Consider the following 144,179-nt stretch of genomic DNA (forward strand, 5'->3'; position numbering starts at 1 on the left):
AGAAAGAAGAACCATTCACCTTGCAGGATGGTTATCTTCTCCATGGAAATAGACTGTGTTACTCTCTTCATGAGAAAGTGATGTATGAATCCCATGCTCCCCCCCCTGCATTGCGGATAGAGGGATTCAACCTACTCTTCGAGGAGTAGAGACATATTTCTATTGGCCTATCATCAAAATGGACATACAAGACTGTGTCAAAATGTATGGTATGCCAAAAGACAAAATATAATTAAGGGAAGCAATCTGGATTGCTCCAGTCTTTGCTAATTCCTAATTCACCATCTGAGAGCATATCCATGGATTTTATCTGTGGATTGTCCAAATCCATCCATGCTCGAGTTCACTTAATAATTATGTGACTATCACATGAGTGCAACAGAAGGGGTTATTAAATTTCATTTTTTCTCATATTTCACATACAAAAGGGTATCGTAAATGGAATTGGGAAAACAATTTACAGATTGAATAAGAAAAGGGTGCATCTTAATTGTCAAAAATTCACAGATAATGAGTTTTAGAGATAGTCACCGAACACACGTGATATACACAATTTATACATAGTGCACCCGTCAAGCATCCATAGGAATATGAGAATGCGGACAATAATAAACAGGTTTAGCAAAGAAGCACATTTTATACCTGTCAAAAATATTATCAAGGCACACCAAATGTAAAACTCTTCATATCCCAAATTTCTAAACACCATGGCTTACCAACATCAATAGTTTTGGATAGAGATCCTCAAATGACCAGAATTTTTTTTGGAAGGGTCTCTTTGAGAATCTAGGGACTAGGTTCGATTTCTCTTTGGCCTATCATCCACAAATGGATGGCCAAAGTGAAATAGCCAACCTTACGATTCTAGGTCGACTTAACACCTATGTTACCAAAGTAGATTAACGTTCACAATGCAAAAAATACCTGCCTCTTATAGAGTATGCGTACAATAACATTGTCCATACTACTACGGGGAAGGCACCTTTCAAAATCATTAAAGGAAGACCTAAAAGTCCCTTGTTACTTAAGGTACATGCAAAGATCCGAGACCTACAAGAATCTTTTTAAAAGATTAAAGGGCTATATCCATCTCGCAACAAAGGCAAAAGGCTGTTGCCAACAAACCTAGAAAGGCCTTAACTTTCGAGAAAAATGATTGGTTCCTACTCAAATTTTCCATGGCTTGATTGAGACAAACTACGGATTAAAAAATTCTACGAGCCACCAAAATTTTTCTGTTAAATTAGCAAAAAGATATGGTCTTTTCAAATCCTAAAACCAATCAATGAGATGGCCTATCAGCTCAAGTTTCCCAACCATTGGCTCATTCACAATGCTTTTCATGTGAGCTTACTTAAGCCTTATAAAGGAGAGCCACCACAAGAACCAATCGTTGAGGACCCGTCCAAGATCGAAGATCAAGAAGAGGCAAGCTTATTTGATGATATCTTATTAAGTTCAAAAAATTTCCTTTTGAAGATGCTAGATGGATACAAAGAACACAACTTAAGGATAGTATGAACCTTGTCAATGCTTACAATACTACATTAGAGTAAGCGAATGTAAATATTTTTTAATTAAAAAATATTTTTGTCTTATAAGACTAGTTCCTATTTTTGTGCACAAATTCAAGTAGTATGCATGCTTAGAATCATGTTTGTGATGATGACGTCTCTCAAACACCAAGTAGAATTTGTCACTCTACTTTGAGAGCATGATATGGACAAAAGAGCAGACATGCTTGAGGCACCTAAGTCTCCCAAGCACCAAATGGAATTAGTCATCCATTCGGGAATGATGTCGTAGGGTAAAAAGGGATCCTCTACCCACTAAGAAACATAGACTAATGACTAAGGCTTTATCTTCTCTAACTCATAGTCGAGGACAACTATGATATCAAGAGAGAGGTAATGTCATAAAATCTAATATCTAACTAAGCCAAATGATTTTTACATATTGAATTGATCATTTAATATGGGAGAATGAATGGGAACAAAAGTTAGAATATAGGCATATGCTTATGGATCTATCTCAACATGAAACCAAAGGCAATGGGTCCAAGTGGGAGATGGTCTGTCAAAGAGAAATGCCAACTATATTAGAGCTTGAAATACGTTATATTTAATTTCATTAAAGACCTACAAAGGTTAGTTTTAAAAGTCCTTAGACCTAGGGCCTTAGGTTAAGCTCGGCCCATGCTTTAGGTGTTTAATAGTTAAGGTGCTAGGCATGCTTGATGGCTAAGGTCCTCGGTCAAGTTGGCTTTGTGCTTAAGGTGTCCAAGTCCAAGTCAAAGTTGAGCCCTACAAAGAGGGGGCGATGCTACAAGCTAGGAGCATGAGAGAGAGAGAGAGAGAGAGAGAGAGAGAGAGAGAGAGAGAGAGAGAGAGAGAACATATGCTCATACTAAGCATGTACTTGAGGTGCTTGAGATGCTTCCCATGCTTGGAGGGTAAGGTGCTTGAGGGGCTTGAGCCAAAGAGGTGCCCTACAATGGAGGGAGCGGGACCCAAAGCTAGGGGAATGTTTGACTTAACCTCTCACTCACCCAAAGAACACCCCTTCCTCAAGGGGCACATGCATACATCAGGTTCTCCCCATGCTTATCCACATGGGGTGCTTGAGTCCTATTGGCTAGGTTAAAGAGGGGTCCAATGAGAATTTAGATTAATTAATCAAGTATGTAGGTACTACAAAGTGTTCTCTCTCAAAGGGTAAGGAGGACACTTGTCCTAATGCTACCCTTGTTTCTTGGTATGCTTTATGCATGTGATTGTTTAGGCTCAGAGGGGCCCAATCATATTCAAGCTTGAGCTACAAGGGGGGGTCGACCAAGCTAAGCAAGGGGCTTGCTTGAGGGGCATACAACCTCTAACACACTCATTTCACTCATTATTCCTTTGTAAAAGTGCAAGAGCTCCTTCTCCAAGCTTGAGAAGTTGAGAGCCTACACCAACACTCTTGGCTATGGAATACGGATCCAACCAAGAGCCATGCTTCAATGCTATTCTTTCCATCTTCTTCATCTCCATTACTAAGTCAATTTCTCTAACCCTTTCTCTCTCTCTTTTACAAGTATTGTTCATGCCAAGCTAACTAAGATTAATGTTCATTTGCTACCTTAAATCAATCACTCTTCTTATGCTCTTTAAGAGTTCTGTTAAAGAAAGTTCTCACTATTAATATTTCAATTTTGCTAGAGTCAATGTTATACCCACATTCCATTACAGTGTTCCTTAAGTTCTATATGTTTCTTGTATAATTTGGTGAGTTTCATTCCGTTTGTGTGTATATGGGTTTGGGTGGTGTAGTTGAGAGCAGTGAGATTCTTGATTGTGGGCCAACGGGTTAGTTGTCCTTCTAGAGTGTCATATATGTGGGATGGTCTTAGCACAACAAGCTTAAGAGATTGCCTCCATGCACCTATTGTGTCATCTGTGTCCTTGATTGACATTATGTTGATCTAGGTAGTGTTGCATGCACTTTATATGTGGTGTGATTCGCTCTCGCAACAACACATGAATGGTCTCCTAATAACATCAAAGTTGTTGCTCTTGCCAAAATCCACTATGACAAACGTATGTTCATACTCAATCCTGCATGAGGATACTATAATCATTCCAACATACCCATTGGTCTCCCCCATTTATCCCATATCTCCTTTGCAGCAATGGCAACTCCAAACCCCACTATCAAGTATAGCAATCATCTTGACCCCCTTGTGTTTCAATGGCAAGATGGTATTCACTTCTTTTCCTTCACATAATCACCCACCTTGTTTATAGGTGCCGGTTTAGCCTTACCCATCTGGTCATCTATGAGCATGTCTTGTTGAGGAATCTTTAGATCCATCTTTTCCAAGTTTTTACCCACTTTCCCCCATAGATGTGCCCTAATATGTAAGCTCTAAGAGAGTGATCGCGCATTGTATAGGAGTTGACATTGGTTCATAAAGGCTCTTAGTGTCCATCATCTTTTGAATTGGCTTTCATTGAGAATACACTACCTTGATCTCCGATTTCATTTCATGCCCTCCTATAGAAGGCAAAAAAGTCTTTAATATCTTAGTTTTACTCTCTAAAAATACTTCTGCTATCAATCTATATTGATCTCTATGATAGGTGCAGACTTAAAAGTTGCACTTCATCTTTTCTATTCCGTGTTGTCTCTCATAAGGCTTGTAGCCATGGTTCTTCCACATCTGGAATTGGCATCATCACTTGAGACTTAGAGTCATCCGTGGTATTACAGCCACTAGCCTAGTATCCAATGGTTTTTTGTCTTTGGCTGCATTTGATCACTCATTTTGTTTCCTTGTGCTCAATTTTCTTGACCTTTTTACGGGTAAATTTTTTGTGTCTAGGAATGTTTGGTTTTTCTGGCTCCATTAGAGCTTGATCAAACTCTATGAGTCTTTTGCACATATCTACTCTCTCTTTTTTTACCTCAAGATGCGGATATGTTAGTTGTCTTTGTTCCAATGTCTAGTTGGTTTCTAGTCTAGCCTTCTAAGCTTGCAATAAGCCTCTAAGGGTTCTAAATTGTTATCTACCAAGATTGAACCTCCCCATAATACATTGGATGACGCTACTCCTTCCATTTGTTTTTTTTTTTTCTCTAGCTCAATGCAGCTATGTTTCTAAGGGTGTTTTCTCTTTTAGCCTCTTTGCTCAATGTCTCATTTTTCCTTCCATGGTTTTCTATGAGTCTCTATTGACAAACTCTCAAATTCTGTTTGAACTGAAAGTTTTTGTTTATCCTTGGCCCGAAATGCTTTTTACAGCTTCTTGTGCTTGAGCTCTAGTCACCACATTTGTAGGAATTGTTGGCTCAATTTGTGATCCACTTGAGCATGGAAAAATTGCAATGATGTTCATCATATCTTTCCCCTTGTTATCAGAATTCTTGGGATAGTTTTGGAGAAAATGGTCTATTCCACATCCATCACAGAATCCAAAAATCTTTCTATGTTGTGGAAAAACTCTTTCCTAATGATCACCTCCACATTCATAGCAAGGTTCTTCCAGTTGAGATGCCTATGGCACCCCCATTGTTGTTATGTCCTAAGAGGATAACCTCTAGGTTTATAATTATGATTCGCTATGAACATGAGAGTGTTCTTGTCCATTGTATAATGATTTTTTGTCAGTAGCACAATGTATGATGGATCTCTAGCACCATCTGTACTTACCTAAGAAGGATAACGTTCATCAACATATGCAATACTCTCAGGTTCTTTCTCATAGGTCTTATGTACTTTTTCATAATATGAAGTTGGTGGCTATATTTTTTGATTTGCTAGTGTTTCTACAAGCTGTGTGTATCTAAAAATTTCTTGATTTTCTTGAGGTAAAGGAGGTTGCTAGCCCAACATTGGTTGAGACTAGATATACTTTTTGTATGAGTTGGACTTGATTAGGTTAGTTGAAAGTAAAACCCTAGGTTCGACTTTGCAATTTTTCACCCCGAAGTGTTTTTGGCCCTTTTGATGAAGTTTTTGGATTTTTTTGCAATCTTGCTTTGGGGAGCATTTGTTTTTGAAGGTCTTTGCAATAGTCTAGAAAGATGCAATAGGATGTTTGTAGACTACCCCCAAAACCTTTTTGAATTTGAATCAGTTTTGGTGAACTTTTGGATATATTTTAGCGATTTTTTGACTATCCTTAGGATCTTTTGATCACTTTTTTCAACCAAAATCTATGATGAGATACATGGATCGCGATTCATGATTAAACTCCTTTTGACATTGAAGTTGGTCAGCTTTTAGACCCTGTTATTTTGAAGATATTCCTCAAATCGTTTTGGATTAAGATCATAAAAAGTTGAAAAACCCCAAATTTTGATCAATTGGAGTAGCTTTTGAGTTTTGAGTTTTGAGTTTTGATCAGCTTTTAGGTCTCAATGATCAAATTTCCTAATTTTTAGAGCTATTGTCTTTTTTAATCCAAAATATGATTTTCATCCCTTTTTTATATGATCTTTTCAGCCCAATTAGTTTCTACTTACACTATTCCTATGAGCTGAATAAAAACTAGAAAAACAAAAAACAAAGCAATGCAATTTAAAGTTGCAAAACAGAACAATACTTTTAAAGCATAGAGAAAATTTAGGGAATGAAATACCTTTGGTATCTCACTCACAACTCTGTTCACCTCTCAAGGATAGATATAGAGGATCCTTTGACTCTAGACTCTATCCAGTACTAAACCCATGTCTAGTTGCTTTATTGCGTAAATGGAATGGATGACAAATATTTGAAAAAAAAAGGCTCTAAATACATACTAGGTCACTCACCACCTCAAGATCGTTCCCCAAAAACGACACCAATGTTAGCAAATTGCCACAACAAATGTCTCTATCATAGCTATTTGGTACTAACATAATAGTATCAATACTCAGGAAAGTGACTCGGATAGGGCACGGAGACTCTTTGAGGATGTCAGTCCTCAAGAATCTAGCAAGCAAACACATCAACTCAAGGAGCTAACCACCACTCTTAGATCGGAAAATTTTTCTATGTCCTATCTCACTGCTCTAGCTTATCACGCCATTTTGATGACCAAATGAACTTGGATACTCACAAAACTATAAGGAATGTTATACTAGATCTAAGGGTACAAGTCTAAAAACTTTGGTGGCTATCTGAGAAGGTACCAAAATCATGATCCATCATGTAACAAGTCATAAAAATTGCAACAAAACAACATAAATAGGTTGCCTTAAGGTCTACCAACACTCTCCTATGGTCAAAATGTCAAAAAACAATGATTTAAGCACTCAAATATGCAAATAAGACTCACAAATGGATAGTCACAAACCACATCAAAACTTGAAGTGCTTATACTAAATTGAAAGAGTAAGAGAGAAGGAACACAATACGATTCTCAAAATTGAATTTGGATTATCGAATCAAGAGAAAATTGGACTACAAGATTGAACTGAGTAGCCGCTTTGAAAATCGTACAAGAGAAGCTCTCTATTCCCAAAGATAATGTTAAGATTGTGTTCAAACTAAAGCTTTTCACCTTTTATACGTAGGTCTTTCAAATGGCCAACGGCGAGCTACTTAGGCTTTGAGTACATGACCAAATAATACAGGTGAGAGCTTTGTAGCTTTGGTTCAAAAGTACAAAGGCTCATTCACAAGGCTTCCCAAAAAAATAAGATATACTACATCAAAAGTATGGCTTGAGCAAGGTGTGGTTGACTATGAGGTTTCGCGTTAGCTGCATTGGTCAAACAACACTCAAGGAAGTTAGAGTCATAATATCAACATTTCTTGACCCTTGTCAAGTACGCTACAACTAGGATAACTCAAGATGTGAAAGTAACACGTTTTGTATTAGGTTTACACAGTCCTTTGAAGATTTGACTCTAAAGTCTACAACTTACAAATTTTGCAGCAGACTTGGTGTTGGAAATCCAATTGAGCTCAAAATATCAAATGGTAGTGAGAGCAAGTCTGAGACTGAGGAATTAAAAAGACCTTGATTAGAGGATGAGTCTAGGTTCTCATACTCTCAAACTCAAGAGGCCATATCACGTAAGAAGGCAATTAGAGATAAACTTTGGTTCCATTTTTTTGAACCTGATCATGTATCATGCAATCATCTATTTAAAGATCAAGAAAATTATAAACTTGCAAGACAAAATGATGTTAGAATTACATACTAATTTCACTAGGAACTCCAAAAATTCACAACCTAGACCTAATGCAACAAAACAAAACCTGTATTATGACCAAAGATTTGTATTATAAACTTGCAAGACAAAACGGTGCTAGAATTATTGACAGTAATTCCATTAGGAACTCCAAAAATTCACAACCTAGATCTAATGTGACACAGCATAACTTTTATTACGACCAAAGACCACCATAGAACCAGAGAATTTTGGACTTGGGAATCCAATCTTTACAAGAGATGGACCACCTAGCAAAAAATAGACCGCCTCGTTTAGGAGAAAATCACCAACCTAAAGGTGGAGTTGAGGCCAACAAAACTGCAAATGCTCAAGGTGGAGGACATTAGTTAATGTTTGTGTTAATGCAACAACTGGAGATTAAGAAAAAAAAAAAAACTTTCAGTACCTTTTGGACTCGCTAATGCTCCAACATTATTTCATACTATCACAATCAAAATCTCTCCAAGACAGGAGCATAAATGAATATCTTATGAAATAGTCAATTTAGCTTATATTTATAGAGGGTTTCAAACTAACGTATTTGATATTTATGTTGAGTTGAGGACACCCCTAATTTTTCAGGTGCAGTGTGACATGAAACGTTTTGGGGTTTCGTGCATTTTGGTGTTTCAAGTTTTCTAAAATGTTTTGTTTCAGAGCTCAAAGAAAGAGAAAAATGGGTTTCATTTTACACATGTACCTATAATTATACATTGAATATACATACAAATTCCCTATCAAGACCTGTGAAATACCAAAATCTAGATGTGAAACTTGAGTTACAAGTGAACTTGAGTCACGAGGCGACCTTTGTACATGGCTTAGAAAATCCCCAAAGGGGTGGTTTGAGATCAACTAGTCAAAAGGGGGGGTAAAAGAAAAAAATCAACTCGTTTTGCCCGTTGTCGAAACGTTTTGGTTGTTTCATCGTTTCGAGGTTTTGAAGGGCCAAAATGCGTTTTTATGTTGTTATGTTCAAATATGGAATGATGTTAGATCCTCAATTTTTGAATCTCTTTTAAACATAAAAAAAATGGATTTCCAATGTATGTTACTTTTAGACTGTCTGTTGAAGGAGAAGATAATACATTGTAGGTTTGCTAGAGCTTTGTGAGACAATCATCTCACACTCCTTATTCTCATTATAACCAAATATTAATAGAAATGAACGGACGCTCGGTCAAACCGACCATTGGCCACTCACATGTACCTAACAATCTCCCACATAAAGGCCAAATGTGGCCCAAGTGGCTAAAGAATGTAGGGGCTATTATGTACAACCGTAAAAACGTGAAGCATGATCCTAGTAGCTTCACCTTACCTCCATCATCTCTATGCAATGTGTGAATTGCCTTAAGGCTAAGCTCTTCGTTAGAGCATCCGCAAAGTTTTCTTCCGTGTGAACTTTGACTAACTCAATGCATTTGCTAGACAAAATATCCCGTACCACATGATACCTAACCTCTATGTGTGTTGACTTTGAGTGAAACACAAGGTTCCTTGCTAACACAATTACACTATGATTGTCGCAATGTAGCACTGGAGTTTGGTATATTCCAAGGTCTCCCACTAGACGAGATAACCACATAGCTCCTTACTAGAATTGGAAACTACAATATACTCTATCTCAGTGGTGGAAGACAAAGTGCAATTCTGGAGACATGATCTCCAAAAAACTTCCTCTCCATCAAACAAGAGAATGTGGCCAGATGTGAATCACCTAGTGTCCACACAACCCGCATAATCTGAATTAGTGTATCCAACTATAGATGCATCGCTATTCCCAAAGCGTAAGCACTTGCTAACTGAGCCCTTGATGTATCTCAAGATCTGCTTCACTACCTCCCAATGCTTTCTGTCTGGATTTTCCATATACCTACTGACCAGTCCCATTGCATATACAATGTCTGGTTTTGTGCTAACCATGGCAAACCTAAGATTGCCAAAAAATACAGTACCTTTGCCATCTCTGCCTTTTCAACATCCAATTTGGGACAATCTCTTGCTAAGTTTTTTGTATGCAGCCATTGGGGTACTCAATGCTTTCTCCCCTTGCATATTAAAACATTACAAGACCTTGTGAATATACATATCTTGTGAGAGTTCAACTATACCACATTTGCGATCTCTCTTGATACGTATCCCAAGAAAGTGATGTGCATCGTCCAAATCTTTTATAGCAGAGCTCTTGCTTAAGGCATCCTTGAGAAGTGTAATCTCATATTTTGACTTCTCGGCTATGAGCATATCATCCATGTACAAAATCAAAATGATGAGGGAAACATCGTTCAACCTCCTTGTGTACAAGCAGTGATCCTCTTGGCTCCATACGTAACCCTGGGATTGAATGTACTTATCAAACTTGATGTGCCATTACCTTGAGCCTTGCTTTAATCCATACAAAGCCTCTTTGAGTCTACACACCAGTTTTTCTCGTGCTGGCTTCTCAAGCTTTATCGCAAAACCTTCTGGCTATTTCATGTAGACATCCTCTTCAAGATCCCCATGAAGAAACGTTGTCTTCACATCCATTTGGACCAATTCCATGTCCTCGATGGCTACTAGACCAACACAAGATGCAGTGTAGTCATCTTAACCATGAGAGAAAATATTTCATCAAAATCCGTGCCTTTTGTTTGCTTGAACTCTTTAGCACCAAACTAGCTTTATCCTTAGGCTCTTCTTCTTGTACACCCATTTGCATGGCAATGCCTGTCTATCTGCATGTAACTCTGTCAATTCCCAAGTTTCATTTTCTAAGATTAAGCTATACTGAGATTGCATAGCCTATTCCCACTTCATGTTATCGTCTATTTGAATGGTGTCTTTGTAGCAAGTGGACTCACCGTAGTCAGTGACTAGTAAATAGTCCAATCCTAGCTCAAAATACTGAGGTGCACAAGATGTACGAGTAGATCTTTGAAGTGCTTGACTGCTGAATTCCACTCTCTTTGGACCAACATGTGTGTGTGCGTGTGAGTGTGTGTGTGCGCGTGCTAGTGGAAGGTGTATCACTAGCATGTCCAACATTTTGTGTAACAAGTGGTGAGGCAACATCCTCAAACCATACTCCATGATACTAAATGTCTTTCACTGGTTATCTATGCATCTTAGACTCATTGAATATCACTTGTGAGGTTTGTATAACCTTCTTAGATTTTGGGTACCAGAGACAATATCCATCTCTTTGTCCCCAATGAAGATGCACTTGTGTGATTTGGGGTTGAGCTTTTGTTTCACACCCAAATACACGTAATCTGTCATAATTGGGTTATTTGCATGTCCACATCTCTTGCAAAACCTTGTACTTCAATGGTGTACTAGGTGACCAATTGATCAAATAAGCAGTCGTCATAACAACTTCTCCTCAAAATTCTTGAGATAAGTTGGCCGTAGACAACATGGAAGTGACCCATTCTTGAATGGTTCGATTCATCCTCTTAGCCACACCATTTTGTGCAGGTGTGTAAGGCATGGTAAACTATCTTCTAATGCCTCATTTACTGTAGAAATCCTTGAATTTGGAGGAGATGTACTAGCCTCCATTGTCATTTTGCAAAGCTTTCAACTTTCTACCTCATTGGTTCTCTACCAAGGCTAAGAACTTCTGAAAGACACTAAAGACATCGCTCTTTTGCTTCAAGAGTTAAACCACACCTTTCTAGTATTCATATATGAATGTCAGTAAGTATAATGCCCCCCTGCCCCCCCTCCACAAGAGACTTGACTAACATAGGTTCGTACAATTCGCTATGAACGAGATCTAGAGGACTTTCTAACTCTTTGTCTAAAGGCATTGATGTCAACCTAGTTTGTTTTCCATAGATGCAATGCTCACATAAAGAGAAGTTAGAGTAATCTAACACAAAATTCTGCAAGAAGTTAGAGTGACCTAACACAGAATGTTGCAGGACTTTCATTACCTTTTGATTCATATGTCCTAACCATATATGCCACAACTCTGTAGATGGCTACACAAATAGAATTCTCTTTCACAAAAGAGACATAAAGTGAATACAATGAGCCAACCAGACTTCTGGCCTTTAAAAATGACTAAATTTTCCTTTTTGATAATCCATGATTCATGAGAAAATATGGTAGTGTAGCCCAGATCATCCAGCTGGCAACATACAATTAAACTCTTTGTCAATTTGGGTACATGCCTGAATTTGTGCAACATAACTCGATTCCATTACGCATAGAAAAATGGATGTTCCCGACACCACATATATCAAGCTCATAAGAGTTGCCTAGCTTCACTGTCCCACGCGTGTGAGTGTATGTAGAGAACCACTCCTTGTGAGGAGTCACAAGAAAGCTATCACCTGAATCCACAATCCAATTCTGTGCATAACACTTGTCAATAGCTAACAATGCATCAGGACTCAAGTGCAATGTGAAAATCAACACATCATTTGGCACGTCAAAAACTTTCTCAATGGTTAGAGACTCAACTACATTAATCTCTTCATTTTTTGTGTTGCTTTTAAGTTTGTCAGACGTGGCTTTCTCCTTGACCTTGCCATGCTGCAATGTGTGGTAATTTTTTTTCAAGGGTCCCTTTTTATGGCCAAAGTAACACTCAACATTTCTCACACCTTTGTCGCGACTCTTGGTACAACCTTGCCTACGATCTTGAGAATAATCGCAGCTACAACCATGCTACCTTTGTTTGTCATGATTGCTACTAGCCACATATGCATCACCGTGCCCACTCACATCAAGAGATTGATGTCAAATCTTCTCAGTGAGCAACACACTAGCATTATTGTTGAAAACTAGCTTGCCATTAGGTGCATAATTGCTTATGGCTATGTTGAAGGTATCCCATGACGATGGTAACAAACATAGCAAGAAACTAGCCTTCATTTCATCTCCAAAATTGAGACCTTTTGAAATAATCTGTGAAAATATGTTGTTGAACTCGTTCGAGTGAGAACTAACATTAGTGCCCTCTTTCATATTCATGCGCATAAGCTCCATGAGAATGTCTCTTTTGTTTGTGGCAAGAAGAAGAAAAGAACCATCTCTCTCTACTTGCTTACTATATTCTCTTCTCCTTTCATAGTGTATGCACTCTACATCAACTTCGTGACAAAATCCTCTATGTATTCTCATCAATGCTCTCTTGCATCAAAGCAAGAAGCCTTTCAATCACTGGTAATTTCTTCTTGGTCATGATAAGAAGCTCTAGACTCCATAGCTATCATCTCTTTCTCTCTCTACTTTCATTTTCGAGAAACTATGCTCTCAGTGGTTGCTTTTTTGTGTAAATAGGTATGTCAATATTGGCTTGCCAAATATGTACAAAGGTGCTCCATGCTTGTTTCATCATGTTTAGTATGATGATATACATATACATTGTGTGTATGATCATGTAGGTTCATAAAAAGCGCTCTTTGCTTTCATGTTATGTAGGTAGTATGGACACTATTTTGTCAATATCTCTTGAACCTCTATGAATCAGGTCAAACCCTTTGAATCAAAGATTAAACACATCATTTATAGTATATTATATTGCATGTTTTATGTAAATATTCTGCTTGATTAATAGAGTTATGGTCAAAATACAACTTGCTACTGCTGCACTTAGTCAATATTTTGGATCCCAGGCTCCTTGGAGAACCAATGTTTAGAGTTTTCAGATGACAAAACCTACTTAGCCAAACCAAAAAAATCATTATACATGTTGATAAATGTAATTAGGGTGACTATTATCACTTTGTGAGTGTGACTAATTAACCATTCCTTTTACGAGATTACTTATACGTATAGGGGTAATACCTAGAAAGAATACCATATAGGGTTGTGAGTTTGATAAGTGGTTTGTATATGTTTTATGGATTGTTTTGATGAGTTTACTTTTTGTTTTTGATGTCCAAAAAATTATGGGTGAATATATAATTATTCAACCCAAACCGTATTGTATCACCGTTGTTAGCATGAGTTTTATAAGGGTGAAGTGATGTGATAAGGTGTTATTCAATGTTATAGATATGAAACTGATGCATTAGTATAAGTTCAAAACTTTTTTTGACATATCATGCATGCATTGAAAAATAGAAAAATACTTATGGTGGCATATGATTGAACAAAGTGGTGGGGCTATTTTGCATCATGATTGGATTGATTTAGTGATATCATATGATGCATGAAAGCTCAAAGATGGGCGTGGAAATCTCATGTGCATGTGTGTACTGCTTTCCACCCTTGTAGATCCGAACTAGCTCTATGTACAAGGAAGTGAGTTACGATCATAGTACATCACTTATGCATTGTTAAACACTACCAAAATTAGATTTTGAAATAGTATTTATTTGACTTTTGGACTTATTTTTTTTAAGGGCCATATATGTTGGCTCGGTTTGACTGCAGCGTGTATAGTTAAAACTCCAAGTGTGAAAGCCGGTTCAATGAGGAATTTGGTTCATGGCCAAGGATTGAGGATCGCTCATGGTTTTGGTTGTGGAAACTAGTGTGGCTCTTGGATTAGTATTTTCTTTATTATGGTTTTGTTACCGAAATTTTTGCATTCATGTTATGTGCTAAAGTCGTTTCATGATCGATGTGCGTCACCACGATTAGGGTGGAAGGCTCACTCATGTGATGAGAGTTGGATTATGGTTTATGGTTTGGAATGGGTTATGAAGTGATTTTGATGGCTTATAAAAAAGGTGTAAGGGTAGTGATCCTATACAGCCTGATTGCCTTGGAAAGAATTGTTTATGCATATGTAGGATGCTATTTTGATTCGACTCATACGTTATCTTTCTCATGATAGCATCGACAAAAGATAAGGCCACCCACATTTCTTTGATTTATACATAAGGATCAATGAATTGGCTAGATCGTAGGTGTGGAGCCTATACATAAGCCACTATTTTTTGTTACGCTCATCTGAGCTCGGGTTCATGGAAGGAGGCAAAGCAGCTTCGGGTGAATAAGTTGGAGGTGTTTAGGCTCGCTCTTGACAAAGTGAAATTCTCTTTGTCTATAAAAGAAGTGGCTGTGAATGGGTGGGCCATTTGATCCCACACGAGGCCCAATGCTTCTACTTTGTCATTTATATTTGAAGCTATGGTATACCCAGATTTTGTTACTGTATTAATTCACAATTTGTCTTTTTCATCTAGATGGGCCATTTCAAAATTCTCTTTTTTCATTCTCTTATGTCTCTATGCAATCTCTCTCTCTCTCTCTCTCTCTCTGTGAACATTACCTTTGAAAAGATTATCTCGTCTATGTCCACCGCTAGCATTTGCAACATTGATACTTCCACAAGAGGTTCATTTAGGCCACTACATATACCTGGATCCATAGATATTGCCTCGAGTGTGACTTGTACCCACCACAACTCACCATCACACCCTTTAAATAGGATTTTGAAGCGAGGTTTTAACATTCCAAAAGCACACTTGACTGGGATTTGTGAGCTAGATTGGATGTAGTTCCAATAGTGCCACTTTGAAGATAGCCCTTTTTTGCTAGATATGCACAATCCCCAAGCAGACAATAGTTCCCAATTCACATTCTTGGCTTAGATAAATGCATTGAAATACATTCCAATCCTACATCAAGCCTAACCACCCTATGTCATAATCCTAAACAACACAAATTGCGCTAATTTTCATTTGTAGAATGATGGGAGTCGAAGCCTTTTATGCTTAAATAATCCTTGTGATAGACGCATGAGCAATAATATGCACATGATAACCATCCTCAATATCAATAACATAGGGGATACCTTGGATTGCCACAAAACCATTTGCCAAGTCTTTCATTCTTTCTTTAGTTGGCCACTTAATAAACGATCATGGAATCTGAAAGTAAACACTACATCTTTGAACTCAACAACAATTTTTTGATCTATGGATGTTGATATTTGATACAAGTCCGCAATTATTCACAAGTTTGATCCCAAAACAATATTGTGTAGAGCTATACATATCCATTTCTAAGTTGGTATCACTTTGTGATAGCTGGTATCGTATCATTTCAAATGTGGAGCGAGGCATTCAATCAAGAACTCAAGGTGCCTCTTCTTAGCCAAAGCCTTCTCAGAGTAGTTGTGTAACAAACACTGCTCTATGAATATACATGGTCTTGAATATGCAAAGTGTGCTCTATTTTCATACTCCCTTCTCCCAATATGAGTCGCTTTTGCTGGAATAAATCGATCCATGCGTAGAGTCATGATGTGCATATTCATCAGCACCATCGTGGTTGTCATTTGCGAGCTCCAAGGATATTATGTCTACAATCACTATGGCAATAACGCTAATAATAATCAAAACTTCGACATTGCATCAACAAGTAAAAATTGCATCAACAAAAAATAGTAGAAAACATCATAACAATAAATAAGCATTACATCAACCAAGAAACTGTGACTCAGTAAACCTAGATGAGTCTTCAACTCAGTAAGTAAAACTAAAGGAATCTTTAGTAAACTTAAAGGAATTTGTGCAAACATCAACCATGATCAGCCAACACATAAGTCATCAACAATCATCACCTAGCATATAAGTCATCAGTTATCATCAGCTCAACTTGACAAGAACCAACAAAAATTGCATCAGCGATAGTAAACATTGCATCAACTAAACATCGTCAAAAATCTATCAAGTTAAAATGGCATTGCATTGCATTAGCAAGTCAACATCGCATCAACCAACCACACATCATTAAAAATGCCATCACATTGCATTAGCACTAATAAACAACGCATTGCATCAGCACCAATAAACATAGCATTGGCCAATAAACATCCCATGAATAAAAATGACATCAACATGATAAACATCGTATCAACAAGTCAACATCAAATCAGAAAAAATGACATCCTGTCACATCAATAAGTAAAAATGACATGACATCGCATCAACTGCCAATGACAAAAGCAAGTAAATAACAGCAAACAAAGTACTAAAATTGAACTCAATAAATCATGCAAATGATAATCCCCAATAATTCGATGTTGAGAGGTATAATCCGGGTGTGTCCAAGTATGTCAATGTCAATGCCCATGCCAAACTTGATGTCGTGGTTCTATTAATTAAATAGAGCTATCAAAATAGCTCGCCAAATAGGCACTAAAGACGCCATTGTTTTAGGGCTCAAGGAATTCGATCGAATTCTTTGTGAGAATTCTAATCCAGGTGTGTCCACGTATGTCTATGCCGATGTCGAGCTCGATGTCATGCCTCCATCACTCAAACGGAGTTGTCAAAACCGCTCGCCAAATAGGGACTGAAGAAATTATTCTTTTAGGGCTGAAAATGTGGTTCTTTTGGGTGCTGAAATCACTGTTATTTTAGTACTAAAAATGCTTCTATTTTGCAACCAAAATCACCATTGGTTTGCGGTTGAAGTCATTGCTACTTTATGGCTGAAAACACTTCTATTTTGGCTGAAATGAAGGGTTGAAAGATGTTGTGTGGATTCATTTGAGAGATGCCTGTGAGTTTTGTCAATGGTGCCTTTACACATCCTTCCTTGCCACTTGTGGTGAGCTCTCTGAGCTACCTAGGTCATTTTGAAGAAAGAATTTATCTTAATCAAAGTTTCGAGCTGCCATCGACTGTGTGTGAGAGAGAAAGAGAGAGAGTATGAGCTTCATCCTAACACCACTCCCTGCTCGCTCATCTCATTGGAGATCCAACTGCACCACTGTGATAGGCTCGGAGAGAGATACACACCAAATGCTTCACATGCACTAACGTATCTACGAGCTATTTGTGGTCGTAAGTGTATCAAATTATTTTTAGTTTTTGTGTCCAAGTAGTCGTTAGAACATAGCAACATAAGCTACAAATAGGTACTCATAGATTTCAGTTTTGAGCTCTTTCAAAATCTTCTTTGTCTTCATACATGTTTTTTGCAAATGGGTTTGGAGTAAGGATTTCCATTGTAGAGGCTTTGGGACAGGTGTATCCTAGTGAGAGGATGGTGTTTCTTAAGCTTTGTACGATTTTGGTATGATTTGGTGAGTTTCCTTCCGTTTGTGTGTATGTGGGTTGGGTGGTGTGGTTCAGAGCAGTGAGATTCTTGATTTTGGTTTAGTTGGCCTTCCAGAGTGTTGTATGTCTGGGATGGTCTCATCTTGACAAGCTACAAAGATTACCTCTGTGCACCTATCATGTCATCTATGTCCTTGATTGACATTATGTTGATCTAGATAGTGTTGCATGCACTTTATAGGTGGTGTGATTTGCTCTCATAACATTGGCACCATTGCCGAGGAAATAAGAACTTGAGTAGATAATCCTATTAGCATTCGTGTGATGGTTGCTTGATTTAGTTTTGACTAAAGAAAGAATTTTTTTAAAGTGGATCTGGAAGAGGATATTTCGAGATCAAGTGGACATCCAGAAAGGGTGTGTCTTGTCGAGGATCTATGACTATATAAATTTAGCTAGGATTTGTAGTACTAGTTGTAGATTAAAGTAGTTGTTGGTGGTCAAGTGATTTGTGAGGTTTTAAAAGCGTTTCCTATTTTGTGTGTGGCAGTGACGCATTTTCTAGTCATAAATACAAAACCTCATATGATGTGTAGAAGTAGCTCTAGGTATAACATGTTGATTCTGATCTAGAGTTGTTCATCACTGATTTATTTGTTGAAGTTCTTGTTTGCATTTAAAATCATTGAAAAGTTGATTTTGAGGTTAAAAATACAATAAACAGATTTTTGTTGACATGTTTTTCATGATTGATTGATGTTGTCCATATAAGAGGGTATTTGCAAGAGTTCTGTGCAGAAAAAGTGAAATTCTGCAAACTTGGACATCATACGCGTATGATGTCCCAAGAGGCATTTGGAGACCAAATTTGAAAATTTTGATTGCACCAGGGTGTTCTCAAGGGGTATTTTACCCGAAGTACACCTTGAGACGAGGTTTTTGACCAACCCTTGGCACCCAAAAGATAAAACATGAAGTATTAAAAATGGAAGAAAGTAAAACATGTGATTTTGAGTATATTTTTGCATGAAAATTGGTAGAAGTGCTTGAAAACTAGTGCTAGAGACTTGGGGATGCTTGTGATTAAATTTTGACCAAAATTCCATCAGCAAACATCATACGTGTATGATGTCTAGAGGCTAATTCTAGCAGCAAAATTGGCTTTTTGACTTTACATCCCTATTTTGCATGTTGTGTGAAGCACATACACCAAATTCAGATTGAGAATTGAGAGGATTTTACTCATTTGAGGGATTTCCTTGTCAAAAAGTGGTGAATTTGTGCAATTTTGATCTCCAAAATTTTATGTGAACACATGTGCATGTTGTACATACCAAGGAGCATGTGGGATAGAAAGAGAAGTCCATTCTTACTAGATAGACATCATATGTGTATGATGTCCTAGAGGCCAAATTTGAGGTTTAAAGATACATCTGAGTGCACCCTTGTGATCTAGAGTAGTTAAGAAGAAAATAGCTAAAATTCCATTGAATTTGAAGCAGTTTTTAGCTTGTAAAGGCCACAAGACGGATCTAGGCAAAGAGAGTGCTTGAATGGATCATATAAGCTTGTTGTATTCATCAAGGAGCACATTGGGTAGAATCAGAAGTGAAATCTGAGCCAAAAGACAGCATACGCGTATAAAGACTTTTAGGCTAAATTTGGGTCAAATCAAACATCCGAGTATACCCTAGTGTCCTAAAGCATAAAAGAAGTACCTAACCAAAATTTTATTGCATTTAGAGCACATTTGGGCTAGCTAAAAGACAAAAATTGGGCAAGAGTCATGCTTGTATTGATCTCATAACTTGCACAAAAAGTGTTGAAATTGAATTCTGAAAAATGCTACAAGTTGCTTGAGTGATAAAGATTCTTTAGAATAAAACTCGCTTCATTTTGCCATAAATTCATCATACACATATGATGTCTCAAGTCCCAAATGAGAGGTTTTGCAAAACTTACATTTGAGCATACAGAATATGTTTGCCATCACAAAATAGGGCTAGAGACTAAGTTTCATTTGGATCACTTTTTTTTGGCTTATCTAACCTCCCAGGGAAGTGACAAGCAACCAAAAAAAAAGGAGTAATAGACGTAAATAAAAGTGTCAGAATCATAAACTGAGACTTGGAGTGGTTAGAGTACACCAAGGCGAGTCTAGAGTTAATGTTTGGAGTGATACTGAGTCATGAGACATCATACGCATATGAAGACTCCATGCACAGGTTGAGGCCATATAAAAACTTTGACAAGTCAAAGGACTTCCTTCTGACTCTAGAATCCCAAATATCATTCCAAAACAAAATTTGGACACTAGCAAGTGGACCAAAGTATCTAGTGTTAACACACTGAAATTGCCAGAATTGACCTATAGGAAGATTGATGCAATAGAAGACTGTTTTGGCCATAACTTGAGCCCCCGATATTGGATTTAGAAACCTTTTTTCAAAACGAAGCTCCATAATAGCTCTACAAGATTCAATGTAGCCCCTTGAACAACAATCAAAGACCCTTTGGGTCATTTATTGTTGGTAGTGTTCAAAAAAACGTTGTTTGAGGCCTCAAAATGCATTCGAAAGCTAGGGGTGCTAAAAGTAACAATTTGAGAGAATTGTGAGAAAACAGTCATGGTTTTGGATATAGTTTCAACTTCTTTTTAAGCAAAGCACTTGAACACATTGGAATAAGTCTTCTTACATCAAGCAAGAGCTATTAAGCGCATAAATCATGTATACTTTAGATTCAAACTCACCTTATACAAGCTCCAGATTACAGCAATCGAGGAACATTCGTCCATGATGGATCTTTCAAACTTGCTGTTGATAAAGACTAATTTTTTTGAGAGAGTTTGGATGACAAATCATGAGAGTGAAGGACTATATAGATACATTGACGACAATGAGGTCAAATTTTATACGTGCTCAGAGCCATACCCAAAAGAGCTGACGAATTACAAGCTATTTTATGTCTATACATACAAAGTCGACTATTAATGGAAATCTATACTTGTTGATAAGTATGAACAAGAATACAAAGTTGTAGAAAGCACAAATCCACGGATTGTATTTAAAATAGGTGGGTATTTGTTCAATGAAGGACCACAAATACCTCCACCAAACACGAGAATTCTAGAAAGGGAGCCACCTGGATTCCCTCCTAACAAATTTAAGCAGAAACAGGGTGAATCAGTATGGAAGGCAGCATTATGGCTGAAGAGATCTATCCAAGAGCGTAACTACCTATGCGAGCATGATTGATACTAATCTTTATCTACTAGGGAGTGAGACATGTAGGTCTTCAGAAGGATTTGCATATGATAAGGAGCCTGACGTTAAATGAATCGATCAAAGAAGCTCTTTATCTGGTGGATAACTGCGAGGAATTAAAAAAAAAATTGTAAGAGTCAAGAGGATGAAAAATCCTCTCAACACAGTGATTCATAGATGAATGAGTCCATTGCAAAACCAACAGCACCTTTTAATCAAGAAAAGTTTATCGATAACACGGTCAAGAGGTTAACTCCTCTTGTAAGGTCTGATTCGGAGGAGCTTAAGTGGTGTAAAATTGAGGGAAAATGGACAAACCATATGAGAGAAAAGTGCTACTATACCATGGACTATGCTAAGAAGAGGTATGTACAACATGTTCCAATAGCACTTACTCCACCTAGATACATTATGGGGAATATGTCACGTTAAGTAGGAGTTTCAAGACCACATCCTGTCTTAGGAAAACAACCTCAGTTGATAGGTGCTAGAATGCTTGTAGACATGAGATACATGTCGATGATGGAAGCCTCTAATAAACAAGGTCTAGTACCAACTACAATGTACTATAACAATCAAAGCAGGTACTACCCTTTGAAGCGACAGAAGATGAGAGAAAGACATGGAGTGGTGAGGCCGATACAACCTCCACCTCTTGCGTTTTGATATTGTGGTTCATTGTGAACAGAAGCTTAGCTATGTTAGAGCATGTTCACAGCCAAGAGGAAATGCAAGAAGAAGCTCCTCAACAAGAGATAGATTGTCACAAAAGTTGTAACAACCAGTTGGTCAAATAATGTCCTCAAATGGAGATCACTCAAGTAAATACCTATTGTCTTGATTGTGGCATCAGTCACTTGATTCTCGACTGTCCAAAAAATCCAAACCAAGTCATAAAGATTACAACAAATATCTTAGGAATTATTCGGCTACCCAGTAGCTTGAAAAACAAAAAAGCCATACCAATTCAAGTAGTTACGTGAGTGCAAGCTTGAAAGGAAGCTGTTGAGAATCCAAAGATTGATGCACCTAGTCAGAAAACCAAGAGAAAATGGAATAGATGGAAAGCTAGAAAGACTAGGATGAAAGCACGTAGGGAACCAAGTAAAATCCCTAGCTGAGGAGCTTACCCAAGCAAAAGAGAAGATAAGACAACATTAGAAAAGGGTTGTACCTTCTCTTACGCAGACGTCTCAACCTCCAAAAGAAACATCCATGAAAGAGAAACCGAGAAGTGCTAGTTCAGAAGGATCAATATTGGTCGAGAAGGTTAATGAGCCATTAGATGCCCTCTTAAAAGCCTATGATGTCCGGCTCAAAAACAACCAAACCTAGGAATACAGGTGGATGCCATATCCATATGAGGAACTAAAAAGCAAAGGCTTGATATGTGTCAAAAAATGATTCAAACAATCCAAGATTTAGTAGAACCACCAGTTGGAAAACTTGAAGATGTGATCTTTGTCCCACATACACTAGTAATCCCACCAAACCAGGAACGAATAGAGCCAGATTTCAATCACAAGCACGGACCAATGCTCAAGGACCCAAGACTAGAACCAAGGATAGTGTTGAATACCATGGATAACTCTTCCTAGGGATTTCACCTAGCTATACCTGAGAGTTGAAATAGATGGTCTTGACCAATTGTGGAAACAAGTCAAAGAGGCCAATGAAACTAGTGAGCCAAGCAGATGAGTAAACCAGACTAGTGATGGAAGAGGAGTGTTTCTTCCACTAATAGAGGAAATTGAGACTGGATTTCAAACGAATCTAGAATTGTAATCGTATTGTGGAGACAAAGGTTCTGTACAGTCTATGGACATTCAACCCCATTCACTAAGAACACTACCATCCTATACAAGAGAGCACAAGGCTAAAAATAAAGAGATCTAAAACAATGGGAAAACCAGTAGTGAGAGCTATCATGATAAAATTGCAGCTTGTAGATGGACACATAGAAAATCCCATAGGACTGCTAGAAAAAGTAGTTGTTACTTCTTATCGCATTGAACATGAGCATACCTTTGCTATTCTTGACTTTGGCAAAAAGAACAACTATGACATCATTCTGGAAAGACCATTCATGCGACAACTGAAAATGGTCCAAGATTGGGGTTATGACCATATCTACCTAAGACATATAGGATAAACTTGAAAGACCATAGCAACATGGATGTGACGAGAACACTAGTTGAGGAGTTTCATTTTGCTCGATAGCAAGATTAGAACTTCCAGCATGGTTGGGTAAGCCTAAAGAATTGTGGATGTGTGGAGCTTCACAATGTGGAAGCTTCAAGTGAGAGAAGTGTATTCTAGAAAGGGCAATTGAAGATAAAGATTATATTCCACAACCATTTCCTAAAGAAGCATTAGAGCCACTAAAATTGGAACATATCTTGACTGAGTCATGGTTGAAGGTCTCACAATGAAGTTTTGTGATTAAGATGGCTTTGATGTCATTCCTTATTTTGTAGTGAGTGTAATCCAAGAAAACAAAGAGCACCAGGCATCAACAAGCTCTCGAGATGAAGAGCAAATAAAGGCATATCATGAATCAAAAGACGAAGAAGAAGACAAGTTCTATGAATTTGTAGAACACTTGGAGCTTCAAGAACATGTCAACAATGGAAATCCAGACAACCCAACAGGTGACATAAATGACACTTCAACTAATGCACGGTTTTATGGTTTTCTAGATCAAAGACCCAGAAACTAATATCACCGCTACAAGAATAAAGTGCATTAGAAGTGGATTCAAAAATTTCCGATGGTGACGAACTTGCAACAAGCATCCTCACACGTGGTTCCTATACAGGAAAAAAAGACTTACCCAAGAAGAAGATGGTCATGTCATCAATTGGCTCAAAAATTCATTCCAGAAACAACAATCCAAGAGCAAATAGATATTAACTTTCCATAACCAGCTAGACCACCAAGGGAAAGCGCCAGATATCAACCTTGATGATGATAGTAGCTCGACAAAAAGCAAGAGATAAACAAAAGCACCCATCAAGTGTATAGTTGCCTATCACACTCCATGTGACTACAAGGCCGTATATACGAAGTAGATCTTTATACTGAAAATATTATATCTTGTCTGTGACTTAATGAAGCCTAACAAACAAAAACAAACAGAAGGGACTAATAGTACTAACATAAAAAAAGAGAGCAAAAATGATAATTCAGTCATCTATTGTGATGGATGTCTGGAGGAGCAACCAAGGGTCAAGCCCAATTTTGATCATCAGTATTGGTTCTACATGTTTAGAGGATGCTCATGGTATAATTCATTGCAAGTTTGACAGCCAGAAAATGTCAGAGATGCCCATCAGTCATTTACAAGATTGAAATCCAAAAAAAAAGCTTAGAAAGCCAAATACAAGTCCAAATCAAGCCCAAACTTTGTCAGTAGGCTATGAATAGAGAATACAAGCTAAGGACCAACAAAAATTGATTAAAGATAGAAGTCTAAGCCCTAGCCAAAGATGCAATTTTTCAAATATAAAGCCATGATAGCCATCTACATACCATGTACATCATGTACATGAGTTTTGGGGACAAATGTACGATCGTAGCTCATAGATGGTCATCTATCACGAATGATGTTGGATAAGCCCTTTTTGAAGCAAGTTACTAACTTGGGAATTAAATGATGTTTGTCGGACTTTAATTAGGTCATGTATTAAGTAGAAGTAGTATAATGATTTACACAACAGACAAAAGCTAACAGTGGAAAATGCGACTTTGGTCACCTTGATGCAGGAACAAAGAAGTCCCTAATGAACAAGAGTAGACACAAAAGGTAGACAATTGAAGACTCAAAGCCGTAAGTCATTCCTGAAGTTACAATAAGGCCAACAAGCATTGGATATTAAAAGGGATTCTACTAAGGAATTTACAGAGGCATCCAAAAGACAATGTACAGGCTGTGGAGCAAACAAAAGCAAAAAACGACAACAAAGACCACTCTGACATTGACAATCAGATCATGTCAAGGACGGCATGCATTCAGAGGGGGTAAGTGTTGACCCACGGATCAACAGTACGACATAACTCAATTTTTGTACCAAAGTCTTATTTTTTGAGAGTTATGAAGACACAAAATTTATAAACAAGGGAATGTTCTCTAAAAGGTGCTATATGCCCAATCATAATGTCTTGTACATTGATCGTAGCCTTTTGAGCTCCCTGGTTCCAATCTTTAAATGTCTTAATATGTGCACCAATCGCACCTTTCTCTAACAGCAGTGGTACTACTTCGTGCTCTCCATCAATGTAGTCCCAATAACCTTTATCCATAAAGAAAATGGTCATTTTGAACTTCCAAGCATGGAAGTTTTTCTTGTCCAGCTTCTCACTGACAACTTGGTTAAGCCCATCATTGTTGGAAGACATGTTTCCAACCCTTTACATAGTCTTCGAGCAGCCTTCTAAAAATAATCAATTACCACCTGTAACCACAATCTGCATACATACACATGTTTCACTGTACTAAATAGCGTTTATGCATACTGCAACTAAATCAAAGCTTTTTTCATTACCTACATGTAGAACTGTAGAATCTCAAACCTTAGCGTTTTTGCATGTGAATGCACTCAAACTCCGAAAAAGGGATTGAAACACGCCCATAATGGAAATTTGGCTGCACAATTGTAGTCCAAAGGACTACATAGAAACCTAAGATGCACACTCTCCAAGTGGAATCACCTGAATTGAAGATCGTTGAGGATGGCTCTTGAAAATACCAAAGCCGCTTCCTAGACTGCTCCTGCTTGCTGCTCCAAGCTCCTCAGAGACACCAAGGTCTAATACCATGTCAGGAGATAGAGAAGGAGAGAGCTTGAGCTCTTGCAAGCACACACACATCCAAAGATGGAGGCAAAAGACTATACTTCTTCTTCTTTACAAACTCAAGATAAGAGGTTTACAAAAACATAAGGGAATATACAACATAAAAGGGAAACTAGTACAATGGTCTAGTATGAACCGCTAGTGAGTGAGGTGAGTAGCCAAGTGTGCTATCACTCTGGTAGGTAGATCAACTCTGTGTAGTCTAGTTGTAGTATCACTGGCGAAGATGTGTATCCACCAAGGCATGCCAGTGATGATGACTCGGTTATAGTCAGTGAGGAGTTGTACATGTTGAGCTTGACATCTCAACATTGAGAAATTAGCATGATGACAAGTAAATCTAGCAGAAGCTTGGAATTATAGAAACTCTGCTTAGCGATACCAAGATCTACTACACAGTAAATTCCAACAATGATTAAAGATGCCTCTCCAATGCTTGGAGGCTTTTTGTCCCCTGCTTTTGGTGGAGGCAAAGCAAACTCATCACAGCCTTTCCTTGCTTGTCTTGCTATGTCTACGTCAGACATGGAACCATTTGATATTTGAAAAGGGGGTGGCATGGGTGGTAGCATTGTTGTCATCTTTCATTTGATGTTTGTTTTATTCCTGCAGGGAACCCAAGGTTCTAAGAAAAAATTGAAAATGAGGCCCAAATTGGGGCTCCTACTACATCTAAAACTCTCCACCATGGGCTTCATCCACTTGCAAAACTTCAGCTGCACTTTTCTCTGAAATAGGATGCTCTACTGCTTAGGGAACGTATGAGCTAGACAAACTTTAAGGCTGGAATATTTGTATTGCATGGAGTTAATAAAACAATTTTCCACTTAAAACAAGAACAAAAACTTGCTTATCACTTGAGTAGAACCATCAAATGAACAACTAAAAGGATACATAGGAGAAATTCTTGCAAGAGGAAACACTTTATCATCTCCACCTCTGAGAACAACATTACAATTCTTTTTCACATTTTTCCCATTCAGAATCAACACACCATTATTCCTCGTATTCTCAAGCTGAGCTAGCCACCTTGTTCATGTTGGAAATTACCCATTCATTTTTATTCCTCATGCAATATCCTTTATAGAAAAGAAATTTAGTCAATGAATTCTCAACACCTACATGTATAAAGCATCCCACTAATTCCTTGATCCTTCAACTAAAGATTGCATGTCCTAATGCATCCAAAGGTAAAAGTGTGCCTAACTAGATTTTCATGTTGATGTTGAAAGTTGAACCATAAACTCAACGAACCCATCATAGAATCTTTGGTAACCAAAAAGTGAAATGAGAAAGTTCAAAGATAGTGGCCTGATTGCTTTGAGGCAACAACGTCTCAATTGTCAATTTTTGATACTCTGAGTGGAATTGTGCAGTTTTGTTTCATTTTCTTATTGTTATCTTTCTTATGCATCTTGAGATGTTTTTTTTCTTGAATTGAAAGTTCTTAATCTACAACAAGTTCCTCTTTGAGGTGGGGTACAGAAGAGAATATCTAGCTGCATGCACTCCAAGTATGACCACATCACAAATGCGTGGTGAATTTCTTGCAACTTATACATGTGATAAAGGTTAGTAACAATTAGCTTCAAAAAAACATAGTAAGTACGTTATTAGTCTAATGAATATTCTCTTTCTATTGACAATCAGCAGGGATGGCCATGGGAACATCCTTCTATGATGGGTCTTTTATTTCATAATCTTATGTTTCTTTTTTGAACAACTATTACTACTACAAGGTAGTTGTTGGGACCATGCTCCCTTTGTGAATGAAGGCATGGTCATGTGACCAACCATGCTAGCATAGTCCTAGAACTAAGCATCCTAGTATGGTTTGAGAACTTGAGAGAAAGAATCCAAGCATGGTCCTAAGGCCTAGCATCCTAGTTTTTTCTAAGGACAAAGCATTGAATCGTGCTCTTGCTCAAGAGCATGTTAAGAATATCCTAGAAAGATCAAGATAAAATTCTTTTTGGATCACGAATACTTTGTATATTCAAACATGGCCTTATAATGAAGCATCATGATTTTCACACCAAGTAATGTAGTAGCAAGGTCTTGGACTCGTCAATTCTCACTATGGGAATTCATGCATGGTTCTAGGACTAGAATCACAAAAATGCATTTGGTCATGGTCAATTTAGGAATTCATAATTGTACAATCAAGAATCCTACTATGTTATTTGAACCAAGGCATCGTAGCATTGCTTGATGGGCAAAGTGCAACATACAAACTCAAGCATGGTCTTGAACTCAAGAATCCAAGAAGGGTATTGACATCCACCAACCATTCTAGCATGATATTTGGACCATACTCACTATTGAAAAGGCCTTGGAATCATCCTTTCTTTGTGCATTGAAGTATGGTTGTGAAAACAAGCATCCATGCTTAGGGTTGTGGGACCAAGCATCCTATCATGGTTTGAGGAGGATTCACATTTTTGCTTTCAAGAATGGATGTGTGGAGAAGAATCTGATCACTATTTTGAGATGATGCTCATAAAGGTCTTGAGATCTCGCCTACCAGCCCAGTCTTGGGAGTAAGAATGCTAGGATGTTGTTGACACCATGTCAAAGTTGTACATTCAAGCTTCTTAACATAATTTGTGCATTATAGCATGGCCTTGGGACCAAGAAACCTAGCAAGTATTGCAACCAAAATTTCAATAATTAATTGAAATGTCAAGGCTTATACATTGAAATTTTTTAATGCTTAAAAATTGGAGCTTTTTAGTAGCACTCAATGGTCCAAGGATTGTGCTTAGTCTGTGAAAGTTATTTAAAGTTAGGAGTATGGAGAAAATTTGTAGCTTTGGTTCTAGTTAGAAGAAATCAAACTACTTGAAAGGTGAAATATGAATTACTGTTGGATACTCGAGCATTTTGGATAGCAAGCTCAATAATTTTGTGCACCTTCAAACTTATCCTACATCACGGCCTCTCACATTCTTAGAAAAAACCTTCTATTTTTCATTGAAAATAGAGTAGGGCACCTTCAAACATATCCTACATCATAGCCACTCATATTCTAGCAGTAGAGTAGGGCCATTCTTGAAACAAAGCTTGTATTTCTTACTGAAAATTATTAGGATGTCTTTTTGAAACTAAGATAATTATGAGAAACATATTTCTATCTCCACGCTTACACATATATTTGCATCTAGGTTAAGCTATATTTCTTGTAAGCTAACCTATTGATGCTAAAAATTTGTTTCTATCATAATCTCCCTTGCATACGTCAACTATGTATGCTGAAACTAAGTACTTGATTTTGCATCCTGAATGCATAAGATTTGTTATTACAAGCTCTTGTTGAAAATTTTAATGTTGGGATGTGGTCAAATGGAATGTATTACAATCTAAAACAAATGGGGACATGCTTGCTCAAGAAATTAGGAGCAGTTCTTCCCATTTTTTTTAATGTGAGGATGAGAAGTTTGTTATAATTATAACAAGAAGGGATTGTTTTGGTGGGACAATCTATGTGTGGAGGCAATGTGTTTCAGACCTTGGAAAATTCATTTAAATTCCTTGGGTGTGATTCAAGAAGAATGATGTTAATTGATGCAAAAATCTTGAGGGTTGAAGGCCCACATGTACCAAGCATGAAGCATGTATAATTGATTTCTCTTGCTAAGTGATTCAGCAATCTCAAGAGCATTCATAAACAAGCTTCTTAATGAGCATGGACTTCTCCATCTCAAACAGTAAAACAAAGGTAGTATTTCTCTTTATATTTTATACACATTTATTTATATGTAATCATGAATTCTAAACTTTATTATTTTTTCTGCAAGTTGCATGTAGATCTTAATAAGGAACTTACAGGAGATACTTTTTCTTGTGGACATGTGAAGCGTAATCAATGTGATTTTACATGGGACCATGCTATCTCAAGAATTTAGTTTCAGGTTATTACTATGGATCTGTGAGTTATGCAAGAAGAAAGTTTCTTCTATGAAATTTTATTGTACTTGAAGAGTCATCACAAATTATAACCTTTATACGTTGTGCCCTACAAAAGTGAACACCTCTTGTAAATTTGTTCATACTTAATGAATTACAATTTTGTGTTACCTTTTGCACCAATGTTGAAGTGTCTTGATTTTAATTGCATCTATGTGGTGTGAGGAATTTGGAATGTGCTCGTTCCAAGTACATCCTACTCTTAGGAGACTTGCAGAAGTTGTCTCATACTTTAAGGAGACTTAAAGAATTTGCGATCTTTTGGGTTTTTGGTAAGGACTTAATTTCAAGTCCATCCTACTCTTAAGAGACTTGATGATTTGTGTTTTATAGATTTTAAGTAAGAGATACTTTTTTGACATTTTATTGTACTTGAAGAATCATTTATAAACTATAACCTTTGAATCCTGTGCTCCGCAAAAGAGGACACCTCTTATAAATTTCTTCGTGAATGAATACAATTTTTATTACCTTTTGTGCCAATCTTGAAGTGTCTTGATTCTAACTGCATCTACAAGATGTGAAGAATTTGGAATGTGTTGTTTCCAAGTACATCCTACTTCCAAGGGACTTGAACAAGTTGTGATCTTTTGGTATTTTAGAATATTTTGATTTCAAGTGTATCCTACTTTAAGGAGACTTGTAGAAGTTGTGTGGTTTTGGTTTCTTTATAAAATCTTGATTTTGGTTTTTAATAAAATATTGATTCTACATGGATCCTACTCTAAGGCACCTTGACATAGACTTGACGATTTGTGTTTTATACATTTAAGTTAGGGATTTTTAATTGTACTTGAAGAATCGTCTCAAAGACTATAGCCTTTGTATCATGTGCTCTACAAAAGAGGACACCTCTTTTAACTATCTTCGTACTTACTGAATTACAAATTTGTGTTGTCTTTTGTACCAATGTTGAAGTGTCTTCATTCCAAATGAATCTGCAAGATGTGAGAAATTTGGATGTTTTGTTTCGAATTAAAGAATTTGTGATGTGTTGGTCTGTAATAAGGGCTTGATTTCAAGTGTATCCTACTCTAAGAAGACTTAAAGTAGATTTGATTGAGTGTGTTTTATAGATTTTTAGTTAGAGAGATTTTTTTGACATTTTTTGTACTTGAAGAATCATCACAAACCATAAACTTTGTATCCTATGCTCTACAAAATAGAACACCACTTGCAATTTTCTTTGTACTTAATGAATTAGAAATATTGCGTAACCTTTTGTGCCAAAAGATATTTTGGAAGTGGAAACAACAAGTAAGCTCAAGCCTTTCTTGGTAGTACCTATTTTACTAGATAATGAAGGGGTATGGTCTTTAATTTGTTTTTGTTTTACCACCTTGAACATTTCCTTTGAGGTTCAATTCATTTTCCCATCCCATTAATCTTTAAAATAAGCACTTTGTAAATGGTCATTGGAATGGTTCTTTCATTGTTTGAGCATTGAGTATCCTATAGTCAACGCATGCCTTGAGTTTTATATTCTTCTTGGCGACTACCACAATGGAAAATACATAGTCATTGTTTACCACTTCAGTGATAAAACCTCGATAAACCCAACCTTTAGTAGATTATCAATTTCTTTCTTAACCTTCTTTAAATAATTGGTACATCTTGTACCTTTGGACTCGTACTAGTCGTGTATCTAGTAGTTTAGTGGTATCAATGGCAGCGCATCTCTAGGTTACCTTTCAAATAGGAATGTCCCAACAAGCAAGGACATCTTAATATTTCTGAAATAGCTGCCTGCATTTTTCTTTGATCTCTAGTTCTAAATGCTTATTGATCTTTATTACCTTAGGATCTAACTCCAGCTCCAAATTCCACTCCTCTATTTCTTAATCATCTCCTAGTAACTGATTTGGCATTCCACCCCTTTTCTGTCTAATTAGTGATTAGCTTCTTTTTTGTATGTATATCTACTACATGTTGATTATAAGGGTTATTTGTAATGGTCAGCTGAATCCTCCTCTTGATCATCTAGGATGCATGTGCATTCTACAACTTGTTTCTCATGTCCTCTCCATTTTGTTTGGTTTTCCCAGCCATCTAGCTTGCACCTTCTCCATAAGGCCTTTCATCTAGATTGACTGGTATTTTCCCTAGATTTGACTCGGTAAAGCTATGAGGCTATTGTTGTCTTTGTTGTTCTACCCTTGTTAATTTTGAAGAACTGCATCTGGATCTATCTCAACTATGGGAAAGATATTCATTGATTCTAACATCTGTTCTATCTTTTTGGTCCCATACTTCCTCCATAACTCCTCTAGTGTTATTGGTTCTAATGTGAATTCTTCTATCGGGCCAAAACTAGAAATCTAGTTTAATTTCTTTTTAACCCGACTATGATCTAAAGGTTCTCTATCAAACCACTGGCCTTTACATTCCTTTGGTCTATCACTTTGATTCTAAAAGGGGCACGTTTCATCTCCTGAAACCCTAGTCTTTGTCTAACATGCTCCCCCAGACTATTGACTTTAGAAATGCCATCCAGAATGCCCCATAATAGTGGTTCCCACTCTTTTTAGACTTTATAATCAATCTAAATGATTGTCCTTTAATTTTAGATAGGTTAAGTTCCATAGCATATCTCTCTCTTTCCTTGCCCTTGGAGGAAATTGATAGCTTTAGGTAATTGCCTTTTGATATCGTTGAGTTCAGTTGTCAACTTTTGAATTCTCTCATATATATACTTTGACATATATTTGATCTTGTTCATTCCTAGAACTGCTATTTAAGCTAGATGGCCTCCCCTTTGGAAAACTATCTTCATAGTGCCATGACTTTGCTAGCCTCTTACATCTCTTAGCCGATGGATTCTTTTGTGGAGATTTAGATTTGTTGTTGTTGCATAATTTTTGTCTCCAGATCCTGTATACCAACTTCAATCAAGTCCACATTGACTTGCCATACCTCTTTCTTAGGATACGCTTTTGACTCTTATGCTGGTTTAGTTTTTGATTTAGCATTGTTCTTACCAAATTCACAAGCTTGGATTTTCTTCCCCAAAGCTTTTGAAGCTTTTGCGATGAGCACCTTTGAATGGTTCTAGTGTCTGAGCATTCTAGCTTTTCGGGCATCCTCTTTTCTAGATCCTCAATGATTTGAGCTCCCATTGGTCTCTAGTCCTATCACTCATCCATTCTTTGGCCTTTTCCTTAGCCTTCAAGATAGCTCTATGTTTCTCCCACTTCTGAGTCTCTCCACTTTGCCTCATTAGACTAGATGGCTCATCTAGTAATTCTTTGTTGATGACAGCACCAATGCTCCTAGTGATCACATGCACTGGAACTTGCTTTGCCATCTTTTCCTTGGCCACTTCAGCTTTCAAAATTATTTGGACATTACATTGCAAACTGTTCATATTTTCTACAAGTGTAGCAGCTAAAATTACATTTGGTAAAGTCAGCTCTACCTCTACCTCTACCTCAATTATGGAAGTATCCTTTTCTAGCCATATTGTTGGTACTAGCTCCATTGTCCATGTTCTTAGGTATCCTTTCTTGCTTAACTGGTTCCAAATTTTTTAGAGCTATCATGAAAATATATTTTCCTTCCTTGAGATGATGCATTCTCATTTTGCAATTATTCCAAAGGTGCCCAAAAGCTTTGCAATAAGTGCATTGGCGACATGCATAAGACCTATATGCTCCTTTGAATTGCCTTTCGTACACCACGTCTCTACTTTTCCTACTGAAGGTGTTAAATATCTCACATATCTTCTTGTATAGCACCTCAATATTTTTAGTCCAAGCTCCCTTCTTCCTACTCTTAGATGTGTCTTTGGAATCACTATCCCAAGAGTCAGAGCTGGATGTGGATCCTTTTGTACACATGATTCATTGGAACTGGAACTGTCTTTTCCTTTTTTGCCCTTCTCTTTCTTATCTTGTTGCTCTAAATTTATAGCTCTTTGCACTAAATCGTTAAACTTTTGGGTTGGTGTTGGTACCTCTTGTTCTCTAATTTCTTGCTTTTGAACCGGCTCAAAAATCATGCACAAACTGTTTTTTTAATGGTGGCTCGTTCAACCGCCCGGTGAGTTCCTTGATTTTCTCCACATAACCCCTAACAAATAGCCTACTCTATTTGATTTTGTCCAATTCTCAAAGGATATCCTCATCCTCGCCATTTTAACTATACTCTAGCAAGAAGCCTTCTTAAGCTTACTATATGTTTTGAGCCTGTATGTTGGGTAATGGTAGTACAATTTCCTTGTTGTGTCCTTCAAAGTTTGTAGGAAATACTCCACCCATTTGTCTTTGTCGATGTTCTTCATATTAACATACTGCTCAAAGGCTTGTTTAAGGACATTTGGATCATCCTTTCTACTGCCGTTGAAAGTGGGAAACATAATTTTTAGATAACTAGATTGCTTACTGTATTTGGATTTATGGTGATCTAATTTCTTTTCTTGATGTTGAGATTTATCCTTGTAATTTTGTTTCTTTCTCAATGTCTTGCTTGCGATGATGGTCCATGTCTGCTTTCCATCTCTCATTGTAGTTATCATTAGCCAATGTAACTATGTCAGACTCATTCCCTCAATCGATTTTTGTTTGTGATCCTGCTCATTTACTATCCCTATTGGATTCACTAACATCAATATGATCTTTTAAATTACCTTTCCCATATGAATACCTAGGTTCATGTGAACGAGAGTGTCTCTCAGTTCATTTGAATGTGCTGAGTGTTGAGAGACTCAATGCTCCTCACCCCCTCTTCTCCCTAAGTTGTCACAATCTTTTCATTCTAAGAGTGTGATTGTTCATCGGAACCCTGCTCTAATTCCTCAACTACAGTGTTGATATGGTATCGATCTTTAGCAAAGAGTGTAGTAGCTCTCCTTTCGTGCATTGGACGACGTCCTAGCATTGTAAATAGTAGATTTACTTTGAATGCTAAGTAGGAGACTGGTTCATGTCGAGAGCTTTAGCTCACAACCATGATTGCCAAAATGGAATGATTTAGTCACTTGATAGCTATGGTAACTTTCAAATCTAGATACCAAATGTCAGATTAGATAAGATGAGTAGAATCAGACTTCAAAAGATTAGACAAAAAAGTCAGACAGATAACTGAACTAAAATGAAAGAGTTCAGATGACATGAATTGATACAATTGGAACTACATGTTTAGATTTATAAACTAGTTTATAAGTACGAATTGTGGATGTACAAATGGTACAACAGTTAATGCTTAAATGATTTATGAAGCGTATAGCGACTAGTTACAAATGATGCAGGAGTTATAATCTACTACTAGACTGAGACCGATAGACCAGTCTCACCAAAATGAAAATAACGGGTCCTCATTATAGGTGTCCGTGTTGGGTTTTGATTGTATAGTCATATAAAATTTGGTAAGTACTGGTAAGTCTACCATGTCACTTGTAGAAGCGACTTCCATGTAGACTATCTCCAAGGGCAAGTTCCCACCGACTACAATGATAGTGCAACTTACTTGATGAAGATTTTCTTTTTTGTGAATAAGTGAATTGTGTAACATCATGCCCCATGTGTATCTAGGTATTGTAATTTGTAATTTTTTATGTTGCATATTGAAGCTCATCTCATCCTTTTGTATCATAGTTACTCAAGACTCTTTTGTGCCAAGCGTATGTGTCTTTTATATATCGGTGAAATTTGTAAGAGCCTTTAGTAACTTAAAAAGATAAAGAAAAATGATCTCATTATTGTTCTAGCACACACATTATATCTAAGAGATTGCAACAAGCTAGAAAATAGTTAATATTGAAGGTAATAGTAGTCTTACTTATCCTACTTATGTGTAGAATCCAACACATACACTTTATTTTCTTAAACAACATGTAGAGCCTCTTACTAGGAAAATTCTTGATAGTATAATTCTTGATATTACATTACTATAGTCAAGTGAATGTGGCAAGCTAGGAATTATCTTTATTTGAGTACAGAAAATGTATCCTCTTTAAGGATTAAAGAAATCACAATTTATTGATTCATGTTGCCCAAAGTATAAACATTGATTCAATGAAACGTCATATATAGCCTCCCAATAAAAGAAAACGATGGAGAAAATGGTTCATGACTACCAGAGTAAGTACTTCACTTTATTTAAGTCGTTGCAAAAATTAAAAGATAGATTTTTTTAGTGCCTCAATGTTTAAAGTAATTGCAATCCTGGTAATTTTTGTATACTAATGTAAAAATTTCAGTGTAGTAAAACAAATGGATTGATAAATGAATGTAGCAACCAATTCCAACCATTGCATAGCCTTCAAATGTATGTCAATATCCAAAGAGGTGATCCTCAAGCATGTTTATGCATGATAAGGAAAAACATCGTGGTGAGACTAATGCAACATACCAAGCTTGGTCTTGTAAAGGCAAGTATTCAAATGCAAAAGTTGAGAGACATACACACTCTCAAGGACAAAAAGCAAGTCAAGTTATGCAAGTTTAGGTAGGACAAGATGTACACATTAGAATCGTACAAGGTTTGTGTGCTTTTTATATGTGTGTGTGCGCGCATGCATGCACATACACACATGTGCGAAGTACATAGCTTAAGGGGGATGGATTAAGATTGCATTCATGATGATGGTGAAGGCATCATATGTAGCCACACTAAGCACAATTAGGAGACTCGATGCACAAAGATAGCAAGCACAAATTGAATTGATTATTAAACTAAAGTGCAAGTGTAAGTGCATAGTGAGCCACTATATAGGCTTCTAGAGAGGGCTTTGGGATCCTTGACCAATTCCAATACACGGTAACATTATGGTGGTACCATAGACCATCAAAACCTTTTAGGTCAGCTAGAGGAAAAACATCAGCAAACCAATTTTGAAAAGATATTTTGTAGCTATATAATGAAAACTAACTAGAGCAGTACATTCATAGAATATATAAAAATTTGTGAAAGAATTCCAAAGCCAGATGGGGCAAGAAAAGAAACCTAGCCATAGGCCAAACCAACCAATAGAGTTAGAAAGATTTCATATTTCAAAGAAATAAGTAACAATAAATTCCATATCACCATCAAGGAAGTGAAGTTTCTCAAAAATATAGCTCTGTAAGAGTTAATGCTATCAAAGAATCACAGAACCATAAGATTTTAAGAACAATACTCAGTTGGTACAAGAAAATGCAAGCCCAATCAAAGAGAAACACTATGCCAGGAAAACATTAGCATGTGATTGCATCATGACATTTGTGAGCACTAGATATCATACCAATCAGTTTCTTTTTTTCTGTAAATTCACAAAATTTTGGAACAAATAGAAGGTAGTAAAGGTATCATATTACAACAAGATTTTAAGAGCATCAAATTGTAGAGAACAAAAAAGGCTCATAGTCTACTAGTGCATATCCAGCCCCAATAGCTAGCAACAAGCAGAGCCATTTTCCATAGCCAATATTATTGGTTTCCTTTGTGTGCCCTAACATTTGTGTCATTAGATATAAATTCATGTTATGTCAGTAAAAGATATAGTGGGATCCAGGACCAAGAAGTGATATCAGCCATCGTAAGCCTAAGTAATAAGTAAGCAAAGAAATTTCTTATGGCCATAATCCACTAGATTCACATCAAAAGAAGCACCCCATGTCCAAAGTCACAAGGAGGCATCATAGTATCCACATAAATTTAGCAAGGCTTGTAACATTTAGTGCACTAGTAACTTGTGTGAAGCGGAAATTGATAACATAGTGAGAATTTCATTAAGAACAAGTTCCTAATGAGCATATAGAGAGTACTTCATTTGAGAAAGCAACATAGCAATTTACACCTAGCTAGTTTAGAATAGACAATACTTGAAAAGAGAGAGAAATAGAACAATTGACGACAGTTGAGGACCGGATTTACATGGAGCCTGTCCTCCCTCCAAAAAGGCTTTGTATTATAGCTTCTCCCATCAAAGGAGATTTTTGTACAATACAATCTTTGTGTTCCTTGACAAAAATTGTTGGTGCAATGAAGATGGAAGCTTCATGTACAAAATTATGCTTGAAAAACACACCTAGTGTCACTAGCCTCAGTCCCAAGACCTCACACACCTTCAAAAATGGTGAGAGCTAGCAGGGAATGAGGAAAGATTGTGAGGAAGAAGATGTATCTTACAAGAAAGAAGTATTCTCCTCACATAATCACTCTAATAGCATAGCTTAGCTTAGTAATTAGCATGGTAGAGGAGTGAGCATGCCATTGAAGCTTGGCTCTTGTTTGGATTTGCTTTCCTTAGCCAAGAGTTGTTGGTGTAGGCCTCTACTTCTCAATGCTTGGAGAAGGAGATGGAGTTCTTGCTCAACACATAAGTTGTGTGTGTGTGTAGCAAAGTGAGTTAGACTAAAAATGCCAACTCTCTCTCTACTTGGTTGACCCGTCTTGCCTTTTACTCTTGTTGGCTTCCCATTGATTCCTGCAAGGCTTATTAGCCAATAACAAATAAGAAGCATAATTGATAGCCTTGTGACATGTGTCCCCCTTTCCCATTTTGTGAGAGATTTGAGTAATTAAATAATTTATTTAAACTCTCATTGGACCTTTTAGTCTTTTGGCCAATAGGAATCAAGCAAGCCATTAGGATGCTAGATGCTCATTGGACCCCTTGGTAGACTGCCCAATAGTCTTTCTAGGGAGCTTAATTTTTATTGGTTCTTTTATCAGACATTTTTTATAGGACTAATTTTACTCTAGCCTAATTCTCATTGGTCCATCTCTATGGCCATCCAATAGGATTTGAGGGGAGATTGGGGGCAACTAGGCTAGGAGCTTGCCATGTCCATTCTTCCCTTTGGGGAGAGCTTGGGAGTGTGTGTGTGTGTGTCTGTTTCTCTCTCATCCCTACCATTAGGGCTCGCCCCCTCCTTCCTAGGGATGTGGGAAGACTTTTTAGTCTTCCCATAACCATCCAATTTTTCCCACCTTTGGCCATTGGACTTTTAATTAGTTTTTGGAACTTTAGCCTATGGAAGTCTTAATGGAGCTGAACCTTAGGTCTTTTAAGCCCCATTAAAGCACAATGCTCTTTTGCAGACTATCCCCCTTTGGATCCATATTTTCCCTCCTTTGGATCCGTGCTGAGATCGGTCTGGCAGCCTTACCAATATTCTAGCTTTTACTCCCTGGTATTTTCCCATATTAAATGATCAATTCAACATGAGAAAATCATTTAGGAGAATTAGATATTAGTTTTTATGACAAGGCCTAAGCTCTAGACCCTCTGTAATACTACATGCTTGCTAACTCAATTTTTTTAAGAGAGCAAGGAGACATAAGGTATATAAGCCCTCAAGGTATGAGTATCAAAAGATTAACAGGAAGTTAGAGCTATATCATCATCGCCAAATAAATTTCAAACATTCAGAGCCTAAACCTAAATTACCAGTTTGGGAGAAAGCTCTTAACATAAAAACCTCTAAGGAAAGTTTAGATAAATAAAGCCAAGGTCAAATATTTCAGTTAAGGAGTAGATCCCATTGAATAGAGGTAGGCAATTCAAAGATAACTTCAAAGTGAAAACCAAATCATGAGCAAAGATGACAAACAAGTAAGCATCAGAAACTAGTACAACACATGTGAAGAGTATGCATCCTCAACCATCATCATGTGTAATAAGGGGATTAACAAACGCATTTCTCAATAACTGCAAGAAAATATCACTATAGACTTGTACGCTCTATCTACCTTGAAGATACAATACAACAAACAATCCAAGGCTATGTGAGGTATAGGAATCTCTCATCTTTATATAGGGAGTATCAGAGCGAGAAAGTGCTCAAAGCCAATTCCATCCATTTCATAGCCTTCAAGTGTATGTCAGTAGCCAGATAGGTGATCCTTGAGCCTGTTCATGCATGATAATAGTGAGACTAATGCAACAGACCAAGCTTGGTCTTGTAAAGGCAAGTATTATTCAATTGCAGAAGGTGAGAGATGCCCATACTCTCAAGGACAAAGAGAAAGTCAAGTTATGCAAGTTTAGGTAGGACAAAATGTACATAATAGAAATGTCCAAGGTTTGTGTGTGTGTTAAGTACATCACGTCAGGGAGATAGATTAAGCTTGCATTCATAAAAATGGTGAAAGCATCATGTGTAGCCTCAATACGCACAATTAGGAGACTTAATGCACAAAGATAAAAAGCACAAATTGGATTGATGATTAAACTAAACTGTAAGTACATAGTGAGCCATTATATAGGCTTTTAGAGGGAGCTTTGGATGACCTCATAGATGATGGAAGGATTCAAGATCATCCTAAGTCCCTTCTTGGTCATGACACACTTCTCCATGGGTGTGTGTACTATGTGAAGTCAATGCAAGCATGAACTAAAAGTGATAGGCAAGCCTAGTAGGCAGATATAGTGAATCTAAACAAAGTGAAGTAAGGGGAGATCTCCATGGTGTGGTCTTAGGCACAAAACCTGACTCTGTGTGTGTGTGTGTGTGTGTGTGTGTGTTTGGGAAATTTTCCTCTCAAAGTTCCTCTACTCTATCTTGTCTTGTATATACTACAACATATGAAGCCCCATGGTTCCTCCTAGATGGACTTGCAGTCTATTTTGAGATTTTTGCTAGAGAGTACATTATCCATGACATAGCTACTTTTCATTGCATCACTCTTAGTTATGGCAAGCGAATAATCATTTTTTGTCAGATGTTGTTGCAACCACATATATTATACTACAGGCTATGTCTCTCTCATTGGTGTAAAGCAATGATGGCTAAGATGTCTTCTAATGAGGACAATGATACTTGGGAGCTTGTTCCATATCCACCATATAAGGTGTTTAAAAATATAAGGTGTGTTCTTGGTTCTTTGGTGGATAATCACAAAGCTTGTCTTCTCATTAAAGGATATGCTTTAGAGGAAGGTATTGACTCCACAATTTGGTATTATATGTCTTTGTGATTGCAACTTATAGATGGCATGTCTATTAGATGGATATCACTCTTTACGGTCATTTGAAGGAGAAAGTAAATTAGTCTCCGAGCAAAAGCCCTTATGAATAAAGTATGTATGTATCTTGTACTAAAGTCTCATACAATATCACAAAGGATAGACAACAATGAAATATCTATCAATTGGTCAGTTATTGGTATTATGTGTTAGAGGAACCTCCACATGTCACAAATGTCACCCAAGCATGTATCTTTTAGTCTTTTATCAATAGAATAGTTGAACTTCAAACCACCTTAGCTTTTTTTTTATAAAAAATATCATTTAAAGATATAACTTTGTTTCTTATCCATCCTCTTTGTTTTCAAAGAGAAAAACTAGTAAAACAAAGTGCAAAACAAAGCTTTTAAACTTTATTTTGATATGCTATTCCTTCAAAGTAACCTCCAGAAGGGATCTCATGATGTCCTCTTTAGTCCTGAGTGAATAATAAAATAGCACTTTTCCTATCTAATTTTGTTTGTTTATTTATGTCATTTCAATTTCTTATCAATTAGTGATGTTCCAAATATCTAGAACCATGTACATGCTTATAATTTCCTTCAAATGATCTAGATGATCTCAAAATAAAAAATTTGAACCAATCTTTGTAAAGCATTCTGTTCCTAGATATTTGAATATTCAAACTTTTAATTTATGTGTTGTTAAACAAGTTTCACAATTTCATAACCTTATGAGTCATTCATAGAAACTAGAAAGATTGACTCTTTGATGACCATTCTTAATACCTTAATCAACTGACTAGGACTATGGAGGACATTTTGCGAGTAGTAATGAGCTCAAAGGGGCATCGATGTATCACACTTGGTATTTGATAAGCTAATTGAATTAAGAAAATACTTCTATGAGACTTCACATTCATGACTTTTGTTTGTAAAGGGTTCATGCACACACCAAGACTGTGCACACGATAGATGGAGGCTTAAGTCTTCTCTTCTTCACTTCACAAAGGATAAGATAAGTCTACAAACATCAAAAGAAATACAACATAAAGTAGTGGCTATGTACAATGATCAATGCAAAACCACTCATGAGTGAGCTAACAAGATAAGTTTTTTGACACTCTTGGTAAATATACCATGTTGATATGGTCCAACTATTAATAGCGATGCTTCTTTGTGTTTGCCATGTGGTGCCAATGAATGTAGGTGAAAAGTTATCCCCAAGTGAACCATGTGTTGGGCTTCATACTGCAGTAATCCTCTTCAAGATCAACGTAATCTCTTGTACTCCACAAAACCATTATAGCATCTACTTGAATAAACTTCATCATGATATCTCAATCTGCTCATCCATCGCCACTTATGTAAGATAGATGTCAAAGAGCCAATCTCAATGAAGTAAAAAAGCACCTCAATGTGCTTCGTCCTTGCATTGAGCACTATGTTCCACCATAATTGTATCTTGCTAAGATTATTGTAAATGTGAATGAAATCCAGTCTTAAAAAATGTATCCCCAACTCTCCAAGTATCATTTGCAACCATGCTACCACCATAGCACCCCGGTACACCTTTATACCTGATAAGCAACCCTAGGTTTCCTCTTACTAATCTATGTGACAACAGGATTCCCAAATGAGAATATAAAACCATTGTCATCTCACCAATGATATACACTACTCGTCCAATTTGCATCTATATAACCATCTAGTTGCAACTCTATGTCAACCTCATGTAAGAGTGCATAATCCAAGGTAGCATTTACATAGCGCAATGAGCACCTCATGACATCCAAGTGTGGCTTCCTTTGAAGCTGCATAATTGATCTCCAATATTATGTCCAATTGTGAGATTTTCAAGTAGATCAAGCTATCAACAATCTTCCTAGACACGATATATAGATTTCTCAAGCACGCCACCTACATTAGCACTCATCTTAAAAAATTTGACCTAACGGTATAGCAATACACTGACAATCAATCATACCATACTTTGACAATATATCTAATGCATATTGTTTTTGTGATAGCCATATATACTTTCTTTCATGGATATAATCTCAAATCCAAAAAAAAAACCACATCTTACCCTAATATTTCATATGGAATTCTTTCTTTGAGAGAACTTTAACCTCAATCTTACCTTCAAAAATCAAATCATCCACGTAGATGCAAACTATCATAATACTTGTCCCATTCTCTCACACCTGCAATGACTCATCTGCATGAGCCAAATAGGAAATATGCTTCAATCCTTTTATACTAAGTATCATGTGCTTACTTTAGCACATTAAAAGATTTTTCTTTTACATGTTGGGAGTAAAGCCGACGTGCCTTTGCCTGAGGCCAAACATGATGTGTCCGGCCACCCACACTACCCATACTTATCCTTATTAGTTGTATATATACAAACTAATAGGGAGCTCCTTTTTGAGGTCTACTCCACCCACACACTTTCTTGCCTCTTCCCTCGCCCGCACCACGCACTTTCAATTGGTATCAAAGCCATGGATGGCCTCGCGGTGAGCTCGTCGGCTATGGGAGCTTGAGAAGCAAGCTCAAACCGGATCCCAAACCGGATCCGGCAAGGAGAAGGCGGATCGGAGGAGACTGACAAAGCTCAGAGCTCCTGATGTGTGCAGATCTTCCAACTTGGAGCTTGGCTTGGAGGATTTGGGAGCTCTGCAAGGAATCAACCAATGAGCAAAAGAGAAGAATCAAGTCAAAGGAGTGAGCATTGGAAGCTTGAAGTAGCGAGGCACTAAGAAGCCAGGTGCAGCTTAGCTAAGGCTTGCACCATCTTATCTTGAGAGCAAATCAGGCAGAGAATCGAAAGCATTTGCAAGATAGTGTTATACAGACAAGAGCGTAGGGACAATAAGGAGCTTACAGACAATAGGTAGGGTGAATCTCCTTGAAGCAAGCAAGAGCATGAAATCAAGCAGCAAAAGTGAGCAATATTGGAAAGCAAGGAAGCATTGGATTTGCTAGAAAGTGAGCAAATGAAGGCAACAAAATCGAAGGCATGACGGTAGCGCTGCTTAAAACAAAACCCATAACGCTGAAAGTTGTATGAAGCCCTTTGGTGGTGAACAGTAACGCCAACACAGAGAAGACAAAGGGAGAGAAAAGATTCGACAAAAGAATCAAAGAGAGGAAGAAAGTATATGTGTACATAAACACAAACACACACACACACACATAGAGAGAGAGAGAGAGAGAGAGAGAGAGAGAGAGAGAGAGAGAGAGAGAGAGAGAGAGAGAGAGAGAGAGAGAGAGAGAGAAGTTGAAGGGCTAATTCGATGGCCCACAGAGAAAGAAGCTTTTGCAAGGATTGGAGCTCACAATTTGGGCTTCCGATTGCGACAGAGAAATTTACAGCCTTGTCATTGGCTACTCCTCCCTCGTCGAGCCTCCAATTGTGGCTTCAACGACATCAACATATAGGTAGAGAAAGATACATTGGCTCTCGACTCGGTTCTGGCTTTGGCGAGCACACTCTCTACAGCTTTTTGGCTTTGAGCATTCTTCTCACCAACACACATCCGACACATACAGTTTTGATGGATCATTCCAGAGCAGATTTTCCCCGAGCGAGTTTGGCTTTTGGACGGCTTTTACAGCCAGCTGGTTGGTTGTGCTATATGTCTGATTTTTGATCGACAAGTTTTTCGATCAAGGAAGTAGTGTGTGCCAGATTCCATTGCAGATAATGCAACACAAATGTTGTGCTCATGTATGACTATGTGGGTCACTACGAAGAGTAGTTTCAACGCGATTTTACCGTTTTATGCTATGTATGCATATACAGATAAAGCGTGAGCTAGTGACATCTCGCAAGTGGCAGATTCACAGGTTTACAGGGATTTTAGATAGGTGTTATTATCCATAAAGGCGCTCATTCAGGAGTGACATAAATTGACATGATTTTGGCAGTTTATATATACCATATGTAGATTTGTTTACTAAGATAGTGAGCATCTGTTTATGATGATTTTGCTCCAATTTCAAGGAAAACTCTGTCCATTTTCCTCAAATTCTCGCCATGCTTTTGTGCATATCTATAACTTACTTTCTTATGGTTTAGTGCTTGAGTGTGACTGCCACTTTGACAGTGATCGAGTTTTTACTCTCACTTTGACAGGTTTTGCCAGTTTCGACACAGATTGGTGTTTCTTTGTACCCACTCTCGTAGGAGTGAGAGTTGCATATGCTCATGTAGCTAGAGACAGTCACATGCTTTATCGGTACTACAGGTTTTTGCGTCGTTCAAAGACTTGCAGATAGTTTTCTTGTGGAATGGATTTTGAGTAGTGTTTGCTCATTACTTATGCATATGGTTTTGCATTGTATGCTTTGGTGAGAGTTGTTTGTCCGAGATTTGGCTTACTTGGTTTAGTGACGTTGTTTATATCTGTAGATTATGGAGACGTTTTATGCATATATGAGCATCAGTTTTGATGCGGTTGATCATGGTTATGATCGTGTAATGGTCGCGTGATCTCTCACTTTGTCGCCATTTTGGCATGATTTATGATTGAGATTTAGCATAAGTTTTTGCTCACTTTACAAAGAAGACTCTATCAGATTTTAGAGTTTGCAGACAAGACTCATGAGAAACAGAGGTCTCGTTCATGCCGATACTTGCCATGTTGGCTTGTGGTCACACCAAGACACATTAGGCATCGTTTCTTTCGACATATAAGGCAACGACAACGATGTTTGCGATATACAAAGATGGTTTTGACACATGCTAGAGTGGTGGCTTCATATGCCAGTGATGGTAGTATCACGTTTACCTTTAGCATTCCTCTTGCTTCCATGTCTTCGAGAGGTGGCACTTCTCGCCATTGGTTGCTAGGTGAGGATGCAGTTTTCCACATCACACCACATCGTGACTGGTTTAGCACTTTCTCTAGTGGGAGCTTTGGTTGTGTACACTTGGCCGATGGTTTGGTGTTTGATATTACAGATTACCTAGTGGTGCATCTTATATGCTACGACATATACACTATATTCCTCAGCTGAGACAGGTTTAATCTCAGTGAAACAGTTAGTAGATTATGGGTGTTAGATGCTGCTTAGAAAGCAGACTTTCCAAATGCATTGTGAATCGCTAGTGCTTGCCAGGGGAGTGCGGAGTGGCTTGGTATATCCTATGTATGTATCTGAGGTACGAACGGAATAGTCTCAGTTTTGTTATTGGCATGTGATGAGCGAGAGACAAGATGGGTCTCCTTCATAGTGAGCTCCACCATGCTCATGAGACAGAGCATGTAGCTGTGCAGGACACGCCAACAAACTCTGTAGAGACAGAGGTAGAGTGACACTACTCTAGTGAGACACAACAGGTGTCATCCAAGTCTATGCAGACAAAGGTAAAGCGGGTTTGCTCTCTAGAGACACACATAGAAATGATGGACGTTGAGTTCTTTGATATACTCATGCTAGAGGGTGATGAGTTGATACAAGGATACATAGTTTCGCTTATGGATGAGAGGGACATGATCATCCCAATGTCGACGATGACATCCGTATGTGATGAGTAGTCATGATGATGCAGCGTATATAGATAACGCTAAAGAGAGTAGTACAACCAAGTTTGCACAAATTTTATCAGCATTCGAATGTCTCACGTACGACTAGTGTCGAGACCCAACCTAACAGCTGTAGTGGGAGCATTTGCAGCAAGGATTGTCAATCGTACAATGACTGACACTCACATGATGCATTGTGGAGCTATGCGGACGATACAAAGATGTATGTGGGATTTGCATGCAGGCTCTAACATGTATACACACGTTCGCCTACCATTAGAGCCGATACGGTTGCATGTAGATCCAGTGGCTATAGGTTGAAAGAGTCTCACCTATATTTTTTGTATATACTAGTAGTTTAGTTGGTGGCACCCACTTATTGGCACATTCTCCTTTAAGTGGGAGTTGTTGCGATAAAGATGACGTGACGTGTCTTTACCTGGAGCCGGATGTCCGGTCGCCCACTACCCATACTTATCCTTATTAGTTGTACATATACAAATTAATAACGAGCTCCATATTTTAGGTATGCTCCACCTACACACTCTCTTGCCTTTTCTCCTCCTTCTTCTCCCGCACCACACACTTTCACTACAAACCTACTTGGATGTTCACATCCTCATATACATGTGGCTACTCCATACACCCTTCTTCCTGCAAGCCATCGTGTAAGAACGCCATAGTCACATCTCTTTGATACAAACTCAAACCTTGCTATAGAGCCATTGCAACAATGGCACAACTGGTAGTCATCCGAGCTACGAAGTTTAAAGTCTCTTCATAATCAATCCCATAAGTTTGTGCATAAACATTTGCTACAATTTTAGGTGTATACATGCTCAATGACCCATCTACATTGTTCTTCACTTTGTAAACCCGATTATTGCCAATCAAACTTTTGCCTTGTGGAAATGGCACCACCTTCTTAGTGTCATTTGCATCATCTCCTCATCCATAGCATGCTTGCACTTGAAACTTCCAATAGCATCCTAAAAAAACAAGTTGGTTCTAAGTCCTACACAAACTCCTCTATATATACATGATGGTGAGCCACATAACTATTGTATGTAAACAATTGCATAAGATTTCTCTCATTCCCAAATATACATGATCCATAGATCATGGCCATGTAACACATTTTTTGCTTGCAACCTTCTTGCACTTGAATTCTTCACAGAGTGTATCCCAAACTCCTCATTAAGACTTTGCTCCAAACCACTCACATCTCCATCATCATTATGACTTGCACTCAGATTTGGCATCCTTTCAACATCATCAACCTTTTCCTTTTCCTTCCTCTATAGTAGAGTAGACGAGAGAGCAAGACTTGCTCTTTCACGGAACCTCCCATTCCGTGGATTTCCAACACGACTTGCACTAGGTGACCCTTGTGGTCCACTCAAAACATATGATTGCGCATCTATCACGTAACCACTTAACTCGCCTGTCCATAGATTTGCAACATGACTTTCATTAGATCCACTTAAAACGACTCAAAACCTATGATTGTGCACCTCCATTTTTTACAACCACTTTTTTTTTTCCAAGTATCCCTAAGATTATCTTTTACGAATGCATATCGGCTTGCCATCTCATCAAAAACATCTTTATTCACACTTAACTTGATATAAGTTGTAACATTTGTACCCTTTCTACTCAAGATAATAACTAATAATCACTTTTTAAAAAGCCTTGAATTGAGCTTAGCACGTAGGTCATAAGAGACACATATATTCAATACATTCAAATTACTTTAAAGTATGATGGATCAATTTTTTTGCCACTAAACTAAACTTCTCTTTAGGTGTATGTTATCCATTGCAACATGTTTCCACGATGTAAAAAGCCAAAGACTACCGTAGTCCTATAACAATAAAGCATGTTCTTCTCATTCATCAATGCTCTTGTAACTTTTGCAATGTGCCTCAAACAACCAGCATAGACATGAGATTTGTAAAACGAAAATAACGCTTCCAACTCTAAAGAAAGGTGATGAATTGCTTGTACGCTTGTCCTAAGACCATGCTAGCAAACTTCCACCTTGTCATCAGCATAACTTTAACGTCAATTGATGCAAAAAGATTCACACATATTCTGTCTTTAATGTAGAATCATTCACAGACAAATTTTTCTTAATAGTATTCAACTTTGCCTTTGACTTCAACTTCCCTGCCTGTGCATTGGTTACACCTAGCAAGACCAAATCGTTTCGGGCTCTTTTGGAGTATTGGCATCTTGTGCCCAATCATTGTGTCTACACACTCACAAATAACAAGTTCGTACATTCATGCTCCTTGATTGCAAACTTCAAAGCTAGGCAACTATCAACGTGTGACCACAACACACATACATACATACATCCAACATGTTGTCTCACACTACTGCACAAAAGCTGTGAAACAAAGTTGTAGCAACCATCAAGCTTCCTACACCACTATAACAGTAGATATACAGAAACCGGAACTCTAGTGTTTTCGCATGTGAACCCCTCTTTTTCTAAAACCGCCTCAGAAAAGCATTCGAAGTGGAAATCAAGTTGCAACATTGGTGGTAGTGTCCACACAATTACATAGGATCTTGCACCACCCAATCTACCACAAAATCACCCAAAAAAAAATCGTTGGTGGTGGCGTCCACGGAATTACATAGGATCTTGCACCACCCAATCTCCCACAAAATCACCAAAACAAAAATCGTTACCGATGTATCCCAAATATCTCTGAGGGGCTGTACGAGGGAATAGAATGAAGAAACCCTTCGATTTCAAAAGCTTCTCTCTTTGCTCCTGAGTGGCTCCTCAACCACAACAAAGCTCTGATATTGTACAAAGAGAAAAAGAAGAAGAGAGCTTGAGCTCTTGCAAGCACATAAGCACACGCCAAGAAAGCCACCCCGAGATAAAGGCTAAGATTTTCTGAAGAGAGAGACTTTAGCTGACCCTGAATAGCAACTTAGGCCTCTGGTTCATATGGAGCTCTGTGTCTTTGCATCTTCAAGCGTCGGCATGGAGCCACCTGCAATGGCCATAGGTTTGGCTCAGAATTCTTCGTGTGACAGCCTCCATCCTCCGAGTTAAGGCCCTCACCTGGGGGCAGTGCATAGTTAGCTAGTTCAGGGCCACCACTTGCCTGTGAGACGGAACAGGCAGGGGGAACCCAGCAATGCCCAACGCTTGGCTTCTCGATCGCAACATGGCAACACGAGAGAGACTTCAGCTAGAGCTGCTCAGCGGCCCTGGCCTCTGGTTCATACAGAGGTCTCTATGTTTTTGCATCTTCGAGGGATGGCACGAGCCATCTGCAGTGGCAATTCGAGCTTTCTGGCTTGAGCTGTTCCACACGCTCAGAGGCAGTATGACACCATCCAGGGCAGCTCAGACAAGGCTGAGGGACCACGCCAGGCATTGATTAGACTGTGGCGGTCAATATCTTTTTCACGGTCTTCAATGGTACTGCAAGCCACCTAATTGGCTTTCCCCCCTCTCATTCTATGATGTAGCCGTTGTGTATTCTTTTGTCCCTCAGTTTGGGAGAGTCTAGACTCTAACCTCTTTACAGTTTAACCTTTCACCCTCATGGTAGGGCTGATGTAGCCCATTGGACAGGATTTAAACTGATAGAAGGATCTTCTTTGCAGACAAAAAAACTCTTCGTAGCTCTTTGTCTTGTAAAGGTAATCAAAACAATACACCGCACTCTAATTTACAAAAGCAGTTATGTACATACATTATTGATTCAAGCAATTACTAGCTCTTGTTGCTCAAACCTCATAAAGGGCAAACCCAAAAAATGGAAAAGGCACATCAATGAGAAGACAATTAGCTATCCCAAACTCCCATCATCACTTTGATTGTGCACATGACTCTGTATTCCTCCAACCATTACTGGACTGTATATGGGATCATCGTCATTTCGGTCGGTCCTGTCAATGCCATCCTGAGAGATTTTACTGGAGAATATCCAAAAACATCCTTAACCAAATGATTTTTTTGCCTACCTTTGTCCTCTATATCCACAAATTGACTGGTTCCCTTTACAGGACACTCTCTCTTTATTGAGACGCCTCGCTCAATTTTTACGCCTTCTGAATGCTTGCTGCTGCATCCACCCCATTCGAGCAGCAAAGAAGCAATCCCTGGATGCTTGAATGTAGTGGCCAGATCAAGGGCAGTGCTGCCATCACTGGTGCGTGCATTGACATAAGCTCCATGTTTTAACAAGAGCTTCACAATGTCCTTATTGCCAGCCTCCACAGCACAAAGCAGAGGAGTATATGAGGCATCATCTAGACACTCTAAATCTGCCCCAGCTTCAAGAAGCACATGCACAACTCCCTTACGACCATTAAAAGAAGCAATATGCAGTGCCGTCCACTTATGATCATCTTGTCCATTCATTACACTCCCATATCTCAAACTGTCTCTCACAACCACCAGATTTCCCTTGCGCGACGCACTCCGCAACTCATCTCCCAGAACAAGCTCATCGAGAAAGATGAGTGCTTGCCGCCCTTTCTCTCTTGCCAAGTCACCCGGGGTTTTCCCACTTCTATTCTTCAGTTCTTTGCAAGCCCCATGCCTAAGCAGGATCTCCATTGCTTTTTCATCTGCTCTTAGGATGGCCAAATGCAAAGGTGTGTTGCCATCATCCTTGATCCTCCCATTTGCATTTGCACCCATTTGCAAGAGAAGCTCCATACAGGGATATCTTGCTTTATCCACAGCTATGTGTAGAATTGTCTTACCATCCCCTGCTAGTTCACTCGCATCTGCACCATTCTCCAACAGAAGCTTCACCACTTGCAAATGGCCTTCTGCAACAGCCATCTGCAAAGCTGTATGCCCCAGTGGAGTCTTTGCATTGATATTAGCACCCCTGGCTAACAGTAGCTCCACAATCAGTGTATCTCCTCGGATGGCCGCCTCTTGCAACGCAGTTTCACCCATGTTGGTTGTTATTTCAATATTAGCTCGGAATTCAAGCAGCAACTGAACCAACTCAGGTCTTCTCCTTCTGATGGCAATGTGCATCGCTGTGGATCCATATTCATCTATGGAATCCACAAGCATCTCATCAAATTCCAACACCTGCCTCACATCTTCCATGCATCCAACTCCTATAAGATGTCTGAGAATGCCACCACCTATAAAGAAGATACGAATCCCATGATCATCAAGGTATACATGCTTCTTGTTTCCAGTGAACCAGTCAAGGGGAACAGGATCATACTCCGACCCCCCTGGCACCACAACGCTTTTCACCACGAACTTGTCATCGCTATATGGGACTGATGCAGGAATCTCCAATTGTGGATTGAGAGTGATCATCAAAGAAACAGCTTCAAGTGGCGCAATGATGCCATGCACAGGTTTGATGGAGTAACGGCTTTTGGGTGCCCTCGGCTGAACATAGAAAGCCACAGGCATGGTGTGCATAACATTCTTGAGTTGCATAGTGGCTATGTACTTTTTGCCCAGTTCAAGCTTCAAGATGAGATTACGTGGCTCAATAATGAGAAGCCTGTCCATACCTGTGAATCAAAAGTACACAGGAAGCTAACGTCAGAATGGATTTAAATGAATACAACAAAAGACGCGTAGATGAAGCAAAGATAGAAAATGAAGGCTACATGTAATCCAGTTTGAAAAGGCAAGACTAATGGTGCTCAGCACCAACCAACGAAGTTGAACTCTGCACGTACCTTCCTTCTTATAGTGTTGTTGTTCTGTACATTAAAATTCTACCTGGTACGTGAGTAATCAATCTGCCATTCACCCTTGCACAACTTCTAAGCCTGGAAAACTCTCTCATGCGGATCTGGACAGCAGTGTCAGCACCTAACGTGCCCCTGCCCCGCATTGACAAATCATGGACGTGCTTGACGACATGGTGTCAACAGCCCTGCCCTGGCACAAAACAATGCTCAGGATGTAGCTACTTAAAAGACCCGCGATCTTATAGCGAGGCTTCCCCACATCACAATACCCAAAAACACTGTGCAAACTCTCACTACGGCTCCAGGATCGAATAACCACACAGATGCCGCTTCCCAAATTGCAAACTTAAAAAATATCGATGACCGCGTCTCCTCAGGAGTTAGTTTCCTAGAATTAAACATGCTCTTACGATTTGAACTTAGTGCATCTAGACATCTGTTAGCGATCAGCGAGATTTGGATGCGATGGCTAAGTGATTGAGAATCGACTCTAGTGCATCAAGATTTCTGTCTAGATGAGATGGTTGGATACTGTTGAAACCGGCCCGTAGGGTGGTAGGCTTTGGCTTTCACCCGAAATTCTTTACTTTAGACACACACAGAGAGCACTTTAGACAGGTAACCTGCGACGGGAATTAACACTTAAGCACACACACGACTGGGAAGCTAGAATGCTCCGAGCATACGCCGACAACCTGTAGTCCCCAAAATTGGCACCCCTTTCGGTATTTCATTATTCTTTAGGAGGGTAAATTACAAAGAAGAGTCGTGGGAATCCTCTAATTGTATCCCGCTAGATACCACCTGTTCTCGCAAAATTTCAGCAACATAACAGCCCCAAAACTTGCCCGAAACCAATTCCCCTGCTGGGACTCGCTTCTACTTGCATAAACCCTTTGATTCCTGCCCAAAAACAGTAAATTCAGCACGCTCTATTTACTGGTATTTCATCTGTTTTCAGTCCTAAACAGTCCCCCGAATTGTCGTCTAACAGTGGGACATGGTTCCCAATTCTTCTGGCATCATTGCGGCTGCAAAACAGTCCAAAAACAGCGCGTACACAGCGCTGAAAATGCACCCTCATCGGTGCCTGCTTTGGAGTAGCAATTAGCTACTCCTGTTCCTACTCAAGGAGGCTCTTGCCTTGACACAAAAGCATGAAACCACACAGCTGTACATCAGTCAAACGAAGAGCCCTCTTGTGAGGCATTACATAACTGCACATAGGGAAGAGAGAGAGGTGTGTAGTGTGCAGGTCATCACTCCTAGCACCACACTGTACATAGAGAGGAAAGCATGCACTCCATAGCTCTTAACTTGTGAGACAGAAGACTGCAAATGAGCTTCCCAGCTATAAAAATCAGCGCCCATTTTTCTGCAAGAGGAAAGTGCACCATTTTGTGCCACTTGGCGCGATTACAAGCATTTTCCCGTTTCGGGGTTGCCGCCTAAAAATCTCCCGATTGGTTGCCCAGTTGACTTCGCGACAGAGTTCTAAAATGTTCCCCTTGTCATTCCGGAGATAATGACGCGAACAGATTTCATGGCCCAAAATAGCAGTTCCCTAAATTTTAGGGGATGCTTCCGTTGGACTCCCACTGGTCATCTGACCATCTGTCCTCATTGGGACCGCATCCAAAAGTGCAATGTGGCCCAACTGTCGGATACTTTCCTTTGGTGATCCCACCTTGGCTTTGTGCCTTTATTGAGTTCACTTTCTAGTATCCACCAACTTGCTAAGTACGACGAGGGGACCTACATGATCTTGAATTGAGCCTAGACATCCTCTTACTATACGAATTCCCGTGCCGACCAACTTTCCGTCTGCGGGTGAAACTACCGTTCACATTGGCCATACAATGTCCGACCATTTGCAACTTCAAAAAGAGAGTCTCAAAAATAAAACAAAAATTATTGGAAAGAAACCAACGACTAAAGTTAGCAGTTGCCACGTCCTTGTGACGTAGTTAACAGTTGCCACGTCCTCGTGACAACTGTTGTGAGTGCATCAAGAGTTCCAGAAGGATGAGATGGCTGCACAGTGATCTAGGTGCATCAAGAGTTCTGGGAGGATGAGATGGCTAGATTGAATGATTGAAACACGTTGTTTATTGTGAACTAAGTGTGTGATTCTGTGAACTGCATGCTATGTGAATGTACTCTCTTGTGGTGATGGTCATGGGCATGGTTTGCTTGATCGAAATGTGAAAAGAAAGGATATGAATCTGATAGTAACAAGATTTAGTAGATCAAGACATCCGTGAAAAGATCGGTGCGCTCTGGATGTGATTGCTTAATAGGTTACAATGATCATGATTTGCATCTAAGCCCCTCGACAGAAATGTGATTGATCAGTAATTGATGACTTTATAGAAGTGCTGGATTTGTGGAAGTCTAGTGCATAGGTACATAGAGTCAGTTTCTACGGAAGAAAGTTTCTCTCCTTTGGTTGTTAGTAGGTGTAATCGATGGCGATTACAATTCTTTCAAGAGGGGGGAATATCACAAAGTGATGGCATGGCATGCCCAACTGGAAAGAACTGGCCAAGAGGACAAGAGAGGGGTTAGGAATTAAAATCCTTACCCCTACCAATTTATGAGCACCGGCCAAGGGCTTAAACCCAAAACATCAAAAGCTTAAACTCTGGCTGAAGTTTCTGTAAATTGCGCTCACATGATGGCGTGGCAAGCTGTACGGATTTCCACGTTTTGTGCTGGCAGATTTGCAACCTTTGCATGGGCTTTTGGGAGCAGAAGCTTCTGCTTTTGGGCGGCCCTTGTACGTTTAGAAGTGCCCAGAGGGCCACTCTTCCGGAGGAGTCTTGGAAAGAGTTGCTCCCTTGGGAGTTGTACTTTGCGAAGAGCAATAATAAAGAAATACAGAAAGGGATGCCAATCTTTGGAGCCAATGCGTCTTGGCTCGAAACTCCGCCGTGCCGTGTCCACTCTCCTCTTCTCTCTCTCTCTCTCTCTCTCTCTCTCTCTCTCTCTCTTCAAGTTCATTGATCTTGCAATTGCTCTTCGTGTGTGGCTATTGATTTCTCGCTTGGAGTGTCCAAGCCTGTAACAATGTACCTTGGGTCTATCCACTGAGGCATGTCAGTTCTATGCCGGACCACCCTTGGTCACTTGTTTGTGCAGTTTCTACGGGAAACATCAAGTGTTGGGTTCTCATGAAGTACCTTTTTGACACATTGGTGACACCGGTTCTTCTTTATGGAGTTGGAAGTGTGGGGTGGGACTTCTCAAAGTCTACTTGGAAAGAGTTTGAGAATGTCCAAAAGCGTTTTATTACAAGCTTTTTTCAAGTTAAGACACAAACACCATATATGCTCCTACTTCTTGAGTTGAGATCTCTTCCAATTGAGGTTATGGGCATGGAAAGGGTTGTGGAGTACATGATAAAGATGCGTCAAAACCCCTCACATTGACTTCCTACAATTGCATGGGAAGCAAGCAAAAAAAGTTCAAAAGACGCATAAAAGCAAGATCTCGAGCACGGGATGGATGCAAGACATAAAGAAGTGGTTTGAGAGATGGGATGCATTACACTTGCTACATGATGCCTCAATTGACTCGTAAGTGAATGAAGCTTTTCTACAACGCCAATGTATTACGGCTTGGGAGGAATCCGGTGGGTCACGCTTCATACATTACACCACCCATATTGCCCCCAACTACAAAACCATGTTCTTCGCTAAAAGGGAAAACTGTACTCACACTTGCATGCTTGAGCCTATCCCCTTGTCAACGATACGCACTATCGCAACCATTCAACTTAGCTCCCACCCCCTTCGACGTGAGACAGGGCGTTGGGGCAATGGAGAAGAGTCAAATCGACTTGCACATTATGCTCAATGCAAGTTTGAGAGTCTAAGTACCACACACTACTAGAGTGCTCAGCTTTTGGTCACATCCGAACTTGCTTCCCTCAAATTTTTAGCCATGACTTAGACCTACACACTTTCCTCTCTCAACCACAATGTGGGCTCGCCATTGCGACTCTCATCACCACAATTTTGGAGCATCGAGAGTCACTCATCAGCCACACACATACTACATCACACGTAACTTTGGTCCCGAAGTTAAAATTTGACCTTCGAGGACGATAATAAAATATCTCTCTCTCTCTCTCTCTCTCTCTCTCTCTCTCTCACATATGTCTTGTCTTCTTCTACCTTGGTAATCTCTCTTCTCCACAGTTGCCTCGTTCATTCTTGTGGCATTGCATGTGTTCTCTAGTGTCAAAGGATCTTATTGGAGTCTAGGTGTCCACCGGATCGGAGGCAAGTTCTTGTCTTCATTGCATCTTCCGTTGCATATTCCAGGAACAAACTCTACCCTTGTAGAGAACGCACGGCTAGCTTTTGTCTTCATTGCATCTTTCACTGTCACGAGGCTGTGACAACCACTAACCTTAGTTGTTGGTTTCTTTCCCTTGATTTTTATTTAATTTTTGGGACCCTCTTTTTGAAGTCACAAATGCCCGGACATTGTATGGCCAATGTGAAGTGGCCGATGACCGAGAGTTTCACCGCAGCTGTGAAGGCTAGGTCACTACAAAGTTGGTCGAGCGATTGGCAATGGAATTCGAGTAGTAAAAGGGTGGCTAGGCTCAGTTCAAAGTCATTTAGGCCCCACAGGACACTTATAAGTTGGTGGGTACTAGGAAATTAACTCAATGGGGCAAACTGGACACATGGTGGCCTATGAACAAATTTGCAAGACATATCAGCTGGGGCATCCAAAATTGAGAGAGAAGGTTGATCTTCTTCATTGTGAAGCCTACAGTGTGTGTGTGTGTGTGTGTGTGAGTGAGTAGTGGGTGCAGGTTTACACCTTTAATGGAAAGCTTGCCTTCTCCTCTGCTCTATGTAGCACGATGATTCTGCTCTCGTGCACCTCTCTCATTTTGAATACAGAATGGTGATGCCTACTCATCTGTCTATGGAGTTTTGTGGGTTCATGGGCGAGTGCCGAGGCAAGAGACTCTTGAACAAGTACTGGATTAGCTAGTTGCTAATCTCCCGCAAGTACAGGTTGATCCGCAGAGATTTCTTGCGCAAACTCTTGTCCAAATCAAAGGGCAAATAGCCTTACAAGTGTGGGCACTTGAGGGCTTGCTACAAATGCGACCGTGTCACAAACTCGTGACGTGGCAGGCCCCCCGACACACACAAACTGTATGGACCTCCGAGGAATCTGCCGAAAGGCTGACGTGGCAAATTGTATGGACCCCCGCAAATTGCGTTGACTGCTGACGTGGCAGATTTCCATAAAACGCATTGATGTGCTGACATGGCAGTCCGTACAGATTTCCAGAAATTACGCTAGCCAACTTTTGGACATGATGCTTTTGAGTTTGAAATTTTGGGGCTTTGCTTTTTGGGCATCCCTTGTTACAATAAATAAGTCTTTTGGGCCTCATTACTCGAAGCATCTGGACGCAGAGTCTGAGTGTGAGTTCCCGCAGACTCTTGTACTTTAAAGGCCTCATAGATTAATATCAAAAGAAATACCAAAAGGGGCGCCAATCTTGGGGGCCAATACCTCTTGGCACGGAACTACGCCAGGCACTGTCGTCTTTTGTGAACTGTTCTAAAGTGAATCTCTGCTCTGTCGCGGTAGAATCTAGACTTGGGGTGTCCAAGTTTGTTACAGTGGTATCAAAGCGCGGCCGATTTTCCTTCTACCGGGAAATCCGATCCTTTTCTCGTGACACTTATGGATTCCAAGAAGAATCAGTCAACTTCTTCTGCATCTGTTGATGCGGGAGGAGATCACGAAAAAGATTCAACCGATTAACAGAGGAAGAGTATGGGCCACCTCGGACTACTCAGTACGGAACTTCAAGAGATGGACAGTAGACAGCAGGTTGACAAGTGCACAAAGCAGATGATTAAATTTGCGAAGGACCCTCAGTTTGCAAAATTTTTGTCTCAACAATCCATCGCAGAAGTGCACACTCAGTGGCAAAAAGCCACAGAACCACCCATCAAACCGGCAATCAAGAAACCTCCTTCTCCAAGGATGTTTACAGAGCAAGAATTACAAGAGGTGGTTCAAACACAGATCAGTCAGCTTTTGGACGCAAACAATCAATCCAAAAGCAAGTGAAAAAGCGCAAGAAGGGGACTCGCTACCCTGGTTATTTGGGCCGTCAATCTTCTTTTGCATCTGCAAGAAAGCAGAAGAAGCGAGTACGTTTTGAAGGACTACCCAGTTCTTCTTCTTCCTCTTCTTATGACAGTTTCTCTGCTCTCTAGCTCTTCTGACTCGAGCGAGGAGGACAGAGAAGGTAAAAAGCGAAGCAAAAGCAAAGCTTCGGAAAGAGTAAGAAAAAGGCAAAGAAACCCAGATTTCGCCCAGTTGCTGACAATTCTACAGAGGAGTCATCCTCGGACAGTTCGAACTCCGATGACCATATGTTTTATACAAAGAAGAAGCATTTTTACAGAGCCAACCAATATGACTTCCTCGAAGACAAAAGCAAGAAAGCAAAAGAATTCGAAGAAGGTGGACAGACGATTAAATTTGAATCCTTTTCTGGGTTTCGAGATGCTCTGAGAGCTTTGGCCTTCATTCAACAGTTTGACATAGCCTTCTCTGGAGGGCACTACTCAGAGCACTCCAAGATTAGGAGGGCTGCATCTTTCTTCAAAGGATTACTCGAACATGGTGGTCCACTTTTTCTGAGAAAGGAAGCTCCAGTCAAGTGGTTGAAATTCAAAAGGCTCTTTATATCTTCTTGGCTGACTCAGCAGTACAAACGGGATATACGAACCGCTTGGAATCATCTTTGGATGACCAAGGGAGATTCTTTGGACGCTTATTGGAGAGATTTTGGGACTCTTTTCTACCAACCTCTTCATTTAAGAAGGTCTCTTTCAAGGAACAGATCGAGCGGTTTTGCTGCGGACTCCCTACAGAGATCCGAGACTACTACCTGGAACAAAAGTCAATTTCTCTTCAAGAATTAATGGGTCATGCGAAACGGGGTTTCTTGATACATTCAAGAAATTTGACTTACCCCACTATTTCTTGACTTACCCCACTGACGAGATCTTGACTCAGAGAACCTGACAGACCTCTAACAATGAAAGTAGAAAGAGAAAGAGTTCCCAAGAAAAGAAAGATAAGGATACACGACCCCAGCTCACTCTTGGAGAGAGGGCCAATCACATAAAAGAAGGGAAGTGTTTTGGTTGTATGAACATGGGCACATCTCCGCAAAGTGCCCCAAAAAGGCACAGCAAGAACAAACTGAAGACAGGCCAGAGAGTTTGAGAGCAATAGAGGAACGTGGCAAAAAAGGCAAGATGAAAGCAGGATTGGTACCAGATTGCATGGGTACTGACCCAAGCCTGATTGATGAAAGTACAGAACTTTGCCGAGCTTGGGGCAAAGTGAAAGACCAAGAAGCTCTGATTTTCTTCGATGGAGGAGCCAAGGCCAACTTCATTTCACCCGAATTGGCGGCGCAGCTCGAGATTACGCCCGACAGGATGGGACCGACCACCAGCAAAGGCAGTTCTAGCGGCACCGGACGGGACATAACCATTACACCTGTCATCGGCAAACTTTGGTTGCACTGTCAGAGGTATTTAGGGCACAAGGACTTTTACATAATGCCCTTGGAAGGTTGTGACGTCCTCCTAGGAGTCCCTTGGTACCATAAGAACAACGCCGTGGTCAATTATCGGGCAAAGAAAGCAACGTTGACGAATGAGAAGGGCCGAAAAATTGTACTTGATGTAAAATTGAAGGGTGAGTCCGTCCCTATTGTATCGGCTTCGGCCATTTCCAAATTAAAGAAATCCAGTCTCTTTGTTTACTCGATCTACTTGAAAGAGTTATTTGATGAACACAGAACGAACATATTTGAACTTGATAGAGAACGCCAAGATTTTCTCCACACTCATGCCGAGGGCCTGCCAAGCGAGTTTCCCCCATCTCGACCTCAGGATCACACCATTGATTTGATTCCTGGAAGCACACCACCGAACCGGCCACCTTATCGTGTTAGCCGAGCTCAGAATGAAGAGATCATGAACCAAGTGAAAGACCTTCTGGAAAAGGGTCTTATCCAGTCGATATACTTCACCCTACTGCTCTCCGGTGTTGTTGGTTTTAGACAAAAACGGATCTTGGAGAATGTGCATTGATTACAGAGCTCTCAATAAAATCACCATCAAGAACAGATTTCCAATTCTAAGGATCGATGGTATTCTTGACCAACTTCAGGGATCCTCTTGTTTCAGCAGGATTGATTTGAAAAGCGGATATAATCAAATCCGAATCGCTCCGGGAGATGTCTACAAGACATCCTTTCGGACGAGCTTCGGTTTGTATGAATTTTTGGTGATGCCTTTTGGCCTTACCAATGCTCCAGCGACTTTCAACCGAATGATGAATAGGATTTTCCGAGATAGACCATTTGTCGGCACTTTCTTTGATGACATTATAGTCTTCTCCAAGGATGAAGCAGAACATAGACACCATCTGCTAACAGGTCTTTTAGGCATTGCGAGACCACAAGTTAGTTATCAATGCCAAAAGAGTGAATTCTTCTTGCCAAAGATACACTTCTTGGGACACATCGTCTCAGAAGCAGGAGTATAGATGGACCCGGCCAAGATCGAGACTATACGTGATTGGCCAGATTTGAAGAATGTTCATGAAGTTAGAAGCTTCTTGGGTTTGTGTTCTTACTATCGGCGGTTCATTCGAAAGTTTGCAGAGGTAGCTTCCCCTTTGCACATTCTGACACAGAAAGGAGTCCCTTTCTCATGGGGACCCACACTGAAAGAGAAATTGACTACTGGACCAGTATTGACTTTGTCGGATTTGCAAAAGTCATTTGAAGTATATTGTGATGCTTGTGGTCATAGTCTGGGAGCAGTCTTAATGCAAGAAGGCCATGTGATTGCCTATGAAAGCCGATTGTTTCCAAGGCCATAATTGACAGCACAAATTTATGAGAAAGAGCTTTTGACAATGTCAGTGGCAACATTACCTACTCGGAGCCGATTTCACGGTCTTCACTGATCATCAGAGTTTACGCTACTTCTTGTCACAGAAGCAGCTTTTGGAAAAGCAGATACGGTGGGCTAACATCTTGTCACAATTTCAATTCCAGATTGTTCATGTTCAGGGACAAAAGAACTTGGTGGCAGATGCTTTGTCTCGGAAGCCACTAGTCTTGGCTATTTCCGTGATTCATCATAAAGGCTTCGAGAACGTGGTTGATCGGTTCGACAAAGATCTAGATTTTTCGGATGTATTCACTCGAATACAGAATGGGAAGGTAGTAGCATACGGGATGGCTACTACCTTCCCATTTTGTATTTGAGTCGACACCACCTTGAAAGGTGTGGAGTGTTACTTCCTTTGGCCGAGACTCAGAAAAGATGTGGACGACTTTGTACGCAGTTGCTTGGTATGCCAAAAGGTCAAGTTTGACAGGCATAAAGCATAGGGATTGTTACAGCCTTTACCCATTCCCACCCACCCCTGGGAAAGTATTGCTATGGATTTCATTTTTGATCTCCCAAAGACACAGACTTCTAACTAGTGAAGAAAACAATCAAGCCGGATCATTTAGCGACACTGTTCATTACACAGATTTTCAAACTACATGGCATGCCTGAGACAATAGTCCTTGACAGAGATCCTCGATTCACGAGTTTGTTTTGGAGGGCTATTTGGGAATACATTGGCACACGCTTGTAGTTCTCGTCATCATTCCACCCGCTGACAGATGGGCAATCTGAGATTGCAAATTCAGTTGTATTGGATTTATGAAGTCTTACATTTCTTATCGAAGACTCAATGGGAAAAAATTTTGCCAGCACGAAAGATAAATTTTTTGAAGCCGACCAGTACACGAGGGACTTGGACGTTGCATTTGCCAAGGTCCGGGAGGCTTTAGCAAAATCTCAAGAACGATACAAGAAGGCAGCAGATCGACACCGTCGCGATTTGAATTTAAAGGAAGACGATTGGATGCTCTTACGTTTTGAGAAGGCACGCCTAAGAAAGAAAAAGGGAAAGGAGCGGCTTTTTCCAAAGCTTAGCATGAGGTATTATGGCCCTTTCCAGATAAAAGAAAAGATAAATGATGTCTCCTTTCGACTGAAGCTGCCCGATACTTGGAAGATTCACAATGCATTTCATGTGAGTCTATTGAAGCCTTTTAAAGGCGATGAGCTCGATGATTGGGAGCTTGATGAGCAACCCGAAGTGGAGGAAAGTGAGGAGATACTCGTTCCAGAATAGATAATGGCACACAAGGATAGAAAGATAAAAGGTAAAGTGATTAGGCGGTTCTTGGTTAAGTTCAAGAACTATCCTACATTGGATGCGAAGTGGATGGAGGAGGAGGACCTAGCAGATACTCCTCAGATTTTGGAACTTTACCTTGTAGGAACTGAAAGACAAAATGAGTGCAGCATTTCGGTCTCATAAATCTCTATAGACATGATTGCAATAACGATTAGTTAATCGGGCATCCGTGAGGTCCAAAATGGATCTAGATGCGATTACTAAATACGTTGCCGATTGATCATGATCTGAGATTTGGATTAAATTTGTATGTGATTTGTCCTGTGATGTCAAGTGATGTCTTGTGATGTGACTGTCGATTTGTACAAGTGCTAGATGTGTCGTGTCTAGTGCATCGGTACTAACAGTCAGTGTCTACTAAGACAGTTTATGGCCTCTGTCTGTTTTGCAGATCGAGGACGACTACAATTCTTTCAAGCAGGGGTATGTCACAAACTGGTGACGTGGCAGGCCCCCGTACACACACACAAACTGTACGGACCCCCGTGGAATGCGCGAACAAGCTAACACTGACTGTTGACGCGACAGATTTCCGTAAACCGCGTTGACTTGCTCACGTGGCACTCTGTACGGATTTTCGAAAATTACGCTGGCCAGCTTTGGGCATAATGCTTCTGAGTTGGAAGATTTTGAGTTTTAGATTTTGGGGCAATAAATAAGTCTTTTTGGCCTCATTACTCAGAGCATCTCGACACAGAGTCTGAGTGTGAGTTCCCGCGGACTCTTGTACTTTGCACACAGATTAATATAAAAAGAAATACCGAAAGGGGTGCCAATCTTTGGAGCCAATACCTCTTGGTACGGAACTACGCCGGGCCGTGTCGTCTTTTGTGAATTGTTCTAAAGTGAATCTCTGCTATGTCGTAGTAGAATCTAGACTTGGGGCAAGTTTGTTACAGAACGACACACAAAACGGAGCCCAAAACAAGGAATTACAACCTGCTATGTTTTTTTGCATGTTTAGGGTTTTGACCCTTTTTGATCCCTAATAGTCCCACTAGCTTTGGGGAAGCTAGGGGACTAGGAAACAGATGATCAAATGCATTTTAGAGGCCGAAAACACAGAATTCCGTGTGCTATAATTTCTCACCAGGCTTAGGAAAGTGCTTTAATGCACCGAAAAAGTCACCTATTGCATAGGGATTTTGTATGTGAAGCCTTCTACAATTGTTATTCTGCCGAACTTGGGCTAGAGTAGGTCATTTTCAGCCCAATAAAAGTGGAACAGCATGTAGGAGTTTACAGGTTTGCTCCAGAGTTTAATTGGAATAAAAAAGTACCGAAAGGGGCACAAACCTTTGAGGCCAACGTGGTGTCACTGTCTACTTGGGGGTACTCTAGCTGCCAAGTCCTGGTTTGTTTGAAGTGTTAAATTCCAGTCACAAGTTAGTTCATGAAATTCCTTTGTGTTGTAAAGTTAATCAATGTAAGATCGGGTGAAAGCCAAAGTCTACCGCCCTTAAGTGAGGCTACTGGCTGGTTTCATGGTCCCATCGCTAGGACAGAATCACTTTTTCCTCAAGGAGCGAGCCTTGGTTGGTTTTTGGTGAAGACACAAGCACACGAACTTGGAATTACACTAGGGATGATTGGACGAATGACACTAGGGAAGAGAGTTCCTCTTCACAGGACAGTAGGACAAACAGACCGTTCCTCCAGTGTTCGAGGTTGGCAAGAGTTTACGGCCACCACAAGTTCAAAGGGTTTATGATTGGGCAACTAGACGAGTATGCGTTCAAGACACAATTGGTTGCTATTGTGAATGTGTTTTCCCGGTTGGTGCAGAATCCCACGTTTATGGAATTTCTGCAAGCTCCACCAGTGTTGTAGCAGACAAGACAACTTTCTCATGCAGTAGAGCCCGTTGAGGCTCAAGCCGAGGTCCCTTATGCGTCTCAGCAGGGCAAGGAGCACTCGCATGTTGTGAAGTCAATTGGGGCTCCAAGACAAATTCCTTTTGTCCACGAATAGGTGGTTAGGACGCCAATTCCACAGGCTTTACTAGTTCAGCCAGCCAGCCAGCCACCTTCCAAAGTCCAAATGTTGGATTAAATGGATAGGGAGTTAATTTCTAGACTATGCATCGGGTTTTTCCACCACCCACAATACATCCTGGGTATTTCGGGGGTGGATCTATGTTTCAAAGCATGGCTGGTTATGCACCTGAAAACCAGTAGTACATGCCAGGAACAGATGCAAGGCATGATTCCAAACCCCATGTACGGTAATATCGGCTTACATCTAGGGTTTCAATGTAATCAAAGCTAGTTAGGGGTGCCAGAAGCCGCTTTTGGTATGGCTGGTTTTTCGAATCAACAGGTAAATATGGCACCAGGAAATAAAGATCCTAATGGCCAAGGGGCACAGATGATCCTACCACTGTACCCATGTTGCAAACACTTCCCTATGATAATTTGGGAGTGCTGGAAAAGCCAAAACCATGCAAAGAAGATAGTGCAATTGTGAAGTTTAATACTTTCAGTGGATTTGGGGATAAGACAAAAGCTCTTACTTTCCTCCAACAGTTTGATTCGGCGTATGCAGGGGGGGGAATTTTACAAAGGCCTCCAAGGTCAAAAAAGCTGCCACTTTCTTGAAAGAAAATGTGCGTTCATGGTAGACAACATTGTTGATGCAAGGACAAGCACCTGCCACATGGGTATACTTCAAGCAAATGTTTGCATCTGCATGGCTGTCAAATGAATTTGAAGCTGATGTCATGACAGATTGGCGCCAACTCAATGTGGCTACTTGCAAAAGCTTAGAGGAGTACAATCGGAAGTTTCATAAAGCATTTCTTTTAGTAACTTCCTACAAGTTTGTGCCATTGAAAGAGCAGATTGAGAAGTATTGTTGTGGGTTGCCTAAAGGGATCAGAAACTACTTTACAAAGAGCAGAGTGGCCACCCTTACTCAGCTTATGGAAGTTGCCAACACTAGTCATGCCTTGTTGAAGGGAGAAGACAATGGATTCCAAGGAAACGTGAAAGGGGGCAAAAAAATTCAGCAAAGAATCCCCTTGCAAAAGTGACTCCTAAAGCGTCATGAGGTTTGAAAAGGCACAAAAAGCTAAGGACTCAGCCGACACGTCTAGAGGACAAGCAAAGAAAACAAAAGGAAGCCTTTTGTGCGCAAGTCGTCCGAAGAGCAGCCTAGACCATTTGCTGTAGATTGTCCACAGAGGAAGAGGCCACAGAGATTGAACACAGAGGAACTTTATATCATGCCGCTGGAAGGGTGCCATGCATTGTTGGGAATCCCATGTATGTTCTGTGTACATGGAGTGTTGGTTGTCTACAACAAAAAGGTCACCCTGCAATATAGGGGCAAAAATCATATCCTGGATGTAAAGCTTAAAGGGGAGTCTGTCCCTATTATATCAACTTTGGCTATCACTTTTGTAATTAAGATTATCTTTCTCCATACTTGATTTTTATACGTGACATTTTAGATAATTGTCAGTCAAATTTATTTATGTTAGATAAACTGTCACCAGGAGGTGTATTTTTCCTGTTGCCTTCTCTAAATATGTACTACTTTTTTTTACTTTTTTTTCTTTTTACTTGTTTTTCTCGGAATCCTTGAAAAGGTGCAAGTGGACATTGCATGGCCAGTGTGAAACGGCTGCGGCCAAATAGGTTTCTCACATCGGGAGTCTAGGTCGGTCAGTCTGGGACTGGTCGGGCCAGAAGTCTGGGTCACTCGGAAAGTCACTTACAACTTTATAAGTGAGTGGGAGCTAGGGAATTAACTCAAAGGGGCAAACTGGACACTTGGCAGAAGGAGAGCCATCTGCAGGACACCTCAGCAAGAAGGGGCGCCCATTTTGAGGCTGAGGCTGATTTTTGCTCCATTAGTGACCTACACTGTATGTGTGAGTAGTGGGTGCAGGTCTACAGCTTTAATGGAAAGCTTGCCTTCTCCTCTATCTCATGTAGCGCGATGATTTGCTCTCGTGCATCTCTCTCTCCCCTTTGGCACATATGGTAATGCCCCACTAGTTGGGCTACTCAGATGAATATGTACAGATCTGGGGGTTTGTGCATGTTTGCCAAGGCAAGAGCCTTCTGAACAGGAATCGGATTAGCTAATTCCCCACAAGTATACACAGTTCCATCGCGGAAGATTGCAAGTTTGGAGAGTTTTCTCATGTGAAAACTCGTCTAATTCACAGGGGAACTGTTTCATTGCGTGCGGGAGCCCTTGGGACATGCGTAGGCTACTCAGATGAATATGTACAGTTCTGAGGGTTTATGCGTGTTTGCCAAGGCAGGAGCCTTCTGAACACAAACCTAATTAGCTAATCCCCCACAAGTACACACAGTTCCATCGCGGAAGATTGCAAGTTTGGAGAGTTTTCTCGCATGAAAACTCGTCCAATTCACAGAGAACTATTTCATTGCGTGCGGAAGCCCTTGGGACATGCGTAGGCGTGTTCGTTCCGCTAAAAGATCCAAAACAGAGAATTACGGCCTACTGTGTTTTTCTGCAGGTTTAGAATTTCACAACTAAACTGCAAGAGAACACTAGGGGAGCTCTATGAGAACCTTGGGATCCGTGTACAGGGTTTTGGACACCCGACAGCAGAAAAACACAGAATTACAACACGCTGAAATTCTGTTACAGCTCAACAGAAAGCTTCTAAATTACAAGGGAATCCGTCCTAGACAGGTGTTTTGACCTACAGGAGTTCTGGCGCCATTATGCTGCCGAAATCAGATCGAAAACCTGCGTTTTCAGCCCTCGCCAAGTTTGGACAGCTTTGTGAGAGTTTGGCCTAAGTGTACGGATCGCCAACTTATGATTGAATAAAGAGGGGCGCCAACTTTTAGGGCCTACAGGGTGTCGGTCTCGTGTGTGCAGTGACATTCTAGTCGTTGGACGCAACTGCATTCTCTTTTCTTCTCAGTGCTCTATGTAAAGTTAACAGGTAATTGAAATAGTACCTACCGCCCTCTATTGTGTACAGGCCGGTTATATGGTTCCATCGACGGGATAGTGACTTTTTCTTAAAAAAGTGCAGCGTGGATTGTTGTGGGTGAAAGCAACATTATGGCACAAAAGAGAGACCAAGTACCTAAAGAGGAATCTTCCTCACATGGCACAGAGAAAGTTCCTTCAAGTCTTCAAGAAGAGGACAGGTTGTTTAGAGCTCAACTGCATTGCTGCATGGACATGTTTCAGCAATTGGCTAGCAACCCAAGGAAGCAGGAGTTCTTACAGGCTCCTACACAGGAATTTCAGGCTCCGACATAGAATTTTCAGCCTCCTATGTAGGGCATGGCTGAGCTGTTGCAGGAAAAGGAGATTTCCAATGCGCAAAGGACTCGTGATGCTCGAGGGAAAGCCCATGTGGTTGAGCAACCAACGGTGTCCAATGATCCAAAGCAGCTTGCTTTAGCTGGACAGGAAAAGAAGATTTCCATGCGCAGAGGACTCGTGAGGCTCGAGGGAAAGCCCATGTGTAACCAGCGGTGTCCAATGATCCAAAGCAGCTTGCTTTAGCTGGACAGGAACCGTTTGCGAATGGTCAAGGAAGTAATGAATAGGCTATGCGTCAGACCCTTCCATTACCTATTACTTATCCTGGTTATTTTGGAGGTGGTTCAGAGTTTCAAGCTATGGCTGGACCTTCCACAAGTTATATGCCAAGGAACGTGTTCGGGACAATGCAAACAGATATGGGTAACCCTATGTACGCGAACATGGGTGTCCAACCAGGTTTTCAGGGTGCCTATGGTCAATTTAGAGTGCCTGGAACATAATTTGGTATGGCTGGTTTTTCGCAGCCATACGCCCTAAATGCAGGTATGACAGGTAAAACAGGTGATGCGAGTGCTTGAATGGGCAATCGTGGAGCACCACTTTTGCAGGCACCTGTTTATGATAATGTGGCTCCTTTGAGTCAGCCAAAGGATTACAAGGAAGGTGGGCAAGGAGTGAAGTTTGAAACTTTCCAAGGAATTGAAGGCTTTGACCTTCATACAGCAGTTTGATGCAGCTTATGCTGGAGGAAACTTCACACAGTCTTCGAAGATACGCAAGGCTGTCACTGTCTTGAAAGGGGATGCGCTTCAATGGTGAACCGCATTGTTTAACCAGGGTCAAGCCCCAACAACGTGGGTCCAATTCAAACTGCTTTTTGCGCCTACATGGCTGACAAACACTTTTGAAGTGGATGTGATGACAGAATGGCACGAGTTGAATGCTAAACAGTGTGCGAATCTAGAAGAATACAATAAACAGTTTTGGGCCGCTCTGTTGCCAGTCACCTCTTACAGGTTTGTGCCATTGTCAGAACGGATTGAGAAGTACTGTTGCGGATTGCCCAAGAAAATCACGGACTACTGCATCAATATGTTCCACTTGATTGAGAATGCAAGTGGCCAGCAATCTGTCGAAGGGAGATTCCGATGGATTTAATAGCCACAAGAAAGGGTCCCAGGGCAAATAGTTTTCAGCCAAGGGCAATGTTGCAGCAAAGCTTTTGTGTCTCCCACAAAGAAGCCCTCCACTGAAGAAGCTGACACGTCCAAGAAGCAGTCTAAATCTTCGTTAGGATGAGGACAAGGACAAAAAAGGCATTTTTCTGGCAAAACTTCTTGAAGAAAGGAAACCTCTTAGAGAGGCCAAGAAATGCTATATTTGTGAGCAGGAAGGACATTTTGCAAATGAATGCCCACAGAAGAAGTCACACGATAAGGATGACTAGTCAGATCATAAAGAGAAGAAGCCAAAGCCGAGTGCAGGACTTGTCCTAGATTTGGTTGGTGACCAGCCAAACATAAATAACACGGAACTGTGCAAAGCTTGGGGCAAAGTTAGAGACCAAACAGTGCTGGTTTTCTTTGATCTAGGAGCCCATGCAAATTTTATATCACCAGAATTGGCATAAAAGTTGGGCATTCATGCAGAGGAGATGGGTATGACACGTGAAGCAAGTTTGGCATGCCCAGTGTTTCTCCCATTTTGGGGAAGCTTCGTCTACACATTCAGAGTTATGTGGATGCGGAAGAATTTCATATTATGCCACTTGAGGGTTGTGATGTGTTATTGGGTATCCCATGGTGTTACAGGTTGCATGCTATGGTGGATACTTGCAACAAAAGATTACCCTTGTACATAGAGGAAAGACTCATGTCCTTAATGTAAAGCTGAAAGGCGAGTCTGTTCCAGTTGTTTCTGCTTTTGCTATTTCATTTGTAATAAAGAATCATATTTCTACGTACTTGATCTTTGCAAAAGAAGTACCTAAAGTTGTATCTAATTTGTCTACCTTAGATAAAGACAGGTCAACTGTTTTGAGTGTTTTTAGTGATTGTTTTTCGGACTCTTTGCCAAGGGACTTACCTCCTGAGAGACCTGAGAGCCAGGTTCTAGTCCACTGAATAGACCACCGTACACGGTTAGTGCAGCCTAACGGAAAGAGATTATGAGTCAGGTCAACGAGCTTTTAGAGAAGGGGCTAATTCAGCCCAGTCCATCCCCTTTTTGTTCGCCTGTACTCCTAGTGCAGAAGAAGGATGGTTCATGGTGCATGTGCATTGACTATTGAGCCTTGAATAAAAATACCATCAAGAACAGGTTCCCCATACCGAGGATAGATGACATTCTTGATCGGCTTCAGGGAGCGTCATTGTTTACAAGGATAGACCTAAAGAGTGGATACCACCAGATACGTATTAGTTCAGAAGATGTCCATAAGATTACGTTGAAGACAACATTTGGTCTCTATGAGTTTCTTGTCATGCCATTTGGTCTCAACAAATGCTCCTACCACATTTTATAGAATGATGGACAGAATCCTCCGAAGGCCCCACTCTCGTTGGCGAGAGTGGTCTACGATTGATTGCACAAACTGGTACAATGATGATGCATGAAATTGATGCAAGTCTAGACTATGTCGACCACGACGACTAGGATGACGAGGCCGACGCTAGGGTTGAAAACTGAATGTCTTTATCTGCTGTCCAAAAACGCTCAAGGCTGAAATCTGCTGCGATTCAAAATGCTGATTTCGAGGCTGAATTTATGCTGCTGAAAAACGTTGATAGTGGCTGCTGAAAACGCTGATATTCTTGCTGCGTTTTGGGCTGAAAACGCTGCCCTTCTGCTGCGGTTTGGTGCTAGAAACGCCAAGGCACAGAGGGCGAGGATGGCTTTGGAAACGCTAGGTGCAGGCTACTATTGCGATCTCTGTGTTGCTGAAAAACGCCAAGGGACTGGGCTGCTGGCGATGTTGAGGGAAAAACGCTAGGGATGCCTGCATGGGGAAATCGCCCAAGGGGAATTGGGGAGTCTTGCTGAGAGAGAGGGAACCTGTCGCCAATGGCCTGCTATTCTCCTTGCTCATCTGCCATTTAGTGCTAAGCTTGGTTTGCTTATATATTATCTTACCCAATTTGCCCTACCTAATTTCCAGCAAAAGTCACTTAAATTAATAAGTGAAAATGTCAAAAATAGGTAAAATAGGCTAAATGTACTAGAAAATTCCCCTGAAGGATTCTGATGGATTCTGATGGGAATGCTTGATCATGCTCTGTGCAACCAGAGGATATGCATCTATACTAAGTGACTGGGCATGCACGGTCTACGAATAGACTCACAAAAGTGTCAGATCACTTCTAATCTAGACTGATTGGATTGACGGAACCCTTGTTATGCTGTAGCTTGTCCACGGACACATAGGGTTGGATGTGTCACGTGACATCCCCTCCTTTTTAAAGTGAGGTACTGGTACCGAGCTGCATGGCTTCCTTGTAGTCTGCAAACAACTCTCGATAATCCTTGAAAAACTCTTCGTCGACCACACCGCTTCGTGGGTTCCTCGATCCTTGAACTTCAAAAAGTATTGTCTCACTTGCTTCTTCGAACCATGTTGAAACCAATGCAACAACACTTGCTCCAGCTCCATGACTTCAGCTTCATCAATGATGTCCGGTTCTTCTTCATCCGAAATGTCCTTTAAAGGTGTTCCCTGAAACACTTTCAACCAAGAAACATGGAAAACGTTGTGCATTGACCATGAGTTAGGCAACTGCAATTTCATTGAAATCTCGTTTATCTTTTTAATGACTGGAAATGTACCATACATACAAAAAGACAACTTTGGACACTTCTTTCCAACTTGCTTAAGACGTTGCTTCATGATTCTTAAATACACCCAATCTCCTTCCTTGATCGAAACATCCTGACGATGCTTGTTAGCCTGCCGTGAATAAGATTCCTGAGCCTTGCTTAGCCGAAGCTTCACACTCTCAGAAATCTCATCCAATGACTGACTTTCGGCATTGGCATCAGGCATTTGACTGACCGAGCGAGTCAAAAATGACTGAAACGGACGGCCAAAAGCTGCCTCATACGGAGTTCGACCAATAGCAGAAGAAAAAGAGTCATTCAAAATAGCCTGTACCAATGGGAGATAGAGCTCCCACTGAGACTGCTGATTATGCACATACAACTTTAAAACATCAAAAGCCAATTGATTGTAAATTTTTGTTTGACCATCTAACTGTGGATGAAAAGCCGATGAAAATTCAACTTAGTGCCAAAATTTTCAAAGAGTGTACGCCAAAAATTGGACATGAACTTAACATCCCTATCTGAAACAATTGATTTTGGCAAACCATAGAGGGGGTACCAATGCTTAATAAACAACCGTGCTACATCTTGTGCAGTAACTGTGGCTTTACAAGGAATCAACATGCAAAACTTGCTGAAATGATCAACAATTGTCAAACATTGAGTGTTTCTTGAATGCAAACTTGGTGATAGGTTAGTCACAAAATCCATGGAAATATCTTGAAAAGGTTCATCGGAAATAGGCAGCGGAAGCAAGAGGCCTTGCTACTTACCCCGAGAAGCTTTTACCTTTTGACATATGGTGCAGTGTGTGACATAACGAAATACATCTTTTCGCATTTTAGGCCAAAAAAAGAATCTTCTATTTTTTCCAAAGTGGTGTTCATTCCCCTGTGCCCACCCGTGAGAGAATCATGTGCATCATGCAATATGGTTGGCCTGAGAGAGGGCAACACACATAAACATTGACGAAAATACAACAAACTATCACGAATGAGATAGTTGCTTGGCCCTTGGAAAGCAAGAGCTTGCAACCAATACTTACCAAACTCGGAATCCGCATACTGATTCTTCATGCTGTCAAAAGACTCACCCTGAATAGAAAATGTGGATCTTAACTCAACAGCCAAAATCTGTTCTTTGCGACTCAATGCATCTGCAACAGAGTTAGCTTTTCCAGGCACATTATCAATCGAACCTCCAAATTGTGACCACCGTGCTTGGCAATCACTCCAATGTGCACTAAGCATAGACTGTAGCCACTTGAGGGCTTGATGATCTGTGCGAACTGTAAACTCTCTACCATAAAGAAAATGCTTCCAATGCTTAAGAGACTGAATGACAGACAAAAGTTCTTTATCATAAACTGAATAATTCTTTTCCGCACTATCGAGCTTCCGGCTAAGGAAAGCTATAGGACGACCATGCTGCTGAAGCACAACGCCTATGGTGACATTGTTCACATCCGTCCATATCTCAAAGGGATCATCCCAAGAGGCAAGGATAAGATGCGGTGCTTATGTCACCGCAACCTTGAGAGCTGCGAAAGCCTGAATGGCTGCTTCGGACAAGTCTACGCGCTGATGACGAGTCTTTACCCCTTTCAAAACATGAGTCATAGGTGCAGCAATGCGTGCAAAATTCTCTATGTGCGAACTATATGCTTGACATAAACCAAGAAAAGAATGCACATCATATGCAGTTTTGGGCAAATCCCAATTACGAACCTGTTCCACCTTCGCGGGATCTAGCTTTACGCCTTCTGCAAAAATGATATAACCCAGATAAGTGACTTTCGTAAGAAAAAATTCAGACTTCTTAGCTGCAATGTACAACTGACACTCATCCAAACGGGTTAGTACCCTTTCGACATCTCTTTCATGTTGTTCCCACGATGCAGAAAAAATGAGAATATTATCCAAAAAGATGAATACACATACGCCTAACCATATCGCCGAAACGACCTACCATGAGACGATTAAATGTACCCACGGCACCTGTCAATCCAAAAGGCATAACAATATACTCACATTGCCCTCGCTTGGTGTAAAAAGCGGTCTTGAAATGTCGCCTTTGAATACCCGTACCTGATGGTATTCACTCTTGAGATCAACCTTGCTCAAAACCTTTGCCCAATTGAGCCTATCTAGGATATAGTCAATGCGAAGGCATCGGAAACTTGTTCTTGACAGTCATCTTGTTTAATGCCCTATAATCAACACACAAACGAGACAAACCATCCTTCTTACGAACAAACAAAATAGGGACAGCAAAAGGACTTACACTAGGGCATATGAATCCTCCAGCCACCAACTCCGTGAGTTGTCGCTCTAACTCTTCCTCCTGTGTCTTGTTCAAACAATAGGGAGCCTTACTGACAGGCTGTGCCCCCTCCATAAGCTCGATGCGATGGTCCTCCGGCCACTCGGGTGGGAGACGAGGTGGAAGATTATCCTGCAAAAAGAGATGTTTAAACTTAGTAAACAAATCTGAATACTTACCTGGAGCCTGAATGTTCTGGGAAATGGAGCAGCATAGATGAATGCCGCTTGTGCTCCTCGTCGTAATTCACGCTTTACCTGCACATGAGAGATGAGAGGCAAAGAATGCAAGCCCTCCTCAGCATGAATGATGAGGGGGGAGTCAGTTTTGGCATGTAAAGTGAGAGTGTTAGCCTCCCAATCAATGAGAGGGTTGAGATCACGAAACCATCTTATGCCCAAAATCATATCGCATCCTGAGAGAGGAGGCACAAGAAATTTCCTAATGAAAGAAGCTTGTCCAACGGTAAACATCACATCAAGGCACTCCTTCGTGATAAGAGAGTCCATACCAGGAGCGAAGCCAGAAACCTCGAGAGGAGATTTCTGACTAACCTCTAGGCGGGCTCTCTCAACAAGAGAGGGACTAATCACATCATGCATACTGTTTGGATCAAACAATATGATAGAACGCTGACCCTTTACATGACCATAACACTTCATGAGAGACTCATCAATGTGTGTGTCAAAGTCATGAGAAGATTCAGCGTGGTGCGTTATAGTGCTTGTGGTTGCTGTGGGTGCCTTTTGTTCTTTAGGTGGGGCTGTCTTAGGACAAGCCTTCTTAATGTGACCCTTGACGTGACATTAAAAACATTTACCTTCTTTAGCATAAATCACTTGTTCTTCAACCATGATGTATCCTCCTACAATTCCTTGTGCAGCTTTTTCATCTGGGGTTAGCTTAGGTTTTGCAGGTGCTTTAGCTTTACCCTTAGATTCATTGTTAGAGTTCTTTTCCGAGAAATTAGAGGAAGAAGGGCTAGAAGAATTACTATTCTTACCGTTCTTACCATTCTGCGTGGTCTGAGAATTCTGAGAGGTTCCTTGAGAAGTCTTGTTCTCCTTAGGCTTTCCCTTGTTGTGCTTCATCTCTTGGGAGAGAGCAATCGCTACAGCCTTGTTGAGATCCGCGGGGTCAAAGACTTCTACATCAAACTTGATGTATTCGTCTAACCCAAAGAGGAAAGCCTCCTTGCGCTCATCATCCGATTTGCGTAATTAAGTGCCGAGCTGCAAAACACGGTTAGAAAAAGACATGACTGGCATACCATGTTGCTTGAGATTGCGTCAATCTTCCTTCAATCATGCGAGGTACTGAGGAGGCATAAACCGCGCCTTGAGCTTGTCTTGGAAATCAGCCCAACTAAGGGTGGGTTCAGATTGGAGAGGTGGAAGAGAAGCACCTTTCCACCGCTTCCAGGCGGAACACAGCGATTCACAATTCTGCCGCCGCCCTGTCGTTCACACAAGACGGTAGTCCCTTTGCTTGCATGGCGCGGCTCCATTGGCTGGAGAAGAAAGGCATGAGAGTGGAAGTGCTCACAGGCGAGGGGGGGGGGTCGGAAGAAAAAGAGGACAGGGCGGAAGAGAAAAAGGCAAATTCTTCCTTGACGTGGCAGCCTAGTCAATACCTTCCACCGCCTTATGTGAACAAGCAGCGAGCTAAGGAGAATTTGATTGGCTCGTTCAGAATCTGTTGCTCTTCCGCCGGGCGATGTGAACCCAGCCTAAAGGAAAGGGGAGTGAATTCGTCAGCTTCCACTAGGTGTGCGGCTAGTTGTGCCTCTTGCCATGCGTGGTACCAATTGATGGCATCACCGGCAAGGTACATGGCTGCTGTCAAAACTTTGCTCTTTCCTGTCTTCTTAGTTGTCGCAAAATAAGAATTAAATTGATGCAACCAAGAATGAATAACCATAGCATCCATCTTACCATCATACTTACTGAAAGTCAACTTCTCTGTGATTGGGTTATTGGAATCCGCATCGTGGCTTGCGCCACTTGAGGGACTCCCACGATCTTTGGCTGGGTCGCACTTCGAGGCAAGTACTTGTCGAACCAATTCTTGAGTACGGAGTTCTCTTTGAGCCTCACGCTCGGCCTCCAAGGCCGCTCATCTTGCGTCGGATTCCGCTTGTCTTTGTGCTTTCCTTTCTTTTCGTTCCTCATGCTCACGTTCCCAGGCAATGCGAGTCGCGTCTTGTTGTATGGCAATTCTTTCGTTGCGTTTTTCGCGCTCGCTTTCCAAGGCAATGCAAGTCGCTTCTTGTTGTATTGCGGTTTTTTCATTTCGTTCTTCGCGCTCGCCGTCCTTGGCTTCCTTTCGTTCTTCGTGCTCGCGGTCCTTGGCTTCCTTTCGTTCTTCACACTCGCAGCCCTTGGCTTCCTGTCGTTCTGCTTTTCTTTCTAGTTGTGCCATCATCTCCATCATCGACTTGACCATCACCTCCATAGAATTTGGTACAACTCGTGGCGTAGATGGGGACGGGGGAGGGTCGGGAAAGTCTCTTGGTGGGAAAAGCTCTTCTTCGCCACTCCCATGCCCATCACATGTATGTGAAGTATCCATTCCGCTTCGGGTAAGGACCATGCACTATGATCTTTGGTTCTTAAGTTCACGAGGAACTTGGGTTCTTGAGAGTCTTGGGTTCTTGGGCTCTTGAGGGTCTTGGGGTTCTTGAGGTTCTTTAGGTGTTCTTTCGCTTGCAAACCGTGTTTGAGAAGGATCTTCTCTTCACCCGAGTTCTTCTCTTTTCCGCGGGCGCACCCCTTCGCGGCCTTGTGCTCACACCAAGGTTGCTTTTTCCCACCTCACGTCGATTGGCCGGCAGGTAAGTGCACGGTCCGCTCTCAATGAGTGAAAAGAGGCACAAGGGGAGGCTGGACAAGCCCTTCTTTCCTAGGATTCTTGTCACTCTTCAAAAACACGATTAGGAATCGACACGCCCAAGCGAACTTGGGTTCGTGCGATTGCAACAAGAAAAAAAAATTCTTGTGGTTCTTTCTTTGAGTAATACAGAACACTGCCAAAGCTCTGATACCAATGTAAGGTGCAGCGGAATGAATGTGTTCTTAGATGAGTGCTCCATAATGTGCTCAAGGTTCCTTTTTCTTCTTATGGAAGGAAGAGCCTTCCGTTCTTAATGAGACAGTGCTATGATCACGAACAAAGTGAGAGGATATTGTGCGTGCAAGTGTATGAGACTGAGAGATAGAGAGAAAAGAGAATACGACACCAGAGACCGTTGTAAAACCCTCCTCCGAAGGCCCCACTCTCATTGGCGAGAGTGGTCTACGATTGATTGCACAAACTGGTACAATGATGATGCATGAAATTGATGCAAGTCTAGACTATGTCGACGACGACGACGGGGATGACGGGGCCGACACTAGGGCTGAAAACTGAATGTCTTTATCTGCTGTCCAAAAACGCTCAAGGCTAAAATCTGCTGCAATTCAGAACGCTGATTTCGAAACTGAATTTATGCTGCTGAAAAACGCTGATAGTGGCTGCTGAAAACGCTGATATTCCTGCTGCGTTTTGGGCTGAAAACGCTGCCCTCTGCTGCGGTTTGGTGCTAGAAACGCCAAGGCACAGAGGGCGAGGATGGCTTTGGAAACGCTAGGTGCAAGCTGCTATGGCAATCTCTATGTTGCTGAAAAACACCAAGGAACTGGGCTGCTGGCGATGTTGAGGGAAAAACGCTAGGGATGCCTGCATGGGGAAATCGCCCAAGGGGAATTGGGAAGTCTTGCTGAGAGAGAGGGAACCTGTCGCCAATGGCCTGCTGTTCTCCTTGCTCATCTGCCATTTAGTGCTAAGCTTGGATTTCTTATATATTATCTTACCCAATTTGTCCTACCTACTTTCCAACAAAAGTCACTTAAATTAATAAGTGAAAAATGTCAAAAATAGGTAAAATAGGCTAAATGCACTGGAAAATTCCCCTGAAGAATTCTGATGGATTCTGATGGGAATGCTTGATCATGCTCTGTGCAACCAGAGGATATGCATCTATACTAAGTGACTGGGCATGCACGGTCTACAAATAGACTCACAAAAGTGCCAGATCACTTCTAATCTAGACTAACTGGACTGACGGAACCCTTGTTATGCTGTAGCTTGTCCACGGACACATAGGGTTGGATGTGTCACGTGACAATGACTTCCTCATAATGCATGGAAAGTTATGCATTACTAAACAATTACGGCCAAAGGTTTTGATGGAAAGTCATGCTCCACCTTATGCTGGGCATCAGGAATTGATGCGACAATGAAAGGGGTTGAGGCATTCTTCTATTGGCCAGTTTTGTGTCAAGATGTTGACACATTTGTAAGATCATGCTTAGCCAAAAAGTCAAATTTGACAGGCAAGAGCAACCGGGATTGTTGCAGCCATTGCCGATCCCTGATAGGCCATGGGAAAGCATAGCGATGGACTTTATCTTTGATCTTCCAAGGACGCAAACAGGCAATGATGGGATTCGGACTATCATTTGTAGATTCAGTAAGCAGACCCATTTCTTGTTAGGAAGAAGATAAAGCCTGAACACATGGTCAAGATATTCATGATCAATATCTTTAAGTATCACGGGATGCCTCAGTCAATTGTCAGTGACAGGGATCCACATATGACGAGTCTTTTCTGGAAGGCATTGTTTGAGAACATGGGCACTACGCTAAAGTTCTCTTCTTCGTTTCATCCACAAACTGATAGACAGTCAGAAGAGGCAAATTCTATTGTCCTGGATTTGATCAAATGTTATGTGTCAGAGCACAAGGCAACTTGGGAACACCATCTCCCATTGGTTGAATATGCTTACAATAACATTGTGTATACGTCAACAGGTAAGGCACCATTTGAGATAGTGGAAGGAGGGAAGAAAGTTTGAAACCGACCCGTAGGGCGGTAGGCTTTGGCTCTCACCCGAAACTTTACTTTACATATGTTTTGCAGAAAATGTGAATCCCTCCTAGCACATTGCCTTTCTCCATATAACTCACGTGCTGCAGCAAGCAGCCTAACCACTTTTATATAATACTCTCCCAAACAATGATCACGTTTATATGCCTTTTATCTAGTTCATCAACTTCTAAAGCGCAAACCCAGGGAGTATTCTGAGTTACTGTGAAAGAGTTTATAAGAATAGATCTTGCAAGCCCGAAGATAACAGCAAAAATCATTGAAAATTGCAATGCATAAAAGATTTGATGCCCTAAACAAATACAAGCACCCCTCAGCACTCGAAGTGACGCCCTCCTCAGCGTGCTCTGCACACCTTTCTGAGCTTCCAGTGCACGAGAAGTGACGCCTTTCTCAACACTCGAAGTGACGCTCTCCTCAGCGTGCTCTGCACCGACTCCATCACATTCAGTGCGCCGCATGGCATCTCCATATCCAAGCCTCACGCCACAACATCACGTTCAATGCGCCGCATGCCCTGCCACATGCAAGCTACAGCTCGCCTGTTGCATGCCATAGGAAGAAAAGACACAACTTAATGAAACCCTTCTTTTCAAGGCAAAACTCTACGTGTCTTGCATCCCTTTACCTTGCATCTACGGTCCATGTTTTGCACCAAAAGATCCACCCACCCCACTATGGCCTCCTGTAGGCCAAAAAAAGTGTACCCTACTTGTCCCCTTTTTAGTGGCAATTTCACATGGTTTTTAGTTTGCAGTGTTATGTCCCTCGTTAAGTAGACCACTCCTATGATCCTATGTTTGCCAACCTGAAGTGCTAATTTTCACTAATTCTTTGATTGACTTTGAGTCATTAAAGTAAAGTAGGGAACCACTTTACACAAAGAAACTTCACGAATAAGCGTGTCACTGGAATTCAACACTTCAAGACAAACCACGGCCTGGCAGCTAGAGCGCTACCAAGCAGACAACGACACCCTGTTGGCCCCAAAGACTGGCGCTGAAACCGGCCCGTAGGGCGGTAGGCGTTGGCTTTCACCCGAAATTCTTTACTTTAAACACACACACAGAGCACTTTGCAAAGAGAACCTGCGACGGGAGTTAACACTTGAATAAACACACGACTCGGAAGCTAGAATGCTCCGAGCAGACGCCGACAACCTGTAGGCCCCAAAATTGGCGCCCCTTTCAGTATTTCTTTATTCTTTAGGAGGGTAAATTACAAGGTAAGGTCCTGGGAATCCTTCACGTGTATCCACCTAGGTACCATTTGATTTGGCCAAATTTCGGTAGCATAACAGCCCCAAAACTTGCGCGAAACCAATTCCCCTGCTGGAACTCGCTTGCACTGGCGTATACCCTCTGATTCCTGTCCAAAAACAGTAAATTCAGCACGCTGCATTTACTGGTTTTTGCCCTGTTTTCAGCCCCAAACAGTCCCCTAACTGTCCTTTGCCAGTGGGGCACAATTCCCAATGATCCTGGCGTCCGTACGGCTGAAAAACAATGAATTTACAGCGCATACACAGCGCTGATTTTGCACCTGTACGGTGAGGTTATGACCCTCACCAGTGCCTGCTTTGGAGCAGCAGTTAGCTACCCCTGTTCCTGCTCAAGGAGGCTCTTGCCTCAGCACAAAAGCATGAACCCACACAACTGTACATCAGTCAAATGAGTAGCCCTCTTGTGGGGCATCACATAACTGCACGTAGGGGAGAGAGAGAGCAGTGTGTAGTGTGCAGGGCATCACTCCTAGCACCACACTGTACATGAGAGGGAAAGGAAGCACTCCATAGCTCTTAACCTGTGACAAAAGCTGAAATGAGGCCTCTCCCAGCATAAAAATCAGCGCCCATTTTTCTGCAAGAGGAAAGTTCACGAAAATGTGACACTTGGCGCATTTTCAAGCATTTTCCCGTTTCGGGTTCGCCGCTTAAAAATATCCCAACCGACGCGTCAGGTGACTTCGCGGCAGAGATATAAAATGTTCCCCTAGTCATACCGGAGGTAATGACGCGAACACATTTCACGGCCCAAAATAGCAGTTCCCTAAATTTTAGGAGATGCTTCCTTTGGGTTCCCATTGGTCTTCTGACCATCTATCCTCATTGGAGCCGCATCCAAAAGTGCAATGTGGCCCAACTGTCGGATACTTTTTGTTGGTAGTCCCACCTTGACTTTACGCCTTAATTGAGTTCACTTCCTAGTATCCACCAACTTGCTAAGTGCGACGGGGGGGGAGGGACCTATATGATCTTGCTCTGAGCCTAGACATCCTCTTACCATACGAATTCCAGTGCCGACCACTTCCCGTCTGCGGGTGAATCTACCGTTCACATTGGCCATACAATGTCCGACCATTTGCTACTTCAAAAAGAGGGTCTCAAAACAAATAAAATAAACCCCATTGGAAAGAAACCAACAACCAAGGTTAGCAGTTGCCACATCTCTGTGACATGGTTAATAACTGCCACGTCCTCGTGACAGGCCCCCCTCTTGAAATCGCAAACGTCCTCGATTGCATACCATAAATACACGCCACTGATGATCTTGTGCTATCAACACTCTTTTATCATCGCATGTATCCGCAAGAAAGGTCGTAACATACATAGATACAAATGACTTAATGAGGCCTCCATACTTTTGCCATTTCTATCTATGGCACTGAATTCATATGTACATTTGATGTACTAGCTCTATCATTACCCCTCCTTTGCACACGTTGGGTTGGGGCATAAGTAGGCTGTAACCCAAAGGCTTCAAGGTAAAGCTGCAATACATTTGGTGACTCTGACAGTTCATGCTCTTCCATCCACTTTGCATCCATAGGTGGATAGTTCTTGAACTTCACCAAATAACGTCTTGCAACTTGTCCTTTAACTTTTCTGTCCTTATGTGCCAAAACTTGCTCAGGTACCAGGATCTCATCAAGTTCCTCAACTTCTGGCTGATTCTCAACTGGCATATCTTCTGGCACATCACCCACGAAGGGTCTTAGAAGACTCACGTGAAACGCATTATGAATCTTCCACGCATCAGGCAGTTTCAGCTTGTAAGCCACATCGCTGATCTTGTCAAGCACTTGAAAAGGCCCATAGTAACGCATGTTGAGCTTAGGAAACAGCCGTTCCTTGCCCTTCATCTTCTTTAACCTTGCCTTTTTGAACCTTAGCAGAACCCAATCACCAGGTGATAGTAGCAATTCACGACGGTGACGATTAACAGCCTTTTTCTGTTTTGCCTGAGTCTTCTCCAAGGCAACTTTAATCTTCTTATACATCTCATCCATGTTCTCAACATATCGATCTGCCTCAAAAGATCTTGTCCTTTGTGTGCAAAATGGGAGGAACTTTTTTGCCGCCTTCAACAATTTCAAAAGGTGCTTTGCCAGTAGACGAATGCACCGTATTATTGTACGCATACTCAAGCATAGGCAAATATTGTTCCCACTTGCCCTTATTATCTGACACATAACATTTCAGCAGATCTAAGACAGTAGAATTGGCCTCTTCTGACTGTCAATCAGTTTGTGGATGAAACGAAGACGAGAACTTGAGCGTACTAACCCATGTTCTCAAACAATCCTCTCCAGAACAAACTGGTCATGCGAGGATCACGATCACTGATAATCGATTGTGGCATACCATGGTACTTAAACACATTGTACATGAACAAGCGTGCCATCTGATCAGATTTTATCTTCTTCCTGACAGGGATAAAATGGGCCTGCTTGCTGAACCTGCAGATAATGGTCCATATACCATCATTCCCTGTTGGCGTCCTTGGAAGATCAAAGATAAAGTCCATAGCAATGCTTTCCCATGGCTTATCCGGAATCGGCAGTGGTTGTAACAACCCTGGTGCCTTTTGCCTGTCAAACTTGACCTTTTGGCAAACTATGCATGCTCGCACAAAGGCATCCACATCTCTCCTCAAGGTAGGCCAATAGAAGAACGTCTCTACCGCTTTAACTGTTGCATCAATGCCACGATGCCCTGCATACGGTGGGACATGACTCTCTTCTATGACCTTATGTCGCAGTGGCCTAGTGACACAAAGTCTGCCATGCATCATCATAAAACCATCTCTGAGGAGGTAGTGCTCGTGATGTTGCCCCTCTTGTAACTGTTCAAAGATCCTTGCAAAATCTTCATCAGCAGTATACTGTTCCTTCATGTCATCTAACTCATGATGATAAGGAATTGACACAGCTGAAATTTGTGGCTTTCTTGATAACGCATCAGCCACAACATTCTTCTTGCCTTCCACATGCATAATCTGGAAGTGGAACATGGAAAGAATGTTTGCCCATCGCATATGCTTTTCGGATAACTTTGACTGTGTCAAGAAGTATCGCAAGGTCTGATGATCTGTTTGGACAACAAAATCAGCACCTAAGAGGTAGTGCTTCCAGCTAGAAAGCGCATGAATCACGGCCAAGAGCTCTTTCTCATAGACTTGCATAGTCCTCTCTGGCCCTTGCAAAATTCGGCTTTCATAGGCTACTACCCGTCCATCTTGCATTAGCACTGCTCCGATGCTACTGCCACACGCGTCACACTGGACCACAAATGACTTCCTAAGATCTGGCAAAACAATAACTGGATCTGAAGTCAACTTTTCCTTTAAGAGACTAAAAGCTGAAATCTCTTTTTGGGTCCATCTGAAAGTGACCTCTTTCTTTTGCAATGCGTGAAGAGGCGATGCTATCTCTGCAAAATTTCTGATAAACCTTCTATAGTAGGAACACAATCCCAAGAAGCTTCTGACATCGTGCACAGTCTTCAAGTCTGGCCATGTCTTGATAGCTTCGACCTTTGCGGGATCCATTCTAACACCATCCTTTGAGACTATGTGGCCCAGAAAGTGGATCTCTTCGAGGAAGAATTCACTTTTCTTAGGATTGACAAGTAACCTGTGATTGCGTAGCTCTTCGAACACAATGGTCAAGTGACGCCTATGCTCCTCTTCATTCTTCGAATACACAATCATGTCATCGAAGAATGTTCCAACAAACTGTTGATGCGAGCGGAAAATCCGGTCCATCATTCTGTTGAACGTGGCAGGAGCATTTGTTAGCCCAAACGGCATCACTAGAAACTCATAAAGACCAAATGTCGTTCTAAACGCAGTCTTGTGCACATCCTCTGGGCTTATACGAATCTGATGGTACCCACTCTTAAGGTCTATCCTGCTGAAAATTGCAGCACCCTCTAAACGATCGAGAATATCATCAATGCGAGAAATAGGAAACCTATTCTTGATGGTATTCTTATTCAACGCACGGTAATCAATACACATGCGCCATGAGCCATCCTTCTTCTGCACTAGGAGCACTGGGGAGCAAAAGGGTGAAGAACTAGGCTGAATCAGCCCCTTCTCTAATAACTCCTCAACCTGGTCCATAATCTCTTTCTGCTGCGCCGCACTAACTCTGTAGGGAGGTCTATTTGGTGGGCTACACCCTGGCACCAAATCTATCCGATGGTCCTCAGGTCTCTCTGGCGGCAATTGCGACGGTAATGAATCAGAAAAACAATCACTAAACTTTTGCAAAAATGCTGACCTTTCTTTATCTAACACAGATAAATTTGACTGATCCCTATCTGAGACATCACGTACAAAAATCAAGTACACAGAAAGATGATTCTTTATTACAGAAGTGATAGCAGAAGCAGATACAATAGGGACTGACTCTCCTTTAAGCTTTACATCCAAGATGTGAGTTTTGCCCCTATGCTGTACAGTGATCTTTTTGTTGTAGGCATCCAAGACTCCATGCACTCGGAACATCCACGGGATCCCCAACAAGGTGTCACAACCTTCTAGTGGCATGATGTAAAACTCTTCAGTGTCCACATACGACTGAATATGCAGACGCAGTTTTCCAATGATGGGAGTAACACACTCTGAGTGGCCAGGACATGCCAACCCTGCCTCTGCGGTGTACCCCATCTCTTCAGCTCTGATGCCCAGCTTCATAGCTAACTCTGGTGAGATAAAGTTGGCTTTGGCACCTAGATCAAAGAAGATGAGTGCGATCCCTAACTTTACCCCATGCCCTGCATAACTCACTGGCATCTGTGCTGGGCCTGTCACCCACCATGTCTGGCACTAAGCCTGCCGTGGGTTTTGGCTTCTTGCCTTTCTGGTCTTCTTTATCCTCTGAGTCAGCTGGCCTTTTCCTTTGTGGACAATTGATAGAAATATGACCAGGCTGCTCACATATAAAGCATTTGTTCTCAGCCATTAGGACCTTCTTTTCCTCGAGCGACTTGCGCACAAAAGGCTTCCTTTTCTGTTTCTTTGCCTGCGCTCCAGAAGTCCCAGCTGAATCCTTGTCTTTGGTGGCTTGTTCTGACCCCTGTGACGCATCAGGAGCCGTTTTCACAAAGGACTTCTTCGCTGAATTTTTCTTTTGCTGCCCTCCTTTATCACTGCTCGGAAATCCACTGTCCTCTCCTTTCAACAGGGCAAGACCAGTGTTCGCAACTTCCATGAGCTAAGTAAGGGTAGCCACTTTGTTCTTTGTACAGTAATCACGAAGCCCTTTAGGCAGCCCACAACAATACTTCTCTATCTGCTCTGTCAATGGCACAAATCTGTAGGAGGTCACTGAGAGTAATGCTTTACAAAACCTCCTATTGTACTCCAGCAAGCTCTTGCACGAAGCTGCCGTAAGCTGGTGCCAATCTGTCAGGACATCGGCTTCAAATTCATTTGATAGCCAAGCAGATGCAAACATTTGCTTGAAGTAAACCCAAGTGGCGGGTGCCTGTCCTTGCATTAACAATGTCGTCCACCATGTAAGCGCATTGTCCTTTAAGAAAGTGGCAGCTTTCCTAACCTTCGAGGCCTCTGTAAAATTCCCTCCCGCATAAGCTGTATCAAACTGCTGGAGGAAAGTGAGTGCCTTTGTCTTGTCCTCGAAACCACTGAAGTTACTAAACTTTACTGCTGCACCACCTTCTTTGTAAGCCTTCGGCTTCTCTAGTGCCCCCAAGTTGTCATACGGGATGGTCTGCAACATGGGCATTGTACTAGGCATGATCGGCACGTGTTGGCCATTCACATTTTGCATCAGAGGTGCGATATCTGGCTGCTGTCCAGAAAAACCAGCCATGCCAAAATGACCCTGTGGCACCCCAAACTGGCCTTGGTTGCCGTGGAAACCTTGCTGCATGCCGATAGTACCATACATGGGGTTTGGCATGATGCCTTGCATACCCCCGAACACTGTTCCTGGCATGTACGGCTGACTTCCAGACGCATAACCAGCCATACTTTGGAACACTGATCCACCCCCGAAATACCCAGGATGTACCGTGGGTGGTGGAAAAACTGAGTGCATAGCCTGGTATCCAGCTCCCTGTCCATTCAAGACAGCATGCTGGCTCTGAAAGGTGGCGGGCTGAACTGGCATAACCTGTGGAATAGGCGTTCTAGCCACCTGTTCAAGCACGGGAGGAACCTGTTTTGGAGCCCCTGACTCCGCGACATGCGAGTGTTCCCTTTCCTCTTTAGCCACATGAAGTACCAGGGCTTGAGCATCAACAAGTTCCGTACGCGGCGTAGGTTGCCTATTTTGCTGTTGCACTGGTGGCGCTTGCAAGAATTCCATAAACCTCGGATTCTGCACCAGCTGCGAAAAGACATTCACCGCGGCAACTAACTGAGTCTTAAACGCATCATCCTCAAGTTGCCCTGTCATAAAGCCCTGTACTACTGGAGGGACATTCACGTTGACAGGAGGTACAGACTGACGTGGCCGTGAGCTCTCGCCAATCTCAAAAACCATAGGAATCTCCTGCCTGTCCTTTGGAGAGGAATCCTCTTCCATAATTCCCTTCCCCTTGTCGGCCATAGTGTAATCCCCGCGTTCTTGCACTGTGTGTCTTTACCCTGAACAATCCAGGCTCACTCTTTGAGGAAAAAGTGATTGATGTCCCGGCAATGGAACCATGAAACCGGCTCGTAGGGCGGTAGGCGTTGGCTTTCACCCGAAATTCTTTACTTTAAACACACACACAGAGCACTTTGCAAAGAGAACCTGCGACGGGAGTTAACACTTGAATAAACACACGACTCGGAAGCTAGAATGCTCCGAGCAGACGCCGACAACCTGTAGGCCCCAAAATTGGCGCCCCTTTCGGTATTTCTTTATTCTTTAGGAGGGTAAATTACAAGGTAAGGTCCTGGGAATCCTTCATGTGTATCCACCTAGATACCATTTGATTTGGCCAAATTTCAGCAGCATAACAGCCCCAAAACTTGCGCGAAACCAATTCCCCTGCTGGAGAGTACTCGCTTGCACTGGCGTATACCCTTTGATTCCTGTCCAAAAACAGTAAATTCAGCACGCTGCATTTACTGGTTTTTGCCCTGTTTTCAGCCCCAAACAGTCCCCTAACTGTCCTTTGCCAGTGGGGCACGATTCCCAATGATCCTGGCGTCCGTACGGCTGAAAAATAATGAATTTACAGCGCATACACAGCGCTGATTTTGCACCTGTACGGTGAGGTTATGACCCTCACCAGTGCCTGCTTTGGAGCAGCAGTTAGCTACCCCTGTTCCTGCTCAAGGAGGCTCTTGCCTCAGCACAAAAGCATGAACCCACACAACTGTACATCAGTCAAATGAGTAGCCCTCTTGTGGGGCATCACATAACTGCACGTAGGGGAGAGAGAGAGCAGTGTGTAGTGTGCAGGGCATCACTCCTAGCACCACACTGTACATGAGAGGGAAAGGAAGCACTCCATAGCTCTTAACCTGTGACAAAAGCTGAAATGAGGCCTCTCCCAGCATAAAAATCAGCGCCCATTTTTCTGCAAGAGGAAAGTTCACGAAAATGTGACACTTGGCGCATTTTCAAGCATTTTCCCGTTTCGGGTTCGCCGCTTAAAAATATCCCAACCGACGCGTCAGGTGACTTCGCGGCAGAGATATAAAATGTTCCCCTAGTCATACCGGAGGTAATGACGCGAACACATTTCACGGCCCAAAATAGCAGTTCCCTAAATTTTAGGAGATGCTTCCTTTGGGTTCCCATTGGTCTTCTGACCATCTATCCTCATTGGAGCCGCATCCAAAAGTGCAATGTGGCCCAACTGTCGGATACTTTTTGTTGGTAGTCCCACCTTGACTTTACGCCTTAATTGAGTTCACTTCCTAGTATCCACCAACTTGCTAAGTGCGACGGGGGGGGGACCTATATGATCTTGCTCTGAGCCTAGACATCCTCTTACCATACGAATTCCAGTGCCGACCACTTCCCGTCTGCGGGTGAATCTACCGTTCACATTGGCCATACAATGTCCGACCGTTTGCTACTTCAAAAAGAGGGCCTCAAAACAAATAAAATAAACCCCATTGGAAAGAAACCAACAACCAAGGTTAGCAGTTGCCACATCTCTGTGACATGGTTAATAACTGCCACGTCCTCGTGACAGGCGCCCCTTTCGGTATTTCTTTGTTCTTATAAAACTTGAGAAAAACCTGCAAACTTCTACAAGTTGTTCCACTTTTATCGGGCTGAAATTCCTCTACTCTAACCCAATTTAGGCAACATAACCACAGTAGAAATCTCCATGGACAAAATCCCAATTACATTGTGACTTTCCACGCACTTTAGAGCACTTCACAAAACCTGGCGAGAAATTACAACTCGCTGAATTCTCTGTTTTGCACTCCAATCCGCGTGCCGATCACTTTTGTGGATCATAGTTACCCGGAACGAGAACGGGAGGGTCCGGAACAGGCCGGGAACAGGGAGGAGGAGGGGGCCCCGGAACGGAAACGGGACCGGAACAGTAGACTAAAGTAAGGCTTAAATTACCTCCATTCAGCTTAGTCCCAAATCAACTCCAAAATTGCCCCCAAACCTACCCTCAAACTGCCCCAAATATATCTCCCAAACAGTCCCAAATCTGCCCCCAAATGCCTACTTTTGCCCGTTCCGCCCCGTTCTGCCCCGTTCCCCCCGTTTCGAAATACCGTTCCGGTTATACCCCATTCTGGAACGGTGTTCCGTCCCAACTCCGTTTCGGGAACGGGACTCGTCCGGGACGCCGTTTCGAAACGTTTGGGCTGTGTTCCACCCGTTCCTTGTTACAGTGCTGTGGATAGCCCTCGAGCTCTCGCACCTGTAGGGTTACTTGCCCCTTCAACTAGACGAGATTCCTCACGGGAAATCTCTCTAAATTGTCCTATACAAGCACCCAATGCTTCCCCAAGGCTTCCTTGGCAAATAAACGATCCGAACGCTTGTACCTAACCCTCACCAAGTTGTCCAAGCCCGTCCATGGCTGTAATTGCAGGTTTTTGACCTGATTTCGCCAACACAACGGCGCAAAAATCCTTATAGGTCAAAAGTACACGTCAAGGACACTTTCCCTTGCGGTATGGAAGCTTTCCAGTGAGCTGCAAGTCAATTTCAGCATGCTGTAATTTTCTGTTTTGCCACTGTTAGGTGCCTACTGCCCTGTACACACATCCCAAGGCCTTTCTGAGGCTCTCCTAGCGATTCTCTGCAATTTAGGTGCAAAACCCTAAATTTGCAGAAAAACACAGCAGGCTGTAATTCTCTGTTTTGGACCGTTTCGAGCGGAGCGAGCACGCCTACGCGTGTCTCAAGTGCTACCGCACGCAATGGGACAGTTCCCTTTCAAATCGAACGAGTTTTCACCGAGAAAACTCTCCATTTTCGTATTCCTTCGTGATGGAACTGTGCGTACCTTAAGGGAATTAGCAATTAGCTAATCCGGTTCCTGTACAGAAGGCTCTTGCCTTGGCAAACGTGCATAAAACCCCCAAAACTGTACATGGTCATCTGAGAAGCCCAACTAGTGGGGCATTACCATGTGTGCAAAGGGGGGAGAGAGATGCACGAGAGCAAATCGTCGCTCTACATAGAGCAAGGGAGAAGGCAAGCTTTCCATTAAAGTTGTGAGCACCGGCACCCACTACTCACACACACTGTGTACAAAAATCAGCCCTCTCTCTCTCTTGGGCTGATTTTTGTAAGTTGCTCTACAACTGAGGTGTCTTGAAAGTGGTGTCTTGCAAGTTGCTCTACAACTGCCAAGTGTCCAGTTTGCCTCTTTTGAGTTAATTCCCTAGTACCCACCGGCTTATAAGTATCGCGAGGTGCCTAAATGACTTTGAACTCAGCTTAGACACCCTTTTACTGCTCGGATTCCAGTGCCGATCGGCCCAACCAACTCGTGGTGACCTGCCCATCCGGACTACGGGTGAAACTCTCGGCCGTCGTCCGTTTCACATAGACCATACAATGTCCGGCCAATTGCAACTTCAAAAGAGGGTCCCAAAAATTAAACAAAAATCATCGGAAAGAAACCAACAACAAAAGTTAGCAATTGCCACGTCTTCGTGACAAAGTCCCGCCCATTTTACAGACTAAGGACAAGATATTTGAGGCAGACAAGTAGGTACAAGATATGGGTGAAACATACAGGAAGATAAAGATTGCTCTTGAGAAGACTCAAGCTATGCAAAAGAAAGCTATTGATCGTCACCGTCGTGAACTTGTATTCTCACTTGGTGATTAGGTACCTTTGCGCTTTGAAAAGGCCAGGTTAAGGAAAAGGAAAGGCAAGGAACGCTTTTTTCCTAAGCTCAGTATCCGATATTATGGTCCTTTTCAGATTTCAGAAAAGTTCAGCGATGTAGCTTATAGGTTGAAGCTACCAGAAGACTGGAAAATACATAATTCTTTTCATGTCATCCTTCTAAGACCCTTTGTTGGTGATGTGCCAGAGAATATGCTTGATGAGGAACAGCCCAAAGTGGAAGAATTGGATGAGATCCTTGTTCCTGAACAGATATTGGCACATAAGGAGAGGAAGGTTAGAGGAAAGGTTGCAAGACGCTACTTGGTGAAGTTCAAGAACTATCCATCTTTGGATGCCAAACGGATGGAAGAGCCTGAATTGGTTGATTCACCTCGGCTATTGCAACTGTATCTTGAAGCCTTTCAGATGGAACCCACAGTGACTTGATGTAGACTTTTTGGAGCAAGGTAAGAGCATGGTTCATGATGCTCAAGAGGGTAGTTAAGCAATTGTATCTACTCTTTCCGTACAGAATTTGGCTAGAGAAGTTTATGCTTGAGAGTACACCAGAAGACTTCTATGATTGATATATGTGTAGTAGCCAGGTTTGTGGGATTGTTTAATCGTCCAATGCTACATTTCCGGAAGCATGTATATCTTGGATTCCCATCATAGAATATATGTGATATCAGGAGATATCAGCATGCATTATTGGCATGCAAGCGAGGTCGCTTACAGTATTTCAAGGGTGGGGTGTGTCACCAAGAGGTGTATTTTTCTTGTTGCCTTCTCTAGATATGTACTACATATTTTTCTTTTCTTCTTTTTACTTATTTTTCCCGGAACCCTTGAAAAGGTGCAAGTGGACATTGCATAGCTAGTGTGAAACGGCTGCGGCCGAATAGGTTTCTCACATCGGTAGTCTAGGTCGGTCAGTCTGGGACTGGTCGGGCCAGTTAGCACTGAATTCTGATGAGTATGGAAGCCTGTGCGCGCCAAATGAAGTCTGGGTCACTCGGAAAGTCACTTACAACTTTATAAGTGAGTGGGAGCTAGGGAATTAACTCAAAGGGGCAAACTGACACTTGACAGAAGGAGAGCCATCTACACGACACCTCAGCAAGAGGGGGCGCCCATTTTGAGACTGAGGCTGATTTTTGCTCCATTAGAGACCTACACTATGTGTGTGAGTAGTGGGTGCAGGTCTACAGCTTTAATGGAAAGCTTGCCTTCTCCTCTATCTCATGTAGCGCGATGATTTGCTCTCGTGCATCTCTCTCTCCCCTTTGGCACATATGGTAATGCCCCACTAGTTGGGCTACTCACATGAATATGTACAGTTCTGAGGGTTTATGTGTGTTTGCCAAGGCAAGAGCCTTCTGAACAGGAACCGAATTAGCTAATCCCCCACAGGTACATAGTTCCATCGCGTAAGATTGCGAGTTTGGAGAGTTTTGTCGCGTGAAAACTCGTCCAATTCACAGGGGGGAGCTGTTTCATTGCGTGTGGGAGCCCTTGGGACACGCGTAGGTGTGTTCGCTCTGCTAAAAACGATCCGAAACAAAGAATTACAGCCTGCTGTGTTTTTCTGCAGGTTTAGGCTTTCGCACCTAAACTGCAAGAGAACACCAGGGAAGCTCTGTGAGAGCCTTGAAATGCGTGTACAGGGTTTTGGCATCCGACAACAGAAAAACAAAGAATTACAGCACGCTGAAATTCTGTCACAGATCGCCAAAAAGCTTCTGAATTGCGAGGGAATCCGTCCTAGACAGATGTTTTGGCCTGCATGGGTTCTGGCGTCATTATGCTGCCGAAATCAGGTCAAAAACCTATGTTTTCAGCCCTTGCCAGGTTTGGACAGCTTTGTGAGAGTTTGGCCTAAGTGTACGGATCGTCAACTTATAATTGAATAAGAAATACCGAAAGGGGCGCCAACTTTTGGGGCCTACAAGGTGTCGGTCTTGTGTGTGCAATGACATTCTAGTCGCTGGACGCAACTGCATTCTCTTTTCTTCTCAATGCTCTGTGTAAAGTTAACAGGTAATTGAAATAGTACCGCCCTCTACTGTGTACAGACCGGTTATATAAAGAAAGGTGATTATTTTTGCAAGAAATTAGTGACTGTTTTTCTGACTCATTACTGTCTCAGTTGCCGCCGAGAGGCATGACGATCATGCCATAGATTTGGTGCCAAAGGTTGCAGCCCACCAAATCAACCTCCCTACACGGTTACTGTGGCCCATCAGAAAAAGATTATGAGCCAAGTAGAGGAGCTGTTAGAAAAAGGATTGATTCAACCTAGTTCTTCACCCTCTTGCTCCCCAGTGGTTCAGGTGCACAAGAAGGATGGCTCTTGGCGCATGTGTATTGATTACCATGCGTTAAATAGGAATACCATCAAGAACAGGTTTCCTATTCCAAGGATTAATGATATTCTCGATCGTTTAGAGGGTGCTGCAATTTTCAACAGGATAGATCTTAAGAGTGGATACCATCAGATTCATATCAAGCCAGAGGATGTGCACAAGATTGCGTTTAAAACGATATTTGGTCTATATGAGTTTCTTGTGATGCCATTTGGTCTTACAAATGCTCCCACTACGTTCAATAGGATGATGGATTGGATCTTCCACCCACATCAAAAGTTTGTTGGTACATTCTTTGATGACATGATAGTCTATTCGAAGAATGAAGAGGAGCATAGGCGTCACTTGACCATTGTGTTTGAGGAGCTACGCAGTCACAAGTTGCTCATCAACCCCAAGAAAAGTGAATTCTTCTTGGAAGAGATCCACTTTCTAGGCCACATAGTGTCAAAGGATGGTGTGCGAATGGATCTTATCAAGGTTGAAGCCATTAGGACATGGCCAAAATTGAAGACTGTGCATGATGTCCGTAGCTTCTTGGGATTATGTTCTTACTACAGAAGATTCATCCAAAACTTTGTCGAGATTGCTTCACCCCTACATGCTCTGCAAAAGTAAGAGGTCACTTTCAAATGGACACAAAAAGAGATTTCAGCTTTTAATCTCTTGAAGGGAAAAATGACTTCGGATCCAGTAATTGGTTTACCAAATCTGAGAAATTCATTTATAGTCCAGTGTGATGCGTGTGGCAATATTATTGGGGCAGTGCTAATGCAAGATGGTCGGGTAGTAGCTTACGAAAGCAGAATCTTGCAAGGGCCATAAAAGACTATGCAGATCTATGAGAAAGTGCTACTGGTTATGATTCATGAGCTTTCAAGTTGGAAGCACTACTTGCTAGGTATTGATTCTGCTGTCCAAACAGATCATCAGACCTTGCAATACTACTTGACACAGTCAAAGTTATTTGAAAAGCATATGCGATTGGAAAACATTATCTCTATGTTCCACTTTCAAATTGTGCATGTGTAAGCCAAGAAGACTGTTGTGGCTGATGCATTGTCCAGAAAGCCACAAATTTCAGCTATGTCAATTCCTCATCATCATGAGCTTGATGACATGAAGGAATAGGATGCTACTCATGAAGATTTTGCAAGAACCTTTGAACAGTTGCAAGATGGACAACGCCATGAGTACTATCTCCTCAGGGACGGTTTTATATGATGCATGGTAGACTGTGTCACTAGGCCATTGCGACATAAGGTTATGGTAGAAAGTCTGTCCCACCATATGCAGGACATCATGGTATAGATGCCACACTGAAAGCCGTCGAGACATTCTTTTATTGGCCTTCTTTGAGAAGAGATGTGGATGCCTTTGTAAGAACATGCGTGATTTGCCAAGAGGTCAAGTTTGACAGGCAAAAGGGACCAGGGTTATTGCAACCATTGTCTATTACAGATAAGCCATGGGAATGTATTGCTATGGATTTTATCTTTGATCTTCCAAGAACGTCGTCAGGAAATGATGGTATATGGATCATTATTTGCAGGTTCAACAAGCAGGCTTTTATTTCTGTCAGAAAGAAGATAAAATATGATCAGATGGCATAGTTATTCATTTACAATGTGTTTAAGTACCATGGTATGCCATAGTCTATTGTCAGTGATCGTGATCCTCGTATGATAAGCCTATTTTGGAGAGGCTTGTTTAAAAACATGGGCACTACGCTCAGGTTTTCTTTAAGGCAAGGTAAAAGAAGATAAAGGGCAAGGAAAGGTTGTTTCCCAAGCTCAGCATGCCTTACTATGAGCCTTTTCAAGTACTTGACAAGATCAATGATGTTGCTTATAGGCTGAAAAGCAAGACCCTTTGTGGGAGATGTGCCAGAAGATATGCCAGATGAAGATCAACCCGAAGTTGAGAAACCTGATGAGAACTTGGTACCTGAGTAGATTTTGGCCCATAAGGAAAGAAAAGTTAAGGGAAAAGTTGCAAGACGTTATTTGGAAGCCCTTTGGGTTACAACCTACGTATGCCCCAACTCAACGTGCTCAAAAAAGGGGTCATGATGGCATGCATATATGGATTCAGTGCAATAGAAGTGTACATTGTTTGACAACTGTTAAAGGTGCAATGCTCACTTCTATGATACACAGAAATGACAAAAGTATGAAGGCTTCATTATATCATTTGTATCTATGTTTATGACCTCTCTTGCGCATACATGTGATGACAAAAGGGTGCTAATCACACTAGATCATATATGGCATTTATATCTGGCATGCAATCGAGGACATTTGTGGTTTCAAGAGGGGGTATGTCATGAGGTTGTGACAACCACTAACCTTAGTTGTTGGTTTCTTTCCCTTGATTTTTATTTAATTTTTGGGACCCTCTTTTTGAAGTCACAAATGATCGAACATTGTATGGCCAGTGTGAAACGACCAATGGCCGAGAGCTAAGGTCAGGTCGCCACGAGTTGGTCGCGACGATCGGCACTAGAATCCCAGTAGTAAAAGGGTGGCTAGGCTCAACTCAAAGTCATTTGGGCCCCACATGACACTTTATAAGTTGGTGGGTACTAGGAAATTAACTCAATAGGGCAAACTAGACACAGAGCAGCCTGTGAACAAATCTGCAAGTCACATCAGCTGGGGGCGCCAAAAATTGAGAGAGAAGGCTGATCTTCTTCATTGCGAAGCCTATAGTGTGTGTGTGTGTGTGTGTGTGTGTGTGTGTGTGTGTGCAGGTTTATAGCATTAATGGAAAGCTTGCCTCCTCCTCTGTTCTATGTAGCACAATGATTCTACTCTCGTGCACCTCTCTCCCCTTTTGAATACAGAATCGTGATGCCATCTCAAGGGCTACTCATTAGTATGCACAGTTTTGTGGGTTCATGCGTGATTGCCGAGGCAAGAGCCTCTTGTACAGGGACTGGATTAGTTGGTTGCTAATCCCCTGCATAAACAAGTTGATTCGGAGAGATTTCTCACAAGAAATTTCGTCCAAATCAAAGGGCAAGTATCCCTACAGGTGCAGGCACTTGAGGGCTTGCTACGGATGTGGCCGGCATGCAAAATGGAGCCCAAAACAAGGAATTACAGCCTATTATGTTTTTCTACAAGTTTAGGGTTTTGATCCTTTTTGATCCCTAATAGTCCAAGGAGCTTCGGAGAAGCTAGGAAACTGCGAAACAAGTGATCAATGCATTTTAGAGGCAGAAAACAGAGAATTCAGCGTGCTGTAATTTCTCGCCAGGTTTAGGAAAGTGTTGTAATGCGTCGGGAAAGTCACCTATTGCATAGGGATTTTGTCAGTGAAGCCTTCTACACTTGTTATGCTACCGAAATTGGGCTAGAGTAGGTCATTTTCAGCCCAATAAAAGTGGGACAGCATGTAGGAGTTTAGAGGTTTTCTGAGTTAAATTGGAATGAAGAAATACTGAAAGGGGCGCCAACCTTTGGGGCCAACGCGGTGCCATTGTCTACTTGGGGGCACTCTAGCTACCAAGTTGTGGTTTGTTTGAAGTGTTGAATTCCAGTCACAAGTTAGTTTGTGAAGTACCTTTGTGTTGAAAGTTAATCAATGTAAAGATAGGGTAAGAGCCAAAGTCTACCACCCTTTAGTGAGGCTACTGGCCAGTTTTATCCGCTACATATTCTGACAACAAACTCTACCCTTGTAGAGAGAGCACCCATCATCCAAGTAGTAGTTAGCAAATCTCTTCTCTCAACAAAGTTTATCACCCCCTTTGAAGCGTTGCGCAAAAGGATGTGAATAGTCCATCCCTAAGCTTTCCAGCTCAATACCGTAGCTAGAAGACTCTACTAGTCGCTCCAGACTAACACGTTCCTCTTCTTGTTGAGACTCTCGCTAGTCCAAGGAGTAGTTGGCGAATCTCTTCCCCCGACAAGGTTTATAACTCCCCTTTGATACCACTATTGCGCGCTGGAACATCATGACAACAACACACCTACTACCAACGTACACGCTCCTCTAGACTGAGGATGCCATGCACAGAGAGAGAGAGAGAGAGAGAGAGAGAGAGAGAGAGAGAGAGAGAGAGAGTATTGGGTACAATCATCCCCCCATGCCTAGAGTGAGCTGGCTTCTTCTAGGCATGTATTTATATTAATTCCAAAAAGGGACAGATCATAAATGAGGCTATTTACATTCCACTTTGGGGATAAAAGACTTTACTGATCTAACTAAAAACCCTAAGTCTTATTGGATTATTCCATGTCCTGCTATCTGCTGTAGCCTATCAGTCACCTGCCCACGACTCAGCTACCTTGACCTGCTACATCACGCACATACGACCATAAATGTTAGTGTCCAACTTCTCAGAATCCATTCCATGACAGATCACAAGCATGTGACTCTAACATATCCACCACCACATTGTATTTCCCACGCTGGTAACGAAGTTGAAGGTCAAACTCCTACAAGATCTTCGCCCACCAAGCTTTCCTACCTTTCAACTCATTTTGACTTGAAAGCCATTAACACTTTCATGATCCGTCCGGATCTCAAAAGTGGCACCATATAGATGATGTCGCCACTTTTTAAGAGCATGTACAATCACTAGTAGCTCCCACTCATAGGCGGAGTAGTTATATTGAGCACGATCTAGCTTCGTACTCTAAATACAACAAGGTATCCCCTTTGCAATAAAATTGCCCCAAACTCCCAATTACTATGAGTATATCGTAGGGTTAGCAAATGGTTACGACAAGTGTGGAACACCTTTGTTTTAGGAGTGCCACTAGTCATGCAAGAGTACCGGCCTAAACTTGACTTTCAGGTCATGCACCTTGCTAGACCAGACGTGTGTTTGGGTGGGGAATGGTTGTTTAGCCTAAATCCCTCTTTATAGACGATACATTACACTTTGGGCACGAAGGTAAAGTCATTAAAAAACAAGGAGACTGTAGTTGCAATCCTATTGATCTTCTCGATTGAGTTATGCCCTTCATTCAACACAGGCAAAGGTCATCAAGTATATGCTTGTTACCTTATTTCTAATTCAATTCCCGTAGATGAAACTTTTTGGAATAGTCACGTTATGCACCTAGCTAGAGTTGACGTGTGTTTGGGTAGGGAATGGTTATTTAGCCTAAATCCCTCTTTATAGACAATACATTTGTTACGTGCACATCTAACCCTATGTGCATCTAGAGCAAGTTATCTCAGGTCTAGGGTTCGGGTCAGCTTAGGAAGTGTTCTGGCACCTTCGTGAGCCTGTGAGCAGGCCGTGCATGTCCAGACACTTAGATTAGTTGCATATCCTCTGGTTGCACACAGCATGATCATCAGCATGACATTCAGTACCCATAATGAGCATTTTACACAGCATAGAACCCTTTTTCCCAAAATACACATTTTTCACTTATTATTTAAGAAGTGACTTTTGTTGGAAAAGTGATAGGGCAAATTGCTAAGGCACTATAAAAGAAACCTAGCGCTAGGCTAAAGAGGCATAAGAAGTTCCAGCAACTTGCAGTGCACCCTCTCTAAGACCGGCAAAAGGCCCTAGCGTTTTCAGCCAACAAAAGCAGAGAGCGTTTTTGGGATTCCCTCCCTTGGCGTTTTCATTAGTAGATTCAGCCTAGCGTTTTCATCAACAGCAGATCCAGCCTGGCGTTTTTCAGTTTGCAGATCTAGCCTAGCGTTTGCAGATTCCGGTGCCAGATCAGCCCAACACATCAGCGTTTTTAGTTTTCAGCACTTAGCCACAGCAGATCTCACCTACCCGTAGCAGATCCTCGTCGTACTGTCAAGTCAGCCGGCGTTCATAGTTTCAGCCCGCTGTTTTCAGTTTTCAGCATCTGTGTTTTCAGCGCATCGTCGTCGAGTAATCGTCATCGCCATCCTCGCCGACACAATGTCAGAGACCAGCAGAAAGTCAAAAGTTTGCAGATTTCAGCATTTCAGCCCTAGCGTTTTCAGTTTTCAGCCCGTCCTCGTCCTCGTCGTCATTGTCGTCGACATCGTCGGCAAGTCCATTGCATCTAGACCATTGTACCAGATTTGTGCAATCTATAGCATAGACCTCTCTTGCGATAGAGAGGGGGGCCCTCGGAGGAGGGTTTGAGAACTGCTGCTGTCTTATTCCTCTCTCTCTCTCTCTCTCTCTCTCTCTCTCTCTCTCTCTCTCTCTCAGCACCTTCATTCGCAGTAGCATTCACTTTGTTTGTGATCATTGCATTCTCTCTCTAAAGAAACGGAAGGCTCTTCCTTCCGTAAGTAAAAGGAACCCTTGAGCACAGTTCGGAGCACTCATCTTGAGCAAGATCAACATTCACTTCCGCTGCACCTTACAGCGTTGCAGTTTGAGCACAAAGGTAAAGTCATTAAACAACAAGGAGACTGTAGTTGCAATCCCATTGATCTCCTCGATTGAATTATGCCATGCGTTTAACAAAGGCAAAGGTCATCAAGTATACGCTTGTTACCATATTTCTCATTCACTTTTTGTAGACGAAACTTATTTGAATAGTGTTTCCCTTTGTTTTAGATAAAACTTAATTGAATAGTGTTTCCATAGTTAAAACAAAGGGTAAAACCGCCTTGGACGAGATACACCTTTTGAGAACCTCGTTTGCTCCCTTGTCAATGACGCCGCCTACAATGAGTGTGTCACCAGCGTGTGACTACTATCTATCCTTTTTGTTGATTTCTTTCTTATTATCTATTTACTTTCACTTTTTGGAAACACCCCTCGGGAAATCTAACTGCCCTGCATTGCATAGCTAGTGTGGAACTGTCCATAGGGAGTCCAGGCCTGAGGGCAAGAGAGCACTAAGGTTGGACAAGGACTATGGTTAGCCAAGTGGGGTCATTGACTAGCCAAAGTGGAATCCTTTGCTACAGAGGCTACATTTCAGTTCTGGATGTGGCCGCAGTGTACAAAGAGGGTCGGATGACCTAGAAAGATACAATGGCAGCATCTCCTAAAATTTAGGGAACTGCTATTTTGGGACCTGAAAATGTGTTGGCGTCATTACCTCCGGAATGACAAGGGGAACATTTTCTTACTCTACCGTGAAGTCAACTGGGCAACCGGTTGGGAGATTTTTAGGCGGCAACCCCGAAACGGGAAAATGCTTGTAAATGTGCCAAGTGGCACATTCTGGTGCACTTGCCTCATGCAACAAGAAGTGGCGCTGAATTTTAAGCTGGGAGAGGCTCATTTGCAGCTTTTGTCACAGGTTAAGAGCTATGGAGTGCTTGCTTTCCCTCTTATGCACAGTGCGGTGCCAGGAGTGATGCCCTGCACGCTACGCACTGCCCTCTCTCTCCCCTTTGGCAGTATGTTATGCCCCTCTAGTGGGCTCTTCATTTGACCAATGTACAGTTGTGTGGGTTCATGCGCGATTGCCGAGGCAAGAGCCTCTTGCACAGGTACTGGATTAGCTAGCAGCTAATCCCCCGCAGGTACAGGTGAATTCGGAGAGGTTTCACGCCAGAAATCTCGTCCGATTCAAAGGGCAAGTAGCCCTACAAGTGCGGGAGCTCGAGGACTTGCTACGGATGCGACCGGCACGCGAAACGGAGCCCGAAACAGTAAATTACAGCCTGCTGTGTATTTTTGCAGGTTTAGGTTTTGGCCCTAAACGGACCCTAATACCCCCAGGAGGTTCGGGGACGCAAGGGGACCGCTGTACAGGCGATCTGGCGCATTTTCAGGGCTGAAAACAGAGAATTCAGCGTGCTGCAGATTCTCGCCAGGTTTTGCAAAGTGCCCGTATGCGTCGGGAAAGTCAGTCAATGCGTGGGAATACTGACAGTGAAGGGTCCTAGTACAGTTATGCTGCCGAAATCAGGCCGGAACAGTTGAAATTCAGCCAAGTTTGTGCGGGGCAGCTTGTAGGGATCCACAACATTTATTCCCTCTTTTAAACAATAAAGAAATACCGAAAGGGGCACCTAAGTTAGGGGCCAATCTGGTGTCGGTCTTCTCATACAGGTGCATTCTAGCGTCTGTATCCCATTCCCCTCTCTTGTGTCACTATAGCGCAGGTAAAATAGACGACTAATAATGGGTGAAAGCTAAATCAAGGTTTGAAGTAAAGTCTACCGCCCTTTTTGGACTGAACAGGCCGGTTTCATGGTTCCATCGACGGGATTAAATCACTTTTTCCCATAGAAGTGAGCCTTGGTCAGTTTTGGGCTTGAAGACACAGGGAATTGCAATTATGGCTGACAGACCAGATGATGTGACTGAAGAGGTTTCCTCTTCACAGGGTCAACAGACACATGAAGTGGGTGAGTCCTCAAGACCACCACAGACAGATGACGATATATTCAAGACCCAGTTGGCTACTGCTGTGGCTATGTTCACACAAGTAATGCAGAATCCAAGGTTTTTAGCTTTTCTGTAACCTCCTATTCCGTCTCAACAAGTTGGGTCACTGGATCATATTCAAAAGCCTGTTAAGGCTCGAGCACAGGTGATTCATACCGCACAGTCAATGGAAACACCTGTACACTTGACGGAGAACATGCAGTCTCCACAACCTATGCCTAAGGTGCAAGAACAGGTGGCTGAGATGCCAGTCTTTCAAGCTGTACCAGTTCAGCCCGCCACCTTTCAGCAGCCTATAGCTGGTTCTAATGGGCAGGGAAGCAACCTACAGGCTATGCAACAGGTCTTCCCACCACCTTCAGTACACCCTGGCTATTTTGGAGGTGGATCGGTATTCCAGAGCATGGCTGGTCATGCACCTGGAAATCAGTTTTACACGCCAGGAACAGTGTTTGGGGGTGCTCAAACGATGATGCCTAACCCCATGTACAGTGTCATGGGTATGCAACCAGGGTTTCAGAGCACTCAAGGCCAATTTGGGATGCCACAGGCAAATTTTGGTATGGCTGGAATTACAAATCAGCAGCCAAATATGGCATTTCCAGGTCAAGTTAATAGCGGCCAAGGAACACAGATGAACCCTAATAGTGTTCCCATGTTTCAGTCACTTCCATATGACAATTTAACGCCGTTGGAGAGGCCAACTCCGTACAAAGAAGGTGGCAAAGGTGTGACATTCACGACCTTTACAGGGTTTGATGACAGGAAGAAGGCTCTCTCATTCCTCCAGCAGTTTGACAAGGCCTATGCAGGGGGAAACTTTACAGAGGCTTCAAAGGTCCGCAAGGCAGCCACTTTCTTGACAGGGAATGCGGGACAATGGTGGACAACTTTATTGCTTCAAGGGCAAGCTCCGTCCACATGGATTTACTTCAAGCAGATTTTTGTAGCAGCATGGTTATCTAATGATTTCGAAGCAGATGTCATGACAGAATGGCACCAGCTAAATGCTGCCACTTGCAGAAATCTGGATGATTACAATCGGAAGTTTTGGAAAGCTCTACTTCCAGTAACTTCCTATAGGTTTGTGCCATTGACAGAACAGATTGAAAAATATTGTTGTGGCCTACCCAAAGGATTGAGAAAGTACTGCACGAAGACAAAAGTCACTACTTTGACGCAGCTCATCGAGGTAGCAAACACTGGCAATGGTTTGCTCAAGGGAGAAGATTGTGAATTTAACACTGGCGTCAAGGCAGGATCAGGCAAGAAAAATTCAGCCAAGAAGCACGTTCCCAATGAGGCTCCTAAAGGGACTCACGAGTCGGCCAACGCAGGGAAAGATAAAGCTACGGCTGAATCAGAAAAGGGACCAGCGAAGAAATGGAAAAGACGTTTTCCTCGCAAGTCAGAAGAGCAAAAGAAGGTCCTGAGGACAGAGAACAAATGCTTTATATGTGAGCAGCCTGGCCACATTGCTTACAATTGTCCTACAAAGAAAAGGCCAGCTGATTCTGATGACAAGGAAGACAAGAAAGGAAAGAAGCCCATGGCTGGTCTAGTGCCAGATATGGTGGGCGACAAGCCAAATTCAGATGCAAGTGAGCTTTGCAGAGCATGGGGAAAGGTCAGGGATCAAACAGTGCTTATCTTCTTTGATCCAGGTGCCAAAGCCAACTTTATTTCCCCAGAATTGGCTTCAAAGTTGGGAATCAGACCTGAAGAGATGGGGTATACAGTAGAGGCAGGTTTGGCATGTCCTGGCCATACAGAGGCTGTGACACCCATCATTGGAAAGTTGCGTCTACATATCCAGTCCTATGTAGATGCTGAAGAATTTTACATCATGCCACTGGACGGATGTGATGTGTTGTTAGGTATTCCTTGGTTGTTTCGTATACAGGGAATCATGGATGCCTACAACAAAAAGATCACTGTACAGAGTAGGGGAAAGACTCACATTCTGGATGTAAAGCTTAAAGGGGAGTCTATTCCTACTGTATCAACTTCTGCTATTACTTCTGTAATGAAAAAGCATCTTTCTACGTACTTGGTTTTTGCACGTGAAGTGTCAGATTGTGATGAATCAAATTTATTTGTGCTAGATAAAGAAAGGTCAATGTTTTTACAACAGTATAGTGACTGTTTTTCCGATTCATTACCGTCTCAATTACCGCCAGAGAGACCCGAGGACCATGCGATAGATTTGGTGCCAGGCAGTAGCCCACCAAATAAGCCTCCGTACAGGGTTAGTGCGGCTCAGCAGAAAGAGATAATGGGCCAAGTACAGGAGTTGTTAGAAAAGGGGCTGATTCAGCCCAGTTCATCTCCATTCTGTTCTCCAGTGTTGTTGGTGCAGAAAAAGGATGGCTCATGGCGTATGTGCGTCGACTACCGTGCACTGAATAAGAATACCATCAAGAATAGGTTCCCTATACCTAGAATTGATCATATTATGGACAAATTAGAAGGAGCAGCTATGTTTAGCAGGATAGATCTAAAGAGTGGGTACCATCAGATTCGCATTAGATCAGAGGATGTGCACAAGACTGCTTTTAGAACGACGTTTGGCCTTTACGAACTTTTAGTGATGCCCTTTGGTCTCACAAATGCTCCTGCTACGTTTAATAGGATGATGGACAGAATTTTCCGTCCACACCAGCAGTTTGTTGGTACATTCTTTGATGACATGATAGTCTACTCAAAGAATGAAGAGGAGCATAGGCATCACTTGGCCATTGTGTTCAAAGAGCTACGCAGTCATAGGTTGCTCATCAATGCAAAGAAAACTGAGTTTTTTCTGGAAGAGATTCACTTTCTGGGACACATTGTCTCAAAGGATGGTGTCAGAATGGATCCTGCAAAAGTTGAAGCGATCAAGTCATGGCCAAATTTGAAGACGGTGCATGATGTCCGAAGCTTTTTGGGACTATGCTCCTATTACAGAAGGTTTATCCGAAATTTCGCTGAGATTGCTTCACCTTTACATGCTCTTCAAAAGAAGGCAGTCACCTTCAGATGGACACAGAAAGAGATTTCAGCTTTTATTCTCTTAAAGGAAAAGATGACTTCAAATCCAGTCATTGTGTTGCCAGATCTTAGGAAGTCATTTGTGGTCCAGTGTGATGCCTGCGGTAGTAGCATTGGTGCTGTGCTAATGCAAGATGGCAGGGTAGTAGCCTATGAGAGCAGAATTTTGCAAGGGCCAGAGATGACCATGCAGGTCTATGAGACAGAGTTACTGGCTGTGATTCATGCGCTCTTAAGTTGGAAACACTACCTGCTAGGTGCAGATTTCGTTGTCCAAACGGACCATCAGACCTTGCGATACTTCTTGACACAGACAAAGTTATCTGAGAAGCATATGCGATGGGCAAATATCTTGTCCATGTTCCATTTTCAGATTGTGCATGTGGAAGGCAAGAAGAACGTTGTGGCTAATGCCTTGTCAAGGAAGCCACAAATTTCAGCTGTGTCGATTCCTTATCATCATGAACTTGATGATACGAGAGAACAGTATGCAAATGATGAAGATTTTGCAAGGGTCTTCGAGCAACTAATGGATGGACAACGTCATGAACACTATCTTCTTAAAGACGGGTTCATGATGATGCATGGCAGATTGTGTGTCACAAAGCCATTGCGACGCAAAGTTATGGAAGAGAGTCATGTCCCACCGTATGCAGGGCATCGTGGTATCGATGCTACAGTTAAAGAGGTTGAGACATTCTTCTACTGGCCTACATTGAGAAGGAATGTGGATGCCTTTGTGCGAGAATGCCTAATATGCCAAAAGGTCAAGTTTGACAGGCAAAAGGCACCAGGGTTATTGCAACCACTACCTATTCCAGATAAACCATGGGAAAGTATTGCTATGGATTTTATCTTTGATCTTCCGAGAACGCAGACAGGAAACGATGGTATTTGGACCATTATTTGCAGATTCAGCAAACAGGCTCATTTTATTCCTGTCACGAAGAAGATAAAGCCAGATCAGATGGCACGCTTGTTTATGAGCAATATTTTCAAGTATCATGGCATGCCACAGTCGATTGTTAGCGACCGTGATCCACACATGACAAGTTTCTTCTGGAGAGGCTTGTTTGAGAATATGGGCACCACGCTCAAATTCTCTTCGTCATTTCATCCTCAAACAGATGGGCAGTCAGAAGAGGCAAATTCTACTGTCCTAGATCTGCTGAAGTGTTATGTGTCAGAGCATAAAGGAAAGTGGGAGCAATATTTGCCATTGGTGGAGTATGCATACAATAATACAGTGCATTCATCAACTGGCAAGGCACCTTTTGAGATAGTTGAAGGTGGCAAGAAAGTTCCTCCCATACTGCATACAAAGGACAAGATATTTGAAGCAGATAAGTATGTTCAGGACATGGATGAAATTGTACAAGAAGGTCAAAGTGGCCTTAGAAAGGACTCAGGCAAAGCAAACGAAAGCAGCTGATCGTCACCGTCGTGAAGTGGTATATTCACTTGGTGATTGGGTGCTTTTACGCTTTGAAAAGGCAAGGTTAAAGAAGATGAAGGGCAAGGAAAGACTGTTTCCAAAGCTCAGCATGCGTTACTATGGGCCTTTTCAAGTGTGCGACATAATCAGTGATGATGCATATAGGCTGAAATTGCCTGACAGTTGGAAGATTCACAATGCGTTTCATGTGAGTCTTCTCAGACCCTATGTGGGTGATGTGCCAGAAGATATGCTAGCTGAAGATCAGCCGGAAGTCGAGGAACTTGACGAGATCTTGGTCCCAGAACAGATTTTGGCACACAAAGAAAGGAAAGTGAAAGGCAAGGTTGCTAGGCGTTACTTGGTAAAGTTCAGAAACTATCCACCAATGGATGCTAAGTGGATGGAAGAAGGTGAACTTGCAGAGTCACCAACTGTGTTATCACTTTACCTGGAAGCCTTCGATTTGCAACCTACCTTGACCCCTTGAGTTTCAAAGCTAAATGGATTGTCAGTGTGACAATGGCTTCTGAAACAAATGATATACATGGTATTTAAAGTGAGCTCAAATGAAATACCTGTTACATGAATGTTAGAGCTGTACAGATTGTCAGTTTGGCAATTGCTCTTATGGAATGTCCAAAAGTTGGTTAGTGCTATAGAAGTGAGTATTTCTTGTCAGTTTGTCAAGGATACAGTGATTGCTTCTATTGAAGAGTACATGTGTAACTGCATTCTTAAACTGTCGGTTTGGGTATGCTCGAAAGTGTTACGGGATCCAACGTGTACTAGAAGACAGTGGCAAAATGTGCAGCTACCATTTTTTCATTGGAAAGTTAGTGACTCAAAGCAATGGCAGAGTGCGAAGCTACCACTATGTCATTGGGACAGGGTTCACACGCAGGCAATACATGAGTCGACGAGGTGTTGAATACACCAAGGTTGACAATGAGCATGTATGTGTCGTATATGTGTCGACAGGTGTTGAATACATCAGTGTTGACAGTGAGCATGTACGACATAGATGCAAACGAGGACGTTTGAGATTTCAAGAGGGGGGTATGTCACAAGCGTGTGACTACTATCTATCCTTTTTGTTGATTTCTTTCTTATTATCTATTTACTTTCACTTTTTGGAAACACCCCTCGGGAAATCTAACTGCCCTGCATTGCATAGCTAGTGTGGAACTGTCCATAGGGAGTCCAGGCCTGAGGGCAAGAGAGCACTAAGGTTGGACAAGGACTATGGTTAGCCAAGTGGGGTCATTGACTAGCCAAAGTGGAATCCTTTGCTACAGAGGCTACATTTCAGTTCTGGATGTGGCCGCAGTGTACAAAGAGGGTCGGATGACCTAGAAAGATACAATGGCAGCATCTCCTAAAATTTAGGGAACTGCTATTTTGGGACCTGAAAATGTGTTGGCGTCATTACCTCCGGAATGACAAGGGGAACATTTTCTTACTCTGCCGTGAAGTCAACTGGGCAACCGGTTGGGAGATTTTTAGGCGGCAACCCCGAAACGGGAAAATGCTTGTAAATGTGCCAAGTGGCACATTCTGGTGCACTTGCCTCATGCAACAAGAAGTGGCGCTGAATTTTAAGCTGGGAGAGGCTCATTTGCAGCTTTTGTCACAGGTTAAGAGCTATGGAGTGCTTGCTTTCCCTCTTATGCACAGTGCGGTGCCAGGAGTGATGCCCTGCACGCTACGCACTGCCCTCTCTCTCCCCTTTGGCAGTATGTTATGCCCCTCTAGTGGGCTCTTCATTTGACCAATGTACAGTTGTGTGGGTTCATGCGCGATTGCCGAGGCAAGAGCCTCTTGCACAGGTACTGGATTAGCTAGCGGCTAATCCCCCGCAGGTACAGGTGAATTCGGAGAGGTTTCACGCTAGAAATCTCGTCCGATTCAAAGGGCAAGTAGCCCTACAAGTGCGGGAGCTCGAGGACTTGCTACGGATGCGACCGGCACGCGAAACGGAGCCCGAAACAGTAAATTACAGCCTGCTGTGTATTTTTGCAGGTTTAGGGTTTTGGCCCTAAACGGACCCTAATACCCCCAGGAGGTTCGGGGACGCAAGGGGACCGCTGTACAGGCGATCTGGCGCATTTTCAGGGCTGAAAACAGAGAATTCAGCGTGCTGCAGATTCTCGCCAGGTTTTGCAAAGTGCCCGTATGCGTCGGGAAAGTCAGTCAATGCGTGGGAATACTGACAGTGAAGGGTCCTAGTACAGTTATGCTGCCGAAATCAGGCCGGAACAGTTGAAATTCAGCCAAGTTTGTGCGGGGCAGCTTGTAGGGATCCACAACATTTATTCCCTCTTTTAAACAATAAAGAAATACCGAAAGGGGCGCCTAAGTTAGGGGCCAATCTGGTGTCGGTCTTCTCATACAGGTGCATTCTAGCGTCTGTATCCCATTCCCCTCTCTTGTGTCACTATAGCGCAGGTAAAATAGACGACTAATAATGGGTGAAAGCTAAATCAAGGTTTGAAGTAAAGTCTACCGCCCTTTTTGGACTGAACAGGCCGGTTTCAGAGTGTCTAGTGTCTGAGCGAACGTGGTGTGAACCCAACTCGTGTGCCGGTCACTTATAAAAGGAGTGAACCCAACCCATGTGCCGGTCACTTAAAAATAACGACCTCCACAAGGTAGAGTGCCCACGGTCAGCCCGTGAGGGAGGCATGTGCGAGGTAACCTCGAGGTTGTGAAGCCAGGTGGTATGGGACGCTCCTTCCTCGGACACTAGCCCCCAGCTAGGGGGTGCTGCTGGATAGTGGCTTTGATTGAGTAGTTCGTCTGATGCGTGTCCGTAGGGGGTCCAAGTAGCCATGAGATCCTCCACGTATCAATTTTCAGCTGGGAAGAATTGGCCGCTGCAAATTGCCCCCTCGTTGAAATGCAAAGCTAAGAGATGGCCAAGCGATGAGAAATAGCACCTTCTGTTGTTGGTTCTCCACCCAAAACGCCATGGACTAATAGGGCACTCTTTTGACTTCCCACTTGTGTCAAATAATAAACCAAGGATTGATTTTATACTTATTCTAAGAAATCCTTAACTTATGGGATTATGCCTTGACTTATGGGATTATGCCCCTGACTTAAAAGCTACTAATATAGAAAATTGAAACTATTGGATCTCGACGATCCTACTCGAAGTGTACCGCAAATGCACGTCTTGTAGTCCTAGAAATCCGTTGTAGCTGACTAATAACTACTACAAAAAATTGAAACTATTGGATCTCAACGATCCTACTCAAAGTGTACCGCAAATGCACGTCTAGTAGTCCTAGAAATCCGTCATCAATTCCCCGATCATGACCCGTACAACCATTTGAGCGAAAAGGATTATGCAAGGGTTCTAACTAATCTAACGGAACTGTCCGAAAATGCAAGTTTTAGGAACAGGCTCACAAGGGTGTCAGTCCATGCCCCCTAGGTAACCTTAACCTAGAGCTTGGCTCTGAATAGTCGTAGCACGTCCACATGATACATCGAGCCCGTGTGCATGTGACAACTCCCATGACAAGCACCAACTAAACCCTCCTCCAAAGATTCACTCATCTTTGCAAGAAATAAAGAAAACATGAAGCAGTTTCTATATGCTAAAGAGACTATTGAGTGGCGTTTGTCGTTGCAACTCTGTCAACTTCTTTTCATACTTTATGAATAATCCTCTTTATGCTTGCAGGAGGCACATATCTTGGTAATCCAAAAGACAAACTGTAAGGCGAGTTCGTTGCAGTTTCTAAGCTACTAAGTAAGGACTGTGGATTCATGCTACCTACAAAACTCAATCTGAATCCACAAATCTCCACTAAGAGATTTTTTAAGAATCTTTTCCTGCATCTGCAATCCAAAACACTCAGAGAGAACCAAGAATATGAATCAAAAATACCAATTCACAAGAGAAATGGTTGAAGAAATGAAGCTCTTCTTGAAGACGTGTGGGCAAATGATGCCTTTGTATAATTTGAGGAGGTGTGTTGTGTTTAAAACAAAAGACATGTAAATAAACCCAAAAAAGGCATTGAGAGTCGTAAGCAAGCCAGTTTGGAAAGAGAGGACTAATCAAGGAGTCTGCACCAATCAACGAATTTGAATGAGATGTCTGCGCGTACCTGTCCGTGAGTCTGCCTTCTTGTACTGTTTGTTTTATACATTAAAAATCAGCTTCTAGATAAACTGGGGACTTCACTGTGGTTAAGCACATCTACACAAGGCCCTCGTGACAATATGCTGCAAGTATGCGAGACAGATGGTTACGGCAATTTTGCATCATGGTACAACTTGATGGGTGGTCATGGCACTCATAATTTCTTCCACTGTTTAACCGACACTCTGCATGTCTCACGCTGCACGAAAACGGAGCTTCTTGTAGCAGCGGCACGCAGGGTTCCAGCGTCGGTACCACAGAAGAGACGCGCAACAAGCGAGGAGAAGATTGAAGACAAGAGACTAAGACTGACTAAAATCTGTGCGCAAAGCTAAAGGCAATCAAAAAAGCGAGGAAGATTAGGGACGAGGATCCCCACACAGAACGAGGCGCTGGCGAGAAGGGCGATGGGAGACAGGACGGCGACAATCCAGCTGAGTCGACTCTACACTCCCTCACTAGTCAAGACTGGAGGCGCACGTGGTCAACGTCACTAGTGTACACGGGATCTATGGTTCAAACTAGTTTGCCTTGATTGCTTCACTATGGAAGTTGGAAGTGGCATATGCACAACTCGGGGAGGTCCATGGAATGGAGGCAGGGTGGCAAGCATGGACTTTCGCTTGCATACCAACAACATGGCGGATACCAAAAAGTTATATGCAAAGACGCATGTCGGCAATTGTCACGGCTGTGACACACACATGCATGTATCGGTGGTAAGAGTAAGCGAGACCGTCGGTAGGCGGGTCGCGCGAGTTAGTCACTAAAAGGCGTAGAAGAAGGCGAGCAAAAGCAGAAGAAAGCGGGAGGCTATGGCGGGGGAGGCCCTCACAGCCGCCCATGCTTATGCCTCGTCCTTGCAAGCCCCTCACAATTTGCATACATCACAGTTCTTCCATGGACCTCCCCAAGTTGTGCATATCCCCGCAATCGGTGCATTTCAAGAGATGACATCCTCGACAAGAAGCTCCTCAAACACTTTGTGTGCTTTATGAAGTGTATCACATTTGGCATACATGACAACCAAGGCACCCACAAAGCGAGAAACAATCTCCCTAGACAACATTGCATCTGGAGACACACCCTCAATTTGCATCCGCTGAAAATAGCCCAAGGTGTGGATGAGACACCCTCGATTCGCATCCACTAAAAACAACCCAAAGCTCGTTGTCCCCTCGATCCAAGGTTCAATCAATCCCTCATCTTGAGCGTTTGGCAGCTAGTGGAGGATTTCTGCCAAGCTGGTGTTTAACGAAATCTATCTCTCTCTCTCTCTCTCTCTCTCTCTCTCTCTCTCTCTCTCTCTCTCTCACCAAGGCCTCGAGTCTCGACTGTTCTACTTTCATCTGTATCTCTGTTCGCCTCGCAACCACTCCCCACAATTTCTATGTGATCGGTTGTCGGCCTCCCCTTGCACCACTTGGCCTTCCGGAATCCTTGCCTGCCTAATAGATAGTATAGATAGATATAGATAAGGGCTCAATGTTTTTTTAACTGAATTTCTCTCCATGTTGTAGGTTTTCTTGCTCGTTTTGCCTCCAAAACTCTCGTGACATACATACGTGCATTTCGCATGTAGCTCCTCTCTCTCTCTCTCTCTCTCTCTCTCTCTCTCTCTCTCTCTCTCTCTCTCTCTCTCTCTCTCTCTCTCTCTCTCTCTCTCTCTCTCTCTCGCCTCCATAGTGGTGATTATGAAGTCATATGAGACACAGTGTGTGCATGCATGCGACGTCTTGAGTATTAAGAACCTGTGTAGCCTGATCTGGGTAATCTTTTGAAACTTCTGAAGATAACATATCATTTCATTTCTTTCCCATGGCCATCAACTTCAAAACTCAGTACAATCTCTCTCTCTCTCTCTCTCTCTCTCTCTCTCTCTCTCTCTCTCTCTCTCTCTCTCTCTCTCTCTCTCTCTCTCTCTCTCTCTCTCTCTCACACACACACACACACACACACACACACACACATGAAGAAACATGCAAAAAACTATGCTTGGGGAGGCTTGATTGGGAGGGCCGAGGGGAGCATGATGTTATGGGCACACAATCAATGAAGGTGTCGTTAAAATTTAAATTTATCTGCCCTTTCTGAGGCGGTTGAACTAACTCATCATGCGTGATGCCAGAACTTTGAGCGGCTTTCTCTCTAGATGGGTGTTGTCACACACACACACACACACTCGTACGTGCACACAATAGTTCTCGTGGGTGGTCTCTCTCTCTCTCTCTCTCTCTCTCTCTCTCTCTCTCTCTCTCTCTCTCTCTCTCTCTCTCTCTCTCTCTCTCTCTCTCTCCCCCTCCCGAGTGTTAATCACTTGTGCGCCTTTGTACTCTCTTCAGTTAACATTGCACAGCAAGAGGACGTGTCATGTCGCGTTCAGTGGCGCTCACTGTGTATGCGTGTCGCACTCGTTGTCTAGCCGGGCCGACTCAGAGCACACTCACCGGTTTTGTTGGTATCACCTCACTCATGCAAGTATGAGACTATTGAGTCGTATTTGTCATTGCAACTCTATCATCTTCTTTTCATACTTTATGAATAATCCTCTTTATGCTTGCAGGAGGCACATATCTTGGTAATCCAAAAGACAAACTGTAAGACGAGTTTGTTGCAGTTTCTAAGCTACTAAGGAAGGACTGTGAATTCATATGCTACCTACAAATCTCCACTAAGAGATTTTGTAAGAATCTTTTCCTGCATCTGCAATCCAAAACATTCAGAGAGAACCAAGAATATGAATCAAAAATACCAATTTACAAGAGAAATGGTTGAAGAAATGAAGCTCTTCTTGAAGACGTGTGGGCAAATGATGCTTTTGTATAATTTGAGGAGGTGTGTTGTGTTTAAAACAAAAGACATGTAAACAAGGTCGTCTACAGTAGACGAGGGCACTGCCTAAAAGTAAAAATCAAAATTGCTAGTTCAAAATGTTATTGAATTATGCTCAGCAGCTCATAGTAGTAAATGATATAAATTGTGATCTAGGAAAATACTAAATTATGGGCTATGAAAGATATGTGGTTTACAATAGTAACTTATTGAAAAGTGTGGCGCAAGAGAGAAAGTATTCAAAGATCTAAACCAACATTTATGAATGCTAAGGAGATATTAGAGAAAGACAGCTATAGGCTTGAGTATATTACAAGCGCGGGATCCGTTGGTATATCTGGGAGTGGTCAATATGAAGGTTGTACTTTATAGAATATGTGTCGTGTATCTCCAATATTGTGGAAAATTAGGCATTTAGAGCCTGCGACATAGTCAAATTGTGACATCGGACCATCTTACTAGTTACGTAAAGTTTTCATGAAAAGATTTCAAAATACAAATTATATAATCAATTACTATATCTTGCCAATAATTATTTCTCAAATGATATTAAAAAAAAGACATGGCCAAAAAGCATTGTAGCAAATTGATTGATAAAAATAGCATATTTAAAATGCAGTTTCAATAAAATAACAGGGAACTTGGAAACTAGACATCTATACATAAGCAATTTGTGGTTTGTTCTCTTCAGTGACAAAGAAAGCCCAAAAGTGATACATCTTTCAGGTTTGGAGACTTTTCTGCATATACCATTTCTATGTTTTCTACAGAGAAAAAAGAGTGTTATAGTAGCTAAGTTTTTTTGGGGGCACCAATCTCCAAGACTTTGTATCTTCATATAATGGTTTGATTCTGTGGATGGGCCCAATGGTAAGATAAGTAATCTCTTGAGGGAGATTTTTTGGCCGTGGCGGCTTTGTGAAATTTCTATTACTCCTCCATATTTGGTCGTTTGGGCTGTACAATCTCAAATGGTAGATGGCTTTTTGTTGGGGGCGAGTTGTCATGCCAAATATCAACACTTGTGCCTGCTCCATTAAATCTTTACTTGGGTAGTGATTTAATTGACATTTACAACTAAGTTTTGAGAGTCGATCCTTGCACCACGAAACAAATGGATTTTGTTACTAGACTCTACATGAGAATCGTAGCAAACACCTTAAAGCACGAGTTTATAAAAGAGAAGGGGCTTCTCTTTGATACTTACGTTTCGTTGTCTCTTCATAATTGCTACATTACGAAGATGGTTGTTCTCATTTGAATGGTGGAGCCACTTGTATAACCATATTCACACGTACACTTTGAGAATCTTTGTTAGTATTTCTGAGGGCAATGTATACTTTGGGTTTTGCATGGCTCTATGCATATGAATATGCATAGTTGAAAAGAATCCATCTGCAATATTTTTAAAATAGCAAAGACATGATAGTAAGTATCATAGCATTAAGACGTCTGAAATCCAAATGAAGGAATAAAATATAGAGCAGTAAGTAATTTTACCTTGAGATAGAAACAATAAAACAAGTAAGGATGGGATACGAGCAGTATTTGTAATATTGTATCAATGAATAAGGCAATATGTATGTTTTTTGAGTTTTTTCGTTATGGAAAGGTTGCTTAACGATATAGTTAGAGAAATGGAGTATTACTCATTGTTTCGCTGCACTTTGTTTGAAGTTGTTTGGTTTTTTCTTCTAGTTTATTTTAAAGTTTTTATTATTATAATAGTGATGGTGTATTTACTTCAAGAAGTTTATTGTGTAGTAGGTCAAAAGAGTATTATTGTTATTTGTCTTAGTCTATATTATATTTGAAAGACTTGCTCATTGTTTTTCAAAAACTTTTGTATATTTTCAGTACCAAATGAATTTGTATTAGCGAGATATTATTTTAAAGGAAGTTGAACACAGTAGATTAGTGATTATGACATGATTGGACAAAAACGTGACATATAGTAAAAATCATTATTTTTTATGGTCGTAAAACAAATTTTCTTTGTCTTGAGCAGTAGTTTGTTTTTTTCTTAGATGATATATTACAGTCTTCAATATTGTAAGTTCAGAATACTGATATGTATTTCGAGGAAGCAAATTGTGTTCGTAAATTGACCGAAGGCACTTTAAAACAACCAAGAATACAATGTCTCTTAGAGCAAAGAAGTATCATTCTTTTTGTTCTATATTGTTTTAAGCAGTATTAAAAAACGGTCTTTTTTGTATTGATAGTATATAGTACTATAAGTAGTCATCTGTTTCAGGGGTCTTGTAATTTTTTATATCTATATGTGATTAAGTGAATTTATGTATGTAGTTATTAGTAGTTCATCCATGATTTGTAATTTGTTTTTTATTACAAGCTGTTGTAAGTTTGGCTATCAATAAGATAGTCTAAGATCTTGTTTTTTTTTAATGATATGACTAAATACATATTGTTAAATGTTTGTGATTCTGATATGTATTAAGATTTTTTGTTCTTAAAAATGTTGTGTTGTTAGAATATGAAGAGTATATTTTTTGTCTTATTGTATTATTTTAATTGGTGTAAGAAAGTGATTTGTTTTTACATTGATACATAGACATCATCATGATCCGACCAATATACATGATAGTTATTTGTTTCGAGTATTTTTTGTGTTCTTTTAGTCCATATGTGATCAAGCAAACTTACATATGTAGTTGTTGGTAGTTTGTTTACAATCTGAAACTTATTCTTGTTTATTAATTGTTGTAAGCTTAGTCATTGATGAGATGGTCTAAGCATGTCGATGTTGAAATCATCGAGAATAAGTAGTTGTGTATCATGAGAGAATGTAAGTAAAATTGTCTCAAGAATATCAAGAAATGGCTTTATATTTGTATTTGCAAATCGATAAATTGTTATTATTTGTAGGTGTCTTACTTCATTAGCTCTAAATATTGCTTTGATAATGTCATAAAAAGCAAATGTGTATATATTTTTTGAAATGAGTATGATAGATGAATCATATATAATTGTTATATTGTGCAAAGTTTGAGTTAAGATCAAGTTAAATTTTATGCTCCAAAACGGTAAATCAAGATTCATTGTGTTGACTTCTTGAAAATAGATTATATCACTTGATTATAGTAGAGGTTGTAATTGTATATCATTGTAATATTTAAAGAATGATTTAGTGTTTAATTTTGTTACCATGATGTTATCTTTGTTTGGAGAGTTCAATTTTGAAATTATCGTACTCCGTTTTGCTTCTGTAGAAAGTCTGTGGGTTGCATTTTCGATGTCCTTGTCTAAAGCAAAGTTTTTCTCGTGCAAAGGATCCAATAAATATAAGTATTCCAGTGTTCGTACACGTGACAAAGCCGTGTAGGTTAATCCAAGTTTGTTACATTTCTTAGGAGAAAATGCCATTATCTGTAGTGAGAGTCCTTGGGAACAATGCACCGTTCGAGCAGAAGCTTGTTGAACTAGAAACTGTGTTCTGTCTATCCGTTTACTGGTATTCGATCCTAACTAAAATTCTTTTGTTGTAGAGTTGTAGAGGAATTTATACTTTGTGCGTGTTTCTTGTCCTATTTTTTTGTTTAAAAATTGAATCCACATAATTTTTTCTGCGTTGTACGTTGTAATAGTTTTAAATATCCATCTGTCCCATTTACGAGACCATTAGAAATATCATAATTTCCTGCATATAATTCAACTAACATTGATGGTTTTATTTTTATGATGGTATGTAGTCCTGTAGTCTTGTTTGCGTTGGTTAAAATTACAGCATTAGTTATGGTGGGCATGTCTACTGCGACAAGAGTGAAGGTTGATCCTTCTAATTCAAGAACATCATTATTATATTGTTGAGTTTCTTGTTGTGTATAGAATAAATGAGGTACATGAATCTCATTTTCAATTTTTTTAAAGCACAATGTATTCAAAATTTTGATATCGGTTTTTGTCTGCTAGTTAATTCTAGTTCTATTCAATATGTCTATGAAGGTCGTGTCATTTTGTCGCATAAATTGTGTTAATTCATATTGCACAAAGTATATCTTTCAGATATTTAGTGTAAGTGGATTAGTGTCTAAGAATATCCATTTATCTCTTACATGAGGAAGCTGACATAAATCTACCATCCTCCAAATGGTAGATGGTAAATATGTTTGATTGTTTGGAGACGTTTATTTATATACGAAAACATGTGTGCTCCTATTAATAAAATTTCATCAATGATGACAGCTTTCAGTTCGTTGTATAATTTAGTCAGATTGTCTAGGTATAAGTCTGAAATCTGTATTGGTATGTGCAGAGCTGAATGAACTGTAGTTCCATCAATATTATATGATGCTTTACCCATGTATGCTAGTCTAAGAACTTTTGGCTTCATCAATTCACAATTACTATTGAAATTATAAAACATAGCAAGTTCTTCATTGATTGCTCTTAAGAGAGTTGTTTTACCAGTTCTAGCCCCACCTGTTATAAAAGCAAATATTTGGCTTTGAGACTCATAATGCAATCTGTATTGTATATCATCGGAAAAACGTTGTTGTTGTGCTTTTGTATCCACGTATGGTGTTGAGATGTTTCGAGAGTTGAACCAAGATTCGTTCGTATTTGGTGCTGCTCTTTTTTATATGTTTTATATCCTATTTTTCCAATTTGAGTGTCGATATCGACAATTTCTATATCCGTTGTATTTGTGATTTTGATGTAGGTATTGTCATCATTATTGAAATCTGAATGATTCTCTGTATTTTTATTTTGTTCTTCAATATTGCTCCATTGGTTTTGTATTATATTACTTAACTGACAGTTATATTTATCATAATTTACTTGTATTTTCTTTTCATTAGATTCAAATACTTCTTTCCATGTCATATACCCATTTATAAGAGTATCTTCATTGTTTCAACAAGGTAAGTGCATAAGTGTCATTTCTCTATAGTAGTTCTCAGGATCTCGTGCTTTGTTATATCTGATTGATTCAATTACTTTTTCTTTTTTTCTTTTTTTAAAATATTGATCATAATTATATTCAGCTACAATGTATGCTACTGTGCAATCTTTTAAATGCGGTGGCCACTGACAATACTTGTCTATGATTGATTCTTTTATTATGCTTGTAGATTTGTCTCGTAAGCCTTCCAGTTCTTTCTCGTGGATGTTTCAAAACAAAAGCACGTTCATTTTTTGGTGTTGTATTTATGAATTGGAATGTGCATGCTCCATGGAAGAGAGGTAATGATAGTATTATGTAAATCGCTTGTTGTATTGGCATTTGATGCGTATTCAGTAATGTTGATCCAAGTTGTTTGATTCGTTCAATTGTACTTGTTTTTTCTATTTTTGCATGTTTTAATATTTCTTGAGAGGTTTTTGTACGAGTGTTATTGACTTTCGTTAAATATACAGTACAATAGTGTGCTGGTGTGTATGGTTCTAAAATGAACTGGGAGTCTATAGTAGCTTCCCAAATATTAATAAGATATTTTGCGAATGCATTTGTTCATATATTTTGTAAGTTTCTCCTCAAAAAAATTATTGGTTTTTAAATTGTTGATTGTATTCCTCTTAAATAAGTAGTCTCAGTCATTTCTAGAGCGAAGAGAAACTAACAAAAATCAAGGGCCTTGCTATCATCTTATATTTCTAAGTATTGTTGAATTTTATTAGCATTTTTTTAATTACTGTTTTTTATTTTTTCTAGAAGTTTAAGAATAATTGTATCCAAAAATGGTGGCTTTGAAAACTTGAATTTACGTCATTTTTTACTATGTTTTGTACATGCGTGTGTGTAAGAATGTATTTGGCTGTGCTGCAAATGTTCTGTAATTTGCATCTTATCACAAAATATATAATGATCTACAAACGTGACTATTTCTTTTTCGTTCGTTCCATTGTAAACTGGAGCATTATCAATCCAAAACAAGACGGGATCGTGTTCACTTCCATGTGATTGAAACTCAGTGACGAAGAAAAAATCTTTGATTGTACCATATATAAATGATGCACGCTTCAATGTGACCCGTAAGCATGCTATTTTTTGGTTATAATACCGTGCACATGTAACTAGATCTTCTCTTATGTAGTCTTGTAAACTTGGTTGTTTCTTTTGGAGTGGTTCGTCTTTTGAGAGAGTTTGTAGATCTTCTCTTATGTAGTCTTGTAAACTTGGTTGTTTCTTTTGGAGTGGTTCGTCTTTTGAGAGAGTTTGTAGTGCTTTTTGTAATCGCGTTCAATTACATTCTCCGCTTGTAAATGTAACAAAAAAAGTAGGTGGTCCAAGCTGACGGATCATTGCAAAAACATTTTTCCGTAATTGTTCATAGTAACCTGGAGAAATTTGTAATCATTAATTAAAGGTCTCTATAGCCAATATTTGAATGCAATATATTCTTAAGGTTTTCTTTTGTTTTGACTTCTTTAGCACATAGTATTCGATTGTTTAGTGTAGCTTTTCTAAGTCTTATCCATGCTGATGAGTCAATCCGATGAATCATTATTTTTATTGCCTTAAAAAATATGTTTGTTATATGGTTAGCAAACCGCCGATCTTTGTTTGTGATTTCCCATTGGCAATGTCTTGGTATGTGTACCGATAGGGTCCAAGTGGTTTGTAGCGTCTTTTCCCATAAAAAGGAAAAGAAAAATTTAGTTCTTCACAGTCTTTATCAACAAATATACCTAATGGTTTTTTGTTTTGGCAAGGTGCAATAGTTAGAACATTTGAAGAAGCATCAAAAAAATCGTTCGAATCTAAAAAACTGTGTTTTAAAGTATCTGTATGTGGCTCGACTGCTTCTTCATGAAGTTCGTCACTTTTTATATTATGATTTTCAAAGTTTGTATTATTCAATGAACTAAATCATGTATATTGGTATTAGACTAAGGAGCTATTGAATAAATTCTTCATGAATTTGTACTGCATATTCTTTATATAACGGAGTATAAATCAAATCAAGTAAAGCTTCAATTACATGTCGTGGTTGAATCTGGCCACTTTTATAAATTGATTTATATTCTAATTTTTGTTTTATGGCTACGTCTATAGTTGTGTTTTCAATGCTTATTTGAGGCAATAATTTGCAAATTATATCAATCGCTGCTAGAATATTGATTATACTTCCTCTTAGTAGAAATTGTCCATAATGCAAATATTGGTGAATCTGGCCAAATGTGTTTCTTGGTGCAATTAAACGTTCTTCAAGTTCATTAAGAATATAGACCGACGGAATAGGTTCATTCATAATATATGCAACTAGTACATAGTTGGTCTTCTGATGCATTGTTTTGGTTCAAAATAGACAAGGTTTCATGCTCAATTATTCGTATTTCGTATATATGATTTAAAGTTATCTCATTAGAAAAACACAATCGTTTACAACAAACACAAGGATTTATGGGTATGTCTTGTGTAGCTTCATGAAATGCTGTCATAGTGTATTGAATTTTGCTCTTGAAATCATCAGCTATTGTATCTTCTTCTGGTTCTTCTTTTGGATGTCTATCATTTACTTTTTTAAAGTAGGAAATTCATATGTTTTCTTACTTTATTGAGGTTGTTTATTGGTATATTGATTTGGTGCAAAAAATTACTGCAAATTTCTTTTGTCGATGCTAGTCGTTGTTCTTTGTAACAATCAAGCAATTTCATATTTGTATATGAGCTCCATTTTAGTGGCCTAGTATGTTCCATATTTTCAAAACTTTAGGAGAGTTTTGTCTTTTCAACAACCTTGTAAGTTTAGTAGTAGCTGCATTCAGAGTTCCAGTAAAATCTTGATTTTGTTCTAAAAGTATATTAGATATTTCTTGTTTTTTCAAATGCATATTGTTTCCAAAAATTTCTAATAACTTTTTCTCAAAAAATTTGTTTCATTTTGTGTATTTTTTCCTATTTTGAAGGGTAGATTTATTCTCTTGGTTATACTTATTTCAAATACAAAATTGTCATTTCCTGTGCATACTACTTTCTTGTTCTGGCATTCGATGTATTGAGCTGATTTTCTTTTATTTGTTCTTCTATTTATTAGAATAAGAGGTTCAGAATGTCCTTCTTTTCCATATTTGTCATGAAAAAGTACATTCAATATTTTATTATTGCTCATGAAGGCTGTATTAAATAATATTGTATGATAAGATGAGCCCCACACATTGATCTTCAATTTGAGAGCCCGTGCAATCCAATATAGTATAACTGCATCTCCCCATAAACCACCTAGAGATGATGGTAATATCATTCATTGAATATATTCTTCTATAGTCTCAATACCATGAGTTTCTTGTAGAAAGGATGGTGCTAAATGGATTTGCATTGTCTCGATAGCTACAGGATCATTTTTATAGAGGCTTTCAACTAGTTCAATGACGCTTATGTGTCTTAACTCTTCTCTTGTGATAATCAAATGTTCTTGTGTGTTTTGATCGTTAAGCAGGAATGCAATAGAATCGGACATACAATCACCAACATTAAAATTAAAATCTTTGACTGTTTGCAAATCACAAAAGCATGGATAAAGTGTAGTAGTTTCTTGTGTTAATACATTTTTTTGGTTAGTAGTAAAGTAAGTTGGTGTGAGACTAAGGGCTCAAAATGTCCAGTATATGCAAGTCAATCATCGTATAGAATATGTAAAGTTCCATTAAACTCAGACGAGTATGTAATATATGTTTTCTGTGAGGTCTTGACCATAGTGTCACACACTTATTAAATAAGAGAGAAAATCAAAATATGCAAAAGTGGTCTTCCCATAAACCTCCAGTCGATGCTGGTAGTTGCATTTTTTCAAAATATTCATTTAAAGAGTAGACATTGTGCAAAGTCAATAGGATATCAAGCGACAAAAAAGTTTTTAAACATTTTAGAGCTTCATTATCATAATTATGTAAAGAGGATATGAAGCTATTAATGATAGTTTTTCATAATATAGTAGAGGAGATTGTGTTCTGCAATAAATAACTAAGAGTATTGAACAAGCAGTCACCAGGTACATATATATAATCTTTCGAACATTCTAATCCTGCTTCAAAATATGTACAATTCTTATACAAGAAGCTGTCAGCCATTTGTCTTGTAAACTTTTAATAGTTTTTTTTTACAAGGAAGTAAATTTTGTCTGTGTAAACACCCTTGCTTTATACAAAGACCAAGTTCATATACAAGTATGTATTCTTTTTTGCTTTTCTCAGAACGCGCAATGCTCGAAACTGTTCGCACCAAGTCTCTGTAAAAGCAGGAAAAACATTATCTTGTAGTAAAAGTAGTGAATGTGCATCTAGTCACGGGAATAAATACCCGAATTTACATTTCCAATGAGCATGCTACAGACTCTTGAAGACGAAAACATAAAAACGTGAGAGGTTTTAACAAAAAAGTACTTTTTTGTTATAAATATGCTAGTGACAATATATACCTTTGATGATTCAACAATTTTAATCTTTTTAAAAGATCCTCCTTGGTAATCTACAATAGCATTTGCATTACTTATCTTGAAATGGCTAATTATCAAAAGTAAAATGAAAAAAACTAGTACTATTTATTTACCAAAATAAATGATTTGTATATACTACATGAATATATACTCTATACTATTTTTACGTTATTAATTATTCTCTTTATATATATATCATTACAATATTTTTATAAATAGTATGGTTGATTATGAGCATTGTTTTGAATAATCTAATAATTAAATGCAAATTTTATTGTATAAAAAAGATGATTTTTTTTAATGTAAATTTATATTTGCTCGGCACTGACTGAGTTCATGGTGAACTACCTTTTTTTTAAGGAATCTACAAGCAAAACGAAAGAAGAAGAGAAAAACATAAGTATTACTTTTTTTAAGAAATTTGCAAGCAAAGCAAAAAGAAGGAGACAATATAAGTGCTAATTATCAATGTAAAAGTATCCACAATTAAACAATGAGGTAGGTATTAATTCTGACTATGCAAAAAAAATATTCAATAAGTAATTTATATACTTTTTTTATACATAATGCATTTTGCATTGTGTCGAGCACAACTCGAGCAACATACCCCACTTTCAATGCACTGCATGAGATGACATTCTGGACAAGATTCTCCTCGAGCACTTATTGCTCTATTTTGCACAACATATTCCAGAACCCAGCCAAAGCCCAAAAACTCCCGAATGCACACTGATCGAGGCGACCAAACTGGTACGAAACTGGCCCCCGGTGAAACTTAAATCGCCAATATCTTGGCAACCACAACTCCAGTTTCCAATCTGAAAAGATCAATGTGTTCCACAAATTGAGCACTTGGGGCCCATGCATTCACTTCAGCCCTGATCCCTCATCTACCATTGCCCAATTTGGTACAGATTTGCAATCAATCCCAACTTCAAACTGGCATAACTTTCTCATCGTAGCTCCAATTGATGAGTGGTAAATACAGGCTCATAGAGCACCTTGAATAGTGTAATTCTAGTCCATAAACTTATATTTTTTTATCACCTCACATACCCACTTTTAGCTTAAAAGACAGAGGTTCTGGCCCTTTAAAGCCGCATTTGGCATACATTTAGCATCGGACCTTGCATGTTATCAAGCCCTGGTCACTGCTCAATAAATGTCTAGGCTTCAAAGAAGCTTAACTTGCATTCCTGTCCTCTTTTTTCCATCATGGAAGCGGAGTGGTACGACATTGTGAGACTACAAATTGAATATCCAGCCTCGTGCTGCATACATAAATAAGGCATCCAACAACAGTTTGGTAAACAGTGACATCGATAGGATCACTGTTAGGAAATAGGGTGTAGCTTAGTAGATAATTGAGTAGATTACTTAATGGAGAGAGATGATTTTCACACACAAGAGATTATAGAGTTGAGAGAGAGAGAGAGAGAGAGAGAGAGAGAGAGAGAGAGAGTACACATGATATACATGGTTCACCCAACGTGGGCTACGTCCATGGGAAAGCAACCACTCAATGGCTTTAGTACTCCATACTTAACAATCACCAACATAATGAAGACTCAATTTCAAACCTGTTTCCATCGGAGTGGAAATAGGTTTGCAATCCTCAAGTCCAAACTTACATAGCAATGTCTCTATGTAACTTGTCTAGCACGAAGCAATACCACCATCACACTGCTTTAAATGTATGTCTAAGTAATGATGCAAAAATCCAAATCTTTCATCTTGAAAGTAACATTCAAATCAGCCTTAAATTCAACAATATGTGCCTCATCGGGACCAGTGATCAGCAAATCATCCACATATAGAAAAACTATGAGACGTGCATTGCCCTCACACTTCACCGACAAAGTGCGTTCTATTGGACTGTTGCAAAAGCCTCGTTTGACCAAATGAGTGTTAGTAGCACAAGGAGATTGCTTCATTCCATACAAATTTTTCTTACATTTGCACACTTTATCCTCTTGTCCTCTCTTGACAAAATTGCGAGGCTGCATTGCATTAGATTCCTCAAATATGTCACCATTCAAGAAAGCAGTAACAACATCCCAACCAAAATGAGCTGCCAATGCACATAGAAAATGTGCAGTAGTCATACGATAAGTAGGAGCAAAAGTCTCTTCATAATCTATGCCTTAACCCTTTGCAACAAGTCAAGCCTTATAGTGATCAATCTCACTATCCGGCTTGCATTTCAACTTGTAAACCCACTTCATACCAATGGCCTTTTTGCCAAGAGGAAAATCACATAAGTCCATGTGTCATTTTCTATAAGTGCATCATATTTTGATTGCATGTCTGCCATTCAATTTTTTGAATTGTGTGCTTTATCAAAAGACAGAGGCTCCTTAGCATCACATAAGCTAGAAACAACCAAAGCATAGCAATCTGATGCATAAAATGCATGGCGAGAACTTGAACGAGTATGACTAGACAAAGGTGCATCCAATTTACTATCAAGAAAAGTATGCACCAGCTATTTTGGCATATCTCTAGTTTGCTCATTCTTAGCCCTTTCCTCATCAAGTACATCATATACATTTGTGTCAAAAATTAGCTGAGCTGTAACATTTTCAGAAACCCCAATAGGTTGTACATTTGCCTCATTTGAATTTACATCCACACTTCCACCACTGAAAAGAGGCAATAAACTATCATAAATGTCCTGTGAGCTTACATTATTGTCTCTAGTACATGACAGCAAGGGTTGAACATAATCTTCCACAAGCACAACATCCTGTGAAACCAAGATACACTTTATTTGTGGATGGTACAACATGTAAGCTTGAATCTTAACCAGATATCATGCCATCTCTGTAAGCGACTTATTTTTCCTTTTAACAATACCATTTTGCTGAGGTGTATACATCAATGTACATTGGTGTTTTATCTCACGACTAGCTAGAAATGCATTAAATTCATGAGACATATAATCCCCCCTTGATCAGAATGGAGGATGCCCGTGGTACATTTAGAGACATTTTTAGCCACAGCCAAAAATTTCTTAAAGCACATAAACACTTCGGACTTAGCTTTAAGCGGATATACCCATGCATGCATGGAGTAATCATTAATGAAAGTCACAAAGTAAAGGTAATTGCCCAAGGACAGAGTTTGCATGGGACCCATCACTATGCACAAGCTATAACCTACATGTATCCCTAAGTGAACCATCCTTTGGAAACGTTGAATGCTCCATCTTACCTAAAATAGAGCCTTCAAAAACATGCTTCACAGGTGGTTCAAGAGGTGGCAAAGAAGCAACCATAATAGATTTTTGCAAACTCAGCAAACTAGCAAAATTCACATGCCCAAAACATGCATGCCAAAGTTTTGCATCTAAAATAGCCTTAGAGTCTACAACTGCATTTGCAAAATTTTGCCCATACTTGTCATACAAAGTGAGCTTATACAACCCACAACATTAAATGCCTGATGGAACAATCTCATCAATGATTATAAAGAATGTAAGTGGACTGTATTATTTTGTTAAGCACATTATTGAACATAGTATCTGTGTACCATTTTTTTTTTGTAAATATACATAATAATTTGTAAAGAATGAGGATGTCATAAAATCTAATATCTAACTAACCCAAATGATTTTCTCATATTAAATTGATCACTTAATGTGGGAGAATAAACGGGAACAAGTGTTAAGATATAGGTATGTGCTTTTAGATCTATCTCAACACGGGGCCAATGTAAAGGGGCCCAAAAGGGAGATGGTCTATCAAAGAGCAAGGCTAACCAATGGAGCATAAGACCTTAGGGTTAGCTTCATTGAAGACCTCCAATAAATGTGTGTAAAAGTCCTTTTGACCTTAAGTAAGCTAGGGCTGAGCTTGAGGTGGGAACCCGGCCCAAGCTCGAGGTGCTTGTCCTGCTTGAGGTGCTTGTCATGCTTGAGGTGTTTTTCATGCTTGAGGTGCTTGATTAAGATGCTTGAGGTGCTTGACTGGCTCCATGCTTGAGGTGCTTGACTTGCTGCATGATTAAAGTACTTGAGGTGCCTTGAGAAGCTTGCTTGAGATGCTTGTGGGAACCCCCCCTAGTTCAAGTGCTTTGTCATGCTTGGTGAGTAAGGTGCTTGATCACCTAAAAGTCAAAAGCATTCCTACAAGAGGGGGGGCGAGCCCTTTTCCTAGGGCCTAGAGAGAGAACACCCACTCACACACACAAGGGAAGCCCATCTTGAAGAGGCAGCAAGGACACATGTCAGGCCCCTACCCATGTTACCTTCATGTGTTGCTTGAAGCCTATTGGCTAGGCTTCAAAGGGGTCCAATGATAAATTACATGAATTATCTAATTGTTTTAGCATTTATCAAGTCCTCTCTCTCAAAGGGGAAAGGGGGACACTTGTCCCAAGGCTACCCATGTTGCTTGTAATGGCTCCTGCTTGTGATTGGCTAGGCCTGGAGGGGTCCAATGAGCTTCAGGCATGAGCTACAAGGGGGGGTCGACCCAAGCAAGCTAGGGGGGTGCCTAGGGGGTATACTCACCCACACACACTCACAAGCACTCTCATTGTGTGATATGCAAAGTGCAAGAGCTCCCTCTCCAAGCAAGTAGAGGTTGAGAGCCTACACCAACACTCTTGGCTATGGAGTGCAAATCCGACCAAGAGCCATGCTTCAATGCTTAAGCTTGCCATCTCCTTCTTCTTCATTACTATGCTATTATGTATGCTAGCAACAAGAGTATGATAAGTGAGGAACTAATTCTTTCTCCTACGAAATGTTTCTTCTTCCTCTTCCCTACCCTCATTCCCTGCTAGCTCTCTCCACCTTCGAAGGTGTTTGAGGTCTTGGGACTGAGGCTTGGGATAGTTAAAGCTTTCTTCAAGTTTATGTTATGTTTGTGGTGCATGAAGCCTTCCATCTTCATGGCATCACCTAGGTCACAAGGAACACAAAGACTGTATTGTAACAAGTCTCTCTTTATGGGAGAAATCATAATACAAATGCCTATTGGAGGGGGGACCGGCTCCACATAAATCCGGTCCTCAATTGTTGTCATGTTCTCTAAACTCTCTCTCTTGCAAAAGTATTGTCTATGCCAAGTTAACTAATTGCTATGATTATGTTGCCATCTTCAATTATGTATACCCGCTATGCTCACAAAATCATTTCTTGAAAGTACTCTCATTAAATTCCGCTATTCTCAAATTGAATAGGCAAATTCCATTACAGAGGATGCAAGAGAGCTACACAAGACAAGCACAAAGCACACAGAGATGGAAAGCTTCTTCTTCTTCTTCACAGAAAAGAGAGTACAAAATGACTAAGTGCTAAAGCTGAAAAGTAGCACATATGTACATGCGGTCACTAAGTGTGAACTCGCTAGAAGCGTACTAGGCTGGCTGGCACTATAAGTGTAGTCCAGCTGTAGAATCACTAGCAGAGATTCTCCGTGTCGGTCACCTAACGCGTCAGTGAGTAAATGCCGTAAGCGGCCAAGACCCGTAGTGGATGCCAGCTCAAGGTGTAGAGCTCGACATCTCAACATAATTAAGTATAATTGGTATGCAAATAACTTATGTTCTCGCATATATTTATGTAAAGCATACACTACACCACTCGTTCATTGAAAGAGTAGTTTCAAAATATAATTTATTGTCTTTTGTATATTGTTTAAAATAAGGTTTATGTTTATACTTATTTACAATTAAAAGTAGTGTTAGTATAATAATTTAATTGGATGTTAATTGTGTATTAATTCATGCATGATAATATAAATAAATATTCTTTTTTAAATAGTTATTTCATTGTTATATATAGTAGAACTAAGTATGTGGGTCAATTAAATATGACTAACATTTAAGAAATTAATTGTTTGTGGATGTTCTTGCAAAAAGAAGACATATATTTTAAAATGCATAATGTTTTATTATTATCTAGAGTTTAAGTCTCGGATCTCTTGGATTGTTTCTATGATGTTAAAGAACTTGTTTGCTTCTTTTTCTTCTTCTTCTTTTCTCTCTCTCTCTCTCTCTCTCTCTCTCTCTCTATATATATATTGTGCTTACATTTTGAAAGCATATAACATTATGCAAACTATACTACTATTACTTAATAAAAAGTAAAGTATTGTAAATAAAAGAACAAAGATTCACTTCAAATTGTTTATATATATATATATATATAATTTAGATACATATTCAAGATGGTCACGAAAGAAAACTGTCAGTAAGGAAGAAATACATCGTAAGAAGAAGCTTCCCATTTTTTGTAATTAGCAATGGATTGAATCTATATATGTGATATATATGTAGGAGGAATTGGTAGTGTAGACATAAGTCACTGGCCAAAATACAATGCAATGAAGATGTCTATAGACAAATTATCAAAAGTTATTTTAAAAATTGTGATTATTTCTAACAAAATTTATTATGCTTATAGTTTATGTAATATTTAAAATATAAAGTATTAAATATATATTAGTTAAATAAAATAAATAATATTAAATATAGATTGTTTATATTAGGTTATAGTATTATTTACTTTGTTATTTTATAATAATTTAAAGTAATACTAATTAATTCATTAATAACGTATCGGTCACCATGTTTTCCTAGCTTAGAGTTCAAAACAAATTTTGGATTATTGTAATCTAGTTTTCTTTTTTTATTAATGCACTTCATTATACATCTTTTTTTCTATCAATTGAATTTTCTTTTTATCATTTTAGAAGACGACTATGTTATGCTACATTGACATACAGAATAAAAGTGTTGGTTCTCTTGTGCATTTGCTATGTGATGCATCATATATGGGCATTCTACGGCTTATAAGGACAAGCGGATATACAAATAAATCTATGACTGCTGAAGTATAAGTGAAGCAGGAGGCCCGTGTTTACTGGATTAAAACAAAATGGTGTGCCTCTATTATATAATGTTCTATTATTGCGAATTAGTCCAAAGCTCAAGTCCCAGATAGGTTTTTGAGGTCTTTTGACATTGTTCCTATGATGTTAAGAATTCTTCTTCTCTTTCCTCTCTCTCTCTCTCTCTCTCTCTCTCTCTCTCTCTCTCTCTCTCTCTCTTTTCGATGCTTACAATTTGAAAGTATACAGTATTATGCTGACTAACCACAGTTCGTAATAAAAAGCAAAGTACTGCAAATGAAAAAAACTTAAAAGTTTCACTTCAAACTGTTCAGATATACATATTATTATTTAGATACATATTCAAGATGATTGTGAAAGGAAGCTTTTAACAAGGAACAAATATAGGGTAAGGAGAAGCTTCCCAATTTTTACAGCTTCACTTAATTTCTGTATACTTAGCTCTGCATCGGTAAGCCTATCATGCTTTTCATACCATTCTTCAGTATTGGTAGTATCTGAGAGTGGAAGGTGGTGCATCCTATTGACGTAAGCTTGTCTTTCTGTGAGACGATCCATGAAAAAAATAGAATCTTTGTCAACCATTGCTTCCGATATTCGAGCATTGTCCCATACACATCTTGGTTTATAATAATGATCAAATCTTATATCCAAACCCAAGGGATTATTGAAGTGATCTTTCCAAAATGCTCATGAAAAAATACTACGGCGCACAAGTAAAGTTGAGTCGAAATGCATCTTGCTCCCAAATCTTGAAAAAAGATCAAGATTGAACAGATTTTGAGCTTTTGATTCATCATCAAGGCTTTTTTTGCACCTATAGTATTCCTTGAAGGGTGTATCAATAATTCATGGGCATCAACACATAATATATTATGCCCTATTATTATATTCCCCTGAGTAGTTTGTTCTTGTGCCCATTGAATATTCTAGAAAAAGCTAGTTGAAGGTTCAATATGAAATTCTGGTTGACCGTCCACATAAGTTTTCCATGCGAGGACGTATTTGGTACCAAATACTCAGTTGTTGTTGTATTTGCTAATTTTCGAATGATTTCAACTTCGCAGCAACAGGATGCTGCCATTGTGTATCAAGAAAATATTTTCTTTGCACATTCAAGAGGAAATTTACATAAAAATGCCATTAAATCCATCTGTAACCAAGAAAGAAAAAATCAAATTCAATGCTATATACCAATTTTAAAGAACCTTTTAAACTTCGAGAATTACTTAAATATAGTCTAATTCAGTTAAGTCAAATGATTGTAAGAGAATTATTTGGTATCTTTTATTAATTATAATCATTTCTATAATGAGAACAAAGATAAAAGAATGCAGTAAAAAAGGCACTTTTTAATTTTCAAATTACAAAATGATTGGAAAGGTACATATACGTACTGGAGTCTTGATTTTCTAAAGGTGTAATTTCAAGTAAGATTCTGTATGTTGAAAATCAAGAATGTGTTATAGCTTTGGATATATATATATATTTATTTATTAAAGCTGTAATCAAATATTATTGTAAAATGCAACTATTAAATATACTAGCCAAATCTGAAAAATGATTGATTCAATAATATTGTATAGATATTCTATCAACAAATACTAACTATAAAAATGGAAGCTTAAAATGTGAAAGATCAATATAATAATATTATATAAATATTTTTTTTAAATGAATACGAATCATAGAGATAAAAGCCCATATAGAAAGACCAAACAATATCTTTTTCTAACTTTTACAAATACTAACTAGTAAAAAAAGAATCAACAAATAAATACAAACACGATATTAATGTCAGGTGCAAAATATAAAGCATACTACACTAGGTTCTTCAAAAATCTCTATGTTATTGAACGTCATAGAAGTTATTAAAATAAACAATTCTCGTATTGATCATTTCATGTATTGCACCTTTTGCAGATTACCTACATACAAAAGTAGGAGAAGCTGAGCTAAAATAATCAGATCTTTTCAAGAAAACGTATTGGTGCATAATTTGTATATTATTTGGAACATAGGTTCCATAGTACAAGCTACCTAAGTATCGATCATAAACAACATTTACTTTGTTTTTTTGGAATATTCTTTGGTAGCTTCTTCAACAGCGTTCTTGTCACTGCGTTCTTCTGGTTCAAAACCTAGAGGAAAGTCTTGGACTGTTACCTCTTCTGAATCATGTACATCAATATATCCTTCTGTTCTTTTCTTACCCCGCCAAGCAGTTTCTGTATTCGCTGTCGAGAGCAACAAAGTTTCTGTATTTGTCTATACAGAACTATTACTGGTTGGGGAAATGAATACTAGAGTCGAGTCATTTGAAGGAGAAGCCAGATTGCTTGATTCCATTCATGGTTGTTTCTTTTGGAAATCTTTTGAAAAACATCATGCATATGTTTGTTAATTAATAACTATAAAAAATGTAAAAGAACAAAGTAATTAAGTTTTACATTTACTTTTATACTTTAATAATAAATAATCTATTTAAAAGCACATACTTTTGAAATGCACGATTCCATTTCAATACCAACAGAGAGAGAGAGAGAGAGAGAGAGAGAGAGAGAGAGAGAGAGAGAGAGAATAACTATACTCGACATATATATTGTAAAAATTTAATATCATTTAGTATATTATGAATATTTTTTATTGTTTTTCTATTATCATACACACCTTTTCAAAAATCATAGTATTAAATTATATATAATCAAAACGTATTTTTTATGCATATGTATAAATATCAATTCTTATACAAACATATTAAAATTATATCAAATGATGATCTAATTAGTTTTTTTTTCAATCAACCATGAAAATATTTCAAAAGCTATACTTCTAAGTACTTAATAATATATAATATAAGCTTGTTTTTAATATATGACTACATATAAAATTCAGTACAATATATAAATTTTATAGTATTTTTTGATAAAATTACGAACCAAGATAAAGACTTATAAAATATACATTTGTTATTATTTAAAAGAGACCGAGTAATGAACAATCTATACATTGTATACTTTTTTATAAAAATAATTATAAAGAAGACAAAATCACTTATTGAGAAGTCAAAATCACTGCAAATGTATACATATTAATTGTTTCTCAGGCTCACAATAACTGGGCTGGCAATTTTGAAAAAAAGGAAAATTTTTCTATTCACAACTCGGCCGCAGACCGGCATCTACATCTATATAGAGACTGTACTGATGAGCATTTCTCAACATAGCAAATAACTCATACAACTAGGCCTTTGCAATGAATTTATATGAGTACAACGTTCTGCAAATCCATACAAAGCTCTTATAAATACATTTTTTGGTTCGTTACCCTCAGATAAAACAAACTTCAAAAGCCTAAGAAGAGTTTTGCCAAAGTAATATATTTCAGCTGCTAGGCTATGAACTGCTAGTTTAGAACTAAAAAATTCAGGAGCGACCCATGGATAATGCTTTTTGTGTTCTTCAACAATCTCTTTTCTGTTCTGGCAATGGTTCGTGCGCTTTCTTTGTACCGACGCTCGTACTTTTCCCCCAGTTTGAAATGCCTACATAAACGTCTTCTGTTTTCTCTAAGAAATGCAAATAAATATTCTGTAGCTGCAAGTCATTGTGCAAATAACCATTCAAATATATGTAGCTTATAGTTCGTTCCAATCCATTAATAATGTCGAATATATGTGTCTTGAAACGCTCTTTTGTACCAACCTTCTGGGAGATACTGACATAATGCTTAGGTGGTGTAGTAGTACTTGCTGAGGTTCCTAACCATGTCCAGTTCGTGAGTGCAAGTCCATTCCAGAAGGGGTATATCACAATGGACTCTTCTTCACTACAACAGAGACCAAGTGGTAATATAATGTCACTATGAGTTTTCCATAAACAACTGATCTAGAATTTTGCACTTACAAGAGTGTGTACCATAGCCATGTTGAGTCCATTGTGAGTCTTCAAAAAAAAGAACTTGTTGACGTTGCAATAAGGTAAGTTGCACGTGTTGAGATAGTTGTCCACCATGGTTAATTTTCTTGGTTTGTGCATAGTCCATATATACATACTTTTGTTTTCCTTTTGTCGCTTGAAATTTTTTGTACAACTGCTCTATTTTTTTCTACTCTCAATACAATAATTTTCGCGGTCTTTGTTTTCTAGTTGCAAAAACGATCTTTTAAATTCACCAAGACCTCTGCTTATTTCATTAAGAAAAGGTTTTGAAGAAAGAATCCTATTACAATGTTCAAAATAAAGCCATGTAGCTTTCAAACTAGCAACACTTGCTTCTTGCAATATTGCTAATAACTCCTGTAGATCAGTGTGAGTAGGATTAAAGAAATTTTCAAGCTCTTAGTCAGTGAAAACGAAACATCTTCTAACAATTGTAGCCACCACACACCGGTGCTTGTCTTTATCTAAACCCCTCTTTTCTCTTTAAACTTCCATGATCTACATTAAAATAATCACAGTTATATTCAACATTAAAGAAGAGAGTGAATATAAGTTAACAATCATAAACAAAGAAATCTATACAAAATCACGGCATGTCCTAACGACTTCTATTAAACTACCTACAATTTATTAGATTCAATTATGAATTTTTTTAATAAAAATATTAGTAAGAGCAAAAATAGTGAAAAATAGTATTTAGTAAAAAATAGTTTCGCACTTTTAAATAATTATATGCATGTTTCTATATTTTCAAATCAATATAAATAAGCAGTAATTCAAAATATCGAACTATGTAAAATCCATTTCATTTTTTAAAAGATACTAATCTATCCAAAATAAAATAAAAATGCAAGAAATTATTATAAAACAAAATTACTTCTGATTACAATAGTTCATACTACAATACATGACTAACCAATTATTTACAATCAATTATTATGAGAGAATATTATCCAAACATAGAAGTCAGTAATAGAGCTCAAGTATTTCGAGCGTAAGCTAAGTGTACAAAAAATCATTGGAAGACAACATAAACATATTATTTCACACTCATTTGCTTGATCACAATTACTTAACATGAAAAGTTAAACAATAAAAAATGTATCTTCTATCTATAAAAGAATTGTTTTGTGTTTCATTACTTGTCTGTAACCCATTAGTATCAAAATTTAACCAATAAGGAACTTGTTTTTCATCTTCTAGAGTTTATTTCTCTTGAGCATAAACCAAATATATTATAAACCGTTACAAGACAAATGATCAAACCATTTTGTACCCCACCATTCAATTGGGCTAATCAGCATAGAAATTTGATCAATGAAAAACTTTGCTCTTATGTATAAATATGAAAGTTTTTCTCAAGACATAGCTAGTTTTGTACCTACCTAAGCCTTGAAGGGTTTGTAACTGGAAAACTTGCATGTAAAGGGAGACCCCATTCCACAAGTTTACAGATAACGCCCATGCTCCAAAGTTTTTATAAAAGAGACCCAAGCATTCGTCGATCTTAGTAAGATTCGCAGCACGAGGTGGAGAAGCAGATCAGCCCTAGTGTATTCGTGTGGATTAGCTAGTGTTTTTTGGAGTAGCCCCAGTGTTTTTTAAACTCAAATCAGTCTAGCATTTTCAGCAGCAGCATTCAGCCCTAGCGCTTTTACCCTGCATCATCAGGTCAGTCCTACCACTGTGCATCACTATAAATCACTCCTAGCATTTCCAATTTTTAGCTCTTTCCTCGTTGGATTGCCTTGGATCTAGCCTAACTAGCCTCTTTTTTGTTATTCAGTACTTCGATAGCCCATCGAGCCTCTGCACAACCATTCTTTCGCCATCATTAAGTGCTCCCGTTGATTTCTATCATCGGCCTCGTTGAAATCCGCATTTTCAGCCTTGGTTTACATGATAAATATATTGCATTTTGCATGTCAAACCTGCATTTTTGCAGCCAGCTTTCAGTTCTTCATTCCAATAAATCTTTTTATAGTATTTTACGCACTTTCTTAGTCACAAAGAAAAACAACCTTGTGATGGCAAGCATAAAACACTATCAAAGGCTCATTACACATACATGCATAGAATTCATACTCCAATCTCACTTACAGACCAAACAAATATCATAACAAACCGCTCTTACAGTTAACCATGCACCAGAAGACACTGCCTTTTCAACACAGATTCCCAATTTTCCCCAAGTCGGCCAGAGCAAACAATATTTCTCCTAAAAGGAAACACAACAAATTGCCAAAGCCTACAACGTACTCCCATGAAGCAAGAAATCCCTCTCAACCAAACCCAATAGGCGTTATGACACATACCAGCCCAAAACATTGGTAAATATATTTCAATCCCATACACTGCCACACATTACAAGCATAAACTCCATTAACTTCACTTCACGTTATTAGACAGTTGGTATATGAGTTTCATGCACTCACAACAAATTCAAACATTGACCACACCCCAATTTCTCAAAACATGTACCAACAATCAAACCAAGAGCATAATTACACACCTTGCTGCAAATAACCTCGTCCGCTTCCCTTTCAGATACTTGCAAAAAGCTACATAAGAAAATAGTTAAACGATATAAACAAATTTGACTTCTTCCAATAACGAAAAAAGACATCACCTTGATAGAAAGATCTATGGTTTAAAGTAGCCCCAGTGCCCAAAAAAAACTAGGTTTAGTGGAGATCTTTTGCTTTACCATAATAAGTTAAGAGTGGAAATGGAGATGCCTTTCTGTTCTAGTCAGAGCAATCATTCTTTTTCAATACTTAACCCTACACCCAAAGAAAACTCTGATTCAAGATTCGTGCCCTAAAATTTTCTAAATTTGGTAGATCTTACATCGTCATTACATTTGCATAAAGCTTCTTGAGTGGCATTAGTTTGTCGGAACTAATTAAGCATCAACTAAATAAATCATAGTGCAGCCTCCCATTACCAGCAGAAAAAATCATACACACAAGGCGACGACAGAGCAATCAAATCTAGATTCCAAAAAGCTCTAAGATGAGACTATGAAACAGTCATTGCCATGAATCTAATATGATACACTTACGAAGGACACACCCATCTCCCACACAGTCACATGTAGCATCATATTTGTCTTCAAGGAGTAAAAAGAGTCTCGACTCGGGGATGGTTTTCAGATGCAATCAAAGAGCTACCGCGAGGAAGAAGAACACGCGGTGGAAGAAAACCTAATCAAAGAAACACGCGCAAAAAACTAGGCTCATATAGTTGTTCACAAGTACTGCCTAGAATTTCCTATTGGCTGACATCTACTGCTACATATTGAACAATCAATGTTCGCTTTCCCATAAGTGCTGAAACATTCTCTTCGCTTGCCTTGGAGCTCTTGCAAAGCTTGCAACATGATTCTTATCAGTAAAGTCATGGCTGAGATGACACAATTGATATCGCAGCTATCACACTTGGATGAGGGTGCAACCAAAGTTTTTGTCTATGATTCAGGAAGTGAGGTCAAGCAACTAAATTCCTTCCCTTTTGCATGGCACAATGAAGCTCAGCCAATCCTTCTTTGCGAAACTAGATGCTCATGAACAACAAATAAACCACACGCATGCACGCACAGACACACACATACACACATGCATGCACACTCTCCCTCGCAACCTATGTTCGGGAGCTCCTTAACTTTCCTCGAGGTAGTATGTGCATAAACACGATTTGCCTCATCCATTCTCTGTCCGTGGAGCAATGACGAATCGCAGATTTGAAGGTCTTTCTTTCACAAGACGCAATCACCTAATAAGAGAAGGCCTTTCACCAGATGCAATCACCTAACAAGCGAAGGCCTTTCGCTCTATGTTGCTTTCAGAGGTGATTGCTCTCACTTGAAGGTCTGTGGCCTTGCACAAGACGTTTGTATAGGTGAGAAAATTTTTGAGGAGATGGTTTCAACAAGCTGAGTATCTACCAGTCGTAATCTCGTTCATTGCATTTTGATGAAGAGAAGTCTTCCCTTCTAAGGCTTTCAAAGAAAAATTTCCTACATGAGTTTTTGAGAAGCAGTCTCCCTCTGTTTCTTCTAAATTTCATGAAAAGGCATGAGTCATCGTCTCTCTCACAGTTGCTGCTACTCAAGCTTCTGTGAGGCTTGTGCTGGAAGTGGCCTTGTATGGTTTTCCATTTGCAAGGGATGTGTGAAAAAGTTGTGGTCTGTTTCATCAATGCGAAGTGATGGACTCTCTCATACTACAATCATGTATGTTCGCATCTGGGGTTCGCATCTGAGCTTTGCAATGTATTCGTCGCCTCTTTAACATGTCCAGCAAGCGAAAGATAGGCCGTAGAAGCCATCTCTTTAAATGCATTGTTTTTTTAATTATAAGATTTTTGGAATGAGAAGAGTGAGAAAGCTCTGGACTGTTTTGGTCCAATGTGAAGGCTATTTTCCTAGGCTGATGTCATCGGATGCAAGGCGAGCACTTTTCTTGATATGCAATCACTTATGCTTGCACCTGGCATTGTGGTTGTAGAATATTTAAGGCAAGAGTGATGATGCTATGGGCTGTTTCCATCAAATGCAGAGTGATGGGTTCTCTCATATTTTGATTATGTGTGGTCAAGGCATAAAGCTATAGACTACCTGCAGCTTTGCATTCGCAAGAAGCAGCATAAGGCTTCTCGAGATGGGCTTCTGCAGAGGATTCCTTTGATTTAGTCCAGGTCCTAACGACCAATTTCATTGAGACTTTTGAACTTTGTCTCTAACTGCACATACTGGTTTATAGCTACGATTGACATGCACATTCACCACGATGCCGCTTCGGATATAGTTGTGCAAGGTCTCTTGACAATGGTCTCAACATATTCAAGCCTTAAAATGCATCCTTGAAGGATGTAGCTGTCATTACCGTTTCCCTTACCACCCTCGAGGCTCTTGCACCCGTGGAGATCAGACAAGCCGATAAATCTCAAGCAGAAAGTGTTTCATGCTTGTTGGGGAGGGGGAAATAAAGTAATTTGCCTACGTCTCCCAGTCTCCCAGATATGTTTCTTGTGCCATCTCTTCTATCTTGGAAGTCGAACATCTTTTTGAGCATTCCAACTGCAAGAATCGAGCATTCTAGATAAATAAGGACCTTCTGTTCCATTTATTGTATAACAGTAAACTATAAGGATACTTGCATAGAGGACTTGCACCTGACTGGTTCGAGATTGCCTTTTCATTGAGGATTAGCATGTGATTGTCATTCTCATGACCCAACTGGATGCTCTCTTTTGTTGTCAGGCAAGGATCCCGATAAGACAATGTCACTCTTAGAGAGGGCTCTCCAACTTGCACTCGCTTTCAGCTTCGCGTTCAATACATGGTGATTTCCAGGCGTGGGAAGTTGAAAAGACGTCACCCGCCCCGAGCTTTCAAGCTCGTGAATATTCTTGCTCACTTCATACTTGCACAATACATTCAGCCCTTGGAGCTTTTGACTGGCTGAGTCAGAGGAGAACAATGAGTCATTGCCGACATTTGTCCGTATGGTGTTTGACTCTTCAAGATCCAATGGCTCATTTGAATTTCCACTCCTGCAAGAAGGGATTGTACTGAAGCCAAGAGAAATTCATTCGGTGATGAACTGCCATCAAAAGGATGTAGATGTGGCTCGAGAGAGATTTTGGTCATCAAGTAAGGCACCGCCTTCGGTGGCAAAGACATCTGATTATGTCATAAGGCAGTGAAATGCATATAGTAAATAAATCTATCATAAATTCTGTCTATATAAACAACAAACATCTACAACTCTGCAGGCCAACAAGTGTGGGACATCACAGAGGCGCAGTGGGACTCCTCCATCGTCAAAATCCCCTCCCGCCCTTCCTTCATCTCCCCTGCCTACCACCGTTGCCCAGCCCCTCATCAAAGGTGTTCATTCCTCCTCCTCTTCTACTGCTCCATGTGGCGTTTCATTATCTGCACTTTGAGAGCTTTTTATTGAGTGCCACTTAAACGTGATGCACGTAACAATCATGCAGTTGAATCTTGATTTACTTTGATTGTGATGAGAATTAAAGTACATTCAAGCAATCATTCCTTTTGCAGGCCCTGGAACTCTCCTTAGAGCTCACTCCAGTCACCCCTTGGATCCCCTAAGCTCTGCAACTCTAGAGGTGAGCATCTCACCATGTTAGGCATGCCAGTTGTGAGTTAATGTGGCCTAACATGAGCATAATTTTTATTGCAATTAACACTGATGCAGCTTAGGGATGGCATGCATTTCATAGAAATTTAGAAATTATCCTTAATGAGCCGGAAGAGCATGTTGTCGCTCTTGCAGATGCCTACTCCCCCCCCCCCCCCCTTCTCTCAAAGCAGTGGGCTTGGTTAATCAAGCCTTGGTTATACCAAGCCAACCAAACTCATCTTGCACCTGCCTACATGATTTCCCGAAGCCACCACATCTCTGGCCATTCTAACACCATTTATCTTGCTTTACAATAGTCGATAAGCAGTACCTCTTTTCACCTCTCATAGCCACACCACCTTTAGCCCTCCTGTGCAGCCTCTTCACCTCCTAATACCTTCCACCATTGGTTGCTGATTTGCACTCTTTAAAGAATGGTGCAAGATGGCATAGAACCAAGTAGAGTGACATTTATCTATGCGTCCAAAGCATACAGTTGTATAAGGCACATAATCTATGGTTTTTTGCTACATGCACTTGCGGTAGAGAATAGACTTAAGGTAGATCTTAAGGTTGGAAACACTCTTGTCGATATGTATGCAAAATGTGGATGTTTTGCTGATGCTTATGTGGTATTTTGTGTGCTGCCTAACAGAGATCTTGTATCATGGTGTGCACTCATATCTGGATATGCAGAGTATGGCCACAGTCATCTTGCAATTGAAATATTCAAGTCTATGCAGGGAAAAGGTATAAAGGCTATGATTGTAGGATATACCCAACATGGGCATGGCTTGCAAGCCCTCGAAATATCCGAGTTTTTACAGCATGAAGGTTTGGTGCCAACTCTTGCTGTATTCCTTTCTACTTTAAAAGCATGTAAAAGCATTGAGGCTATAGACTATGGGAGAGAAGTGCATGATTCGATCATCAAAAGAATGCTTGAATTAGACGTTCAAATTGGAAATGCATTAATTGATTTTTATGCAAAGTGTTGGTTGTTACGGGAAGCATGTCCCATTTTTCATTAAATGACCAGCCATGATGTTGTTTCTTGGGGTGTAATCATAATCAGTTGTGTAGAAAATGGAAATTGTCTGGCTGCCCTCGAGTTTTATGAGAAGATGGCCAAGGAGGTCACTTCCCCTGATAAAGTAACCTTCTTGGCCTGCTTCAGAGCATGGGCCTACACATGCACAATAGTAGAAGGCAGGTGGACACACAGGATGATTGTGATGAGTGGACTCGAATCAAACATCGCTATTAGTAGTAGCCTTGTGGACATGTATAGTAGATGTGGATGCATAGTGAAGGCATTCCATGTATCTGAGAAGTGCCCATTTAGAGATATTGCAATGTGGGGTTTGATGATTGTAGGATATGCACAACATGGATCTCATAGCCATGTGGAGAAGTGTCTATGAGGCTAGCAACACCAAGGCTTGGAGCCAAACAATGAACTGATAACTAGTGTTCTTACTATGCGGAATTACAAAGTCCTTTAGATATCTGTCGCGCCTATTGCGAGCATTTGTCCAAGGGTGGCAGTAGTGATGTAAGCATCGAACATTAAAGCTGCATCAACATATTGGGGCGTGTGGGACAGCTCAATGAAGCAGCACGTCTAGTTCATACCATGCCTATTTCTCCCAATGCAATCTCATGGACAGGTTTGCTCACATGTTGCGACACTTTTTGGAGACCATGGACTAGGATATCGGTGTTTTGACCAGACAAAGAATGTGGATATGGAAGCCTGTAGCTTTTCACATTCTTCAAGCATCAAGGTTGGTCCCTAATGCTAGTTTATTAGGACAGACGTCTACATATTAGAGGTACAACAAGTGCTTAAGAGGCCCTATGCTCATTTTTACAAACCAAAGATGTAGGGCCTCAATTCATTTGGTTTAGCTTTCACTTGCACTTAGCAACAAATAACAACCTTGCTTTTGTTGCTTGACCCGTTTTGGCATCTATCTACCTAGTAGCGTGAAGACAGCCATCTCTACAACGACCATTTCATTCGACTACAATCTTTATTGTCTTGTGGAGACTCCAATTGTTGCACCAAGCTGGCTAGCTTTGATAGCTCTGGTCCTATTGCCAGCTCCATCCTCTTCATCATCTCCGCATGACACTCCACCATCAATCCCATGCCTCAGTAGCAATGTGTCCACCATCAGCAACACCAGCAACAATTCCTTGTCTCCTACCCCCGTTTCTCCCTGTCCTTGCCTTATATAGCTAGATTCTCAAGGTCCTTGAAGAAGATGAGCAAATCGCCGACCTCGCTATGGAAATGCTGTTGTATCCCAGTTCTCGCATGAAGGACTTCTACCCTTGTTCCTCGAGGCCTTCTCGGTTGGGCCTTCACACTCAAAATCAAGGCTTTGTACAGTGAGTCGCCTCTAACCATTGTGGAGGCTGGCAGTACATGAAGAAATTCATTGCAACAGTATGAACCTAAGTTTAGGTGGAATCTTTGGACTACTTTTTTCAATGAACGCAAAGTGCAGGCAAGTAGTTTTTTATTTTACTCAGTCCAAGAAACGATTCTCAGAGATTGTTGAAGTGTATAAATACAATACAAATTATTACCATACATATATTGGTTAGTATTATGCAGTACCTTGCTTGGTCCCATTTCTCCCTTGCTCGTTGTATGTGTGTGTGTGTGTGTGTGTGTGTAGCAGAGAGCCTAAAACAAAGAGAGAAACAGAGAGAGAGAAAGACACTCACACGTACACACACACACTTAAGTGTAAATACTACCATATCAGCACTTGTAAATGTAATCTCAACTCTGAATATTTCAGAGCTGCAGAAAATCCCACCTCTCTCTCTCTCTCTCATACACACACACACACACACACACTGAGACTTGTAAACCAAGTAATCGAATCTGTAAATAACATAGATGATGTGTGTGTGTGTGTGTGTGTGTGTGTGAGAGAGAGAGAGAGAGAGAGAGAGAGAGAGAGAGAGAGAGAGAGAGAGAGAGAGAGAGAGCGAGAGACCTCTTCAAAATCGCACGATCCCTTCCTCCCTCTCGCAACCTCGCTATCAACTGCAGCAGAGAAAAAGTATACACACACACAAACAATCAAATTTCCACGCCCAAAATGCACCCAAACCACCAAACAAAAATAGGAATCCCATGCATGCCCTCCACCCAAAGAAAAACCCTTACTCGGCCAGTCCCCATTGGCCTAGTCCCTTATGGCCATGCTAGCAAATTTCCTCCCTATAGACCTTGCCTTACGGCTGTGCCAATAAGCCCAAAAATGGTATTGAGAGTCATAAGCAAGCAGTTTGGAAAGAGAGGACTAATCAAGGAGTCAGCACCAATCAACAAATTTGAATGAGATATCTGCGTGTACCTGTCGATGAGTCTGCCTTCTTGTACTGTTTGTTTTATACATTAAAAATTTTCTTCTAGATAAACTGGGGACTTCACTGTGGTTAAGCACATCTACACAAGGCCCTCGTGACAATATGCTGCAAGTATATCAAGAAGGATTGCTCTTATGCAACCCATGTCTCTTGTCCCATAGAGGTATATCAAGAAGCTACTCAACTATGTTACGCATGGGGTAGGGTTAAGGATCAAAGTGCCTTCATTCTCTTTGATGTTGGCTCTACTCATAACCTAATTTCAATCGAGTTAGCTCAGAATTTGGGCATTATAATTGAATAACTAGGACAGACACTTGATGCCTTGGAGCTTTTAAAGGGCAACAAGTTCTAGGTACACCATTAATTGGAAAGCTTAAGGCTCTACCTATAGGGTTACATAGACGAAGAAGAATTCTTCATGTCTCCTTTGCTCCATGAAGTTCACTTCATGTTCTCCATGCTATGCACTAGGTTGTGAGTGTCTTACCTATACATGGCATGTGGAGACTTGTCTTGATGCTACATACTCCTGCTAAAAACTACTCAATTAATTCAAGTTTCCTACATAGTGGTGAACACTGAACACACTGAAGAAAAATCACAACCCTTGAAGAAAATGGGAGCCCTTTATTGTTTACTACTTTTAATTGTACTTGCTATTCAATCTCTCATATATGACTCAACACTCATTTCAACAAGAATATCACGCACTTTTGACACCATTATCCTAGGGAGGCATCAAATTGATAGTAATCCATTGAGCCTGTTGTAGGATAAAGAGAAAGACTTTGCCTATCTAATATGCTCAAAACCATTCAAAACATTTCCCTTAAGCATACAAAACATGGTTTGGAAAGTAAAATCTTAGAAATGCTTTCATTTCTATTATTTTTCACTAGTTTTTTATCATTCATATAGTCTATTGATGATTCTTAGTACATGTGATATCAACAAGCTTTGTATTTTTCCACGTAATGTAGTAGTAGCCCAAGCCTTGGATGAATACAAATTATTCACACTAAGTTTGTAATGGGACACTTTTATGTCCTGTTAAGTGACCTTACTCTTGCACAACATTTTTGAACCCAAACTATCTGAAAACGGGTCCTGTTTTTGGCCTTTTTTCAAAGTTTTGCAACTACACCACTCTAAAATGTATGTTTATGAGGTTTGGACCGCTAAAGGATTAGCCTTAGTACTTCTCAACATGTTCTAATGCTTCCAGGGAAATTTTACTAATTTAGGTGGAGTGTATATTATAAAGGTCAAGAGTGGGGCCTACAACACTCTAGAGGATATTTATACATTTAAAAATAGATTGTACATGTGCTACCTTAGCTCAAAAAAATAAATCCGAGTTGAAATACACCTTCTAGGGCATACTTTACACAAGTAATGCATTCTAAAAGACAATGTTGTAATAAAAAAGTCCCCCTAAGGTATTAGAGGCATAAAAAAGGGTATGCCTATATATAGGAGCACTACCTAGTGTCGTACAAAATTTAAACCAGCACCTAGTGTGACCTTGGTAGGTCCACTGTATAATCATGTTAATCTACCAAGTGAATTCGATAGGAAGGTTTTTCTATTTTTATAATTTTTTACAATTTAGCAAAGATACATTAACAACCAGGTGTTAATAGTGGGCCCCTTGAGAGTGTGACATATATCATCACCATAGTTTGATGCAATATAGATCTCATTCCCCTCATCACACACTGTTTACAAAAGGGTAATTGGGCATACTTGAAATGCATATCTTGGGCAAGCTATGAACCCTTGTCTTTAAAATCTTCATACGACAATATGTCACAAGCTTAAAGCATGAATACGAACAATTTACACCTTACAAAAGAATAAATTTTTTATTGTTGAAGCATTATCAAGAGACCACGAAGGTGTGAATACAGATGATGAGCTCAAAAGTTGGTGTTTATGATCTGGGTTAAAAAATATTTGGCTTTCAAATCTTGATACACTAAGAGATTGCATATTGAAGGTGATTAATCATTCTCAAGGGAAATAATTGATCCTTCTAATAAAATTAAGAATCAAGACGTAGTATTGAAGGTTTGATTACCATGGTTGTGCTAGATTATTTTCTATTGTGCAACTAGATTATTAGCGTAAACAAATTTCGTTGTCTATGAGTTGTGTATCATCAATGATATTATATAACATATCAAGCTT

At 40.5% G+C, this 144,179-nt stretch overlaps 1 protein-coding gene and 1 pseudogene across 5 annotated transcripts; one reads left to right on the forward strand and one right to left on the reverse strand.

Annotated features, from left to right (window-relative positions):
• Positions 1–48,912: 48,912 nt before the first annotated feature.
• Positions 48,913–109,885, reverse strand: LOC147448128 (protein VAPYRIN-like). Of its 5 annotated transcripts, XM_086523993.1 has the most exons (4): positions 109,373–109,873; positions 73,575–73,745; positions 73,019–73,053; positions 48,913–51,680 (listed from the first exon to the last, which is right to left on the reverse strand). In XM_086523993.1, the coding sequence occupies exon 4, from the start codon at positions 51,676–51,678 to the stop codon at positions 50,032–50,034; it is 1,647 nt and encodes a 548-aa protein (XP_086380119.1). In that variant the 5' UTR covers positions 51,679–51,680; positions 73,019–73,053; positions 73,575–73,745; positions 109,373–109,873; the 3' UTR covers positions 48,913–50,031. The 5 variants fall into 5 exon arrangements, with proteins under 5 accessions (XP_086380119.1, XP_086380122.1, XP_086380120.1 ...); XM_086523996.1 differs by lacking the exons at positions 73,019–73,053; positions 73,575–73,745 and having other exon boundaries at positions 48,913–50,072; positions 50,148–51,680; XM_086523994.1 differs by lacking the exon at positions 73,019–73,053.
• A 29,142-nt stretch (positions 109,886–139,027) lies between these two features.
• On the forward strand, positions 139,028–140,426 carry LOC147448129 (putative pentatricopeptide repeat-containing protein At3g49142; annotated as a pseudogene).
• The last annotated feature ends 3,753 nt before the right edge of the window (positions 140,427–144,179 follow it).

This window comes from Adiantum capillus-veneris, chromosome 11 (genome assembly GCF_014529385.1).
Source record: "Adiantum capillus-veneris isolate H3 chromosome 11, ASM1452938v2, whole genome shotgun sequence".
Classification (NCBI taxonomy): domain Eukaryota; kingdom Viridiplantae; phylum Streptophyta; class Polypodiopsida; order Polypodiales; family Pteridaceae; genus Adiantum; species Adiantum capillus-veneris.

Bases quoted from the DNA above. Each gene is read 5' to 3' on its own strand.
- LOC147448128 (XM_086523995.1), bottom strand. From the start codon at position 51,678: ATGGACAGGCTTCTCATTATTGAGCCACGTAATCTCATCTTGAAGCTT.